Genomic DNA, 144179 nt, shown 5'->3' on the forward strand with positions numbered 1-144179 from the left:
GGATTCGGGGAGATGAGGGGGGCCCACTTTATGTGCTTTGCAGGGGGGTCCTCACGTTTCCTTATGCCACTGGAGTAAGGCAGTGATTGGTGCAAACATCTTTAATCACCAAAATATGAAATTCGGTTTCTGGATGGGGTAATAGTGACAACCATGTTTGGGCATATGCGTTGTGTTTCAATTTATTGTGGTGGGTTGTATTGTTTTTTTTTTAGCAGTTGTGCTTTTGTGATGCATTAGTGCATTTTCTTATTATTGTGTGCTGCTATGGTTGTGATGCATTCTTTTTTGACCATGTTGCTGTGTTGCGTGTCCTGTCATGTTTTTATTGTGTTGTTTGTATTGTGTATGTCATTGTGTAATGCACTGTTGTTTATCTTAGCAATATCAACCAATGCTATACCTTTCTACACAAATGCCACACATGCCTTTAAAGTTCCTGTGGCAAGCAGCCATTTACCAATCTCTAAGTTAAAATTGCCTGCTCCTGCTGTTAAGTTATTTAAGACACTAGTCAGCTAAACACTGACAGATATCTATCCCCCAGAACCCATTTTATGTGAAATGGCCATCGGTCTCTCAATCAAAATATCTGCACAAGCACAACAATAGTCTAAACAGAACACATGACAACAACCATGGCACAACAACAACACAAAGCAATAATTCAACAAAAGAAACAGCAGCACAAAAACACCATCACACATCAATACTACAACAAAATGCAATTCAAGGAAAATATATTTTGTCACACATTACAATCTGTACAAATCTGCTTACATAATAATGTTGTTAAAGGTGTTTGGATTAATCAATGTCTTACTTACCACTAAGGACATGTAATACCACCGGTCAAAAGGGGATGAGGTCAGTAAAATAACATCAGGCTTTTAGCAGTTTGATCAAAGGTAAGAAGGTTAAATGTCATCAATTACTGATCTACTCTACACTCCTATATGGCCGGGGTAGGACGAGATAACAAGACATTGCCTATAGCAGAAATCCTTGTGACTAAAAATTAGATAAAGTATCACATAACTTTAAATTTTTATACTTTTATATTTGGTACAACCTACATGACCATTTTATTAACAATCAAAAAAAGCTCCTTGATGCTGAAGATAGAAAAATATATCAGGTTTCCTCAAAAATATGTCTTGTGCAGCTTTGATGGCAGCCTTATAGTTTTCTGCGTCTAGACAATGGGATGTATTTGATATGGGATGAATTACTCGCTGCCATGCATTATAGGGATATTGAAAGTGACTGAGGAGTTGAATGACCATATGGAGGAATGAGGCTGAAGGCCGTATTCCTTTATAAGGTCATGGAACTCTGAAGAGAATTGCAAAAACCTTATCATACATGACAAATGGTAGTTTATTCCTTATCATACATGGTGGTACTTTAATCGGTCGCACAAACCACTTAAGTCTTTGGCATGTTTTTATTTCATATCAAAGAGATAGGATGTTCCCAAACATGAAGATTTAGGGGCACATGCATCAACATCTGAATTTGGGATAACCAATTAGCAATTTTTAAGGAATCGCTATTTGGTAATAGCAAATGCCTATGCATGTAGGAATCGCAAAAAAAATCACTTTTAGGTAATGTGACTCTATTCATTTCTATGGGCCTACAGGCCCATAAAAATGAAGGGTAATGCATTTGCAAATTGCGATTACCAAATTGGTAATAGCCAATTGTGAACGCAAACCCAAGGGTACCTGAGGGCCTAAGGACCCCTGAAGCACCCCAAAAACAAATGCAATTGTGCACATGTAAAGTACTACATGGCACTTTGAAAAATGAATTTTTCAGCATTTTTCAAAGTATGCACATATTACAATCAACATGAAATTGATGGTAATTAGCGTTGCCTAAATGTGGCCCAAGGCTTCTTGGGCCACATGCATCAACGAAAATACTGATCGCAAACGGGCAGATTTGCAGAATCTGCCCATTTGCGACCGGTATTTTTGCATTTGGGATACATCATACCAAATGCAAAATCGCAATTTAATTAATCGCAAAATTTGTGATTACTTAAATTGCGATTGTATTTAAGGAATCGCAAATTGCAATTCCTTAAATGCAATACATTAACAATCAAAAAAATGCGATATCGCAAATAGAAATCGCAAATTACTGTCAATTTCATGTTGATGGTAATTTGTGAAAAATTTGAGGAATTCACTAAAGTGCTATCTTCAAAGTTCCATGTTACACACACACATGCCCTTGGGGCATGTGTGTGCGCAATATGTGGTAAAATGGGCATTCCAGGGGTGCAGCAGGGTGTCCTTTTGGCATCCTTGTGCAATTTGATAGTACCTATTGGGTACTCGCAAATTGCGCATGCAATTCCCATTCATTCCTTTGGGCCTCTAGATCCATAGAAATGAATGAGAAGTCATTCCTTAATTGAGAATCGCAATTTGTGAGTCGCATTTAAGGCATGTGTAGGAACTACAATTTTTTTTTGCGATTCCTACATGCATAAGGAATTGTGATTCCTAAATTGCGATTCCTTAAAAATCGCAATTTAGGAATCACAATTCCTTTCTTTGATGCATGTGGCCCCTGGTATTTGCATTATGGAATCGCAAATTGCGATTCCCTATTTGCATTCTCAATTTAGGGACTCACAATAAATTGTTATTGCCTAAATTGCGAATTCATAAAAAGGTACATGCATCAGGAAAGACCGTTTTGCGATTGAAAACAGCCGATTTTTGTGAATCGTACTGTTTGTGATAGCAAAGGGGTTTGATGCATGTGCCCCCTATGCTCCCGGACCTTTAAGTATGTAATAGGTGTTAATATTGAGATGCGATAGAGGCTATATTAGGGAGAGGTTCAAAGGTGGGCTTAGGACGGTGGTGAGCTTGCTGAGTTAGATTCTTTTCCACAGTCTCCATTGTATAGGAGCCTCCGTATTCATAATGTACCTGCCCTTCTCAAAAGCAAATTTAAAACGGATCATAAAACATTCTTACCAGAAAAGAGGGATGTTAGATTTGGGGGTCTCTAGTTGGCAGAGGTAGGTACATTTGCCCGAATAGGGACTCTTGCGTCTAGTCATGGTAAGGGGCTACACTTCTAAAATAACCCCTGCTCACCCCCTTGGTAGCTTCGCATGAGGAGACAGGCTTATCTCAGAGGCAGTGTGTTAAGCATTTGTAAACACATACAGTAATATAATGACAGCACTACAGATGGACACCACACAGGTTGTATTATAAAAATAAGTATTTTTATATAGACTTACACAAGACCACAAACTACAAAAATCCACAATGCTGTACTTCAGAATGGTAGAAATAGCTTAGTTCACTTTAGATGGTAAATGCAACATTTTACGTTCAATGTACCTTTGGATGCGTAATGCTATACAAACAAAAGTGTTGCAGGGAAGGTGATGCTTCGGTTCCTTACACACAAGAACGGGGCTGCGTCGGTTCCTTACTCTGGGGGAGGTGATGCGTCGGTTACCTACTGCTGCGTAGGGGATGGTGAGGTGCCGGCTCCTTACCGGAGGGGAGGTGATGCATCGGTTCTTCTCTGTGTGGGGAGGTGATGCGTCGGTTTCTTATTGTAACAAAAATGGCGTCTTCCTCTTGATGCGACAGTGAAGGGGTGATGCGTGCACGCCCGATGGCCGTGCGGCGACTCAGTGAATCTTCTGAGCCGTGACAGGCCCTAATACATGCTTTTTCTGGTGATGCGACGGCGTCTGCTGCCACGCGAGACTCTTCTCCGGTGATGCATGGCGCTTCCGGTGATGCAATGGTGACAGCGGCAGCGCCAGCATCCTTACTCAGTGATGCGACAACAGCGGCTGCGGCCGCGACATACTTCTTCTCCGTGAGTCGCACTTCCGGCTCCCAGCGACACGCTTCTTCTCCGCGAGTCACGCTTCCAGCTCCCAGTGACACGCAGTCTCTCAGAAGGCTCAAGGCAACAGAAGGCACTTCAGATTCCCAGCAACGGAATTCTGGGAAGCTGGTTGGTGAAGTCTGTTATCTCATAGACTTCAGCAGGAGGCAAGCTCAATTTACAAGCCCTTGGAGATCTTCTACAAGATGATAAAAATAGCACAAAGTTCCTTTCTCCTTTCTTTAGCAGTCAGGCACCACTGCAGGCCAATTACCCAAACAGCACTCAGCTGAGGGATAGTCTCCTCCTTCAGTTTCTTTCTGGTTCCTCTCCTCAGCAAAGGTTCTTCTTGTTTCCCAGAAGTGATCCAAAGTTCTGGGGTCTGGGTCCCCTCTTTTATACACCAAAATCATTTGTCTCTGAAGGCAGAGAGTGTCTGTGCCTAGTCCAAACCAGTCCTGTGCAGTCCTGAAGCACTTTGTTTACAGGACTCCTTCTCTTCCTTTGACAGTGCAGGCCAGGGACAGCATACGCACCACAGGAGGTGGAGCCAGCATTGTGGAAGGCAGGCACAGCCCTATTCAGGTCCCAGGAGCTCCCCTCCCACCACTCTACATGCAGATGGTCTATTCAGCCCTGTGCTGACTCACCCTGTCTCCTGGAATCCCCCAGCCCCTGTCACTCAAACTCCAAACAAGGAATACACAACCTAGCAAAGGCAGGCTTGGATAGTAAGGCAAGAAAATACCTAATTTCTAAAAGTGGTATTTTCAAACACAGAATGTTAAAACCAACTTCACTAAAATATGTAATTTATCATTTTGAGTTCAGCTATACTAAACTCGAATTTCTACCTAGCTCCCTGAGTCAGTTAGGATTATAAAATGTTATAATCAAACTGCCCATTCTGGCCTATGGGGAACAGAGAGCCTCGCAATCGTGAAAAACAAAAATGGCTGTAATTCACTATCAGGACATACCACACACATCAGGGCATGTCCTACCTTTACCTACAATGCACCCTGCCCTTGGGCCTACCCTAGGGGTGACTAATATGCAGTAAAGGGAAGGTTTCGGGGCTGGAAAGTGGGTGCACTTGCCAGTGAACATGGCAGTACCAGTCTGCACACAGGCTCTGCAATGGCAGACCTGAGACACACTCTACAGGCTGCTTCTGTGGGTGGCACAAGCAGTGCTGCAAGCCCACCAGCAGCATTTGATTTACAAGCCCTAGGCACACTCAGTGCACGGTACTAGGGTCTGACAAGTAAACCAAACCAGCCAATCATGGAGTCACTAAACCATACATCAATTTACCATAGAGAGCACTTGCACTCTGGCACTGAATAGCAGTGGCACAGGGCTGAAAGCATCTATAACCAGCAAAAACATATGAGGCAACGGCAAAAAATGGAAGGGAGACCCACGCCACTAGTGCCAGGTCTAACAAGGGATAATGCCTCTGGGAGTGCCCAGTGAGCTCTGACTAAAGGAAGAAGGACCTGCCATTTTGGATTAGGTAGGGGGGCACTGTGTGATAGTTTACAGTAAAACAGACAGGAAGTTCGGCAAAAGTGGCAGAACTGAGTACTCTTAATCCATTGGCAGGGTGTGGCCAATGGTGTACAGTCTTAATATCGAGTTATTTATTTCGAATGGACATAATATCGACTACAGAATATCGAGATGGCATTAATATCGAGGTAAGTAATATCGATGTAATTTTTATCGATTGTTATGTATGTAAAAAAATATCGATAGATAAAATATCGAGTAAGTAATATCGTTAGTAAAAAATATCGATTTGTTTAGTAGTTGAAAAATATCGAAAGTTGTGTTATCGACTCATGATATCGACTGTCATGATATCGACTCTTAATATGGATATAAATAATATCTAATAGTTAAATGTACACTGTTTTAATGTTTTTGTTAAAATATATTATTATTATTTATTTATTTATATAGAATTAATTGAAAAAATAAATAATAATTTAAAAAAAGTATTAAATTACTATAATAATTTCTAGGAGCGGGTAGTGGGTTTTTAGGGGAATAGGGTGGGAAGTATTTTAAATATAATTAATTAAATATGTAAATATATTAATTGGTATGAATATTTAATTAATTGTTAAATTACAATTTAATTAAATATATAATATTTAATTGGTAAATATTTTAATTTAATCGATTATTTGATAATTATGCTTATTTAAATAATTTATGTCATGTAGCGGGTTGTGGGTTTATAGGGGAATAGGGTGGGAAGTAATTTAATTATAATTAATTAAATATGTTAATTAATTAATTGGTATTAATAATTAAAGAATTGTTAATTAAATAAAATATGTTAATTATATATAATTTATTTGGTAATTTATTTAAATAAATTGAATAATTGTTCATAATGTAAAATGTAATGTTTTATGTCATGTAGCGGGTTGTGGGTTTATAGGGGAATAGGGTGGGAAGTAATTTAATTATAATTAATTAAATATGTTAATTAATTAATTGGTATTAATAATTAAATAATTGTTAATTAAATAAAAAATGTTAATTATATATAATTTAATTGGTAATTTATTTAAATAAATTGAATAATTGTTCATAATGTAAAATGTAATGTTTTATGTCATGTAGCGGGTTGTGGGTTTATAGGGGAATAGGGTGGGAAGTAATTTAATTATAATTAATTAAATATGTTAATTAATTAATTGGTATTTAAAATTAAATAATTGTTCAGTAAATCATATATTTTACTTATAATAAATTTAATTGGTAATTAATGTTATTGAATAATAGCTAATTATGTAATATTATTAAATTAATGTCATGTCGCGAGTTGTGGGTTTATAGGGGAATCGGGTGGTAAGTAATGTTATTATTATTATTTACAAAAGTAAACAATTGTAATTGGTCGTCATATTATAATAATTGTTAATTAAATAATGTATTTTATTTATATAAATTATAATTGGTAAATAATATAATTTAATTGAGTAATTGCTATTTATGTTATTTAAAGTAATTTATGTTATGTAGGGGGTTGTGAGTTTATAGGGAAATAGGGTGGTTAGTAATTAAATGATAATCAATTAAATATGTAATTTTATTAATTGGTAGTAATATTTAATTAATTGCTCATTAAAAACATTAATGTTCATTATTTAAAATATATTTGATAAATAATGTAATCTAATTGTTGAATTCTTAATTATGTTACATTTAATTTTTCCTTTTCTGGAGTGGGTTGTTTTTTTAGAGGGGAATAGATTGGGAAGTAATATATAAATACATAAGGAAATATTAATATTTAAATAATGTATAAAACGTTTAGCACACAACGTTTAAAATGCACTACCTTTACAATGTAACTTTTACAACGCCAAAAGCATAGCAAGGCATGTATTTACATTAAATGTTTTAACTAGGCAGGTATTTTTGCATTGTATACTATTACAACATAAGTGTTGGTAAGTATATAAATATATAAAAAATGTTATAGCTTTGGATTTTTGGGTAAAGGGGTATTTTTAGTGTTCTTGGTCAGTTTTCAGTATTTGGGTAAAGGGGTCGTTTTAGTGTTCAGGGTTAGTTTTCAGTTTGGGGATTAAGGGGTATATGTTGTGTGCAGGGTCAGTTTTCAGTGTTTTGGTAAAGGGGTATTTTTAGGGATCAGGGTCAGTTTTCAGTTTGTGGGTAAAGGGGTATTTTTATGGTTCAGGGTCAGTTTTCAGTTTTTGGGTAAAGGGGTATTTTTAGGTTTCAGGGTCAGTTTTCTGTTTGTGGGTAAAGGGGTATTTTTTGGGGTCAGGGTCAGTTTTCAGTTTGTGGGTAAAGGGGTATTTTTAGGGTTCAGGGTCAGTTTTCAGTATTTTGGTAAAGGGGTATTTTTTGGTTTCAGGGTCAGTTTTCAGTTTGTGGATAAAGGGTTATTTTTTGGGTTCAGGGTCAGTTTTCAGTTTTTGGGTAAAGGGGTATTTTTAGGTTTCAGGGTCAGTTTTCTGTTTGTGGGTAAAGGGGTATTTTTAGGGGTCAGGGTCAGTTTTCAGTTAGCGGGTAAAGGGGTATTTTTAGGGATCAGGGTCAGTTTTCTGTTTGTGGGTAAAGGGGTATTTTTTGGGGTCAGGGTCAGTTTTCAGTTTGTGGGTAAAGGGGTATTTTTAGGGTTCAGGGTCAGTTTTCAGTATTTTGGTAAAGGGGTATTTTTTGGTTTCAGGGTCAGTTTTCAGTTTGTGGATAAAGGGTTATTTTTTGGGTTCAGGGTCAGTTTTCAGTTTTTGGGTAAAGGGGTATTTTTAGGTTTCAGGGTCAGTTTTCTGTTTGTGGGCAAAGGGGTATTTTTAGGGGTCAGGGTCAGTTTTCAGTTAGTGGGTAAAGGGGTATTTTTAGGGTTCAGGGTCAGTTTTCAGTATTTGGGAAAAGGGCTATTTTTTGGTTTCAGGGTCAGTTTTCAGTTTGTGGATAAAGGGGTATTTTTAGGGGTTAGGGTCAGTTTTCAGTTTTTGGGTAAAGGGGTATTTTTAGGGGTCAGGGTCAGTTTTCAGTTTGTGGGTAAAGGGGTATTTTTAGGGGTCTGGGTCAGTTTTCAGTTTGTCGCTAAAGGGGTATTTTTAGGGTTCAGGGTCAGTTTTGAGTTTGTGGCTAAAGGGGTATTTTTTGGGTTCTGGGTCAGTTTTCAGTTTGTGGGTAAAGGGGTGTTTTTAGGGTTCAGGGTCAGTTTGGGGTTTTAGGTTAGAGGGGTACAGGGTACAAATAAGGTAAATTTAAATTTGTATTAAATTAGTTAATTTTTAATACATTTAATAAAAAATATTTCTATTAATATACATTAAACACAATATTATATAATTATAAATAGTTATGTTGTAATGTTATGCGTTGTAAAGGTATTTATTTTGTAAAAATATTTGTTGTAAATTAATGTGGTGTAATGGTATTTGCTTTGTTAAAGTTTTGTTGTAAAGGTACGCGTTGTAAAAGTATGTGTTAAAAGTTAATACATGTTTTATTTAATTGTATTAAATAGAAAAAAATTTAAAAATAATTTTTAAATTATCTCATAAATTATTGGTAATTAGTTGTAAATTATTATTAATAGGAAAGTAAGATAAATAATGATAGTTAATTAGTAATTTTAAAATATTAATTATTATGTTACATTTAATTGCTAATCATTTATTAAAAATATTATATAGATATGATTTTTTCATTAATTTATTAATATATGAAGTATTTACTTTCCCTACTCTTGCACCCACTGGAGTGGGAATAGTAATTAGTATGGGTTCAGTGTCCAGCACCTTCCATGACTTTACAATTGGTGAAATGGGAATAGTAATTTGTATGGTTTTAATGTGTAGTATGGTTTTGTGAGTTTATAATTGGTGCAGTGGAAATAAGAAAACAATTTTTAAATAAATACTTATTATTGGTAGGATAATATAATAAAGTTTTCACATTACATAGAACTTTTATTTTCTCATTATAATTATTTTTTATTGTAGTACTTAAAATATTAATACATTTTTAAAAATATTAAAATTTATAAGGCATTTTTAAATAGAATATTTCATATGCAATTAATATTTATATACAATAATAAAGAAGGAAACATACACAGGGTTAAATGCAATAAATGAAAAACAGTTTATTAACATATAAAAAAATAATTGTAAGTAGAGATTCATTTTTTATTTGTATTGAAATTTTTTAATACACAGTTTTTATTATCCCCAAAAATATATGAAGTACATATATATGTTTTTAACACATAAATGATATTAACATAATTTTATGTTTTTTTACATATATTCAAATTTAAATAGTTAAAGAAACAAATTGGTAATATGTACTTTTTATTTAATAACAAAAATTTTATTCACATACACATTGAATATATTGTCATCGAAAAATATGTACATTTATTTTGTAACAGTAACATTTTTGTTTTTTACCAAGTCATGTTATTTTTTGTAAATTAATATTATGAATATTGAACATATTTATAATAATAATTTTTACATAGATAAACACAAATTTTTTTTTTATATACATACATAATGTTTAAAATAATATTTCCAATTTTTAATAACAATTTATTTGTAACAAAGTTATATATGCAATTTTTTTTTACATATACATTATTTTCTAAATGTATTTATAAATCATCAAATATTATTTTAAGTATCACATAACAGTTGAATAATTATTTCAAAGTAATGAATATTTATGAAATAATTTTATACAATTTAAATAATTATTTACACTTAATATAATACTCTGTGTATTTTTTTAAGTGTTGGAATATAGAAATTAAAGAGGATTTTGCTGTATACAGGGACTACTTTTTAACCGCGTAATGTTACTTAGGCTTATTTGGTGCTTCAACAGATCGCGGTTTGATGCTGCTTCGCGTTAGAGAGGGTAAGTTTGTTTTAATTGTTTTTTACAAGTTAATGAAGTTATTGTTAGTGTATGTGTGTTGTGTTTAGGTTTATGTAGATAGAGTTATTAAGAGAAGATTGTGTGTTCGGTGTTAGGTAGAGTGTACGATATTTGATTTTTACCACGTTTTTGTTGTAGGTGTGTGAGGTGAGGTAATATGTTTAAATGTTACTAAGATAATATGTTTGGTGTACAAATATGTGTATTTATATATGTGTGGGTGTTTTTGTGTGGGTATGTATTTTATTTTTTCTAGGTTATCGTCGCGTTTCGCTGTTTTGGAGGACTTCCTTCTTTTTTGATCAGAGCTGTGTGACGAGTATTATATACTCTTATTTTTGCACACAAATTTTTGGGATTTCAAGTTTTCCTGGAGCGTTTTTTTTTCTGCATTACTGTTTTTCGGGTTTTCTATCGTATCTCGTGTCTATTAAAGTGGAAAGGAGTCGCTATGGATTTGCTTGTATTTTTGCATTTTTTTTGGGGCTTCCATGGATTGTATGGGTTTTTGCAATGGTGTCGTATGGATTGCTTGGAATTGTATTACGTTTGAAGCTGCAACAGAAATGTAAGTATTTTCTGAACATTTAATGGGTGGGGAAACTGTTTTAAATGTTGCTTTACTTACGTTGTATGTAACATTTTGTAAATACATTATCTAAATACATTTTATATATGTTAATATTATGTATTTGATAATTTAATTGCAAATTGTTACATGTTATAATCAAGGATTTTAGGAAAAAAATGCTTAATTTAACGTGTATAGTTATGTAATGTTTTAAAGAATTGTTTTTGCTATCATTGATAGATATTCTAGTCCTTTGCTAGTTGGATAGAGGGTAACTTGACTTTGGAGTGTGTTATACATTTTTTTAGTTTCTTTGGTGAGTTTAGGTCCGATCAAAGTTACTGATTGCTCCATTCGGAGCTCCTGGTAACTCTGTTCTTTTTGTAAGGATTGTATTAATTTGTGAAGGGTAGGCGTTCCTCGGCCTGTAGTTGCTTGGAAGGCATTGTGCCATCCTTCAACTGCATTGTTTGTTTTTGCTTCCTTATTTAGTGTGCTAAGGTAGACATTCCACCAAGCTATTTGGTATTTGGGTTGTCTTCTATGGCCTGATCTGTGTAGCCTTCCTACCCATGTGTCTTCGAAGTAGTCAAGCATAGGGCTTAGTTTATCTTCGATTCTTTTATAGTAGGGGCTGTCTATTAATAAGTTATAGTGCTCAGTTACATCTGTTAGTGGAACATAGGCTAGGGCGATGAGTTTTTTGATTTGATAAGCAAATGTGCTATCAGTGGCGTATTGGATACTCAAGGTTGATTTTTGTAGATGTCGCCAGATACATTGATTAAAGTGGTAATAGCAACCTTGTATTGCTGTGTGTGGGTATGTTTTAAGGATGCTGTTTATCATTGCTTTTTCAAAGTCAATGATAATTTTTTGTGGTAAATAGTTGTTAGTATGTTGAATGACTTCAGTTAGTATTTCTTGATAGGTAGCTTGCTGTTTGTTTGGTAGAAGGGCATAAAGGAATGGAATATTTGCATTTTGGAAATGACCATGGATGGTGTATAATTGATAAAAAGGTTTGGGGCATACAGAAAAAGTACCGTCCATCATCCAAGTTTGGCATTGGGTAAGTTTAGTCATGTTGTTTGCTGTGGCAAACAGTATAATTCTTTTATCTTTAGATTTGTTGTCATAGAGTATAACATTTTCTTTATTGTGAGTTACAGAGAGTTCAGGGGGAATTTGGACTTCTTCTAAAGTTTTTGGTGTGGGAGGAGTAGTGCATGTTGCTCTTTTTTGTCTAGCTACAGTTCTTTTAAGGGATTCGATAGATGGTAATTGGCTAGAAGCATGTTGGGGAAGTACACTTAAATGGTGTTTCAGAATAGCAGTTGTTGGTTGATCAGTTCTAGTACTAGCTTCTTTAAGGGAATCTAGCATTTGTATAATCTCTATTTCTGTTACATTGGGTGGGTGATTATGTTCTTTAGTATAAGTAACAGTAGTTTCCTGAGTTATAGCTCTACCATAACATTTGTTGGCATAATATTTCGTACACTTCCAAAACACTTTCAAATCTTTTTGTTTCTCTTGAGTGTAGACATATCCCATGTAACAAAGAAGCATTTTCCCTTTTTGTGAATAAATGAATTTAGCTCCTTCAGTCATGATTGTATTGTAGTGCTAGGAGGTAATTAAAAGAGAATGTCATTACATTTTTAGAAAAAATAATGTTCTAATCACATTATACAGTTTAGTACATTTTTATTTTACCTGTAAATCTTTTGATGATTTCAAGTCGTTATTTCCAGGTGTTGATGTTCTTCAAACTGTTATTTTCTGTGTATATCTTTTTGTACCTGTGGAAATTGAGAAAATGTGTACAAATATTTTATTACTATTTATGATATTTTGATAGACGTTTTTAGCTACTTTCTATTTAGTTACCTATCTATTAAATGTCGAATTTACATTTCTAATATATACTTACTTATTTATATGTAACTTTTGATGTCCAGGTGTTGTGTAGGTCTTCTGTATTTTCTTTTTGTCTGTAGGATGAGTGGTAAAAAAAAATACATATATTTGAGGTATTTGGCTTTTAAACATAGGTGTGAGGTTTGAGAGTTACATTTTCGCTGACTAATAATGTAGTAGTACTTACTTTAGATATGTGTAGCTCTCTTTCTGTTGAAGTCAATCAGTTTTCTTTCTGAAATCCTGCAGAGTTTCGTCTTCCTTTAGTTAGGAGATGTATCCTGCATTTTTAGTTTGCTGTGATCTCGTATATATAGTATTAGTTTAATTGTTTCAGAAATAGGATTGGTTGTTTAAATTGATAGTCTGTTTTTATTTGTGGATTTGAATTTTTGTATCTGTTATGCTAATTGCTTTCCTTATATGGGTGACGCCAATTAACGTTTATTTAATGTGTAAGGCCTTATTTAGTATAGGTAATGTTATCTTGATATTTGTAAAGTGGAGGAATATATATAATTAGCTGTAAGAAATGTGTAGTGGTTCGAAACATTGTTTATGTATTATAAAATGTATGTTTGTATTTATTGTGTGTTGTAAATGTTAGGAAAATATATAATATATTTTATCTATTTATATTAACAATATCTGAATAATTATGATTAGTATGACTCAATTTATAAATAATAAAGTCATTTATTCTAGGATGTATTAATGGCGATATTTTTAAAAATCGATCAATTTGCTATCTATATTTTTGTATTCGATATTTTGACTGTTTTTATATAAATATGTAATAATCGATGTTTTAGAAATCGATAATGTTGTTAGTCGATATTGTTGTAGTCGTTGTTTTTAGTAGTCGATATTGTGGATTCGATATTTTTGAGGTTTGTTGTTTAAGTATAGTCAATCGATAATTTTGTTGTCGATAATTAGTCATCGATATTTTGTCCAGTCGATATTCGGTCTGTCGAGGTTATGTCGGTGATCCGTGGCCAATGGTTGCTCCCACCCACAGTCTCTGAGTCAAGCTTCACAACCACAAAAGATATTTCTACAATTGAATAAAAGCCCTTTTAGAAATCTGAATGTCTTTCCGATTCGTAAAAGGGGTTTTGATACGAAACTGCAAACTGGAGGCTGCATAAAGGAGTTGAATATGAATGTATCAATGGTTTGTGACCTCAATTAGGGTTGCAAACCATTGAAAAATTAGTGCTCTCTGAAAACAGAATTACTTCTTTTCTAGCAAAACAGCTCCACACTCATCCAAGATTGGCTCAAGCACCTAGACGCCTTAATTGCAAACCTACCATTAGTGACTTCACAAAATCCCTTGGAACAACACTAGACAATAATCTAAACATGATAGCTCATATCAGTGTTACCACGAACAGTGCGTCCTTCCAACTCAGATTACTGAAGAAATTGAAACCATTTATGCCACCTACAGACTTCAAACAAACTAGTGGTCTTCAGACTAGAATACGGGTCAGTGACCCTGTCAGGTCTGCCCAAAGCGAGAACAGCTCCACTCAAAATGACTCTTAATGCTGCCGCAAGACTGGTAACAGAAGCTAGATGCTTTGACCACATCACCACATCGCTTAAGTATCTATACTAGCTTCCTCTTGAGGTAAGAACCCAAATGAAAATTGCCTGCCTCAAATAAAAAGCATTACATTTAAACCAACCAGGTTACCTGGCAGAAATCATTTGAATCTCAGGTGGCAGCCACTACCTAAGAAGTGCAAACTCTCTCAGGCTTGAACCTCTTAGATTCCGAAAACGAAAACATTTACATACGCTCCTTCATTTGATCGGTGCCAAAGATCTGGAACTCCTTACCACCCAAGGTGCGTTCAAACCCATCGACCCACTTTTTCAAAAGAGAGGTGAAAAAGATAATAGGATTAGATTCCTTTCATTGAATTTCGGAGAGCCCCTCCCCAGGGTTCAATGGACGTCACAATATTTAGATTGGTCAGAAGCACTTCCTTTACAGGAGAATCCCACTTAAACATTGCTCCCCGGGTACCTGGATCTGAATAGTTTCAGAGCAGCCTCAAAATACCTACCATGAAGAAGTTAGATCAGTGCCTATTAATGGAATGACGGACGTTTATTTTGATATTTGTTGCAATAGCCTATTGTGTCTTTTTAATTGTTATATACTTATCTATGCCTATCTTATGTTCATTCAACTCTATGTACATTGCTTTGATACTCTTGGGTCATGTTCGCGCTTTACAAAACATTCTAAATGAACATAAAAATACCTCCCAAGTTGGAGTGCTAACTGTCCTGTGTTTAATGGCCTTGAAAGGCGTAGGCAGTTGTCCAAAGAATTGCTCCTTGCTTTCATGATGTGTTACCAAATGTGAAGATTTTTTTTAAAGCAGCACCTGTCTCTGTAATGGACATAGGATGCTTTGAAAAAAGTGCTTCTCATTTGGGATATCAAATGCTGATGGAGGTCTGCTGTCCCTTGCAGACCACCATCCCTACATTCACAGGAATTCTTACAGGATCTCAAAATGTAACCTGCCAAAGTTAATATTCAATTTTCAGTTTTTTGCAACCACCTGCACATGGGCAATTGTCAATGTCATCTGTTAGTACTCAGGTTGCATATCTAATTATGTTGCTATTCACAAATCAGCCTCTGCCAGGGGTTCCGAAACTTTTCAGAACCACCCAATTTTTACAATGACAAACTTTCGCTACCCACCTAGCATCAATGTACATGAGGCAGGCTATTTTTAAATGTAACTAAAGCATTGTGTGTTAGTGCACTATCATTTAAAGACACCACATTTTCCATTTAAGTAGTCACTAGATTGCTATAGGCATACAGTTTTGCTGATAAAACTATATTGCACACAAATGATAATATGAGGTAATAGAGTGTCAGTGAATATTTATTATTTGTGCACCAGCCAGTAAGTGTCTTGATTTGTTTTGATCGAACTAACATCCTTGGGGCATATTATCAAGGGCCATTTCGCTGCTTTTTTGGCTTTAAAAGCCAAGAAAGCGGCGAACATCACATCGCCCTATTAACAAGGCGGCGCTAACATGCATTAGCGCATGTTACCAGCTGTTTTTCAAATGCCTTGCCTAGCATCGCTAATGAGATGCAAAGTAGGCGTACCTTTAGGAAAGTACACGAACATAATCACTAACTGGACAGCGAGCTTTTTACAAGCCGGCCCATAACACATGTAGCGATGAAAAAATCCAAATCGCTGAATAATAATGATGCAATATTCTCGACCTAGCCATATGCATAATGCTGTTTTATGTTTTCTATGCGAACGAACAAACACTTAACCTCAGGTAGTGGACGCGACATCTTTTAAATGCAGAAACATCAGCATAGACCTTCAGATTCCTCTAACAATCCAAGTATTTCATGCATGTCTCATCCTCAGTATTTGCTCTTCTGTTGGTCCTCATGGCTCTCCCAAAACATCAAGGTTTCAGGGCTTTCCCCTGTAGTTGAGGGAGCAGTTGAGTGGTAAGCACGAAGTGTGGAATTTAAGACAGCTTTAAGGTTGAGTGTTCTAGGATCACACGGGACAGCTTTCTTTACAGTACTCATGAACCGTTCTACAACGCCATTGGCCTGTGGCCAAAGATGGGTGCTCTTCTGATGCTTAACATTAAGATAATTTAGAAAGGCTCTAAATGATTGACTGTTGAAAGGTGGGCTGTTGCCAGACCTTAAGATTGCAGGAACAGGTTGCAACGATGCTATCTAATCTCTCATTGACACATTCTTGAGTGATACAGGGAGAGATCTCTGATCAATGGAAAACGGGAATATTAATCAACTATCACCAAATGGTGATGTCCATTGTCAAGAGGACCAGTGAAGTCCACTGCAATTCTTTCCCATAGATGCATTAGCAACTCTGACATGCTTAATGGGTGTTGAGTGGTTTTCGATGTCAGGCAGTTGCATAGATTACAGGCCTTTAATTCTCTGTCAACTCTCTCATTGAGATGTGGAAATCAGACTCAGTCTTGAAGAGCTCATTTGGTGGCAACAAGAGGGTGTCCACTGTGCTGTTCAAGGATGGAGCTAAACCAACAGGGATAGCATCAACAACAACCTCAATAGGAAGCTTTGAATAAAAGTGCAATTTAAGTAGCATTTTCAATGGCTTGTGTGATTTTTTAGAAGCTTTGCTCAAATTCATGTGACCAAAAATAAGGAACATTCTTTTTCATCATGTCTTTTAAAAGTGCACTGACAGTGGCAAAGGCTTGCATACATCTAGAACACGAGTTGGCTATGCCAACGAATGAAAATAACATGGAAACATCTTGTGGAGGACTGGCAGTTGACTGTGTTTGTACTTTAGCAGGATTGGGGGTCATACCCCCATAAGAAAAGATATGGCAAAGACTTTTAACTTTGTCTTATGAAACTTACATTTCTCAGCCTTCAAACTGAAACCGGCATTAGCGAGTAGCTGACACACTTGAGTCAGAGCTTTGTCATGCTCCTTCCATTAAAAATATGTCAACAATGTAATAGAAATCATTTAAGGCAGTATGATAAATCAAATGACATCTTGGAATAGCTCTCCAGCTGATGACACATTAAAAAATAGTCTCTTGTAACGCAACAGACCAACATGTGTAGAAAAGGTTGTAATGTACCTGCATTCTCCTAAAGTTCCAATTGATGGTATCCTTTATTCAAATCCAAGTGAGAACATATCTTTGGACCATTCAATCATATCATGTTGGCAATGTGCGAACCTAAATGTTATTTTCTTTCAATTGCCATGTTAACTTAACGCATATTCACGCAGATGCGTACAGCTTCTTCACTGTCCTTTTTGGGTACTACCATTATGGGAGAAGCCTAAGGAGTTGGACCAGTTGAATGTTCAATAATATAGTGTTTGAGTAAGAACTCAAGTTCTTTTTCAACAGCTTCCCATAAGTGAAAGGCAGTTTGTGTGTGTCTTTGAGCAATAAAATGGACTTCCACATTAATGTGTACTTGGACTTTCATAGTCTTGAGTTCTCCCAACCCAGGGAACAATTAATGGAATTGACTTACTATTTCATGATGAGCATTAACGTTATAGATCACTAATATCAGTCCCATATCAGCAGCTGTCTTGATGTCTTACCTTGCAGTACATGAATGGGTGCTTGTACTTTTGTTTTCTTTTTAGTTCAGAAAGTAAGTTTAATAAGAAAACAAGTGATGCAGTACAATACCATACATGGGGGTAGGGGAACAAAAAAAGTGAAACGTAAAATTTAATTGTACCATATAAACCTATCTAGGTTGGAATGAGAAAGCATTAAATATCCAAATAAATATAAGTAACATCAAGTCGCATATAACAATCATGTAGCAACATACTTACTCTGTCATATAATAGCATATTCTAGAATAGGAATGTCTAAGATATGGAATATCATAGAGGTCAAGCAACTTCATGTTGATCAGGAGATAATGAGAAGGAACGTTTAGCACTATGATCAAAACACAGTGTAACCAGTAACCAGATAATGGATCGCTTCATGGGTAAATGAATGGGATGAACACATGCTGTATCTAATCTGTGATGATAACAAAAGGCATACCACCAAGCTTGGAAGGATAACTTTGTAAAATCTTTCCAATTCTTTGTGATTTGTTGAAAATCAATTGCCAATAAAAAGTCCACAATCTTAGTGTTGGAAGCATGATCCTCCCATATAGGAGATAGACTACCCAGGAAGATATGTGTGATAGAAAAAGAAAAATTAGAATTAAAAATAGAATTGATTTGATTCCAAACAGATGTCCAAAAATGGTGTAGTTGAGGGCAAGTGAAAAGCTTGTGTTTTAAATCAGCAAGTGGAGAGGAGCATGGCCAACAGGTGTCAGGTAATGTGACATGTTGTTTATGTAATACAGTTGGGTGTAGCAAAAGCCTGTTATAAATAAAGAATAATTTTTGCGTAACATTTGCTCCTCTAGACGTTTTCCTAATTTTGGACCATATCTTATTCCAAAGGGTTAATCTCAAGATCCTTTTTCAAAGATAATTCCACTTTGATCTTTGGTCTAATGGATTGCGAGGATCGTAAATAAATATGAATACTGGAAGCTTTAGGGGATGAAAGTAGAAAAGAACATAAACTATTAAAAAGGGAGATGTTGGGTGTGTTTGAATTCGAGTGTAAGCCGTTAAAAGCGCTTGCGAGATTACATTATATTTAGGGTGGAAAGAAGGAGGTAAGTGAAATTCTTGACTAACCTCGGAGAAAATAGTTGAGATGTTCAGATGAGGCCCTTATTTCTCAAGGATTTCCAATAAAACGGTTTCCCACAAATTAAAATAGATGTATTGTGCCATAAAGGAGAGTTAAGAAAGGATTCATGATCAGTAGGGGGTGAAGTTGAAGAAAGACCCAGGAGTTTACAGGTAAATTTGGAAATGGGAGTAAATAAGGAAGGAGGTCTACGAGTAAAAGAAAGGAATTCCTTAAAAGAAAAAGGGGAGAGAAAAGAGCGTTCAAGCATAGCCCATATAGGACAATCGATTGAAGAATCAGAAAGCCATCTCGAAGCTTGGCGAAGAAGGAAAGATCTGTGGTAAGTGGGATAGTCGGGATAATTAACCCCTCCTTCTCCTTTGGGTTTTATTAGACGGGACAAAGACATGCGAGGAGGTTTTTTACTCCACAGAAAGGAATATAGTATCTAGGTGATTCTTTTAAAACATTTTAAATGAATGGAACAGGGATATTAGAAATAGTGAATAAAACCAAAGGTGCCAACATCATCTTAATGGAATCTAAACGACCCCATCAACAGAGGTATAGTGGATGCCATCTAGTAGTCAGAGAAGAGATTTTTTTGTAAGCAATTTCCAAGCAAATAGACATCGTTGACCAAATTAAAGGGGTAAAGTTGAGACCCAAAACTTAATGTGTTGTGTGTGCCAAGCAAAATTAGAGGAGCTAAAGTCATCTTTGAATGTATATTTGGTTAGTGGCAAGATTTCACACTTATCTCGATTGAGCTTATAACCTGAGACAGCAGAAAAAAGTTCTACTTCTTTTTAAAAAGCAGGTACAGAGGATTGAGATTCAGAGAAAAATAATAGGATGTCATCAGCATAAACTGCTAATTTAATTTGGGTATCATCCTTTTATGTCAACATTTTGACGAACCCTGGACAAAAAGGGTTCTAAGGCCAAATTAAAAAGAAAAGGAGATAATGGACAGCCTTGACCTACCACTCTTTTTAACTCAAAATAAGGAGATGAAATACCGTTCACTAAGATGGCTGCTCGTGGGTCAGAATACAGGATAGAAATGAAAAAAATTATTTTGGGGCCAAACCATTTCATTGTATGAAAGGGTTATGACCAGTTCACTCGATCAAACGCCTTTTCCTCCTCTAGGGATATTGCAGCTAAGGAGTGAGGTTGGTGTGGGGCTTTTGTAAAAAAATATCGAAGAATAAGCAAATATTGTCTCAAAAGAGTCATACTTTAACGAAACCAGACTGTTCTGCACTAAGAAATTGGGGCAGGAATAATTCGAGCCGAATAGTCAAAGCTTAGAAAAAGATATTATGGTCAATATTTACAAGAGAAATGGGTCTATAATTTTTGCAATGTTTCAAGTCCTTTCCATCTTTGGGTATTAGACAAATGAGGGCTTCTAAGAAGGATCCAGATGATTTGCCAGATTATGTAAAGAGATTTAAAAGACTAAGTAGTTTAGGAAGATGGATAGGAGTGAAGTGAGTAAAAAATTCTACTGTAAATCCATCAGGACATGGGGTTTTGTCTTTCTTAAGTGAGCGTAAAGCGTTAAGAACTTCTTGTTGTGATAACTCAGCTTCCAATGGGGAAAAATCTATTTGAGTATTAAAAGATTTGTGTATATCCAAAAGATAATGTGTAATGTGAGGTTCTGAGGGTGTAATCTCAGGGGAGTTTAACGACTTACAAAAAAGGAGAAATTCATTTAATATGTCTGGATACTTGGTTTGTAGTATATTGTGTTCATTAAAAATTGCTTCAATATCAAACGTGTTGTGTTTAATTTTTAAATAATTGGCTAAAAGCTTGCCTGCCTAGTTTGACCACCATACTATTTTTTTGCTAGAGTTCAACATAAATAGCGAGGCATTCTTTGTAGACTCTTTGTTAAATTGATTTTTTTAAATAAATTGGGAGTGACAATTTTTGGAATTATAAGTGTAGTAAGAGTGTTCTAGCTTATTAATCTCAGCCAAAATGGCACTGGTAACCTGACGGGCGTTTTTACACTTTCTGGAGATGTAGCCGATGATGAAATCTCTGGCAGCAGCTTTAAATGCATCCCAAACAACAGAAAGGGGAAGATTATCAGTCTGATTGAGTGTAAAATACTCATTAAAAAAGGAGACAAAACAGAGATGAACATTTTTATCCAAACGAAGTGAGTTATTCAATCTCCATCTTCTAGGTAAACTGGATTTAAGAATTATATCTAACTAAATGGAGATGGGAGCATAATCTGACTGTAAAATAGAGCCAATGTCCTCACTTCGTAAAGATTGGAAATATCATGTGAGACAAAAAAATAATCTAATCTGGATTGAGTTTGGTGAGCAGGGGAAAAAAACATGAATTCTCTAGTGTTGGGATTAACCCTGGGCGTCCGAATCGGCTACGCCCACGGAGTAGGCGTAGTGTTGCCTCCTACGCATTTTGCGTAGACAGCGTAGCCGGCAACACTACGCCCACTCCGTGGGCGTAGCCGAGTCGGCCGCCACCCACCTCCCTCCCGCCCTCCCCTACATACAATATCTAAGCCTCTACCCTTAATGAAACTATTTTAAAGCACTTACCGTGTCCGGGGGCTCGTCCGGGGCTCCCTCTGGGAATAGCGTCCTTTCCTGGATACCAATGTGCATGCGCGGCCGCCCGCGCATGCGCATTGGTATCCAGGACGACGCTATTCCCAGAGGGAGCCCCGGACGAGCCCCCGGACACGGTAAGTGCTTTAAAACAGTTTTATTAAGGGTAGAGGCTTAGATAATGGATGTAGGGGAGAGCGGGAGGGAGGTGCGTAGTGGGGCTACGCGGAGTGCGAGAGTGGGCGTAGCTTCTCGCCCTCTCCGCGTAGCTCCGCGGAGCCAAACTACGCCCACTACGCCCAGGGTTAGTTGGGATTGCTTATTCTCCAGGCATCATTAAGTTCATATTGTTGGATAGTTTCAACAAAAATGTTTTGGGCTTTATGCGGTTTAAAGAAAACCAGCGAATTACGGTCAATGAAAGTGTCCAACAACTGGTTTCAATCCCCAGCGAGGATAAAATTATCATCAATACAAGAGGAAATTTGCTGAGATAAAAAAGACCAAAACATAGGATCTCCATTAGTGGGTGCATAAACATAAAACAGAGATAACAGTACACCTCTCACTTGTAATTTAGTAAATAGCAATCTACCTTCATCTTCAGATTGCTGAGAAAGCAAATTAATCTTTAATGATTTATAGCAAAGAGTAATAACGCCATTATGTTTACCATCACCTGGAGAAAAAAAAAACATCACCAACCCAATTTCGTTTCAACTTCAAAGATTCAGTAGCATTTAAATGAGTTTCTTGCAAGCAAACAATATCAGCTCCTAACTTGGATAAATGTGTTAAAACTCGTTGTTTGATGGGAGAATTCGGCCCTCTAACATTCCAAGAAATTATTTTCAGGGACATAAAATCAACAATGAAATTACTAAGAATATGAAGTCAATAAAGACCATCAAAGACCAACGGGTAAGGTTAATAACATTCCAACTATATAAACATAGAATGCAATGACAGCGAAAAATTAAGAACAGTGGATGTAAGGGTAGGTGAACAGAGGAAAGTCCAGAAAAATAAGAAGTGAAGGACTGAAGTAGGAGAAAAAAGTAACAATAAGAACAAAGGAAAAAAAGAAGACGGAGAAAAGATATGCAGAAAGAAAAGGAAAAATGAGAATACATAAATAGGAAACATGAGGGGAAAAAAAGGGAGGGAAAAAAAGAATGACAGCCAAAATGAAACAACATACCTAATTCAAAAAACATCACAAAGGAGTAGTGGAGGTGAACCCACGAAAGACAGATGGCATATCCAGACCCAACGAACCAGGGAACGAGAACAAACCACAGGAATTCACATAAAGCGAGGGAACAGAGCAAATGTGAACCTCTAGGGACCTGTAAAGAAGGGCGGGGACAAAAACATTCATCATGACAAAGAAGCAGAACAGACAAAATATAATGTCAGAAACATCAAACAAATAATGTAAATTGAAACATTAAACATTAAAACCTAGGAACAGTGAAAGCAGGAAGAACAACCATCGCAGTATAAAAAAGAACCAAATTAAGCTATGCGAGAGGAAGAGTCAGTTTTACTAAAATTGATTAAACTTTGCAATTTGACAGGGTCTTCAAAGGTTGTTGTTTTGTTGTTATAGGTAACCTTGAAAAGGCATCGATGAAAAAGGCCATATCTAGCACCCATGTCGCGCAGAGCAGGTCTCATGTTCAAAAATTCTTTGTGCTTATCTGTGGTGGACTTAGCGTAATCTAGGGCGAAGAATAGTGTAGAACCAGACCAAGAAATATGTTGGATGGATTCAGCTGCTGACAATACCTTGAGGAGGTCTGTGTATTCAAGAAAGTACATAATGAACCACCCTTGGTCTGAGAAGAGGAGGTATCTGTACGTTGATGGACAAGCCTATGGGCACGTTGGATGTTGAGTGAAGTGCCTTCTGGTAGGTGTAGCAACTTAGGAAGGAAAGATTTGAAGAACGATAAGGGGTCCGACCCCTTTGAACCTTCCGGTAGGCCATAAATACGAAGATTATTTCTTCTATTTCTATTTTGCAAATCTTCGACCTGTCGCTGCAGTGAGGTAACTTGAGATTGAAGAATATTGACCATCTCCTGTGTGTCAGTAAAGGAAGAGACACTCTGTTCAACCGTGGTAAGTCGCTTGTTCATCTGAGACCAATTATCTGTTAAGAATTGCAATTTATTAGAAGTGTCTTCCATAAAGAAGCGAAGAGCCTAATCTCTTCCAATAGTACTTCCAAAGATGCAGGTGAGGAAGTCCTTAAAGGAGAAGGTGGGTCTTTTTTCAGACTTTTAGTAGTGACCTTTCCAGTTGTAGAAGTATTTGCGTTCCAAGAAGACGAGATTTTTTGAACAGCTGCCAACAAGGTACTTTTGTTTTCTTAAGTTTTAACGTTGCTACATATGAATGTTGACTATTTAGGGGTATTGATGCAGCCAAGTATACACAATAGTTTTTGATAACGTGAGTTGGAAAAATTGAGCCAGTTCATTATATTTCTCCTTAGGCATAATATTTATTGATGCACCACTATTGATAATGAAAGGTATTGAATAATGATTGACTTTTAGTGTGATATTGAACAATGCTTGAATGATTTTGGTACTTTGTCAAGTCAGTTTCTTTCGGAGCAGTGTTGTTCCTCACAGGCGGCTAGTCCAAGATGCGAATGCTTCTCTGAGGTAAAATTGACATGGCACAACCATCTTCTTCACTTTCACTTGATATTGCTATGGAAGAACTGTTTGCTGAAGAGTTAGATGTTGATCAACTTAGTTTGGTGTCAATTTGCCCCAGCTGAATGGGTCACTTGGACTTAGGGGCATGGGTCAACGTCACTTCTGGAATGTTTGGGCGGCTATTATGTCTTTGTGCCATGACATACATATTTTTTCCTTCACCTGGCATACCATCACAAAATGGTTCTCATTTCCACAGCTTTTGCAGAGCTGTCTAATGGCAGGGCATTTATCTTTGTGTTGAAATGAAAATCCACATCTGAAGCACAACTTTGTCTGTGGAGAATTCCCTCTGAGTCTCTCAGCCTTGTGCTTTGGCTTATTTCTCACATTCATGGCTGACTCACTGTAGGCACCTCCGGCCTCCATATCAACAGCTTGTAGATTAGCATGCTCTTCGACTCTAGAAGCCATGAGAACTGGCTCCAGACTTAGGGGCCTATTACGATGGTGGGCTGACAAAGTGCGGGACCGTCCGTAAGGGGTGAGGCTGTTCCGCACCTGACATTAGGATACCACCGTGGCGGTGGCAAACCCTATTCCCTGCATTGTGGCAGACGGTGCTCACGGCACCGCCTGCCACAATGCTGGGAATGCACGTTGTGCATTTGCATGCACAACGTGACAGGCACCGTGCGGTGCCTGCCACCTTGTGCATGCAAGTGCAGGGGGTGCCATAGGTACCCCCCATGTGCATCCCACCCCCCAACATCCAGGGGACCCGCTAAAGGCCCCCACAGGCAAAGAGCACATGCCTTTCCATGGCAGCAATGCCACCATGGAAAGGCACATCTCCGCGGGCATTGTAATATGGATGGCGGTGTCTTGTGGTCTTTCCTTTCACTGCGGACCCCCCTGCCATCATAATATGGCAGGGGTCTTTGCTGTGTGGATGTCGGGCGGTTCGCCCCTGACGGGCCTGCGGACACTACAGTCGGCTCGGCGGGGCGATCCGCCCACCATCCTACTGGGCCCCTTAGTGAGGTGTCTAGCTTCCTCATCATTGAATTCATTGAACCTCCAATGTTTGATGAGTGTATCCGGTCTCTCAAGAAATTCTTCAAGGGTGTCACCAGCTTTCTGTCATTCTTGACTGAAGATGTAACTTTCGGAATCTACATTTGGTATTGGTTTGAATATGATTTAACAGTTTGAAATTTCATCAGCTTTATCAGCTTGCAGCCTTTTCTTTGTGACTTCTTTTACACCTTCACCAGCAATATTTGTAAGGTACTTGATAATCTTTTTTTTTGTTTCCTTAATTGCATCAATGAAATCATCAAATGTCTCAATCCAAACAGTATATTTCTCACCAATATTCAACTTTTTGGTGATATCGAATGGTGGTGGTCGTTTCAAGAAGGAGGAAACATTGTAAACATTGGTGGACCTTACTGAAGTGGAAAGTAGAGCTTTTTCTGACACTGTTGGGGATCTTGTCTATGCACGCCATCTCTGAGGCCTTGCGATGTGCCAGCCTCTAGATCATCTTTGATAATGACAGGAAAGGGGACCCCTTTCTTGGTCTGCACTGGAGAAGCAAGCTGTCCCAATTCCAATTGCCACCGTTGGCTTTCTGCACTTCAGAAGCCTTTAGAGTTGTTCTGAGCCCACTCAGCAATTTTGATGGGGCACTGCTTCAGATATGGACAGCTCTGCATTCACAACCCCCGTCTGGGGTCACTCCCTGAATTGCTGTTGCATGATGGCTCTCCTTTCTCAGTGCTGGTAAATGGATGAACTTTTCTTGTATCACTTTGGACAGCAGCATCTCTTTGTGCTTTTTGACACCTGGTTGATCTCTGCCTCACAGCGTTCCTGTCTGCAGTGTTATTTTGCACTTGGCAGCTCTTTCAATACCTGGTTGCATCCGCTCACAGCGTTATCACTTCGTATGAATGTATGGTTTTGTGATGCGTAGTTGTGCAGCACCTCTTTGTACAGCCTTCCAGCAGGTTCTCGGCCACGGAAGTGTAGACTTCTCAGCAAAGCTTTTATTAACGTCATATGCTTTTCATGGAACTAGGGCTGTGTTTTGACTCCATATACACCAAGCATTGATTCTGCACTTCAACAGAAGCACACATGGCAAGCACAAGCAATTTTCTGGATTACAGCAAATTCTATGTGAGGGCACTGTTGAACTTCAGGTTACTTATCTCCTATCTCGTTGCCAGTTGTAGCATTCTTTTCAGCCCAGGTACTCCCCAATGACTAAGCCACACATGGAACTTAGAGTAACATGTCTTTATTCTTCTGCATATAACAGCAAACTCAACATTCTAAACCAGCCTTCACTTCACTACACTCTAATGCTTATGTCACAGGTCTACAAAGTCTATCAGGAGCTACAATGGTTCAGTCATTACAAACTCATACAAAACTACAAATAGAATAAGCAAAATTCCACAGGACCAAAGAAAATTATGAAAGTTGTGTAAGAGATACTAATGGAAAAAAATGTTTTGTTAAGAAACAATGGTAAACCAACCCTTTAATGTTAATCAAGCTGAAAGATCTGAAATCTTTAGAAACTGACACATTGCTTGGACTTTCGGAAACAAGACACTAGTGTTATTTAACCTTAAAATATATTGTTTGGAGTTCCATCAGCCCTGTATATCAAAACAGGCATTTTCAGGACAATGTTAAGGTAGATAACTGCAAGTTAAATGCTCAGTGAAGTAGCTGTAGATGTAATTAAAACGTAGACTAGTGAGGGCTCATTGTCATTGTCCCCATCAACAGGCTAGAAGCCCTTATTCATTTGGAATTTCCTCTTGGTTAACGCAGGAATGCAGGAGTCCCCTGACACTCCTTATTCTGAAATGGCCCCCCATCCATATATTGTCAGCTATGGGGAACTCCAGAGACTGGGCATATCTCTAGAGAATTGTTGGGTGGCTATCTTAGCCTGAAGTTGCAAGAACCCTCAATCCACTCTTACTTCCACTAGCCAAGGGGTTCTACCATTGCCTAAAATATTTACTTCATCACCAAGTAATTCCACAGCTGCCCCAAGGCATACATCCTCAATAGGGCCACATTTCTTCTGTGTGTTGGAGAAGTTGCCTGATACAAATGGAACACAGACAGTCCCTTCAAATCAAACATCACAGCTATGCTCTCCTTTAAGAGTTGGCAGCACCTGGCTCCCTCGCTCATCACTGAAGGACTACCGTGCTTAATATCCCCTCTTTTTCACTTTCCCTAGACCAGTGCCCTCATATATAGCTTTTGTTAGATGCATTGTGAAAACAACCACTACCTCTAACTCAGAAAAAGACATAATATTGCATGTATTTCATACTACTTTTCGGTCACTTTTTCTAGGTCACCATACCCCAACATTCTAGAAATATTCTATGAATTTACTGGTCAGGCATCACACAGTACAATTATACTACATTACGAAGAACCTTTGTGTGAGTGAAACACATGCACAGAGACCTTTAGGAGCTTCCTGAAAGTGTTGTTATCAAGCCTCCCCTGTAACCAGAGATTCCTCTAACACCAAGAGTGCTCTTTCACAAATTGCATCTTCTGAGTAATGCTCTCCTCTAAAACATAGGACTAACTCGTCTGGCACCACATTGTTAGGGCTTCTCTGAACACATTTTGATATTTTCCCATGGGTCTGGATTCTGCAGTCTCAAAACACCATTCAGGTCTCTGGTCAGTGGCTAGCTTCTATCATGGTGTAAACCTGCTGATTCTCACTGGGAATTTTCTGTCACCCGCGGTCACTGGCTTGGAGCTGTGTGTGCAGAGTGTAGATCTTCCCCCAACGTATGGTCATTGGGGCCAGAAATGTGGACCTCCCCGGTTTCAGTGGCATAATTCGCTATCAGGAGCCTCCCAGTCTGTACCTGCCTCATGAGCGCATCACCTCTGCTTCTCCTACCCTCCCTCCTGCTGCTCTGTGGTACTACCACTCTGGTCTGGCCCCCATCCTGTGCCACCATTGAAGAGTTCACTGAACAGAGTATATGTAGGGCTCCAGCACTCTAAAGCGCAGTTTGAGAGCTCAGTAGCTGGGAGCACAGAGTCCCAGATGCCTCTTGACCTCCTCCTCTCCTCACTTCCACTCTGCAGTAGTGGGAGTTTCCAGCCTGGGGTCAGGGACCTTCCCAACTTTGGTGGTGAGAGAAGGACGCATTTACCTCAGCAAGTGCCATGCGGGCATTAGCTTTTCCAAATCCCACCCCTTCCACAGAGCAACCTCCCCTCCTATGGCAGCGCGCTGCTTCCCACACCTACCCAGGCCTCATGCCCTCCCTGCTCCAGCCAGCGGCAGAAGGATCCCGCCGTGGAGGGGACTGAACAAATGGGTTGTCAGTCTCACCGAAGACCTGGAGCTGCATGGCTGGCAAAAAGGGAGAGAGGACTCAGACCTGCCAGAGGATGAACAGGTATGCACATGGAGGGAGCGAGAGCTGCCCAGCATGTGAGATTAATGAGATCCATTCAGTGTGTGGTGGGACAGGAGACAGTGTGTGGGAAAGCATTTTTTATATGGCTAATCTCCTTTTACAGCTGATTGCATCACCAAAATAAGTGTTTTCATTGTTTACAAAACAGCTCTCTTTGCCAATGATAGGCAAGCTGCAGCAACACCCACAAATACTAATAGGTGGATTGGGGTGGCCGAGCAAATGCTCTGCTCGCACGTGGAACTCTGCGGAATTTGGAAGAGATTATCAGACACTCTGCGGAATTCTGCTAAATGAAACTCTGCGAGGTCAGACTACCCTTAATCTGCCTCAAAATATATATTCGGGCAATATATCTTAAGGAAAATGGATTTTAAATGTATTTGTAGGTGGATTTCTACACACCATGCTGTTACCATGCCTGCTACCAAGGAAGCTTAAGTTTCTGATCCTCTTGAACTCAATTCAATTAAAATAATCTTTATCCGGCTCATTAAATAAATAACAAAAGCATGCAGAATATATAAAAATGCATTAGACTGGCTAAGACTCAGTGCTAAAAATAATTCCTAAAAAACTGACATAAAAAGAAAAATAAATACAATTAATCAAGATACATAGTGCCCCATGACCTCACAACTACACGGAAAAATAGTCTTACAGTGGCACAAGTCTCTTCCTCTGCAAGTTATTATGATAGCTCTGAATAAAGTGCCGGAGATTCCTGAGTTTTAAAAAGGGGAGACCATTTTTTTCAGTGTAAAATGTTTAAAGTCACAAAAAAGAAAACATTTTGCATTGACTGACTGGATGTACTGTTGCAAGGACATACACTGAGCTCATGATTGTGGTGTTATCGCAGCAGAAAGCAAAGAAAATATTTAATCATATCAGTTCTGAAGAGGAATAAAAATGGACACTTCCGGTGACCCCTGATATTCCACAAATAACTAGTGAAGAGAACTCAAAGTTTAAATTCAGCTATTTAACAGCAGATGGTTTCAAAGGTTCCGCATTTATCCTATCATCTTGCAACTGGGTCAACAAGAAAGCTTGTACATGCTTTCTATTGGGAATGGCATGGGGGGCTCTATCACAAAAAATAAGATGTCTGCCAATCTCATCCCAGGTTTTTTTTACATACATAAGTTACGGGATTAATTGGCTCTTGTCGTGTACCAAACAGTTGTTGATTACATCCCTTGTAAGTACCTCCTCCTCTTTCTTCCTGATAAGTATCCACAGTAAGGGTGGTTTCATGCAAATATAGTTGCTCATATTGTTAAAACCCAGTTCCCAGTAGCACAAATAATGGGAGGCAGATAATGGGATAGCTAGGATTTTCCTAAGGAAATGATTTTCGTACTGCTGTATAACTGCACAGTCATTTATTCCCCAAATGTCTGCCCCATATGATGCTATCAGACCACGTTGGGCAGCGTATATCTGCAAGATAGGAGCTCAAGCCCTTCCCCCTGGGGGGCAAGGGAGACAAAGAAGTCATACTGCAGCCTTAGACAGTTTTGCTCTAGACAAGGATATTTGTGGGTCCCAGCAGACTGATAAACTAAATGTTACACCCAGATAAGAAAAGGTGTCTGTGCTTGTTAAATTGTGAAGGTCAGCTCTAATGTTAGTAAATTTGATACACTTGGCACTGCATGACATTATGAATGGTTTTGCAAAGTTAGTTGTTAACTCAAGGTTGGCCATACAACTTACAAGAGAATTCACTAACATGTGCACGGCATTAGGGGTGCGTGCAATTAGTAAGTTGTCATCCGCTTAAAGCCGAACTGGAAAGGGGGCATCATTTATCCTGAGGTCATCAAGAGTACTAGAAATTAGCTGGGAGTTAAGTTTATTGATATAAAGAATGCATAACAATAGTGCAAGCACATAACCTTGTCAAACTCCTAGCCTAATGCATATTTAGTCTGATACCTCTCCATTTTGCCTGAACCTGACCCTAGCCTTGGTGTTTGTGTGTAATGATGCTAATAAATGCACTAATTTAGCATCTAAAAGAGGAGTTGCCTTAAAGTTGTTCTATTGACATTGTCAACGGCCATTGTCAGGTCCATAAAGGCAAGATAAATAAAACAGACACATTTGCTACTGTGTATTTAGATTCAATTGCTCCACTGTGCCAATGCTGTAACAAAACCCAAATTGACAAACATTTAAAATATTGTTATCTGTTACCAATTCTATAGGATACTAGAATTGGTAACAGATTACAATATTTTGTACGGGTTAACTGATAGAATATCGATGTCAAAAACATCAATGTTAAAAATATTGGAAAAAAATATAGAAAGTAAGTACAAAAATATTGAATAAAAATTATTGAGGAAAAACATATTGATTGAAATATACATATACATATAAAATAAAATATTATATATGAAATATGTTAAATATTAATATTAATTGTCACAAAATAAATTATATTGAATATACATATTATCAAAATATAACAAATACACTTTAAAAAAATAAACACAAACATAATAATGTATACATATATATATATATACTTTAAAATAACAAATGAAATATTATTTCTTAATTTTTTTTAAACTTCTAAATTATATAAAAATAATATATATATATATAGGTCAAACATGTTAAATATAAAAAAAACATCATATTTTAAAACATTAAACTATTAAAAAATATTTAAACTTACATTTCCCTATACAATCAGTAGGGAAAGTTGCATAGCAAAAATAATTAAATTTACTCCAGTGAGCGCAACAGTAGGGAAAGTGCTGGATAGCGGAGGGGTAAAACTTACTATTCCCACAGTGAGAGCAACAGTAGGGAAAGCGTTGAAAAGCAGAGGAGTAAAAATTATATTCCCACTCCAGTGAATGCAACAGTAGGGAAAGTGTTGGATAACGTAGAGGTAATATTTACTATTCCAACTCCAAAGAATGCAACAGCAGGGAAAGTGTTGGATAGCGGAGGAATAAAAATTACTATTCCCACTCCAAAGAGTGCAACAGTAGGGAAAGTGTTGGATAATTGAGGGGTAAAAATTACTATTCCCACTCCAAAAAGTGCAACAGCGGGGAAAGTGTTGGATAGCAGAGGGGTAAAATTACTATTCCCTCTCCACTGAATGCAACAGTAATATAACTGTTGGATAGCAGAAGGGTAAACATTTTTATTCCCACTCCAGTGAATGCAACAATAGGGAAAGTGTTGGATAGCGGAGAGGTAAACATTACTATTCCCACTCCAGTGAGTGCAACAGTAGGGAAGTGTTGGATAGTGGAGGGGTAAAAATTACTATTCCCATTCCAGTGAGTGCAACAATATAGAAAGTGTTGGATAGCTGAGGTGTAAAAATTAATATTCCAACTCCAGTGAGTGCAACAGTAGGGAAAGTGTTGGATAGCAGAGGAGTAAAAATGACTACTCCCACCATAGTGAGTGCAACATTAGCGAAAGTGTTGGATAGCGAAAATACAAAAATTACTATTCACCTTCAAACAGTTAAAACAAAAATAAAAATCATTTAAAGTTATTAAAAAATAATAAAAATAAATGAACAATATTTATGAATGAAAAATTAAAATAAATTAAATATATAAAAATATAAAATATGATAATAATTACATATAATAAACCTACACATAATCTATAATATTAAATAATAAATATATTTATAAAATATAATTCTTTTAAACTCGAAAATATTTACAAACAAATGAATTAATGAATACATGAATGTATTTATTGTATTTCCTACCCTATAACACCACACCAATAAATAAACACTTCAACATTTTAATTTTTTTCCCTCCAAAACTAACATAATTAACAATCAATTTAAAAAAGATTATTACTAAAAAAAACTAATAAACATTAAATGACATATCCACAACACACACCTAAATTAAACTATAAAATAATAAAACACAAAACTTATTTATAAATGAAAAACTACTATTAACAAATAATAATAAAGTAATTAAAATGTGTTTAATACACACCCTATTCCCCTATAAAAGTAAAAACGACAGAAAGAAATTAAACATTTAACCAAAATACATATCAAATAATTTACATGAATAAACAACTATATATATATTATTTAAATACAAATTACTTTCCTCCCTTTACTCTTCTAAACACCAAAACACACACCAAAATTAATTACACAATTACCATCATTAATGACCAGTTAATTAATAATAAATAATTAACATCCAATTATTAATTCATCAATTAAAAATAAAATAATTCCCATTCTTAAAACGTATCAACACCACAATTAATTATAAAATGTCCATATTTAATTACCAATTAATTAAAATTATTTACCAGCCAATTATTAATTCATCAATTAAAAATAAATTACTTCCCACCCTTAACACCTATAAACACCTCAACAAACCTACAATTAATTACACAATTACCATAATTAGTTACCAATTCATTAATTTGAAGTAATTAACAGCCAATTGTTAATTAATTAATGATAAATAATTTTACACATTTAACACTATAACATCTCAATTAAACAAATATTTATAGATAAAAATGATCAATAAATGTAATATAATTAAATTACTACAAACCCTATTCCTCTATAAACCCACAACCCACTACGGAGCTAAAAACGCAAAATTCAAATAAAAAATTAATAACTACTCAAAATGTAACACATTTATTAACAATACAAACAATTCTTATACAAAAAAACATACAACACATACATAAAAATATATACTACACCACATAGCATTAATAAACAAATGATATTTTTAACAAATATATTTTTGCAAACAATATTAGACACTTTGATATTTTTAACATCGATATTACTTTCCTAAAATCGATATTCTTGACCACGAGAATATATGTCGATATTCCTGACCCACGATATTTGCAACTCGATATTTGTGCAAGTCGATATTTTTGAATCGATATTCACAATTGTAAAGGACTCAACCGAGAATTTTTGCTGGACTGTCGATCAGTGAGATGGGGCGATAACAATGTGGTTAAGGAAGGTCTCCTTTTTAAAAAATAAGGACCATCACAGAACTGGCCGAAGAACTTGGTAGAGATCTGTAGCTTAAGTAATTAAAAACATTCGTCAGCAGGGGTGCCCAAAGATGAGGGCTACTTTTGATGAAATCAATAGGAACCCTGTCTGGCCCTGGTGCTTCTCCCCTGCTCTGCTGTATGGCAATGGTCACTTCCTGTAGCATGATCTTTGCTGTTGAGGAGGATCCAGGCTTACTGTCAGGGTATGGCAATGTTCTGGGGCTGAGTAGACCACAGAAAAATGTTTCTCCCAAGTTACACTATTTTTGTGGCAACTAATGGAAGTGGTGGTCTGATTTAGGGAGTGAATACTTGATACGGTTCTCAAAAAATGTTTACTATCCTTTGACGGGGCCATGTGTGTCAATGTGTCCCACAGCTATTTAATAATTTTGTTTTATCTCCTAGCCGAGATGTTTGCGCAGGGTGGCCATAGCGACATAATCTGTCTGTGTTTTGTTCAAAGCCTTGCATAGAAGACGGTTGGTCAGACAGCACTTGTGATCAACATCAATAAATTGCTGTCCCTGGATTGATATACCATAAATATTTTTAAAATCACAGCCTGAGAGGGTCAATTCTTTGCAACCTCACCTACAGTAACCAATTCAATAAATTGGTCACTTTGCTGTGGTGTATCTGATTTCTTAAAAAGAAGAAATATACATACTACCATCCACAGACCTTTCATCCACAAAAAAGTGTGAACAGGAATGAAGGATGATTTGAAACGCTACAGGTCCTATGTGGCGTTGACAAGACCCGTTGGCAGTCACCCTGCGGATGCGCGATCTTGTGACGCGTGGCTTCCGTTTTAATGAGGTTGCAGGTATGCTGTAGTGACGCAACCTGATGGTTTGATGTAAACCCCACATGAAAATGTAAATTTGGATCCTTAGCCCTGACGAAGTTGCTCAAATTTGATAACAGCAACGAAACATGTTGGCTCGTTGTTACTTGATAGGAGTCATTTTTTAATGTGGAAAAGCTTACAGCAAGGATTAAAGGGTATCAGCAGCAAGTAAGCTTTACCATTTTTTAATGGTGAGGATTATCTTTATGTTCTCACGGGATCCTTGAACATGTGTATTGTTTTTGCACATATAGGAAGTACACTCACATTTAGGTTCTTTCTTCTTGTTTTCATTGGGTTGAGGCTTTGTCTTAAAAACTACACGCACATTTTCGTTTCGGAAAGAAGGTAACCAATGATGATAAGTGGGTTTTCTGGCAAGTACCAGTTAGTTTCCCCCTTTGGTGTTGCTACCGTGAGGTGCCTTCTTTCCTGTTCACACTTTTTTGTGGATGAAAGGTCTGTGGATGGTAGTATGTATATTTCTTCTTTTTAAGAAATCAGATACACCACAGCAAAGTGACCAATTTATTGAATTGGTTACTGTAGGTGAGGTCGCAAAGAAATTGACCCTGTCAGGCTGTGATTTGAAAAATATTTACGGTGTATCAATCCAGGGACAGCCATTTATTGATAATGAACCCATTGAGTGGGGGGCTGGTTGTTCTGTTGTTCCCCCTGAAGCTCCTACTGTATTGATGAGCGTTTGTGATCAAACCAGACCAGGGATAAATATGATGGTTTAGGGGGTTTGGAAAGAGACTGGCAGACCTAGTGCATAAGGCAACAAAAGAGTTAACGATCACCTCTTGTCCAGTTGTCTCCTCCAGACAACCCATGACCACATCAATATTTTCAGAGATTACTTTCCGAAAAAATGTAAGGGGATCCAGTAGTTTCCAGTACAACCTGTAGTTGTTTGTTGACGAAACTAGACTACAAAGCCCTGCAGAGGTTAGAAATTTCTCCCTGAATGGAACCTCAAGAGAAATTTCTATAGGATTGTGCTCCCCAAAATATGTACCAATAATTGTACCATGTAACAATAAATCTACCAAATTTTGGAATACAATTATATAGTCGATCACTGATGAACAGTTCCTCCCCCTGTAAGTAGGCAGCCATGAGTCGTTGATGCCAGCAACATCCGGTACATTAACAAAATTGAAGGAGCAAGGTAAGCTTCCAGCTCTCTACCTCTTGAATCAGTACCACTAATAGTGCAGGCTGAGTCCCCCCTTGTAAATGTTATACAGTTGGGCATTAAAGCCAGGCATATATAAGATTGTTGGCTTTAAGTGAATTCTTATCCACCATGGCAGAAATAAAATCAAACAAGCCTGGGAAGCTATCATTAGGGATGTTCACAAAGTAATTATTGTAAAAGTTTATAAGATATAGTGACAGAAACCCCTTCAAAAGAACTACTTGAAAGTTGCTTCTTGGGGTTTTCATAGCCTCTACATGGTCACCCAGTAACAAGTTAATCCAGATAGTGAGGCCAACAGCTGCTCATCCTGAGCAGAATAGGACAGCTGGTGGGCTCAAACACAGAAATCCTTCAAACTCTATGGGTTTCGAGTACCAGGTTTCTAGCATTAACAGTATGTTATAGGAGCTCATAAACAAATGCAAATTCAGGATGGCCATCTTAGATCATAAGCCTAAAATATTTCAGCTCAGTATTTGAAGGGGGCAAATCTGGAATTCTGAGCATCTGTCCAACGTAGGGTCCCCCACGGGGGAAGAGCGTACATTTAACATACTGCAAACTGACACTCTCAGGGCTACAAGATGCAGAGGCATAACATGAGCCCAAAAGAGTGGAGGCCGCAAAATAATTTGGTAGTGGACTACGGGCTGCCCCTCTGGAATATGGCCCATTACAATGAATGCTTTCACTACGCATTATATTACAACCCGGTCGTTACAACAACTGCGTTGTTTCTATGTGATCCATTATATCGCAAGTCGTTTCAACGACTTGCTGTAGGGGGGGCGCTGGGCTTAGGAATAGTATTAATCACTAATCCTACTCCAGTTTGAGAAACAGCAGGCAAGGTGTTGGATTTAAAATCCAACACATTCCCTGGTTGTTGCATGCCCCCTACAGCAAGTAGTTTTAACGGCCGCATTGTAATGGAAGCGCATTGTGTTGACAACCTTGTAAAGCTGTTTTCCACCCCTCTGTTAACTTTAGAGACTCTTCATACAGACTGGGAACCTAAAGTCAATCAATATTATTGCAGTCCGATAAGACGGCATATCTGTTGATTCAAGGAAAACTTTGAGGAGGCTGATATTGAATTTAAAGCAGTGGCAGAGGGTGTTCCCATCTTTTGGATCACTTGTAGAAGTAACCCAATGGCAAAATAACAATATGAAATCCGATCCACTGCATCACGAAATGTGAGCTTCATAGATTCCTCACAAGACTTTGATTTCTAAAATTGCCAACTATACAGACTCCTTCTGTATCTTTTTGTGATGAGTGAACCCAGCTTACTAGACATCATTAATATTTCCTAGGCTTTAGCCACATTAAAATGTCCATGTTCACTGAGCCAAAAAAGAAGTTTGTTCTGGGCCTGTTCCCATGTTTCCTTTTGATTTTCTTGCATAGGTGCACACCGGCAATAACCAAAACGTATGGGCAGGCTTAGCTTGGTAAATTGAGGATCATATTACTAGAAGACTTATTTATCTTGTTCTCTGTGGCTCTTTTCATAACCTTCGCTGGGGTAGCACAATATTTCTAGCTATTGCTGATGAAGTACCATTTCCAATCGGGCGAGGATTCTGCCTATTGCACCACGATTTACATCCTGATCGACAATAGTTCAGGCCTCAGCACCTTTTTGAAATTATTTATAGGCAATCGGGGGCAAATATTCCATGTAGACAATATATCCTGAGTGAGTTGTCCAGTCATGCAAACTATGGGGCCTATTAGGATAGCGGGCGGACGCACCCTAGTGGTGCTGGGACCAGACGCCAGTGGTGTGGCGTTCCCGCACCGGCAATTAGGATGCCATGGTGGCGGTGGCATCCCCTATTCCCAGCATTGTGGCGTGCGGTGCTCACAGCCCTGCCCGCCACAATGCTGTGGATGCACCTTGTGCATTTGCATGCACAACGTGGCAGGCAGCGCGCTGTGCCTGCCACGTTGTGCATGCAAATGCAGGGAGGTAATATTGGTACCCCCCATGTGCACCCACCACCCTCCCAACACCCTGGGGCCCCCAATGCCAAAGACTGCATGCCTTTCCATGGCGACAATGCCGCTATGGAAAGGTTGACCTTTGCCTGAATCCTAATATAGATGGTGGTGTCTTGCAGACACCGCCACCATATTGGAGATGTTTTCCACCGGTCGACAAGTCGACTGGCAGAAAAGCGGTGAAGGTCATTATGTCCGCCGCGGACGCCCCTGCCATCGTAATATGTCGGGGATAATGGGATGCGGGCGGAGGGAAATGTCGGGTGGATCGCCACCGCCATGATTAACATCCTAATAGACCCCTTTGTGTCTTTTGGGAAACACAGGATCAGCAAGGCCCTCAGCATGCTTACACATGTCTACAGATACATATTGGATCTAATCAAGGATGTTAAGTGGGCCTCAATTACTGTAAGGCAACAGATGCTTTGCTAAAATTTTAGTCAATTTAGCGCAAACAGCTTCTGTGCTAATTTCTCCTGCTGACGTATAGCCTACCCCTTTCAAAGCGAGAACTCGTTTAGTTTGGTGCTTTACCTGTGGGTCCTGACCATTAGTTTTCTTTCTTTTAACAACTGGTTCAGGGGAGGTGCTGGAATTACAAATACTAACAGGCCGATATCATACAAGGACTGTCTTAAAGGATGTAACTTTAGGAATGATAATTTAGTAGTAGTAGTTTACTTTATTCGATAAAAAATTCATCATAAAAGTATACAATTTATACAGTACATTAAAAAGATAAAAGAGCAGGGACCCACCAATCCTATTTAAGCATATATCATCTCAAACTACTCAGTTTTTCCAAAATTACTCAAATATAAGTGTACAATTTATACAGTACATTCAAAAGGTAAAAATGCAAGGACCCACCAATCCTATATAAACATACAACAGCACATACTACTCAATTTTTAAAATTACTTAGATATGCACTAAAAACAGCTTCATAAAAACCTAAAAAGGTCACTTCCTGCCTGGGTGCCAGCTGGCGGTTAGGTTAGATGGGGGTATGCTTGGCCCTCCTTGTACGTATCTGCCATGCACTACCCAAATATTTAGCTACCCCACACACCATAGCAATAGAGGACGTAACAGTGCAGAGGACACGTAGGGCCATTTTGTGACATCTGAGGCCCATCCCCTTGCATAGTGGTTTTAACTATATCTTCCTGGCAACCCTATATGCCGGGCAGGCAAAGAATAAGTGAGCCACGGACTCGTTGGGGGCTGCGCAACCCGGGCGGGCTTTTGGAAGATCGCCTAGATTTTTCCACCCAGAAGAGAAGTCATTCACCGGTAAGGTCCCGAGCCTCAGTTTTAGGTAAAGTGATCTGTCCAGTGGTTTCTCTATATAATCAAGGAAGGGTTAAAGTTTTCTTGTCCATTTGATATCAAGGAAACGCTGAGAGAGAGATCCCCCTTCACTTCTACGTATGGCCATCTCCTGTACCCAGTCCCAATATAGCTTCTTGATCACTGGCTTGGGAGGCGGTGTTTGGCTCAACCATTCTTCACTTAAGCCCAGTTGCACAACCAACTGTTTCAAGTTGCACAACCACTTGATCTTATTGCCTGTGTTGAGGAGGATGAGTTTGTATAAAACTGCAGCATAATAGGAGAAGTGAGGCTCACTGGTTAGAGGAGGCAGACCCTGAAGCAGAGGTCAGACCCGGAACCAGGGTTCAATTCGCGACGCGGCAGGGTCTTGAGGCCAAATATCCACGGACTCGATAATTCTCGTTTCGGTGCCTACTCGAATCACGGGTTCACACTCTGCAGCTCTGGGCATTAGCCTGCTTAATCTCCACTACGCCCCCCCCGCGGTGGTATGCCTGGCTTTCACCTTGGGGAAGGCAGGACGGGTTCCCAAGGCAAGCGCCGAACTTGCCTACGGGTAATCGCGGGCTATATAAGAACGCATAATAATAATAATAATAATAATAATAATAATAATTGTAGAGTTCCTGGGTCCTTCCCAGACGCACCCAGAAGAGTAGTGGGCGTAGACGCACTATGTCTTTTATGGGGCGCCTACCTAGGTCAAACCGTAATGGAATTAACGGAGTGGAGACTGGGAGGGCCACCAAGTCTCTCATAAACTTATTTTCAGACGTGGCTAGCTCTGTTATATTCTCAAACCCCCACAACTCGGATCCGTATAGGGCTGCCGGCAATACTTGACCATCATAAATTGCAAGAGTTGGTGCCACAGGTTTGCTCGACGACTCCCGCTGTTCCCTTAGAACCACCCCTGAGACTCTTTTGTGGTTTAATAACATTTTGGCCAGGTGGTCTTTCCATTTCATCTGGCTGTTTACCCTGACACCCAGATAGTCAAAGGAATCGACCAACTCCAGTGGGACACCGTTGAGCGAAACATTATTCTTGAATCTCTTGGAAGGTGCAATGGCCATAAGCTTTGTTTTTGAGGTGTTGATAGTGAGGCCCCTATCAGTGCAAAACGCACTAAAGCGGTCCAAGAGTTTTTGAAGACCTACGGGGGATTTAGAGATCAAGATGGTGCCATCCGCGAAGAGTAGAGTAGGTGTTTTTTCCCCCGCCAGGGATGGCGCATCTGCCGCTTCCTCCCTCAGATGATCCACCACTCCATTCTCAAAGAGGGAGAACAGGGTCGGTGCCATCACACATCCCTGGCGGACTCCACTCCTCACGGGCACCCTTTCTGTCAGTTGTCCCTGGGTGCCTCATCTGATCCTCGCGTAATTCCCCTCATGCAGCTTCACAATAAGACGCAAAAGTGGCCCTGGGAAGCCCATCTTCCCCAGAATGTCCCACAGCCTTGCACGAGGGACCAGGTCGAACGCTGTCTTGAGATCTATGAATGCCAAATAGAGGCTACCCTTGTTGATGGTCACGGTCTTCCAATAGATCGCAAAAAAACGGAAGACCTGGTCCATTGTGCCCACCTTCTGGTGGAACCCTGCTTGGAAGTGGGAGAGAACATGCTCCTCTTCCATACAGACACCCACCCTAGAGATGATGACCCTGCCAACCACCTTCTGGATCACGTCAATCAGACTGATCGGTCTGTAGTTGGCAGGGTCATCTCTTGAGCCCTTTTTGTACACTGTTACCACCTCTGCTCCCTTCCATGGATCTGGCACAGGGTACCCCTTAGAGATCAAGTTCATTATTAGGACGATTAATCTGCCCCAGACATCAGGATCATTCAAGAGGAGGTCCCCTGGTATCCCGTCCGGGCCAGCTGCCTTCCTAGGGGTCAGATGTCTAATGGCCACTAATACTTCAGAGGGCAGAAATGGCTCTTCGTGCTCCACCAGGGATTGGGTCCTGGAATCTAAGTCTGCAAGAGATGAGTCTAATACTTCTCTCCCATCATACAGTGCAGAGAAATGGGAATGCCATTGCTGTTCCGTTATGTGGTTAGCAATAGATGGTACACTTTGCTGCCTGGCCTTGTTAATCAGATCCCAGAACAGCATGGCATTCTTCATATTGGCAGCAGATTTAAGGTCCTGCCAATGTTGTTCCTCCCACTCACGTTTAGCCAACACTATCGCCTTCGTGTAATCCTTCCTAGCCGCTCTAACTAGTGAGGGATTCTTTTTAAGCAAGGCGGCTGTTAACTCCTTCCATTTCACCTTACACTGGTCTGAATACCATGGGTTACTGGAAGTGGCCGGTTTGTTGTTCCCTCTGCCCATTTTGCCCTGGACTACAACGTATTTTCCTACTTCCTCTATCGTATTCTTGTAAGCCAGCGAAAATGGCGGCCCCTGGTCACGGCTATTTCTCAATTCAAGATCCTCCAACTCTACTGTTAGTTCTACTACATGCGCCCTTATCCTCTCGAGCTTCCCTTCCTGGAGATTAATCTTATCCCATTTCAGCCTGCGATTACCATTACAAGGGGCAACCTCCATGGTTGTCTTCAAGGGGGCTTTATTCCAACTTCCCTTTACTTTACCCCACCTTATCTTCATGCATAAGGGGTTGTGGTCACTGTCCTGAGAAGGCACGACCTCCATGTCTATTAGGTCGCACCATAGTGTAACATCCAATAGGATGTAATCAATTCTAGACTGGCCATTAAGCCTATTAAAGGTCATTGCTCCATCACGGTCAGAACTTGTCCTGCCATTTAGTGCTCTTAAATTGAATTCCATGGTCAGGGCATTGATCTGGATTGCCCTTGCTGACCATTTTCTAATCGGAGCTAGTGACAGGGCTGGGATAGACCATCTAGAGTCCTCCTCCTCTGTGCCCAGGGGGTCATTCCTAGATAGGGGTTCAAATGTACAATTGAAATCCCCTCCCACTAAGATTTTGGAGGTTGTGGGACATTTGGCTAATGCCTGTTCTAGGATCGCAAATGTATCTGAGGTTGTGTCCGACTGAGTCCCTCTAGAATAGATATTAAAAAGGTCTATCCTGCTCCCCCTTGCTATGTCCTGGGAAGGAGATATGTAGTATATCCCTGGTCACTGAATCGTGAATGGTAATATCCCAGTTCAATCCAATTTTAACCCAGATGTGGAGTCCACCCGCCGGTCTACCCTTGCCACAGCTTGATGCGGGCACAAAGAAGGTTGCATAACCGGATTTGTGCACTGGGACCAGGCTCCAGGTTTCTTGGAACATGCATACGTCAAACTTCTCGATGAACGCATTCCATTCTGGTAGATGCATCTTTTTTTGCAACCCCGCCACATTCCACGATAGCAAATAAATAACCCTATGGGCTATAGCAGACAAATCAGAGGTGGCTCCATTATTCCCGCCCTGCTCACAGGAAACAGGCTCACTAATATATTCTAAAGAGCTGACTGATTCCCGGGGTGAATTGGTGTCACCAAAACCCCTCGGGCTCTTTGATTGTAGGGTAGCAACAGCTCCACTACTATCATAGAGATGGCAAGCTATAGGGTCCTCTTTCCCAGTCGCACAGTTGGTCACAGCTATAGGGATCATGTTCCCCCTATTTAAGAGACTTGGTGATAGTGCATGTCAATCTACCATATCCAGGCAGCTGAACCTATTCATGGTCGGGAAGCCCCCCCAGTTATCCTAAAAAACTGGCTCTATGGGTGGGTGCTCCCCCCAAGGCCCCTGATTCCAACCCCAATCTCGGTTCCCTACTCTATGCCAGTTGCTGTTACCTCTAGGAACCCAAGTGGGCCCACTCATTGGGGGGTAGAAAAAGGACAGTCGTCTAGTGGCTATTCCCTCAAACTTATCTTGTGAGACCCATGCACAGACTAGGGCAGCAGTGTGTGGGTCCACAAAATTGATTATCACACAATCTCCCCGGACGGATTTCCTCTGGTGCCCCAGCCATGCCACCCTCCTCACTGTCAAGATCTTACTTCTATGGTGCGGGGGTAAAGGCCGGTTTTGGTTAAGCCAGTGTCGGACCTTGTTAAATAGCGACCAGTTGGTTTCTCCATGGAGATCCTCTAATTCTGGTACCCCCGTCATGACAACCACGTAGGGTGTGGCCTCCTTGGGGAGGTTCACCGTTCTACCTCTGTCCGCTTCTCCGTCGTTTTTGTTTCCCTTTGGCTGCGTGTTGTGCTCCCTGGGTGGAATGGCCCCTTTACCGGGAAGATCGTGGCCTGTGTTGGATATACCTTCCTTTTCTACTCTCTTATCCGCAACTGGATCTGGATTAGGCTTGGTGTTAACCGCTACTAAAGGGTTTTTTTTAGGAGTTTGTACAATAGTTTTTTTTACTGCTTAAGGTATTGCTCCCAACTTTTTGGGCCTCCGGTGTTTTTTGGTAGATGCACTTGGTACAGAGATCGGCTTGTTGCTTTTCCATGTGGGCTAACCTCGTCTCTATAGGAGAGATGACATTTAAGGAGCTCTTCTAATTTCAACAAAATTTGGATGTCAGCCGCTTCCCTACTAACAATTCTCCTAACCGGGCTAGTTGGGCCTTCTAAATTCCCTACACTCCCCATCTGTGTTATAACATCACTGCCCTGAGGGACCTGGTTTGTGTTTGGTTTTAAAGTGACAACCCTGGTAGTCTTTTTCTGATGACGTCCCTTTCCCCTAATTTTTTTTGATTTCTGTATTTTTGGGATGGCGCCCTCCCTCCTGCCCCTCAGCGTAGTAGCGCTTGTGTCTTCCTGAGTGGGACTGATGACTAATTCCGGTGTGTTTTCCAAGTCTGTACTTAATAGCGAGGCACATGATAGATGAGACACTGAAAGATCTACCGTATTAGGTAGACTACATCTATCAACATGTACCTCAGCCTGGACATCTATAAGACCCACAGCCTTAGGATGATCAGGGGTTTTGGCTGCTGTGAATGGACCCATAGAAGATCTTTTCTTTGCCAAGGCGAGGTCTTGGGACACCCTACGCTCCATTAATGTGATCCCTTGGTCTATAAAGGTATTAGCCCTTATGATGAAATTGCCCAAGGTGCCTGTGGATAGGGTTCCTCCTGCAGCAGTTTTGCTTCTACTCCCACGGGTAGACATGATTAGAGGTACAGATCACCAGTCTAAGCTGTATGAGGATGTCTATAATGAATACAATGTGTACTGCAACTCACCCACCGAAGCGAAAAATGAACGTTAGAGGGCTGGCTCAGCCCGGCCTCCACCGGTCTCTAACAGTCTTCAACGGGCCTGCCCTTGGCCCGGGCTTCGCCCGGGCGCTCCCGCGCGCGACTCGCGGGGCGAGAGGCGTTCCACTCTTTTAACGCGCCTCCGGGCGCTCTGCTGGTGTTCCAACCGCCGGGGCACCTGGGAATTGGAGTTCCCTGCCTTCGCGGCGGCGATGTTGCGGGTGCGACTGTGTGGCTGTGTCGAGCCGTTCCCCTCACGGCGGAGTGATGGCAGCCCAAGGTAAGTCTCTTAAGCCGTTCCCCTCACGGCGCTGTTAACTCTGTGAATAACGCTTCCCAATGAGCGCTCGGCGCTCCACTCTTTTAACGCGCCTCCGGGCGCTCTGCTGGCGTCCCAACCACCGGGGCACCTGGGAATTGGAGTTCCCTGCCCTCACGGCGGCGATGTTGCTGGTGCGGCTGTGTGGCAGTGTCGAGCCGTTCACCTCACGGCGGAGTGATGGCAGCCCAAGGTAAGTCTCTTAAGCCGTTCCCCTCACGGCGCTGTTAACTCTGTCAACAACGCTGATAATTGTATTAAAGGAGTTGGGTGGCTCACTAAAGACCTTTCCAGGAGTTTCCACCACTAAACTAAGGGACAACACAGCTGGCATACCAGCCCCAGGGACCACTTCTTCCAGGTACTTCCCAAGGATAGTCTGCGCTCAATCACGGTTATTTCAGTTGCTACGACCCCAATCGCCCTCTACAGCATTGACTTGATGCTGGTAGGTTTGTGAGGTAATGTGGGATTTCCAACAGCTTTGCATTTGCCCACAGTTGTAAGACTAATGAGCTCTTACCTACCAAGACTGATAGAAGGAAATATGTGCCACATCCCCATCAGAGAGGAGGCCCAGCTGTGTCCGGCTGCAAACGGGAGCAAACAGGCCCACTCTTGGTCTGGGTGACAGTAGCGTCTGCTACCAGACCAAGGTGGTGAGGCGGGGGCAGTGAGGAGGTGGGAACATTTTTTTCTTTTTAAACACTTACCTGTGATGGACGGCTAGCTGGTGCCTCTCCTACATCCTCTTCTTCCTGTCTCTGGTCTGCAGTAAGATGCAGGAAGCACCATCCCAGCCTCCCGATAGCCAATCACAATGCTGCAATGCAGTGTTGTGGTTGGTCTGAGCACTGATCCACGACACTCAGCCAGGGAACGGTGCCCTGAAAATATTCTAAGTGCTTATGAATGTTTGGCCGTCCTGGGAAGTCGGGCGACACTTCTCCGCCTTAGTGGAGGAGCCGTCACAGCAGGGCGCATGCCCAGGCGCATCTCACTGCGTTTAACCTGAAGTGCTTTTGACCTCAAGTGCTGAGGATGTAATGATGCATGTTACACGGCTCCTCCTTTAAATAGAGCAGATGCTGGGGGACAAGTCCTACCTCAGCAGGGCCTCTGAGATGCAAGGCTTTGAGATAAAAATCAGTGTGGGCTTACACACTGACCAAAAGCGTGCACTGCGGGTCACCTGAGGTGCTTTTAAAGCACCGATGAGGCAATGGGGCGTGCTGCCCGACACCTCCTTTCAACAGGGTAGATGCTGGGGACCCGCATCTCACCCCCCGCAGGACCTCCGAGGTGCAAGGCTTTGAGATGAAAGTCAGTGTTGGCTTACACATTGCCCAAAAGTACGTCCCACGCTGCAGGTTACCTGAAGTGCTTTTAAAGCACTGATGATGCAATAATGTTTGCTACACGGCCCCTCCTTTCAACAGTGTGGATGCTGGTAGACTGAGTCCCACCCCTGCAGGGCCTCCGAGATGCAAGGCTTTGAGATGGAAGTCAGTGTGGGCTTACACACCATCCAAAAGCGCGCCCTCTAATGCCTGTTTGAAATATTGTCTTCTTTTCCTGAACAGACAGCCTCATCTCTTTTATCTCCTACCTCTACAACAGGTCACACAAAGACAATCAGTTCCTTTCAGAGGCAATGCTGCTTTCTTTAGAGCTGGAAGTGGTGTGCCTGGTGCTCACAGCAACTTCAAAATCTGAAGCACCTTCCTCTAAAACACTTGTTAAAGAATATCCACTTCTAGGGAGTCCACTTGGCAATCATGTGCCATGCAAGTGGGGGCGTATTCACATTGGGACATTTTAATGCAAATAAGCCTCTGATCCTTGTCAACATTTTCCTCATAGTACCAATACCATTGCTGGTGCTTCCTACACACATTTAGGCCAGCATCTTGCTCCTTGTGTGTGGAAGGGCTGGGGAGAGGAGTAGCCCTGCACATGGTAAAAAAACATGCTTCCTGATCCACACAGTAGATACAGTTCTGCCATGTGTGCAAACGAAGAACCAGGTGTAAATGGCTAGACAAATTACTTTGTATAAGTTTTTTAGACCCTCGTTGCCAGCAGCCTGTAAATGGATTATTTATTGCACCTTCTGAAATCAGACTTTGGGTGCAATAAATATCACCTGATTACAAGCTTTTTGAGAACGATATGCAGATTGATTTTGGTGCTTACCCCACCAAAATCCACATTTACTGACCAATTCTTGGTATTTTCTCCCGATAAATAGTGGAAGGTTTGCCATGTCGGAATTTATCAGGGGAAAACTATGAGGGTGTGATAATTAGCATACAACTTCTAATTCTAATCTAAGTGAAAACACGGGTTTGCCCAGGGATCGGAATTTAACCTTGAACTCATAATGAAGGCCTAAGTGGGTGGAAAAAAAGTACTTTCAGCCTAATCAATATTTTTCTGTAATGAAGGTCATGATATTGTTTTCTAGTATAATATTGCAATATTGTGATACCTTACATTCTGCATGTTTGCTAAATGTTTTATATAATCTTCTTAATTACAATATAATCCATGGGGTTCTGTAATCCCTGTAGAAACAGCAGTCACTAATTTTTTTATAATCGGTGACTTACTTGACACACCAAGTCGCCAATTATAAATAAAAGACGTCAGAACTTGACTAATATAAGGTTATCACAGATGAATTCTGATGTCACACTGCCTGGTGCCAGAGCCAGCAGTGAAGATAAAAGGCAGGTCAGGCCACTGAGCATATTTGAAGCAGCTGGTTCAAGCAATCAAAACAAAACAATGCTTTTCTTTCTTTTGCCTCTATTTAATAACTTACTATATTAAACAGAGAGAATATGTTTATTTTTTGCACTTCGTAGAAAGGGAAAAGTTTGAATTAATTCATTTATAAAGTTTTAAATAGAGCAAACAAGATCCCGAAGGATATCAGAGCGCTTTACAAAAGGATGGAAGGAAGGTAATAAATGCAATATCGATATAAAGAAGAATAACATATATGAATAATTACAGGACAAAGTGGTCAAAGGAGAGTAATACAATAACAGGTACATAGCGGGGGGTTAAGAAGGGGCAAACGATGAGGTAGAGATGAGTAGCATCCAATAAAGGTCTAACAGTTGTAGGATCAGTGACTTAGAGCAGATGATCCTGACCCATTTATGGTAAGAACTTGTTCATTAGGAATCTTTTGGCTTCCAATTTGAAAGCCACCGTGGAGGAGATTCTGTGAACTTCCGGTGGAAGAGAGTTCCAGATCTTCGGAGCAGCGTCGGAGAAGGTAAGTCGGCAGGTTCTCCTTTTGCTAAAGATGTGTGGTTTCAAGAGGAAAGTGTTAGAACATCTTGAGGGTCTACCAACACCAGAAAATTCAAGCTTTTGCGCTAGGTAACTGGGAGTCTTGAAATGGAGGGCTTTGTGCGCCAGACAAGCAATCTTTTGCTGAATTCGAGCTTCGTAGGGCAACCATTTTAGGACTCGGGATATGTGTTCATTTCTCTTGGTACCTGTTACCAGTCTAACCACAGTGTACAGTGATGCCCTTAGTGGAGCCAAGGTATATTTGGGGAGGCCAAAGAGTGTAGCACTGCCATAGTCTAATCTCAGCAAAACAAGCGCTTGGACCACTGGCTTGGAATCAGTTTGTGGAACGAATGATTTGATATTTCTCCTCATCAAGTGATTAGCTACCTTACACACATTGCTGACGTGATTCTTCAAGTTCATATGCTTGTCCAGGGTGATTCCGAGAGATTTGGCTGAGTCTATAATAGGGGGGAGCAGTTGAAGACAGTGAGGTGATTCAACCAAAGGTCTAGCTTGGGGATGTGGTTCGGAGGAGACATGAGAAGGAATTATGTTTTGGAGGTGTTGAGCAGGAGGTGGTTCTTGGTTAACCACTTTTGAGTAGAAGTTAGAGTAGTGTTGAGTGAGATGATTTTATCCGGGGAGGAGATTTTCAAATAAAGTTGTGTATCATCTGCATACATATGGAAGAGAATGTTCGTGGAGTTTATTGTATTAGCTAATAGTTCCAAGAACAGGTTGAAGAGTATAGGAGATAGGGCGGAACTTTGGGGGACCCCCATGAGAACTGGAGCGGGCTGGGAGAGAGAGTGGTTTGCCTTGACTCTTTGTGATCTATGGTGGAGTAAGGACGAGAACCATTGTAGCACCCGACCAGAGAAGCCCATCCTGTTCTTCAGAATGGATAGGAGGTTGTCGTGATTGATCGTGTCGAAGGCAGAGGAAAGGTCAAGGAGGATTAGGAGGCAGGATTCATTTTGGCCAAGCATTTTTAAAATGTCCTCCATAACTTGAGTGAGAGCAGATTCAGTGTTGTGGCTCCTCCAAAAGCCAGATTGATGCTGGTCCAGGAGTTGGAAATTCTCTACGTGAGCACAGAGTTGGGATTGGATCCATTTTTCTAGGCGTTTGGCTAGGGTGGGGATGTTAGAGATAGGGCGGAAGTTGTTGAAGTCAGCCCTATCTGCATTAGTTTTTTTTTAGTATAGGTGAAACCTGAACTGCTTTTAGGCAGTCTGGGATTGTGTCTTGTGACAGTGAAGCAATTACAATCTTTGTCCTGGTGGGGATGAGGACATTCTTGATTTCTTTGAAGATGGAAAGAGGCAACGGGTCGTTGAAGTGATTAGATGGGTTCATACTCTGAAGAATCCTATTGATGTCTTTTTCACTGAAGGGAGTAAAGGTGCCCCATGATGCATTGTTCTTGGTGTTCAGGTTGATTGGTTTGAACTTCTCTAAGAAGTCAGGAGGTGGTGCGGACCCAGAGGATGGCAGTAGAGCCTTCTTAGAGGCGAGTTCAATTTCGATGAGTCTTTATTTCTCAAGAAAGAAAGCAGCCATTTTGTCACATGAGGGTGAGCTGCCTCCAGAATCAGAGTGGTTTGGAGCTACCACTGATTACTGTTTAACCAATTAAAAAAGTTTCTTGTGGTAGTTAGCGGCTTGATCAAATTGGTATCTGAAGTAGTCTACCTTAGCGCTCTTGATTTGTTTGTTGTAGGAGTTCCTAACATCTTTAAGGAGTTTTAGTTGGTCCGAGGAGGATTTGGATCTCCAGATTCGTTCAACTGCCCTAAGGTTGTGGCGTTACGAGGTTAAATTGTCATTGAACCAAGGTTTGGATATTTTTGTTGAGCCATTTTTTTGTTGGAGTGGTGCAATGTCATCCACGATGTCCGAGATGGTAGAATTGTAAAAGACAGTGAGTATCTGAACCTCAACCAAGTCAGCTTGGGAGGAGAGGGCAGATTTACAGTGGGCTGCTAGTTCATCTGAATTGAAAGATCTGAGGTCCCTTTTCCAGATCTTTGTTTTCTTTGGTTGAGCCTTTCTCATAGCCACCTCCCTGTTAATATAAAAGAGGATGCAGTGGGCGCCGTACCAATTGCAAGGGGGTAATGGTATCCAATGTGATGGTCTGACCTTTGGAAGTTATGAATCTTTCAGCATCTTTCTACACATTCCGAGCTGCCACAACTTTTTTTTTTAAAACTGACTTTTATTGGACTTTTTCTTTTACTATTTGGCAAATTCTCCCAATCATGGTCACAGATTTGGTGTCCAAATGACTTGAGATCAGCGCCTCTCCTGGTTTCTAAAGTAAAACACCTGGGTGTGATTAAAGACCAGAGAGTGGACTTTGAAGCCCAAGTCAAGTCAGTCTCATCATCTTGCTTCTTCATGCTAAAAGCCATTAAGAAAATCCTGTCTCTTATACCCACAGAAAGGCAAACAACGGTAGTCACATCCCTAGTCCTTTCTAGACTAGATTATTGTAATGGACTTTATCTCGGCATACCGATGAAACAACTTAAAAGGCTCCAAATTATCCAAAATGCGGCCACTAGACTTTTCCTGGGGATCCCAAATTCCAGTCAGTGGGAACCCATCTCCAAAGTCTGCACTGGCTGCCAATAAAAAAACTGATCAAGTTTAAAACGCTGTGTATAACATAAAAGGCACTTCACAGGACTGGCCCTAAGTTCCTGAGGCATTCACTTCACTGGTACTACCCAAACAGGAGCTTGAGATCACAAGGAGCAAAAGTGATATTGTCTCAGAGAGTTTTTAAATCCTACTGGGGTGGTAAAAGATGTATGGTGGGAGCCACCATGCTTTGGAACTCCCTGGCTCTTCACTGATTAATTCCTCTGCCTGCTTCTCGGTTTGCTAGTGCCAAGAAACCTTTGGTAATCGTTGCGCTGTATAAATTTATAACATACCATAACTTTTTCTAATATCTGTCTACACCAAATATCTAACAGGTTTTTGATGTGTTTAATTTCACACTAGAGGCTTTATTTTTATTCTTCATGTTTGCAAACATGCTTGCTCTTTCACATGAAAGAGCTACGCACCAAGGTTTCAAGTGGTTTGTGGTAAAGGTGATGGGGTGACCATGTCTTTTATGGCTTAAAGTACCCCCTGGGTACATGATAAGGATATCGCAAGTCACCTCAGAGTTCCATATCTTTATAATGGAGCTCCGCCTTCGGCCTCGTTCCACTATACTGTTATGGAACTCCACAGTGACTTGCAATATCTTTATGATGTACGACAGGGGGTACTTTGGGGCATATTACCAAGGGCATTATCGCCGCATTAGCGGGACTTTTCCCCGCTAATGCGGCGATAATTTTATCGCCCTATTACCAAGCTGTCGCTAACACCAGTTAGCAACAGCTTGTAGGCGATAGCGGGCATTTAGGGGCCCACTTTGCATGTCAGCGATAATTATCGCTAATGACATGCAAAGTGGGCGTGCCAAGATGTTAGCGACTGAAAACAGTCGCTAACATCTCTAACTCCTATTAACAACTTTTGGAAATATTCGCGCTAAGCGCGAATATCTCCAAAAGCTAACGCCTGCTAAAAGCAGTTCTTAGCCATGTTATCCAATGGAAGGTGGATAACATGGCTAAGAGCATGGTCACGATAATGCATGAATATCGCAGATTTTTCAGCGATATTTATGCATTTCGCAGGATTTTTACTGCTTTTGAGATAAACCTTGATAATATCAAGGTATCTCAGCGGTAAAAATCCTCGGTGCTCGGTGATATTTTTTTCCCGCTAACCAAGCAATAGCGATAATTATCGCTATTGCTTGGTAATATGCCCCTTTATCCCTTATATGAGATTTCCAGGCTTAGAATTAGTGATATTACTATTTATTTAGGGCAGACCTTTGAAAGGTGCAATACATCACAAACGCCTCGTTGCACCTTGAAGATCGTGATGAGAACTGGAGCGTGGATATCAATTAAGAAGCAGTTGCAGTGGCACTGGGGCCCAGAAGTTCAAGGGGCACATCTCATCCCATTTAATGGCTGTTTGCTACTATGAAAAGAGGGGGCTCATTTATTTGCTTGAACATGGGAACAGGGTGCCTTTCTTACGCCAATGAAGAGGAAGAATCATGGAGGAAGGAAAGGTGGTGGTTGTCGGCAGTGCTTAATTTGTAAAACAATAAGTGCCATGGCTCTCGTCAGGAGGCCACTGCAGTTTGCATCAACCATTGCCACTGCCAGCACTGCCAGTGACAGTACCTATACAGCTACTGATCATCACACTGCTACCAGTGTGACAGTTCTGACTGCTCGAGGCCCTCAAAGCTATAAGAAAATGGCTTTGGAGGCTGTTATTAGTTCTATTTCATGTATATTGAATTAATGAATAACTGTTGTCCTGCTAATTGTTTAATTACCCAAACAGCAACACCATGTGGCAGCCCTCATATCTGCCGGTGTTGACAATTAAGTGCCGGAAACCACAGGCACAAATTAAGCACTGGGCGTGGGAGATAAAATCAACTCGAGTTGACTAATCAAAAGGTATCAATGCACACTTTGCAACAAATAGTACAGACTTTATCGTTTTACAAGGAAATATCTACCTGATGCCCTTAGTTCTTTAAAATACTCACACATCTATTCGAAGAGCCTAGTAATAGCCGTATTATTATGCGCAGCTTATTTATATCTGCAGTCAGTACGGGAGGTAGGTGCTCATGTGCAAGTCGGGCACGTCCCACTCTTGCTATCAGTTTTAACTGTAATTAACTGCCTTGCTCAAGTATAATTCTCACAAATCGTCAAAGAACATGGCTATTTAAGGAATAATTCAAGTCTGTGTTATTTAATGTCTCTGTGTGAGACTTCACCCTAATTGTATCTGTAATTAATTGTAATTGCATTTATATAGTGCTTACTATCCCTGACGAGACGTTGAGGCGCTTTACGGCAGACAGCACACTGCACGGGAACCTACGTTTATTGGTTAGGCAAGAGTTACTGGGATAATAATCCTATGCAATAAAAACCTTAAAGTGATGCATTATAAACAGATGGCGTTTAAAAATACTAATGAAAGTTGTTCAGGAACATTTTTGTTCTATATGAGCTGTGTTGTTCTTCTAAACGTTACTAGCTGTATCTGCAATAGACCTATACAGGCAGCATAAACTGAGGAATCTGTCTTCTCTTTCTATTCAAGCCTGGGTCTCTTACCTAGTCTTTCTGCTCCTTCGGACACGGTCGCGGAGTGGCCAGGATTTTTTCCATTATCAAGAGAATGAGCTGAAGTGTAAATATGCCATGGGAATACTTATCACCCAAGATCTCTCACAGGACAGAAGGAATGTTTTCTCTTTCTGGGGTGACAGGTGGGTGAGATGAGTATTTTTTTCTCTTTACATCACATAGAGTAGGGTAGGTTGGGCTGTTACCCTTATATGAATAACGAGAAGCTGATTGGTGCAAGTAAAATTAAAAACCCTTCACATATGTATCTCTTCTCATGCTCGCTAGAAAAACAGTTACAATGGAAACACGTACAGGTACAATTTCTCGTTAGAAATTAAAGTGAAACGTATTTCCCACCCGGTTTGACCTCCCTCTGCCTAACTAAAGGCACCAAATCTATCTGGTTATGCCGAATTCCCAAAATGAAGAATATCACGCCGATTAAACGCCATTTGGGGGGGAACATCCTTTACAACGCAACTTTTACCACACAGTGCTATTACAACGCAGGTTTTACAACGAAAACCATTACAACGCATTGCGCTGGGGGGCGCTCTAGGATAGGGAATAGATTTAATTTACTATCCAACACCTTCCCTAGTGTCCACGGGGACTGGGGTTGGAATAGTAAATGAAACTATTCACTATCCAGCACCCCAAAGCGCTATGCGTTGTAATGGTATGCGTTGTAAAAACCGCGTTGTAAAAGCATGCGTGGTAAAAGCATGCGTTGTAACGTCATACATCCCATTTGGGGGAATCGTCAAGGCGACAAAATGCATTTCCAGGAAATTCTAGGACCCAGGTTGGAATTCTACATCTGATGTTTTCAAGAAACATAAAAGTCTCATGATTCTCAAACTTGCAATCTGACCTACTTGGGAGGCAGACAATGTTCTTTTAGTCATCCCTTCGACCTACCGCTTCAATCTTTCATGATTCCTACTACTTTTTAAAAGGCAAGTTGACAGCACCCAGTCTCAGGGTAAGCACGTGACATACTACTCGGCCATTAACACAGTCCTGGCTCGGCCTAGTTAACACGGACTCCAATCTTTGGCCATTGAGTCTCAACGGGACCCTGACATAAACACCATTGTGAGGTCTCTCTATCTCTGCCAGCCAGCAATTAAAGCACTTCAAAGGAGTGATCCGTGTGTGTGCCCTTCATTTGAATTCAAACTAGTGTGTCAAAAGAGTACCTAGCTTCTCATTTAATGTGCGTACTTGTAGCCCTTTTCAATTATTTCCCCAGAGCTCTAGTTTTAGCCGTTCTTTGTATGATGAGCATGACATGATTTATCATTCGACCTGCTTAGACACCAAATCCATGTAGAGGGAGTGCCTTAGTGGGTGGACTCCTCATTCAATCGTGAGGGTCTCCCTCTCTCTCTCTCTCTTTCAATTTCTCTCTCTATCTTTCTCCCTCTGATACCAGTTAGTGAGCTCCTAGAGTTATATCTGTTACCTTTTTCTTTCACTCTAACCTGCCCTCTCTCTTTCTCCCTCCACCACTTTTCTTTTTTTCCCTTGGCCCTTTACACCCATCTCTGCTCTCTCTCTATTTCACTCTCTACCCCCACATATTTTTTCCTCACTCTGCATCTCTCCTCCTTATGTCCTTCCTTCTTTCTCTCTTTTCCTTTCATTTCTCAGCTCTTCTTGCCACACCATTCTCTCCCTGGCTCTTCTATGTTCTCCTCCATCTCTTTCCTTCCATCCCTCTTACTTACTTCAAACTCTTAATTCCTAGTCATGTTTCCCCCATTATACCTTCTTTCTTCTACTCTCTCATGTTTTCCCTTAAACCGTCTTCTATTAATTGTATAATGATAATCTCATTCGTATTTGCATCATCTTTCTTTCCTTCTCACTTTTTCTTCCCATATCCTTTATATTGCTCCTATCGCTCATCTCAGTCATTCCTACCCTCTGTAACCCTCTCTCCATCAACCTTTCCTTCTATTTTGGTCCTTGTTTTACCTTTTTCCATTCTGCACCTTTTTTTTGCTAATTTCTGTTATCGCTTCTTGCATCTCCTGCTTCACCATCCCTCCTAATCTCCCTTTTACCTCCTACCTCCTTTTTTTCATAGTCCTTTCTATCACCAGTCTCCTTTCGACACGTATTTCTTTCCGTCCCTTCTCCCTAATTTTCAGTCCACACACAAATATTAATAGCGCCATGGCCTCTCAGCACAGTCCCTGGGCTATCAAGGGTAAAGCTCAATGTCCTGTATAGTTTGAGAAACGATGAGAAGGCTGCACATGATAACACCAAGAGGTATATTTACAAGCCCCTATCACCACAGGAGCGTCACTTTCTTTGACACTCTGGGGGTGCAGTTCCATTTTCTATATTTACAACGCGGCTTAATGGCTTAACGTCACCTTGTAAATATGCCCCTTTCTGCTGTAGTCCTCTACGATACAGGGGCGTGCAATGGATGTTGATGTGGGCGTTCCACTGCAACACCCATTGCCTTTTGACGCTACCTCTGATTTACAAAGCCGAGGCAGCGTCAAAAACTAATGCCATGGACTACCAGGCATTAGAATGGCAACACGAGGAGAAATTAATAATTTCTCCTCGTATTTTTGCTCTTTTGATGTGTGTTGCATTCTGCAGCACACATAAAAATGGAAAATTACCATTATATTATTGATTATCTATGTGCAGGAAGATGTTCATGGTGGGAGGGTGCCTGTGCTGGCATGAGGCAGCTATTTGTTGCGGCCGCGCTAGAGGGTGGCTTCTGAAACACTCATAAAAATATTGGGCTCACCACCAAAATCAAGGGGTTCCTATGCACAATTCTTGCTTAACAAATCAGTAAAGCAACAGAATCATTGTGGTGTGAGCAAGAGTACCAATTCTTTGGAAAATCAGAATAATAAACGTCATTACCTTAACACATAAGCACTATTCATCACCTTCTTTGCTAATATCAGCTGGAGATGCTCAAACAAAATATGAAAAGTTTAACAGTGAAGCTTCACACAAATGAATAGGACCACTCTTCATAGCAGAACTACAGTGGAAGGAACTGAATTTGACACAAGTCAGGAACAGTGAAAAGTTTATAAAAAATGATGTGTTCACATCAGTGAAAATAAACCATTCCATCAGCTTGACTTTGTTCTGGGGAGATTGTGGAGAGAAAATGTGAGTGAATGAGAGAGACAACATACATCTTGTCCAAGATGATGTTTGCAAAAAATTCTGGCCTAACTAAAATACATTAATAAGCACATTTCTATACATGATAATACGCTAGATTCACCTTTAATCATGTTAACTCATCATATACATGTAGAATCTTGTGTGAAAAGCATTATCATTCATTATTATTGCTGCATAAAAATATAAATCCAAGAAACACTATCACATGTCAGCAGCGGCTCCTTCTCAATGGCGGAGGAGCATCGCCCCACGACAGAATGAAAACTCAAATTATAACACTATTTTAATAATTAACAATTATTGTTTTACTTTTCACTGGCTGCTGATGCTCCCGAGTCTAGTGCAGTACGGGCCTGGCAATCCTCTGATCACAGGCCAGGCACTGGGAGGAGCAGTGGAGGGCACTCGTAAGTGTGCATGTCAGTTTAGCTGGCCCTCTTAGACTAGCCAGACATGCACACTTATAAGTTCTCCACCCAGCTGTATTGCCCCTGGAAGAGAGGAACACCGAGGGGGCGGGCAGACAAAGCAGCAGCAGGAGAAGCAGGTAAGAGTGTTTTTTAAATTATTTGCCCCCGCAATGCCCCACCACTTTATTTTGGCTGCTGTTGTGACAAGGGCACATGAAAAACTAAGGGTGGAAAAGGAGCAAGAACCTTACTGGTGTCGTATACGTGGGGAGGGTGAACGGCATGGGGGGAAGGAATGTTTAAACAAAAAAGAGTAAGGGCAGATATGGAAAAATGGGAGAATCTCCTGTGTTAAAAGAAACCAAAAAACACATGGGATGATTGGGTGGAATTTATGGAATGGAAGCAATAAGAAAAGCAAAAAGAGTGAGGGTGTACAGGTAAGGGGGGCTGAATGAGGGAAGTGCAGTTGGACCCCATCTGAAAAAAGAGGGAAGATAATTTGTGAAAAAAATGAAATCAGGTAATAAGGAACTACCTCTTTAAGTTTTCCTGACAAGGACATTCACCGGGTATGTGTCTTCAAACTGATTAATGCAATTCTAGGTAAAGATTTGCCAAAACTGGCTCCAGGAGAAAGGGTGATCAAAACCGGTTTCTTCAAGATTATTTTTCAGCAACACACATTCTCTCTGGATTAGGATACAAGAAAAGAGACGTAAAAAAAGTCTATAGATAAGCTGGTAACGAAATCACAAAATAAAGCCAAGGACCAACACACAACTGCTCAGTTTGTAGAACTTAAAGGAGACAGGCATTTATAAGAGCTCTGGAAATATAACAAGGGCACTTCAGTCTGCGATAAAACGCATATGAGAAAGCAAAGAAGGGAAAGTTTGGCAGTGTTTATGTGCTGTGTTATTTAACTATGATTTGCAGCTCCTTTGTGAGCTGCTGATATATTTGTTTCAGTTTATAAATATGGTGCGGCCTATAAGAAAATGCGATCAACGGAGCACACCCTCCTGCAGGCTTAGTAGTGCGTTTCCCAAACTCTGGTACAGGCAAGGTAATTACAGTCGAATAAACAAGTGCAAACCACAAACTCAGTTGAGTAACAGAATCTTAAATGAATGGACACAACGGCAGCTCTCTGACTGTGCAAGGAATGACACTTTAGAAAGGTCATTAATCCCAACCCAAGAGTTTATTTCAACCACAAGGATTTCAGGAGACTGTTAGAAAACGGAATATTTCAGACTTACCTTCATTTGAGATCAACATGTAACGAGCAAAGTTCAAAATAATGACCTTGGTTACTAACCGTGACTGACTGAAAGCTAACGTCCCCTTCCATTAGTCATGCTGCATTTTCTTACCTAATATAATATATAGGAAAGGTACCCCCTGCCCAATTTTTCTAGGTCTGGTAAAAGGGGGAAGTCAAAACAAAATAATGTGATAGTTCCTACCCTGACGGCTACCATGCAGATACTTTCTTTTGCCCATGGAAATACCAGTCCTGGGTTGGATCCCGTGGTAAATCACTTGCGTCATATGCAGTAATATGGTCTCTGCCATGTATGCCGTTTGGTAGTTCACTGATTACGAAAAGCGGAGTGCGTCTCACCAAAATTTCACTTGAATTAGTTCGAGAGGGCGTCTCACACAATGTAAGAAATATTTTTATAAAATGTGTTTGGCTAACTAATAGGTATGTTGAAAAAGGAGAGATAAAAGCATATAAACTACATTTCATGCTGTTGTTTTTGGGGCTGCTGGTGGTTGAGACATTGGGCACTGTGAATCATCATTGAAGTAATACCGGTCAAGTAGAAAGTTTCGCAGTATTTTCTTAGCTACCTTCACCTTGCATTTATTGAAAAGCAGCATTTAGTGGCATACAATGCTCCACAATAAATAAATACCATTAACAGAGTTAGAGCAGCCTGTGGTCAAGTGAGGCCATGAGTAGTGTGCTGTGCAGGTTTGAACTGTGGCCTGATAAAAATGTCATCACAGAAAAAGACGACCCTGCCTCTTGAGAATGCTGGATCCCTTCCTTGCCTTCAAGACTGTCGATCATCCAACCTTATTAACACCCTAAACTCCTAAAGTCTTGAATGTGATTTCCTGGCAATGTCCTTTACTGGTTCTCCTCTTACCTATCAAGCTAAATCTAGTTTTTCATGCAGGCAATGCCCCAGGCCCCTAAAGCTCACTATCACCTCTGTGGTTCCCTTGGGTTTCACCTTGCAATCCATCATCTTAAACCTCCATAAGAAGCCTTTTGGGACTCTACTCATTGGCAACAGATTAAACATTCACAAATGCACCAATGACAGACAACACAGCCCAAACACTACCCGCACCTCAACCAGACCTGGATGACCAGTGCTTTCCTGAAGCTCAACCCGAAACACTACCCACACCTCAACCAGAGCTGGATGACTAGTGCTTTCCTAAAGCTCAACCCAAAACACTACCCACACCTCAACTAGACCTGGATAACTGGGGTTTGCTGATGCTCCACCCCACAAAACCTGAATTCCTAGTATTCAGGAAGCACAAGTGTTGGAAATGGCCTTTTTGAAGGGTTACCCCAAACATTTTGCCTTCCTCCTCCTCGGTTTTTGAATTCTTTTTGCTGACTTTGGGACTCTGAGCACTTTACTGTTGCTTACCAGTGCTAAAGTGCATCTGCTCTTCTCTGAAATGTAATGGCAATTGGTTTATCCATGATTGGTATATCTTGTTTACTTATCAGTTCTTAGTAAAGTGGTATACCATATCACCAGGGCCTGTAAACCAAATGCTGCTAGTGGTCTTGCAGCACTGATTGTGCGACCAACATGAGTAGCCTTTCAAACCTGACTCAGGCCTGCCACTGGCCTGCCACTGCAGGGCCTCTGGGGGCAGTTTACTGCCACCTCAACTTGGCATTTCCAAATACTTGCCAAGCCTTAAACTTCCCTTTTATTGCATATCAATCACCCCTAAGGTAGGCTCCAGGGTACCCTAAGGGCAGGGTGCTGTGCAAGTAAAAGGTAGGACATGTACGAATTTGTTTTACATGTCCTGGTAGTGACAATCACCCAAGTTCTTTTTCACTAGCCTGCGGCCTGCTCCTCTCATAGGTTAACATTATGAATTCCTTAAATACCTTTTTTAGTGTAAGTCCTGATTGCAGAGTAGCAGCTGCTTTATGTTTTATATCAGTGGATTGGTAATGACAAATCCCCTGGTATTACTAATCTAGAAATGCCACTTTTAGAAAGTGGATATGTCTCTACTCTTAGCTCTCTTGTGTGCCTTACAGCCTGTCTCTAATACACGTTTGGGTGGAGGGACAGCTACACTTTGTGCATTCCCTCTTGAGAGGCACAGGTACAGGACACTCAGCTGCATCTGCCTTAATCAGCATGCTGATGGGTCTTTCTGGGCAAGAGGGATGGGAGTAGCTGACATGTACACTTAAATAGGTAGTGGCCTGGCCTCACATAAAAAAATTGATTTACCCCCGGCAGATAGGCTGGCAGACAGAGCTGGGCTGAAAGGAGACGTGTGCACCAAAAAGGCTTTGCTTTGAAGTCTCCTCCACTTCAAGGACACATTTGGGTATAAGTATTGGGTCTATGACCCCCTATCAATAGTTCACCTTGGAGTCCTAAAGAGACTCTGCTAAGAAGAGGAGCTGTGCTACAGGAGGGACTGCCATTTTGCTAACTGCTTTGCTGTGCTGCCCTGTTACCTTCTGATTGCTGGGTTACAGGAGGGACTGCCGCTTTGCTACCTGCTCTGCTGTGTTGGCTTGCTGCCTTTGATGTGGGCAGTGAGTAGGGCTGGACCTCATCTCTACAACCTTTTGCAAACAAAGTAATTCAAAGGGCTTGTTGACTTGCCCGCTGTTCAGGAAACCTCAAGGCCATCAAAAATTCCATTTTCACAAATGATTGTTGCTAGGTTCTGCTAATCTGGAGTCTAACTCTGCCCGACTTGCCCTCAACCAGTCCAGGGCATTTGTATAGTGTCAGTAGCCCCTTTTGGGCACCCACACACATCAGAGCGATGCACCAATTAAGAGCTGCTATGTCTGCCGACTTCGCCACAGCGGTAGGAGAAAGTCCAGTGCGACCCAGTGCACTCCGCACGCATCAAGGAAAGACGGACATCTGCCCTTCGTGACTCCAATCACCACATGGTATCCAGCAAGGGGAGACTTCAGCAATGTGGGTTCTAATCCCGAGGCTGACTGCACTGCTGCAATCCTCTGAGAAAGGTACTGCACACTCTGTTACTTAGGAGGTCCCTGCAGCCCTCCAGCACTCTCGCAAGCAGTCCCGAATGGAGAAAGTAGATCAGTCTCCCATAAACATTGCATGTAAACTGTAAAAACTTTGGAAGCATTGCTTTGTGTTTCCAGATTCAATTACCAAATATATCAACAAAAACACCATGTTTGGTAATGTTACAATACAGTTTTTCATAATATCAATGACATAATGTTAGAGCTGATAATACTACACCCATCACCATTCTTCTTCAAACAGTGATTTCTCATTCTGCCCCATCTTATTGTGCCATTCTGTGAGCTGTACAAAGGTAATGCATCACAGGTTCTTACCAGAGGTCCCTCTGAAGTAAGAAGATTTGGTGCAGTACTTGGTCCTTTACGGGAGCAATAAGTAGGTTATTAACATGGGAACCAAATAGATTGTTGTATTTTAAAAGAGACTGTCAGTGGACTTGGATTCTAGATTCAACCAACTGGTTGTGGTCAATGGTGTAACCAAACATGAAGAGCCCCCTCTGCAAAGTACGTGGAGCTCCCCCTGATCCAGTCAGGAGCTCTCGGGCCAGGGTCCTGCCACTCTTGCACAGTGTTGGAGGGGGCCTCCTGGAACTAGGGAGCCCCCTGCACAACAGGGGCTGTGGGGCTAATGTTACATCACTTCCTGTGATGTCTTCTGCTGGTGTTCAGTTGAAGCTTCCCACAAATACAAGCACATGCATCATTGGTTAATTTTTATGAGTGCCCCCTAATGCACGCTCTACAGAAAGCAGCAGGAGCAGGGACCATGATGCCCTTTGGTCAGCTTATGCAGTCGTGTTGTTTCCTTCCTTTGAATTATCATTTATTCTCTTAAGTCAACTATTTCAGTGATGTGAGTGGACATAAGAGAAGGCATATGTGATGGTGCTTCTATTCTCACAGCTGCCATTTATTTGAAATATATTGATAACAGAGGTTGATTTGACACACTATTCAATGAAGGTTCACTTTGCTTCTTATATACAAATGTATAAATGTCTAATATTCTTGTGAGTTGATGGTAAGCAGGACTTATACATAATGGCAAATGGAGGGTGATCAAAACAATTCTATGCCTGAAGTGGGCGTACCCAAATCGCTGTCTATGGGTATTTCTGTGTATCGATGACATGGGTTCTTGTCTAGACAGACCTAAAAAATGTAAATTAGGAAATAGTAAAGTTTGCTGTGGTCAAAGAAGAAGGGTGTGTGTGTGTGAAGACACCAATAAAACAATGACAGGCCACAAATGCGAATGGAAGAGTAAAAGTGAAGGAAAGATGAAATCTAACAAACAGAAGGGGCATGAGGCACAAGAGATTCCTGCTAGGATTTAGAACAAAAACAATGACAACACAATTTAAAAGACAGACATATGAAAGGTTATGTTGGGTAATCCAGAGGCTAAAAAGAAGGGAAAAGGTGAGGATTTGTGAGGTCTGCCCTGATCTGCAAAACAGTTGCAGAAAGATGCAAAGGGAGGCATGGAAAAATATATCATGTGGATGAGGATGAGGGGGAACACGCACAGAAAATTCAATATATGTGATTTTAGTAACGAAAACTACATGCAGAACATTTTAATAAATAAAAAGCAAGTTTGAGTTGGAATGCCATTCCTCTTGACATTTTAATGAGAAACCTGGCCACCTGCTATATGTGGCCAAATATCACTTCATGTTATGTTATGATATGTTACGTTATTTATCTTTTAAAAAAATGCTTGTACACTAGATGGTTTAATGGGTATCCAGCTAGGCACCATAATATCTACATCTAGGCATTGTTGCTAATAAAAAATTGGGTTTTAGAACAAACAAAAGAAAGAAGCTAGTGAGTTTCAGATGATTGCACACCTCTGGTAACTGAAAAGATATTTCTGAGCCTGCGAATAGTAAATAAGGTGACAGAAGAGAACCTGTGATTAAATGCATGAACATAAAGTGAAATAGGGTCATTTAGATTCTGAGGGAGTGGTAGTACTGCTGCAAATCAGCGGTGTTCCCATCCTGCCAAATTTGCGGCTTGTCCACTCTATTTAGAGTTAAGGGAGATACTGGATATCTTTTGGCTGACCCTCAGTTAGCACCACCATCAGAAACATCTGATCAATTGACCCGCTTGCCCCTGGGCTACCAGGTCATGGCGATGGTTGATCTACCTTACTTTTGGCTGATCAAACACCAATAGAAGACGTTACCTGCGTGTATCGGTCATTATTTATATTTTGTTTTTCAAGAATTAGCTCCCACAGTGGAAGTTTAGTGTTGAAAAACAAAATGCTTAGGTGAGCCTTCAATGGAGCTAGGGTAACAGAGGCACCAGCTTCAAGGAAAGCGGTACCTGCCTTACTCTAGATATAGCCAACATCTCTTACTGAGATAAGCTGGACATTGAATATTATACTGCGTTGAGAGCATCGTGTCAGACGCCAGGACGCCATTCTGCTCCGGTCGGCTGGTCGAAAGGTTGGCTTGTTGGCTTGTTGGCTGACTACTACTTGTAATCGCCGAGACTAAACGGGCGATTTCGCTGTTTCCCCGTCGAGTTCCTGCCGTGTTCCTGCACGCCGTGAGCCGCTGTGAGCTGCCGTTTCCCCATCGCCGCGCCGGACCTCACGCGTCTGGCGGGTGCGGCGGGTGCGGCTTTGCAGCTCCGCGGTCCCGGCTCTTCGGCTCTCGGCTCTCGGCCCCCAGCAAGCAGAGCAGAGAAAGCAGAGAAAACAGAGCACGGACAGCACGGACGGCGGGCGGCTGGCGGTAGGCGGCAGGAGGCTGGCAGGGGGCTGGTTGTCAGGAAAGTCGGGTTGGGCGCTGGAGCGGTTTTCTTAGGCGACATGGAAATCTTACATGTAAAATGTGTGTTTGGAGAGATGGCAGTGAGTTTTTAGTACACACGTGGCAAGATTCACACATCATACTGCTGCCCAACGGAGTGACGAAGTGGTAGTGCTGCCTGATTGCCTGATTGCCGGTTTCACTCCCCACTGCTCGCGGCCCCCGCTTTCACGGGCACCGCTCGAAGAAAACTTTGTTGCACGGTTTTCCATTGTCTGGAGGAGCCGAGTGGAGTGTTCCCTCCCCTTCGGGACTGCAAGGACCAGCGGGCGCTGCACCTGTAGTCTCGCCGCAGCTGGTCCTCTTCCCGCCCCCCCTCCCGCCTGGTCTTATTGGACTTATTATCTGGAAGGCTGTGTCTTGCCTTATCATACTGCTGCCCAACGGAGTGCCGGTTTCACTTCCCACTGCTCGGGCGCCGCTCGAAGAAAACTTTGTTGCACGGAGTTACCATCGACTGGAGGAGCCGAGTGGAGTGTTCCCTCCCCTGCGGGACTGCGAGGTCCAGCGGGCTTAGGGATAACACGCATGCGGGACGCGCGCGGGTCCAAGCCCGGGGCTAAGCCCGGGCAAAGGGTGGGCCTTCCTGAGGCCCTCAGAGGCTGAAGACGGCTGGACCTTTTTATTTTATTCACTCTAAAGCCCACTAGTGTCCCCCACATTTTGGCATTGTGTTCTGTTGGTTGTTTCTAATATCCTTGCCATCTTTGAGTTCCATTGGAAATGACGGCCAAAAAACTTAGATTCGGAAGACTATTGCTTGGGAGGTCGTGTTCAAAAACAAAATCGAACCCCCTTCGAAATAAGGACAATCATGCTGTACAACTTAAGGGTACTTGCCAGTTATTTAATCTCTGGGAGCGGGGAAAAAATAGAGCGCCAAATGTTGATCCTTCCAATGACGAATCGGAAAAAACCTCCTCTTTCCGATTGGGACTGTGTACTGAGGTTTTGGTACACAAGAATAATATAGAAAAGGGGGCTTCCCCTCCAGCCACATTAAGAGAAGATATGGTTTTATTGTCTGATCATGTGTCTCCTATCATTCATAATATAAATAATCATTCTTCTTTTCCTTCTTCTCTTTTGTTTCAATCTTCCCCGGAAGCTGTTGAAAAAAGGGAGGAGGTGTCTGATCATGTCCCTCTCCCTAAGACTAGGGAGCCTCCTCCCGAAAGATATGATGCAAGCCCTTTACCATCTAAAGAAGGGAATAATAGTGTCCTAGCCTCTTCTGACCTGGATTTGGATCTCTGCAGAAGATATATCGAGGTGGATTCTGTTAAGATGAGGGACCTACACAAAACTCCTACTGCGTTGGGAAGCCTGTGAAGCGATGCACGAAGATGCTTTGAGTGGCAGAAACGGGGAGAGCAGGTCATCATCTGAGGAGCTGCAATTTCAAAAATTTAGAGCATGCCTAAAACTAAATTGTGTCTAGGTGTATAGATGGTGAAAAAACAAATCACTGATTCTCCTATTTTCGCACTTGGTATGATTTATAGGTGAAGTTTTCTTGCACATGGAGCTCTACAAAGTATTCCAAGTTTGTTGAAATAACTTTCCCACTCTTGGTGGTTTTTAAATTCTTCTTTCAAATCTTGCGATGGTGTTCTTCAGACTTAAGTGATTAGAGTAGTGTGTTCTAGATACAGGACCTCTGTATTGCCAATCTCGAGCTTCAGAAAAGCTCAATTTTCCTAGTATTATCAGGAGGGGGTGAGCTTTTAAATCATAGGGGTCTTTAAGATGTGCAACTACAGAATTGAGATGGGAGATTGTTGAGGCATTTTTGTCCACACACAGGTGTCCTTTACATCACATATTTTGGCCCCCATTGAGGATCACGCGTAACTGAGGATTCTGTGGGAAACGTGCTCCCAAGCCATTACAAGGGGCGTAAGATAACAGATAGAAGTAACGCTGGTGAATTACCTTGAGAAAAATGGGCTGAAAATGATGAATTACAGAGAGAATTGGATGTGGTATTTCTGGTTCTAATGGTAATTTACCATTACCAATAACCTGGTATAGTCAAGGCCATTGGAATTATGACATTTTGCGATCACATGTTTTCTACATAAATATGGATTTACTGCATGTGCCACGTAATCCATAATATGTTGGACAATTTCCAGATATTAACAAAAAATTGTTTCTTGTTCAAACGGGTCTAAAGTTACTAAAAACATGTGCAGTCGCACAGTGTAAAGCCCTTCACAAAAGTTAATTAGTCACCTTTTTGTTCCTTGTAGCGATATTTGTGTGTCAAACTTGTACTAATGAGGTGAACCTCAATGCCCAAATAGTATTAACATGTACAAAATGACAAAATTATGAGGTAATACAATCACAAAATGTGCTGCATTATGCCACATAATTAGGAATTCCTTGGTGCATAATTTATTCAACTTTGTCACATAATTCGCCCTCCCATGTTGCATAATTCCATTGGCCCTGGGTATAGGTAATTCCAGGTCCTGGAATACCACATCTGTATTCTTGCACCCCTTGTAATGGTGTCCTTTGACGTGCACCCACTTCTAGCAGGTGAGGTTTTTTTAAGATGGAGTAGGATGTGGTCACCAACTTTGGGATGAAAGATTAGGGCCTGTGTCACGTAAACAGGTTTGAGTCATCATAATTTGAGTTTGACGGCGATATTTGCCTTATTACAATATCAGAATCGTTTTTGTTTTTTTGTTTAAAAAAAGGTAGGTTTATTAAAGTGAATGGTACAACATAATATTATATAAAGGTGGTTATAATATCAAGGAAAAGAAAAAGGGAAATACATGGGAGTAAACAAAGTATTGTAGCATATGCAAAATTGTAAGCTTATATAGCTGTTAAACATATTTAAATAGTTATAAATATAAAATTCGGAATATCAAGGAGGCTTGAAAAAATTTTGTTCCATGGGAGTATGCATGAATGCATGAAACATTTTTTGCACTGATTTCAATTAACTTTGTGATAGGGGACCACAACAGTAAGCATTTCACAACAAGAGAAACAGGATGTACATAAGCTGTATCTAATTTATGGTTATGATAAACTGCATATCTCCAGGTTTGAAAAGACAGTTTAGAAGAATATTTCCAATACTCAGTGATTTTTTGAAATGCACTGCTATAACCAAATCAAAACATTGTATATTTGAGGGACAGTTTTCCCAGTCATTCGATAGAGTGCCTAGAAAAATATTAGTAACAGAAAAGGAGCTGTAAAATCAAATGTTAAGCTAATCTGATCCCAAATACATTTCCAAAGGTTGTGAACAAAAGGACAAGTATAAAGCAAACGATTTAAATCAGCATGTATAAAGCAGCATGACCAACATGCATACAATATGTTGGCGTTCATCCTGTGTAATGTTGTGGGAGAGGGAAGAAGCCTGTTACATATAAAAAAAAAAAGAGTGACTGTGTTGTGCTGGCTGCTCTAGAAGTTTTCCAGATATTAGTCCAAATTTTATTTCAGGTGTGAGTGGAACATTCCCTACCAAAATCTGGTTTCAGATTAATTCTACATAAGTTTTGTCTCTAGTGATACTGGATGCTCACAAATGAGAGTATATAGTGGAAGCCTTAGGACTTGTGTTAAGGAGATTATGGATTTGATTGATGGGTATAGAGGTAGGGAGAGAAGGTAAATTGGATTGGGAAAAACAAGACATAAAGCACTTTCCAATAATTAATTCATATTTATTCCATAAGGAGGCTGGAAGGCCAAATAAAAAACGAGACTGAGAAAAAGACATCACAGTCTTGTTTTTGCATAATTAATTCACTTAAATTAGACCTTTTTATCTCCAGGTGTTCCATTAGAAAGGTTTACCTTTAATCAGTGTGAATTTGTTGTCCCATATATTGTTTTTGAGAAATGGTTCGGAATCATTAAGCAGACACTGCAAAACGGATTCAAATAGCTTACTCGAGAACTTAAACATCGGAGTGGATAAATGTTGAGGGTCACGAGTAAAAGACGAATACTCTTGAAAAGAGAAAGGAAGGAGGTAAGATTATTCAAGTGAAACCCAGAGTGGAGGAGTCAATGAAGACTCTGAGATCCATTTAGAAGATTGGCGTAGCAGAAATGCTTTGTGGTAGTTAGAGAAATGAGGGATATTTACCCCACCTTCTAGTTTCAGGCGCATGATTTTTGATAAAGACATGCAAGCTCTTTCATTGCCCCAGAGAAAAGAGGAGAGTATGGACTTGATTTTCTGAAAGGACATAAAAGGTATAGCAATTGGTATATTAGAGATAATGTAAAGTATGATGGGGATAACATCATCTTGATACTATCCAAACAGCCCCACCAGGAAAGATAGAGAGTGCGTCATTTATCAGAAAAAGTGGACAACTTCATTAAAGATTTTTCTATGTTTATAGAAATGAATGTTTTTATTAATAAGGTACAACCCCACGTACTTTATATGTTGAGAACTACATACAAAGTTGGACATAGTTAAAATCACCTTTAAACGTAAATTTGGTAAAGGGTAATATCTTGCACGTATTGTTGTTTAATTTATGGTCTGAGACAAAGGAGTATGAAGTTAATTATTGTAGAAAGGCAGGGAGGGAGGATTCATGGTTTTAAATCAAATAATTTACTAATTAAATTAGCAGCATATGCTGATGATATTCTATTATTTCTTTTCTTTTGCAAAAGAAAAGAAATAATAGAATATCATCAGCATATGCTGCTAATTTAATTAGTAAATTATTTGATTTAAAACCATGACTTTCTGGATTTGGTATGTATTTTAGACAAAAAGGGTTCCAGTGCTAGATTAAAAACAAAAAGGAGATAAGGAGCATCCTTGTCTGACAACTCTGCCTAAAGTAAAATACGAGGAGGTTAGGCTATTAGCATAAATTGTTGCTTTAGGACTTAAATGAAGAAGATGTAATTTTTGGACCAAATCAGAACCATTTAATTGAGTGAAAAAGAAAAGGCCAGTGGACCCTATCAAATTCTTTCCCTGCGTCTAGTGCAAATGCGGATACAGATTCATATTTGTGGGAAGTTTTGGATAATATGTCAAAAAATTAACAGATATTATCTGTAAAGAAACATCCCTTTACAAAACCAGATTGTTCTTTACCAAGAAGCTCAGAAAGAAAAGATTCCATCCTCAAGGCCAGAGCTTTGGAAAAGATTTTATAATCAATATTTACTAACGAGATGGCTCTATAATTTCTACAATAATGGAGATCTTTACTTTCTTTAGGAATGAGGCAAATTAAAGCATCCAGAAAGGATCCTGAAGATTTATCAGCATGTGCAAAGGAAATTATGAGAGCAATCAATTTTGGAAGGGGCAAATGAGAAAAGTATACAAAAAGTTATACAGTGAACCCATCAGGGCCTGGTGCTTTGTCTTTTGTGAGTGTATGAAATGCCGTCGTAATTCGTCATGTGAAACACTTAACTCTAATAGGTCACGATTTAGCTGTGTGTCGTAGGATTTCTTGATAGTGGAAAGGTAATCTATAATTTCAGTGTCCAAAGGTGAGGTATTCGGTGTATATAAAGATTTATAAAAAATTATGAAATGCTTCTAAGATCTGAGTCTTTATATTTGGAAATCTGTTGAGCATCTATAATTGATTCAATTGTAAGCTTATTATGTTTGACGTTGAGGTAATTTGCTAGCAATTTGCCTGATTTATTCTGACCTCCATAGAATTTTGCGCTAGATGTTAATAAATATAATGAAGCATTATCAGTGGATTCTTATTAAATTTGAATTTAGTTGCTATGAGTTCAGATAAGCATTCTCTCGACTTAAAAGTGTAATAGCAATGTTCCAATTTCTTTATTTTTGCAAAAAGTTCAGTAACAAGTTGGCGGGCATTTATTTATTTATTTATTTTTACCATTTATACAGCGCGAACAAATGCCCGTAGGCGTCTCGGCGCTAGAGGCTATACGTTGAATTCCCACTAAGGCTAAGTCGACGGCTATTCTTGACCAAACAGCCAGGTCTTTATTTTTCTGCGAAATTGCATCAGGGACGGGCATTCCCTAATGGCTACCAGCAGAGAGTTCCACAATCTGGAAGCAGCCACCAAGAAGCGCCTATCTCCCCAAGTGACTGTTTTGGTTCGCGGTACCAGCAAAAGATGGAGATTGTTAGATCTGACCGATCTTGAGGATAGCTGGAACCTAAGCTGGGCTTTCAAGAAATGCGGGCCATGATCATGCAGAGCTTTGTGCACTATGCAAAGGGTTTTGAACTTGATCCTGTTACGGATCTTAAGCCAATGAAGCTCTTTTATGGTCTCCGAAATTGGCATAAACTTTGGGATTCCAGCATGGATACGGGCTGCCGCGTTCTGGATTGTTTGCAATTTGTTGGTTACTCTGGCCTGGGCATTAATAAATAAGCCGTTGCAGTAATCGAGGGCAGACAGCACCAGCGAGCTTACCAGAGTCTTTCCTGCTGCGACTGGCAAGAACGGTATGATTTTCTTGATCAACCTGAGTTTATGGTGAGCGATGGCAGCTGTTTTGTTTGCGTGGGCCATGAAATTCAGGGTGTCGTCAAAAGTCACACAGAGATTTCTGACAGTGGGGACCGGTTTGGGGGGGGTCCCATACGTGGGCGGCCACCAAGTGGTGGACCAGGTGGGGGAGAGATGTCCGAAAATGACCACCTCTGTTTTATCGGAGTTTAATTATGTCTTTTCCTTGAGGCATAATTAATAATGAAGTCGCGAGCAGCCACCTTAAAAGCATCCCAAATAGTATGAAAAAGTGAATTTTTTCATTTTAATGAATCAGAACATTTACCATTAAAAAAAGACGTAAAGGAAGAAGTAAATGTAGGGTCTAGGAGTAAAGAAATATTAAAATTCCAGCGCTTCTATACATTTGGTTTGTTAGGCACATCTAGCAAAATGGAGACTGGGGCATGGTCAGAAATTTGTATAGAAGCCAATATCAGCAGATTGTAAGCACTGAGAGATGTTGCGAGAAACAAAAAAGTAGTCAATACGTCACTGGGTTTGGTGTACCGGGGAGAAATAAGTAAATTCTTTTAGGGTGGGATTACATACAGGCACATGCATCAACCATTTTTGCAAGCGCAAACGGTGCAGTTCGCAAAAATCGTCCGCTTGCACCCGCAAAAAGGGCTTCTGCGATGCATCAACCTGTCAGCCTCTCACAAATTAAGAAATCACAAATTATTGAGATTTCTTAAATTGCGATTGCAAATTGTGATTCCTTAAATGCAATGCATGATAGGGGCACAAATCAACCTCAATTTGTACTTGATGGTAATTTGCAAAAACTTTGCAAATTACCATCAAGTACAAATTGATGTACTTGAAAACTTTGTGCACACACAAGCCCTTGGGATGTGTGTGAGCGCAACATGCGTTCACAGATCAATTCCTTTGGACACCCTTGCAACCTTGAAATTGCGTGGGTATTGGTACTCGCAAATTGTGCATGCAATCTCCCAATCATTCCTATGGGCTTGCAGGCCAATGGGAATGAATGGGAAGCCATTCCTTAATTGGGTCTCGCAATATGATTGTCGCAATTAAGGAATGTTTGGGAATCACAAATTTTATAGCGATTCCTACATGCATAGGCTTTTGCAACTCCTTAAGTGCAATCCCTAATAAACGCAATTAAGGAATCGCAAAAGTCTACGTTGATGCATGTGCCTGTTAGTCTCCAGGCATCCAATAGTTTTTGCTGTTTGATGATTTGTATAAATAACTTATGGGCTTTGTTCTGTGTGAAGGAGGTCAAGAAGTTATGATCAATAAAGGGGTCTATAATCTGATTACAATCACCTGCCAGAAGAAGGTTGTCGTGAGAACACTGTAAAAGATTTTTTGTAAGGTTAGACCAAAATAAAGAATCACCAGTAGTTGGAGCATAAATATTAAATATAGAAAGTGAAGCCTTTCCAATCAACAATTCAGTAAACAACCAGTGGCCCACGTCATCCAATTCCTGAGAGGCTAACTTAAAACAGAGAGATTTATGACATAAAGTGGCAACTCCATTTCTTTTACCATCTACTGGAGAGAAAAAAACGTACCTACCCAGTCTCTTTTCATTTTAAAGACTCCCTTTCCATAAAATGACCTCCTGTATTAAGCTATGTCAGCAAGGCACACATTTCTTAGAGCAGCAGGTCTAGAGAAGCAGGAGGAGGTGACTTTGTGGGAGAAGGTGGATCTTTTTGGAATCATTTTGTGGAAGCTTTCCCAGAAGTCGCCAAGCAGAGGCTGTATTTGTAGAAGCACCATTCTTTGATGGAGATGCTAAAGATGCTTCCATGGCTGCAAACCTAGTAAAAACCAGAGAATTTTAAATAAATGTCTTCTTTGAGAATAGGACAGGAGAATAAGCTCTCCCCACTCTTCCCTTCTGCCAAGCAACACGTTTAAAATGTCTTCAGAGGTATAATTAGGATCCAAGCAATATCAGCAGTAGATGGAAGGAAAACAGAATGAGTTCTAATAGAATATACTGCCCAAGATATCATAGCAAAAAGAAGTAAAGGAGGAAGAAAAATATATGATTATTTTTAACAATCTAGATCTGCCCAAAATTACTGTATGTAGCATACCTTAGATGTAATGGCATGCAATGCTAAGCAATTAGCCCCAGCACGTCGCCTCAGCGCTCTGCTGCACCGAAAGGAAGCGGACGCATCTGAAAATGGAGGCCGCTTCTGAGGAGTGAAAGTGTGGCTGAAGATAGCAGAAAAATCTCTGTCATGCAGGTTCGGTGATGTTTCGTGAGATATGCACTGCTCTCCGCATCTCCGGACCAGTAAACAGGCTTGTCAATAGTTCTTTAGAAGGAAAATAGCTATGGTAATCCGGCTCACCCCGACGAGAGCTACGTGGATGCGACCATCTTCCTTGGGCATCAAGCCATGCCCCCCAATAATATCAGAATCGTTTTTACATTATTTTCGGTTGTTAGTGGTAAAACCTATTAGCGTTATTTGGAATATATGCAATAAATTATACAGTGCTTGATATTTTGCCGGTAGTATTTCAATAAATAAAATTTTGTACGCAAAATTAATATATCATTGACAACCTCAAACACTCCTTAACACAACACGTTTTGTGAAACGACCCCTGTTGTCATGGGGCCTGATTTAGAATGGGTTGTCGCCGTATTTCAAGGGCATTATATCCAATGGCACTCGTAAGAAAGCGGATAGGATATTCCTCATCTTTGTGATGGTGTAACCCACCCACCAAACTCTGAATCAGCCCCATAGTCTCTAAACAATCTTTTGGAGTTGCTCCCTTCTATGACCTTATCTCTTTATCTTATATAGATAACCCCAGCATGTGATGTTAAAATCATGATGGATGGAATGCCATAAGTACTCTGACGGCAATCAGGTTTTATCGATCTTTGAAAACTATTACAAGCACAAAGAATCATTTGAAAACTATTATAACACTATGTGCAATGGGTGGATGTCATTTGGCTTATTATTAAGGGAAGAAAATATGTTTTATGATTTCTCTTCTAAAAATATTTAAATATTCCCAGCCACCACCCGTAGCGCAGTCTAACGTGCGCCACCTCACCTTTTGGACGTTGTTAAGAATGTCTGATAGGCTGAGCAAAGGTCTGCCTGACAGACACTCCTTATTTTGAGGTCAAGCTGCCAGGAGCTAAACCTAAATGTGCAGGCGCCTGTGCTAAACTTTGCTGGGCTGAAGAAGTCACAGCTCCTCTGGGCATGATATCTTCACCCTGACAAAGAAGCTCAAGGCCCTTCCCCTCATGATGAAGTGGAGCATCACTGATTTCCTCAGACCTGAGCACTTCAGTATTAAGCCTTGAAGTGCCTAGAACTAAGTGGCAATCACTGACACCTCGTTACAGAGTCAGTTGGGGTCAACAGTCTTACTGACCACATCGTACTCTGCTGCCTTCCCTCGTTGGCTGTTCTAAGATCAGCATATGAGGTAAGGCAGCAGTTCCAACAGATGTGGAATCTTAGAGGCAGAGTTGCACAGGTGAAAATAATTTTATTTTTTAATGTTTGGTGCATATGTGCATGAATATATGGGATTGAGGGTTCTGAATTGAAGTGCGTGTGCGCGTATGTGAATGCAAGAGTGCGAGTGCATGTTATTGTGTGCAATTGTGCCCATGATTGTCCACCTCCCTGCTAATAGTACAATGTAATTTAAAAAGCATAATGTGCGACCTATTGGTGGGCAAATATTTTATTTGATGCCTAATAATCTGGAAAATCAGGAACATTTGTCCTTCATGATATTGGTTGAAATTTACCAATTTCTTCAGACTGCATTGTAGTAAAAAGCTACATAAGTGACTGCCTCCTCATAAACATTCCTGGCTCTAGGTTATTGTGTGGAAAGGACATGCTAAAGCAGCAGAAAATGGTGGAATGGAAGCTGCACCATCACAAGTAAGAGAGCAGTACATTTTGAATGGTGAGCTCAAAACAGTGGACTGGAGGATGGCTGCTGGGAGGCACCAGTCCCCTTTTTACCATGAGTGGACCTGACAGCAGAACCTATCCATCATCATTCTTTAGCTCACTCCACCACTCCAGTTCAGACTTGGCCATCCCCTTTGGTTTTGTTTTGTTCGCCCTGAACTGGGATGGCGGAGTGAGCTAAAGAATGATGATGGATTAAACCCAGATCAGTTGACTGGGGGTGACTGCTTGCATTGTTAAACACTCCGTCCATCTTCCCCTTTGGGTTTGCTTTGTTCGCCCTAAGTTGGCAGGGTATGCCCAGACGTGGGTCCCTTGCTCACTTTGCCACTGGATTCAAGCTAGCCTGACTGATGATGGCTGATTAGCCAGAAACCGGTCCCAGGATGCTTGTTTACGGTCCAGGGAAGACTTGGCTTGGCAGTTCGGGCTGGACTGTTCCCATGAAGCATAGGGTCAGACTTATTCGCATATGGCCATGTCTGTACCGGGGTGGAGGGGTGAGCTAAGAAAGATGATGGATTAAACCCAGATCAGTTGACTGGGGGTGAGTGCTTGCATTGTTAAACACTCCATCCATCATCCCCTTTGGTTTTGCTTTGTTCACCCTAAGTTGGCAGGGTATGACCAGACGTGGGTCCCTTGCTCACTTTGCCACTGGATTCAAGCTTGCCTGGCTGATGACGGCTGATTAGCCAGAAACCGGTCCCAGGATGCTTGTTTCTGGTCCAGGGAAGACATGGCTTGGCAGTTCGGCTGGACTGTTCCCATGAGGCACAAGGTCAGACTGATTTGCATATGGCCATGTCTGAACTGGGGTGGCGGAGTGAGCTAAAGAATGATGATGGATTAAACCCAGAACAGTTGACTGGGGTGAGTGCTTGCATTGTTCAACACTCCGTCCATCACCCCCTTTGGTTTTGCTCTGTAATCAGGAGTCTCAGCAGGCGTCACAATCCAATAAGCCATAACTAGCTGGTGGCATGCTTCATCATCGGGTTCCCACCTAAGATGCCAAATGCATCTTAGGTGGGAACCCGATGATGAAGCATGCCACCAGCAAGGTTGCTGCATGAGAGTTCTTTTAAAAAACCTAATTATTTTCCCAGAGACATCAGTTGATTGACATGAATGACAGATGATTTGTATGGTGGCAAGCTCGTTATTTTTGTAGGACATATGAAGTAAGGGAAGAAGAAAGTGCTTTCCTTTCCAAATCTCTTTTTGGTTTGAAGCTCATTTTCATTGACCATGCTTCCCATGAGTGCTCTCACTTCTTGCTGCCTCTCTGTAGCCAGGAGGTTATGTGCATGTGAGCCACTGAAGATGCTCTGCAGCATTAACTGGGATAAACATATCTTACCATATATTGGTAAGATGTACTGTTCGCCTGTGAAATAAGCTAGTTATGGCTTATTGGATTGTGATGCCTGTTTGAGATGTATAATGAGACATTTGTGGTGGAATCTTCAAACTTTATTCATAGCTCAACAGAAAGATTAATATCTAATATGTTCCAATAAATTGAAAATATTTGCTGACGTCTGAGAAGCTTTTAATTATTATTACGTTCCAGGAGAGGGCTGATAATAGTCCAATAAGCAGTAAGTATTCCTTAGAAATTCTTAATTGATGATATGGTTATGCCATATTCTCAAATCATCTTTAAAGTTCTCTACTTTGACTGGTAACTACTAATTTCACTGAGATGGGATCATACTCCAAATTCTTTGAATTTGCTTATTTGAAACACTGTAAGCATTGTAGGATGTTGAGCGCTGTTGCCGAGACTCAAACCTGGTTATCCAGCTTCGAGTTCGACTGCTCAAGCCGTAAGACTTGGTCTCTAATATTTCTTTCCCTCATGACTGTCTGCTCGTACTGGTAATAGATCATAACACGTGCTGTTCTTAAATGAATTGTACTATATATCTGTTCACCACAACTTGTTGAAAGGAAGACCCTCTGGTCACTTCGTTAATGTTATTTTTAATATGCTTGACAAAATAATTTTTTTTAATTATTATTATTTTATCAGGTTTTAGTAACAAACAAACAGCAAGTACATCTCTGTTTCCAGTACAGTGAGGATGCACTTTACATAGGCATACATAGGCATCGCAACTGCAAATCATGAAACGTATGTTCTCCTTAAAGGAAATGGTTGATATCATTCAGTCTCACCCCGTAGGGCATATAGTTAGTGAAGCGAGCAGTCAAGTTCCATAGTAGCCCCTGGCCATAATATGAGGCAAATCAATGACAAGCAGCAGCTGTCTGCTAATGGGGGGGAGTGAACAGAAGGGGAGCAGGGAAGTTGGGGTAGGACCAGCAGCTTCAGGTATGCATATGATCCAGGAGTTAAATTGTAAAGCACAGCCCTACCAAGCAGATTGTTCATAATCTCCCTGCTGTTGGGTTGGTTGTGGAGCCAAGTAAATTTCAATGGGAGCCCAGATATTTTTCAGCTATTGTTTGCTGGCCAAAGGGACAAATATTCATCCAGCGGTTCCTGGCAGTATGCAACATCTTTTCGCCAGTGGTCAGCACAGAGGATAGAGCTGCACCCCCAGTGCATTGTCACCAGCCGCTTTCCCAGCAGCAGCATGGTGGTGAGCTTGCACACTCCAGTTGGATCGCTCTCACAAAACCCAATAGTGTCACTGCGAGGAGCCTGGGCACCTAGACATCAGTGACTTCTTCTATGTAGTCAAGCAGTGTGGATCAATAGTCATCCACACCCGGAAATGACAAACCAAGTGTACAAAATCTGCACCACCTACCTCACATCACTAACAGCATGCATTCCCTATTAGTCCTATTCTATGTGGTTGAAGGGGTGTGTGGTAGAGCCCTTGTAAAAACTTGATGTGTATAAAACACAGCCTAACCAAGCTTTGTGAACTTGCACAATCCATGAATGTAGGCATTGAAGACCTCTCAGAGCCCTCCAGGGTAATAAACGGATTGGACACTGTTTGCAAAGAGGTCCACAATGTTATTCTTAATGTTGAATTAAAATATTAGATAACTTAGAACAATGGGCAGGAGGCTTCAGGTGAAGGCACTGTCGGCTGCCTCCACCAACACAAAGGACAATGCCAAAGGTGCATGATCAGAGAGTGTTAGGGAAATATGGTCCACCAGGCTCTTGTGACCAGGCAGTAATCAATATGGGACCAGGAATTAAGCAAGGTCATAATTCATGTGTCCTCAGCAGACCCATTGTGTTTTTCCCACCAGATATACCAAGTCATGATCCTCCAAAATGGCGTGCACATAGGATGCTATGCATGGGTAGGAGTTGTCCAAAATACCATTCAAAATGAGATCCTTGCCAGACCTGTCGCCGGCAGTATCAAGAGTTAGCCACTGCATCCCCTTTCTAACAACAATCGCCACTCCCCTGGCAAAGGCTGAATACGTGGTGACATGTGTCTTACCAATTCTGCCAGCTGAAAGTCTGATCTTAAAGTGGTACATGAGGTAAATTTCCTGGAGCATTCCAATATGAACATTGTGTCTCTGAAGGTAGGCAATAATGTGCCTAACCTTCCACGGATCACTTGTGCCATGCATTTTTTATGACATAAGCGTGAGTCCAGTAGTTCTGTCAGGTTCAGCAAGTGGGGGAAAGGTCTCCAGCTAAATGTTGGCCCGTTTCTAATCCCAACCAAGCATCCATTACTTTCCCAAAGGCAAAATCAGTAATCATCCCTGTACGCTCAATTGTCCCAGCTGTGTTGAGAAATGCACTGTAACATCAGGAACATAAACAAGAACCCACCCACTTTAATACCCCCAAGTTATCAAAGACCTACCCTTTCCTGTCACCCCAACAAAAGCAACTCATTTAATATCAGCAGTGGAGATGACAAAAAGTTGAGAAGCTGCATACAGGAGTGGCAATAAGCCATTGAATTACCTAATGGAAATTGATGAGCCGACAGTACTTAAGTGTTATTCACATTTTTATCAATCCTCAAGAAATTTTGGGAATTCAAGCAATACATTTGTGGGCTGCTTTCCTTACTTATTCTGATAACTCCTATCGCCCTATCGTCCTATGGGTTTGAGAAGCAGGATGTTAATCAGATAGCAGGATATCCCAAAGTTTAAGACATATATTTAATCTTATGTGCTTTAATGCATACTCTCTCTGTTTTTCCAACATATCTCACTTTTCATTTTTATTCATATTTTCTACTTTACTTAAGAAGATTTAAGATAGGAAATTGTGTACACCCTACTTCAATTTGCGACTCCATGGAGGAAATTGGTAAAGTTTTCGTATTCTGATTTCCCCTCTGTTTCTTTCCCTGTTCTGTTAATTATCAGCAACATGATTGATTAAATATGTATCCCTTTTTAGTGCTCCTACATGGTTCACATTTCCCGTATTAGCTAAGGATAATTTGCTAACTGGCCACACGAAATTAGCAGCCGTGGCCTGTGGAGGGAGTACCGTGGGGCAGTGAGGCGGGGCGGGGGAGGGGCAGGGTGGGGGTTACTAAACACCAGAACATGAATAATTGGAGCTTTGGAATTCTATTCCAATTGAGACTAAAAGGTTGCCATCAATTGATTTGTTCAAAAAGGAACTTAAAACCTGGTTCTTTAGGAGGGCCTACCTATGATTGAACGCTCCGCGGGGTGATAAGCTGTTATATTGATGTTCGGCGCCTTGACGCCCATTGGGCATAGTTTGCGCATAATAAAAAAAATTTCATTCATTTTTTTTTTTTTTCAGGTAAGTAAACAATTTAATAAATAAAACGAATTTCATAGGGCGCGCTACGAAATTTGTTTACTGAAGCCTGTTAAGTATGGTTAAAATGTTTATATAGTAGAATGAATAACACAGGACAAGCATAAACAAAACACACAAGATGATGGACGGAATGTTGCACTTTGGCAAAACATTCACCCCCAGTCATAGATCTGGGTTTAATCCATCGTTATTTTGCTCACCACACCACCCCAGTTCAAACATGGCCATAAACGAAGCCAATAGCCACCTACTATGAATTCACTCTCCAGATTTTGTCCCAGCGTTTCAACCAGATGGCTTCATGTCTCATGGCATCCAGCTGTTCAATCAATCAATAAGACCATAAAGATATAAAATAAGATGAAAAACTAGTGTGGTTAAAACAATATTAAAATTGAATGGACTAAACATCTATTTCCAGTTTCATTAACTTAAAGGCTGTTCGTCCAGCTGTTACGTAAGAGATTCTTGCAGCAAAATACCATCAAAGGCTCCTGAAATATTCAAACTCATACACTACTCATAGCCTAACACTTCAGTTTATCAAAAAGGGTGTTGATATTAGTAAACATTGGGGCATATTAACAAGCCCCTTATCGCCACTTTTCTGCCGATAACGCGGCGATATCTGCATCGCCCTATTATCAAGGCAGCGTTAAGTCAATTAACGTGGCTTAAAGGCACGTTAATTGACTTAACGCTGCCTTGGTAATAGGGCCCCTTTCACGATAAACTCATCATGAAAGGGGGCGTGCAGTGGGTGTTGCGGTGGGCGTTAAACCACAACACCCATTCACTTCAACACTGCCACCTATTATCAAGCTTGGCGATAATTGGTGGCAGCGCCGAATTTAAGACCAGGTCAGACCTGTTCTTAAGGTGGCGAAACGAGGAGAAATGCTTCATTTCTCCTCGTTTTTGCTTTTTCCATGTGTGCTGCCTTGTGCAGCACACATGGAAAAAGCAAAATGCCAAGGTTTATTTATGTACAGGAAGGTGTCCCTTCCTGTACATAAACAAACTTCTTTTTAAAAATGCCAATTTATAACTTACTTGTGTGCTGCATAAAGCAGCACACATGTAAGTTACATAATGGCATTAAAGCTTTGTTTATGTGCAGGAAGGAACTCCTTCCTGTACATAAACAAACCTTCCCTGTCTGTGCTGGTGTTAAGTTGTAAAACGTATCGCCATCGCAGGGGAAACGCTAGGCTGCACCATATCCTTGGTAATATGGTGCAGCCTAGCATTTCCGAAGTGGCGAAGAGAGGCGTTAAGCCAAGGCGGCTAACATCGCTCTTCCCCACTTTGTTGCTAATATGCCACATTGTGTTTTAGTCTTACACCCTTGAGAGCTCCAACCGCTACCACTGCAAATTATTTTCTGTTTGGATTAACCTACCTTGAAAGCTTTGCTGATAAACAGGAACTACTACACTCTATAAACAGGAACTACTACACTCTCCTGATGAGGTACTAAGAAGCAAAACAAGTTATGATTATTTGAACGTATGAATTGAACTGTGCTTAAACTACAGACCACAGCAGATCAGTCCTGAATAAAAAAGAGGAAGAGAAGTTATAATGCACACAGACTAATTCAGGGAATAAAAATAAATCAAATCGTGCTGTCTTATGGTCACTGATAGGAAATCCAAAAATCCCAATTATTTTTGCCAAAGTATTACTATAGTTTAGGGAAAGACAATTGCAGTGTTTGTCCCTTTAGCAGCCCTCAATGCCCAGCGGTCAGAAACATAGGCAATCTCATTAAAAAAAGCAAGAAATCAAAAGACATAATCAGAAAATGTTGATTTCCTACCCATTGCACGAGAAGTTTCCTCATTTAGAATTTTGTTCAAAGTTTATAGAAACAATTAATTTACCAAAAGGCAAATCTCTAAGAGGCAGAAGCACGCCACACCGCTGAGAAATGGTGAGTGTTAGAAGTGAGGCACAGCTAGAGACTGGTTTACTGTTACCATCAATGTCATGGTTGGGGGAAGCTCAAGAGAAGCATCTTATCCCAGTTAACTGGTGGAATATTTGGAGGACTTTGTGGTCTCGTTCTTTATTATGAGCACGTTCTGAACCCTCAAAAACATTCCCGAAGTGCCCTAGCTTCAGTGAAACCAGTCCTGAAGAATTAGTATAAGTCCTGGAAAGCCTGGACCAACCCCATTGATAGAGTGTAACATGCAAAGGAACTCACTTCAACCCAGCCTCCACTGTCCCCGTGAGGGCTGATGCATTTTGGGGAATGCTATTTGTGTGTTGCTCCATCACAGTAAACACGTAAGTTGAAAACATATATTTATTGCCAGCATGTTCTCTCCCAGTCATCCATCAGCTCAGTGAAAGTTTAAAACATTCCTACACGAAAAGGACTGGTATAATTGCTGCTTTTGAAAATGTTTGCTTTGCATTTACCGGTGTTTAGCTAAAAGTGAAAGGATATTCTTCGCTTCAGGATTTTTTTCCCCAAATTTATGTTCTTCATTTTTTTGTGCCATTGTTATCATTAATATTGAGATTTTTAGTCTAACTTAGTTCAGATATTCACGTTTTAGCTTTCACTTATCGTTGTTGCGTTTGTTACACACAGACCTGTCACACTCACTACTCTTTCGTTTTCACTTGATGCATATGTCACTAGTGGTTGGCCAGGACTACGATTACTGATACATTCGACTTTAGGTGTAGATGTCTGTGCTCATGCAGTGCAGAAGTCCAGTCAAAGGCCAGATGGTAGCTAAGGCCTACCTCTCCTATAGCCTATGTTTCAGATTGCTCACCTATATAATGCTAATTGATTAACAAAATGCAGGAGTTGCTCTGCATGAGTGCAAGGCCTTCAAGCAGTGCTCTACTGAGAAAACATGACGAAAAAGAACAAAATCGAAGCACTGGAATACATATGCAAAATTACTAACTTTAACAAAATAGCTGGTCTTGCCAGACACATAGGAAAGTGCTAATTTGAAAGAATTCATCCATGATGTTCTTACTAAAAGTGGCACAACTATGAGGTTGGTGGAGCTCTTAGACTGTCACCCAGTTGTAAGGACCTAGAGAAATTAACAGGGAGAAATCATGGTGAAACTATAAAAGGCATAGGAGAGAAAAAGGGTACAAAAAACAGTGGTTATATATAAATGTTTTTTAAATAGGGGTACCCAGAGTTAGCAGCTGCTACCTCTGGCTTTCCATTTCCGACCCATGATAAAGCCATTGCTACCCCAGTTCACATGGGACAAGGAGGCAGGCAGCAGAAGGAACAGAATGTAAACAGGACTAATCAAGCCCCATTTAGTCTCTGCAATACTAACAGAGCCTGGATTCTTTTTTTGCTGTATTTCTACTTTTTTCATAGCCTTTCAGGCGCAAATACTAGGCTGCGGAAGAACTATGAGAGGCACAAAGTGAACCCAAATGGTGTCTTTAGATCAAAGGATGTGTTTGCCACTTCTGGTACTTCTAGAAGTTTGGTGAACTGACATACAGTGTATATAGGGTGATGCTGTATTGTATTACATTTTATGATTTGTAGATGCATTCTTACAAAAGGGGTGGCCCAAAGGGTCTGTCTAGTGACTGCTCGGTATGGCAACCACGCCTAATATACATGCTAAGAAAAATTTATACTTACAGTTTGACCTTTGTAAGAATGTAAGGTGCCATGCAGAAGGCAGGAGTAATGCTCCAGTCATGTTTCAGTGAATGTGTTGGTGTGTGTAAACTATTTAGTGGCCAGTTGCCTGCAATCCTGTCAGGTCACTGGAAGCTGTGACCTCCACTTACTTGGAAGCAAAATGCAAGAATGTCAAAGCCTAGCTACATGAAGAGCTACCACACCAAGAGCTCCAGTAGAGGCTCAGTGAAATGCAGATCAGGAGCCGATTTGTTCTGGCCCGGCTAAAACAAACTCCCAAAATGGTTAGGTACAGGGAAGGGAAATCTAATGACAGTTGCCCTGTCGTAAATACAGTGGGCGGAGCACCGCTATTACCTACCAGCGGCGGAGAGGCCTCCTGTTCAGTAATTTTCATTGGGAGATCTAACTGAGGCTCTGGATGTGAACAGCCTGTGGTTCCACCCTCTAAATGGAGAAGGAGAACTGGGAACTGGGTGAGATTGGGAGACCAGCAATTTATGATGATTGCCCCTCTAACAATCTCTAAAAAAAAACAGCTCCCAGGTATTGTTGTGCGGAAATATTGGTTGTCGTCCATGAGGGTCTAATGGGATCTCCACTCAAGTCTCTGCAGACTTGGTGGTACGCATTGGCATGTAAGGCAGAAGAACTTAGGGATGACAAGGTCACGCTTCATTGTTAGTACCATCTTCAGCTGAAGGATTAGTTAATCCTTGATATCTGTCAGAGTAGTATGAGCATCAATCAGATGGAAATAGCCAAGTCTTTAATGCTTATGTGAATCCCAGGTGAATAATGAGTTTTCTGAATTAGGGGCCCGATGTAGGTAACCAAATACCGGTCGGTAATGGCCGAAAATACTGAATTTCGACCGTTACCGACCGGTATTTGGTGTTTGAGATGTATGGGCCATCAAAAAACGTCCGAATCGGTAAATTTACCGAATCGGTAAATTTACTGATTCGTTAAAATTAACGATTCGATAAATTTACCGATTTGGTAAATTCCGAATGACAGATACCGAATTTTACCGAATCGGTAAAAAATACTGATTTTTTATCTACATGGCATTTACCGATTCTAAAATACCGAATCGGTAAAATTTGGTATTTTAAAGTCGATAAATTACATTTACCTACATCGGGCCCTATGTTTGGAAAATGTTCCAAACCTTGACCATCCATACACAAAAGGATATTCTCCCAATTAAGGGCTTTCTAAAACCCAGAAAGGGTTCTGAAGTAAGGCCAGTCTTGTACTGAGGGTCCTTCTTGATTTGGTGTGGGTTGAGCTTGTATTGCTTGAGGATCTGTCCAAGGCAATGGATTGCTCAGTATAAATTTAAAGACCTTAAAAAAGATGTGCTTAAACATGCCGAGTCAGTAAAGTTTAAAGGAGTGCCCTAATGTGGTCAGCACTTTGAGGGAGTACTAGAAGTCTAGCAGCAATATTATGAACACCCTGAACTCAGCAGAAAGAAAGACTGGGGTAGCCATGTATAATACATTGGAGGCATGTAGACGGGAGAGACCTAAGTTGATGGTTGCGAAAGAACTGTAAGCAAGGCAAAATACATTTTAGTGTTCTCATTATTAATAAAGAAAGTCTAGGTAACCTAATATTTGGCTTTAGATAGGAGGGAAAGGTTGAGGTTCATCATATCTCTAAGATACCTTACCTTTCAGCGGGCCGTAATAACGCTTCCAGTACCAGAGCAGTATCACATTGAAGTGGCGTATGGACCACATTCTACACAAGAATATTTCTGTTTTTGCTGAATTCAATTTTAGATGGATGTGTGACATCCATAGGGCCCCTGCTATCAAGCAGATGCCCAGGGTGCATCAACCAAGGCCTGAAGGTTTTCCTAGAGTAGGGGATATCTGTGCATTATCAGCAGTATCAGGAGAAGTTAAAGGATTTGATAATGTCATGGTGAGTGATTAGTTAAGTGTTGTAAAAAAAACTATGATGGTAGATGTTTGGGAATGACTGTCAGTGACCAATTGTGAATATAGGAAGGAGGGAGAAAGAATGCATGATATTGTTTTCTAATGTATGATTCCAGTTTGGTTCAGTTTCTAGATTTCCGAGATTGCTAAGTTAGAGAGTTGTACTGTATCCCAGCCATGAAGAGGTCAAGTGGGAGGAGTGCAACCAAATTCTGATCAACCCTGTATGAAGCAAATATTTTGATCATAACTGTTGCTGCCATAAAGCGATGTACCTCATCAGCCTTAGGTCGTCACTAAGTAGTACCAAATAGCATGGAAATAACTGAAATTGCCCTTTTCTTAATGGATGTGTAGCACTCCATGAGAAAAAAGTATTTTACCTTTCACTCGAGTATTTTAGGAAATGTTCCTATCTTGATATTCTGTCACTATCCTAAAGGAAGTTAGAGCTTCAATAGATAGGAATTGTTTCTAAGCATTTGTCTGACATCTAACCACATTTCAGTATAAATATAATTAAGCATTCATGCAAATGGAGGCTGTATATTTGTTTTTCTTTTGGAAGCTGAAAGGGAAATAGATGTTTGTTTAAAACTCCAGACCTACTGGAAGACTAGCTGCATTCTGTACATACCTACTAAAATATCAAATAAAACACCAACAAGTCTACAAGGACAACCCATTGTGTAAATTTGTCAGTTTTCTCAAGCCTATGTTGGTCCTTTAGAGTTTGATGAAGTAGATGACTATTGTAAATCAGTAGTGCACCTGCCCCACCATACCCACAGTTTCCCCTACTCTATTTAAAGTCAAGGGAAGCTCTAGGTTTCTGACGGTATAGCGTCAACTCCAGCATCGGAAATCTCTAACCTGAAGGCCCCTGCGACACAGGGCCATTAGATCATAGTGACATTCATTCTGTCTTATTGAGGGCAGGGTGACAGGCCCTAGATTTTCATGCTGTGAACTGCCATGAGAGGCCTGGCAGTTGTCGACAGGGGTATCCTCTAGTTGCTTCTTTGAGCAGGCAGAAAATCCCACCATGTTTGGGTCATTGTTTATTTTATTTTCAAGAATAAACTCCCGAGGGGCGTGGCTACGGCACCGGACAAGATGGCCGCCTGAAGGGATAGCTTTGCCGTACTGGGACCTGCTTTAGACCCACCGGTTCGAGTCCCGTGCCAATTCTCGCTGGAAACCGCCCGTATTTGAAACCGGAACATGTGGGGATTCCGGTGAGCTATTTTTTTCAAAAAAGCACGCTGCGCTTATTTTTTTTTTTACCACCGACGCATTTTTTTCAGCGCTTCCGCCATTTTAGGCGCATATCGGCGAAAATGTATTTAGCGAATATGGTACTTCAACATCGTTAAATATTCCTGTATATCACAATTGGACTTTAATGCGTACAACACCACCTATATCAAATGCGACATTTTCTATCCTTTGCAGTGCGACTCATAGCTCTTTTTTCCTGCTAACTCATTCGCCTCAGAATGTCTGCCATTTTGTCTTGTCAGTGAATCCATCATTTGACTGGCTCATTGCGTGTTTCAAATCTTACCTCAGTTTTTCTGTGGAATAATTGGAATTTTCATCTTCCTCTTAAATGGATACGGCTGCATTTACTTTTTTATTTCGTAACATTAAATATATCAGCTCTTCTGATTGCTAATGTCCTGCAATTTGCTGTCACCATTTGCTTCTGACTGACTTTTTTCTTTCCATGAAGCTGTTAGTCATACCATGTGGTAGCTCTACTGGGAAGTTTAGACATCACGGCTGCCAATAAGTTCATGCAACAATTACTGTACTTCTTGAGGGACAGATATCTATGGGAAGGCTGCGCAACCAACATTTGTTTTTGTATCTAAGAAACACTCTACATTGGTATCTCCTCCCTCTTCCTCAATATCAGACTCTTATCGCAGGTCAGATGGCTGGAGTAGCTTCCAATCAAATTTCTGAGCACAATCTACTACAAACAAATCCTCTCCAACTGCTTCCTCATCTAAGTGCTTGAAGAATGACCGTCCATCTCCTGACAAATCATCATCTCCCATTTCTATGGAGCTGCTCTTGGAGGGAATACACGCCTTGCGACCATTTGTGGAGGATACTAATAGTAAAATGCAACTTCTTAAGGAAAAGTGGTCTACAATGGAAAGTAGAGTGTGTTCAATGGAACAACAATTTCCAGAGGCACAAGGAAACTCCCAGAGAATTTTCTCTTTAGGGAAAATGGTCCTCAGCTTTCAACAACAAACTGAGGATTTAGAAAACAGAAATAGGAGGAATAACCTACGCATATATGGTCTGCTGGAAGCTTTGGAGGGTGATGACCCTGTCTCTTTTTTCTCCTCCTTTCTACGGAAACTCTTGGATATGCCCTCTTCTACCTTCCTTAGCATTCAGAGAGCTCACAGACTTGGTCCCCGTCCCTTGCTTTCTACAGTTAAACCACAAGGAGTCATCATTCTCTTTTTGAAGTTTACTGATTTGCTCTCAGTACTTTCCGCAGCTAGAGTTAAACGACAAGTTTCTTGGCTTGGTCAGAAGGTGCTCCTTTCTCTAAATGTTTCTAACGCTACGGCAACCAGAAGGAAGGAGTTCCTGAATCTTTGTGCACCTCTCCGATCTCTAGGCGCTAGTTATGCACTGTTTCACCCCTGCATTTTTAAAGTGACATACCAAAACCAAACATGGTTCTTTCAACATCCTGCGGAACTTAAGAATTGTATTCATATCCAAGGTACCAATGTTATGGATACTGTTGGTTCTTCAAATGGTTGATTACTTAACCTTTTTCCTTTACAGAGTTCCCGTTAACTTCTTCTCAATCTTGTTTTTCATCTGTTTAGTGTAGAAATATTTAGAATGTTTCTATTTGTAACATGGTTTCTGTTGTCCCTTCTAATAGTTTGTTACATGTTTATTTAATGTTCTCTTGGTTTATTACTTATATATCTATTCTATTTTTCCTCTTAGTTAGTCCAATTGTTGTCTAACTAAATTCCATTTCTTTCTCATACATGTTTTCTTTGTCTGTATTAGATTAGCCAATACATGATTTTCTCTTGTTTATCTAATGTGTAAAGTTTCATTTTTTGTATATTCATACAGGTTTATCCATTCATTTCCACTACATATGGTCTGTTTCCCCTTTCTCCCTAGTCCTGATATGGCCAGACTCCCCGAGTTTGGGTGGTTCATCTTTTCGTGTGTCGTTCTTGTCCCAGTGTGTCTATTTTTGTCCCCCTCAGGTATGTTTTTTCAGTCATCCTTTTATGATATGTACTGTCTCTTCTTGACTTTATTTTCTCTTTCGTTTCTCTCTCTTCTTCTCTCTCTCTGTTTTCTTTGGAGATTTTATTCCTCTCTCTTAATCTGATTACTTCCCCTATCCCCTTTCCTTGTCTTCTTTTCCTTACTCTCATTTGCTCTTCCTAATTTTGCCATCTGCTGATTCTGAAGTCTTCTTTTCTTTGCTCCCTCTTTTATTTCTTCTCTTATATATCTATTTATCATATGTTATGGATTAATCTCCATCATGTCTTTTTTGCACTATCTTCGTGGCTACACTTTGATTTTATACTCATTTGTATTTTCAACATGTATTACTGTATATATACTGTTACTCTTCTACATTCAGAGTTATTACATGGAATGTAAAAGGTTTTAATAATCCTATAGAGAGGCAGAGAAATATTTCATATTTAACTTCATATAAGCCTGACTTAGTTTCATTGCAGGAAACTCATCTGTCTGAAGCTGAAGCTCTCAAACTTAAGCGTAGTTGGGTTGGCTCAGTTTTGACATCTCCTACAAATACAAAGAAGAATGGGGTCATTATTCTTTGCCATAAAAAGTTGAAAAGTTCTGTTGTAACACAAGATATTGATCGGATGGTAGATGGATTTTGGTCAAGCTATTAATCAATAATATCCCTCTTACTGTGTTTAATCTCTATGGTCCAACTCAACCCGATGCCACTTTTCAGCCCACCATTACAGACAAGGTTTTTCAATATAAGGATGAATTTTTTATACTTGGAGGTGACTGTAATCAGGTTATGGATCCCTTTATTGATCGCAAATCCCAAGTACATTTTATTCCTCATGAAACCCATAAACATTTTCTTAGTACTATAACTCAGACCCATCTACTTGACGCCTGGAGGCTATGTAATCCAGACCAATCAACATTTTCCTTTTTCTCCCCTCCACAAGGATCCTTATTGGTTATATTTTTCTCTCTAAACCCTTGGCCCAGAATCTTATTTCCTCTTCAATCAATCCCATTCTGATTTCAGATCATGCTCTAGTAGACGTTGATTTTGACTTACTTCCTCCTAGTTCTAAATCTTCCAGGTGAAGATTTAATAATTATCTTTTACAAGATCCATATGTCTACACTTCCTTCACCTCTTTTGTTGAAGAATTATTTTCTATATCCCCGGTCTCGGTGTGGGATAGCTTTCAAGCCACTGCTCGTGGTGTTATTATAGATTTTGTCTCTAAGAAGAGGAAACAAACTTCCACTAAACACAAGGCTTTATTAGCCTCCATCAAACAATTAGAGCATCAGTTCTATACTTCCTCATCGGACTCCACCCACCAAGATCTTATTCGGGCAAAGATGGATTTTAATAACATTTCATCAGACAATGCATTCTTCACTTTACTCCCTAGTAGTGCCTGATATGATGGTGGTCACAATAAAGTTGGAACACTTCTTGCTAAATATCTAAAATCCAGAAAAGAAAGAACATTCATTGATTCTATTCAATCAACAGATGGTAAAAATCTTTTCAAGGATCAGGATATTTTAAATGAATTTACTAAATGTTATAATGATCTACTCCTTAGACTCCCCCATCTAAATCACAAATCAATGATTATCTTAGTACCATCCCTCCTCCTCCTTCTTTGAATTTAGATTTTGCTTCTTTAGATATAGATCTTTTGCTCCAGTAAATCTCTTCTTTTTTTAATTCCTTAAAGATGCATAAATCCCCTGGTCCGGATTGGTTTTCGGTTGAATTTTATCTTGTATTTGTATGTGGTATTTATAAAGCGCGAACTGTCGCTCCGGAAGGAGCATCCTGGCGCTAAGGGAAGTCTAAGACACAGGCGTGAGCACTAGATGGCGTCCATTACATAGGCATCAGATAAACTAAAAATCCAGGTTTTTAATTGTCTCCTGAAATGGCTTTCTAAATCCATGAGTCTAAGTTCTTTTGGCATGGCATTCCAAGCTTTAGAGGCCAAAACAGTAAGGGTTCCCCCCCCCTTAGTTTTGTAATTAAATTTAGGGATGGTGATGAGGTAACAACCTACTGATCTCAACACTCTGGTAGGATTGTAACGGGTGTATCTTCTTGAGAGGTACCTAGGGCCGATGTTGCTAAGAGCTCGGAAGGTGGTCAAAAGGATTTTAAACAAAATCCTCTTGTGAAGAGGCAACCAGTGCAAAGTCCTAAGGGCTGTGGATGCGGAAGATTTTCTGGGTAATTTAAGTACCAGTCTAGCAGCAGGGTGTTGTATGCTCTGCAGTTTTTTTAACGTAGCCTTTTTAACCCCTGCCATAGGACCATTACAATAATCGAGACGTGAAAGTATGAGGGCCACTGCCACCGCCTTTCTTGATTTGGTGGGAAGGAAGTCAAAAAATGTCTTTAGAGGTTTTATAATGCTAAAGCAACTTCCCGCCACCTTCCTTACATGATGGTTGAAGGACAATGCGGAATCAAAACAGACCCCCAGATTTCTGGCTACTTCCACCGAATGGGGCGGTGCAGGGGTACCCTCAGGCCACCACTTCTGTTATTACCAAAACTCTTTACATTTTTTCAACATTTCTCCTCCACAGGCATCGCAAGTGGCACGTTTATGGAACCTTCTACATGCCTTATTCATAAAGATAGTAAGGATCCCAAATTTTGTAAGAACTATCATCGCATTTCCTTGAAAAGTGTTGATTATAAGATCTTCGCCAAATTATAAGCATTACGTCTTGAATTCTTCCTTCGTCACTTGATAGGCCCAGAACAATGTGGATTTATCAAGGGTAGACTAACCTCTGACAACTCCCATTTACTTTTTAATGTTCTAAACAAAGCTTCTACTTTACCTTTTTCTCTTGCGGCTATTTCCATCAACGCAGAAAAAGCCTTTGATAGAGTAGACTGGTCATTACTATTTAAATCTCCTCACTGGCATGGATTTGGTGCTAAATTCATTTCTCTTGTCTCTCTTTTATATTCTACTCCCTATGCTTCTACCATCGTTACTGGTAAAAATCTCGATGCACTTTCCACTTCATCGTGGTGTCAGACAGGGTTTTCCATTATCTCCCCTTTTATTTGTCCTATCTCTTGAACCTTTTCTCTCTCCTATTCGCCATAACTCCTCTATTTCTGGTTTCCCATATGGAGATCATTATCTGAAATTATCTACTAATGCTGATGATATCTTACTCTTCATTTCTAATCCGGACTCCCCTATCCCTTCATTGCTACAAGAAATCTCCAATTTCTCCGCAGTCTCAGGTTACAAAATTAATTCTGATAAAACAGAAGTTTTACCAATTACTAAATTTTGTCTTAAAGAACATTTTGAGTCCACAGGCTTTCACTGGAACAGCTCTAAAATCAAGTATCCTGGTACTTGGTTTTCTAACTCTATTACAGATTCTGTTAAAATAAACATGTTGCTCTCGATCGTTTTTCCAAACTCTTGTCTTCTTGGAACCCTCTTTTTCCTTCTTGGTGGGGTCGTCTTGATTCTATCAAGATGATGATTACTCCGATTCTATTATACTATTTTTCAATGATTCCAGTCCACATTCCCATCACCTTTTAAAAAAAATAGATTCTCTTCTTTCCAAGTTTTTATGGAAAAACAAAAAATCTAGAATCTCTTTATTTCACCTAAGGAAACCGAGACTTGCTGGTGGAGTAAACTTTCCAGATTTTCAGTTATATCACAAGGCTTTTTGTATAAAACAAGCTTCTCATTGGCTCCTTTTGGAACCTTTTCTCTTCACTCCCTTATGGGTTAATATTGAACGTTGTTTATTAACTCCCTACTCGATTAATGAAGTTCTTTCCTTTACAGCCAAAAATACCCTCACTTCCCTTCCACTTTTTAAACATACCTGCTCATTGCTAACACCTTATTTTCAATCTAACTTTATTTCCAGAAATGATTTTATACAATCTCCTCTTTGGCATAATCGTCTTATCACCATTAGTCATAGATCTTTATATTGGTCTTCTTGGAGGGCAAGGGGGATTATCTGGGTCAAAGACGTGTTTGATGGTACTACTCCTTCTTCATTCCTTATTTTTAAGGAAACATTCAAATGTCCTAGTTCATTTGTATATACATTTTCTATTCTTATGGAATCAATTTTGAACGTCTTCTAATCCCTCCCTAATGATGTTTCTTCAACTACACAGGACCCACTTCTACAAATTTTGGCAGCACGTCCTAAATCATCCTTAATCTATAAATTATTTTACTCTACATCTCCCAATCGTGTTAAGACCAAAGTGGAGCTTGCTTGGAAATCAGATTTAGATTTTCACTGTACTACTGATATATGGAATAAGATATGGGCTCGGTCATGGAAAATCTCGATATCTGCCTCCACTACTCAATCTATGTTTTTTCTATATCATAGATTATATTTCACACTCATTTCTATAGCTAATTTTACACACTCAGATAATAAGAAATGCTGGTCTTGTTAGTTTACATCAGCAGATCTTTCTCATCTCCTATTTTCATGCCCCACAGTAGTCTCTTTTTGGTCACAAATTTGGTCTTGTTTATCTACCATTTTTAAGTTCCACATTCCCATGTCCAATCTTCCTCTCTTTATGGGAAGTTTACCAGAATCCATCATTCTACCATCTTGTGAAAAAGGGTTGTTTGATCTCATGTTGGCCTTAGTATTTCAACAAATTGCGTTAAACTGGAAATGTTTGTCAAAACTTTCAACAAAGTCATGGTTGAATACTGTATGCCAATATCATAGGTTAGGTGCTGCTTATGCATCCCAATGTAATCCACATGGTAATAGAGACGTTTTGGTTGCCATTAACTACTCATTTAAACAGGGTTCCAATCAATGCTGTTTCTCATCATCGTTCTGAAAAATTCCAACCCTCTTGAATTCCTTCCTCTTTACTCTTTCCTTCTTTCTCTAATTCTGGCTAATTTTTATTTCAACAGTTTACTTGTTTACCATATGTTATAGTTTATGGAGCATATTATCATATTGCTTCTTAATTATGGTGTGTAACATATTTTTTCGACCCCTTCTTTCCCCGCTTTCTTCCTCTCCCCTTCTCTTCTTTTTCCCATAATATCCTTAAAATGTAAACAGCTTTCTACTGTGATTGTTGCCTTCTATATTTCACTTACCTGTTATCCTTTATATTATTATGCTTTAGGCCTATGTTTTATTGTAGCGATTTTTGTCTGAATAAAGCTTATTAAACACAAAAAAAAGAATAAACTCTCACTTCAGGAGTTTATTTTTTTAAGAAAAAAAACCATGGACAGGTGGTAAATTACACATGGCATCTGCTTAGCAGAGCTTCATTTCCTTCAATGTAGCTGCCATAGTGACAGCCCCACTGAAGGCAGTGAGCTTCCAGTTTACCCGGTGGGGAACTTCTAAAAAGGGGGGGGACAGCCCTCCACCAGGGTAGCAACAGCCCACACTGACTTGGTAGTTCAATGTACTATCCCCATATCCTAAGTCATATATTTGTTCTTATCCCTTCTGAAATTGTGAATACCTTATAGAATAACTAGTGTAACTTTCTATGGACTCACAAGTGCCATTGCTTTCTATTTTTTCTGTTTTTGGGGATTTTCAAGATAAATAAGTGAGCTTAACTTTTTTTTCAAAAAATGCTTCTTCAAAATATGAGTATGAAATATCTATATCTATCCTCTTTCCTATCATACAATATATGTTGAATAAAAATGCAATGTAAACAAAATTAATTGAATACAATTTAGAGGTTTGCAAAATTTGAGCAATTTGCTTTTGTGTGATTATTTGAAATGTCTTGGAAATACACAAAATTTTGTGTAATTAAGCGCAATGGAAATCCATAATTTAATGCTATATTTTAGAGCTAATGCGTCCGCGCCTCAATTTTTGAAGCAAGGACTCATTCTGCACATAAAATAAGCCATAAAACACAAGTGCCTGGAACAACATCCACTCATGTTCTGGCTGTTCACGTTGTTCCTGAGCGCTGTTGGTATATTTTTGCAGTGAGTGGCATTTAATTACGTGATGTGGCATAATAGTATAAATTCACCAAAAAATCCAATAATTACACAAATGATGCCAGTGTGATTTAAATTTTGACTGAACCCTAATCAAATGAATCCCGAAAACATATCAGCCAATAAAACTGTCAGGCTCACCGTGCCATACATTTACATTTTGTTGGCAGCTACCGTTATCTCAATCGACTTTGTCAAGGTGTGAGTATATAATTTTCTCAGGGACCTTGACACACATCAAGAGTTACGCAAAATTCTACTTGCAACTCAATTAAACTGTTTCATGTAAAATAGCAATTCTATTGCATATATAATTAGCTATATGAAGGAGGAGATAAAATGGTTTGTTCAACAGGAGCAAAACAACCCTTCTATAGATCCAGGAAAGCACAACATTCCTTCTGCATTCAGACGGTACTGTTTGTGAAGATTATTTTTGAAGACAAACTGTAACCCTCAATGCTTCATACTTAATTCTAAAGCCATTTTTTTATTATTGTATACCTGTGAAGGTTTCCTGCTACTGATGATAGGTAAAGTCTGTAAGTAGAGCATCTCGGCATTACCCTGCACTCTAAAATAACCAGGTCATAAACGCTTTGAGGTAGCTTAGCAAGGATGAAACAGTGTTTACCTAAAAGGAAGTGCATTTCAAGTCAAGGGAGCAAAGACAGACAGACTACGCCTACCCAGACAGGCATTGTTGTAACTGGGAATGAACAACAATAGAGGGAAAAAGGTCTCAAAGCCTGAAAGAAATGTACATATACATTGCATTGTGGATGAAGGCAGGAACAAGGGTGTGCACCAAACAGCAAGTTGTACAAGGAATCTTCGAAGATAACCAGTTCCTAAGGGACAGCTATTGAAGAGTCACAAGATGATGATATAAATGGCTAAAATGGGACACGCTGGACACATGGTGAGCTTCTTCATTTTATACTATCTGAAGTATCTGAAGCGCAAAAGTAGGCTAGCCCAAGTACAAGGAATTGGCTTAATGAAGTCTAGCTTTAATAATAGCAACCGTGTTAAGGGAAGGCATCACCACACTACAGAGGGTATTTGTGATGTGGGAGAAGAACCAGTGTCAAAGTAGAAACCAAGGTTGTAAATAAATATTGGCTACAGTAACAGACCATCTCCCAAGGCTAGTAGTAATTTGACCACGGACCCCCTAAAAGCCCACCACATATACAACAGTTTTATCTGAGATATGTTTTAGCCAATGGCCACGCATCCACTCCTCAGACACCTTTGAAAAAGTACCACAGATGACTGCTTACTATTCAGCCAAAGGATTCACGTCACTGTCATACATGTAAAAAAAGAAGCGATTGTAGTGGATGAACTTGACCAGAGGCTCAGCATATTTGACAGCAAGGTAATGGGGCAAGGCAGACCATGGGGGCATTTCACAGTCCAAGGGACAAGAAGCAGCAAAGGAAAAAGATTAACTGATTGAGAATGGTTGGTCAGGAAAGATTTAGACTAAACAATCCTAAATCAAAGTTCCCAAGAATTAATGACTAATAAAGGCACAGGCCTGTGCATTCCTATAAGAAGGCTTAAACTAAGCAGACCAAGAATGGACTGGGCATGCAAAAACTGTGTATTGTTTTATACTAGTGATCATTCCAAAAACAGCAAGCATAGGATTGTCATGAAGAGCGATATATTCCATCAAAAGGTAAAAGTGATTTTGCAATGGAGAGGATAACTGTTTTTATATCTTTTGGTGCGCCATGCATTCAACAGTTCACTTGGGTGGCAAAATTTGCTTTTCAGATCTATTTTTATTTGTTTATATTGTACAAATAAATGGCATTGCATGAGTCCTGTACTAACATGCCTAAATTATGCAACTTTTATACTGTACTTCACACATTCTTATACTACTCACAGGTGGCAACTTCTTAAAATATTATTTCATGTGGAGGCTAAAGTGGAGATCCTGCTGCAGTGCTTTTGTATTTCCAAGTTACGCTGGACCGTAGAATATAGTATCACATCATACTAATGTCATAAGCATATGATCCACATGAAACAGCTTCCTCTTTTATGCGAAATCTCAACCGTGTAAAGCACAGCAACATGGCAGAAATATTATGTACATTGTGTGCCAGGATGCCAAGGAAATTGCAGAGAATACAGAGTCAAGAGCCCAAAATATGTTTAGGTATGAAGGCATTCTATCATACAACTGCTACACTAATTGTGCTATACCAGCTGCAGGAGCTACACTGGCTGCAGTGACTGGCAGTGGTATCAAGAGAGCCTTTGACTTGCCCCTGTTTTGCCACAGGCTGAGAGGTTGCACAGGAGCTGCAAAACCCCTTCACTTTGATAGACATGTTGGGCCAATATAAATGGTTAACCAACCAGTTTCAAGTCTTATTCTGACCCAAATGTCCTGCCAAGGGGATGTAATGACTTAGGGTGAGGAGAAATTCTCTGTATTTTGGGGGACCACCAATCCTATCTTCTGGTGGCTCTCTCTTTGAGGTCTCTTGTCTCAGTATATAGAACTCCATCCTCCCAGTAGACTCTGGAATACACTGACAGCCCCTCCTCTTGCTTGGACTTAAGGGATCGAATCAACCCTGCCTTCCTGATCTTTTTGCGATTAGGTAACCCCCTAGACCTACACTGAACCTTAAGCTCATCAACTGTAAGTTTGTTCAGTTTAGCCAGAGCTAGGTCCATGGTATCCCTAGTTTTGGGTCACACAAACTTTACAATCAGAAACAGAACAAATTTAGAAAATTCAAAAAGATAGATTAAAAATCAGTTTTAGTCCAAATTTCAAATATTCAAAAATCAAAAGTTTTGATCTAAGTCAAGTTAACAGATTTTTAAAGATCTTAAATTAATTTGGTGTATGCTGTAATGCAAACACAAGTACTTATCCACACACCTGAACAACAAATGTTGGATGGTGGATTATTAGTATGGGTAGGTATGTGCCTACCACTAACAATTAGGCCACCTACACAATATATTGTCCAATCAAGGTCGTAATATATTAGCCCCTGTCTCAACCCTTTTTAGCTTGCTGCGAGCAAGAATGTAAAGCATTTTAAAACACCAATACATTAAATACGTAAGAAACAACTCCCAATAAAAATCCAACACCAATTTATAAAAATAGGAAATACTTGTATCTATAAAATGGCTTCAACTGACAAAAATCCAATATAGGGAAACTGAGATATGATTTTTTAAAGAGTAAACACTTTCTAGTGCTTAATAACATGTAGCGCCAACTTGGAACGTCTGGTCGCAGGTGACCGGGGCAAATCCAAAGTTTAAAGCCGACCTCATTGGAGCCCTGGTCGGATACACTAAGCGGAGGGCCCCTGTCAAAATGTAACCTTCACACTTAGAAACGTTTCTGGAAACTTTTTGCTAGACAATGAGCAAGGCACTTCATCAGGTTGGATTTGTAGCAGGGTCGTCGGCTTGGTTCAGTTGGAGCCCCAGGTGAACTCCAGGAAGTCTTGAGCTTTCGATCTTTCAGTGGAACAAACCCGAAATCCAGACCGGATTGCGGTTGGAGTTAACCGGCATGATTTTCAATGTCAGGTCAGTCCACTTTTTGAGATTTTTCCTTAAGTTGCTCCAAACTTCTGGAACTTCTTCCTGAAGTACCTCTTGAGGGTCAAAGTAACCAAAACACAAATCCAAGTGTCTAGAAGGTCTGAGATGGTCCTTGGATGTTTGGAACTACAATTCCCAAAATGCATCTGGCTAAATCTTTAAAAGCCCACTGGACGTACTCTAGGCCAGGTATGTCTTGAGGGAAAAGGTGCAGGGAAGCACTGTTAACCCTTTGCTTTCAGGGAGTCCAATCCTTAATCCCTTTTAAAGCAAGGCAAAATCCTGAGAGCTGTAGTTCCAAGTGGGCAGAAGGTGCAGTCTATAAGAGTGCAAGCATTTGGGGTGCAGAGCAGGGTTCCAGCACTGCATTCTTTCTGCCCCTTGTAGTTTCAGGCAGCAGATCCGAGTTGCTTTGCAGCTCTCACGTATTTATTCAATGATCAGGGCCTACAAGCAGGGAGGCACTCCTGTCCAATGAGGTGCGGGGTGCCAACCAAAAGCATGACCGCTTCCTCGAAAGAGTGGCATATTCTTGTCACACAAAGCACTGGACTTTAAAATTCAAGATGGAGAATTCCACTCTTGGAGAGTAAGACCTGGGGGAACCAACTGACTGGTGTGGCTCATTCCCATTAACACTCAACTTCTACACCTTCTGCAAATTCCTGGGGCTGTCATCTGGCGGGGGGCTACAGGAATGTTGTGAGCCACTCACCTGAATCCCAGGCGGTTCCGATAGGAAAACACTAGATCTCTGAGTTTCTCCTTGGGTCTACCTTCAGTGACAGGAAATTACACTGTACCGGTGACAGGCCTCAAGGGAAAAGGGGGTTAGGATTGAGAAAGACAAACAAGATGCTGTGGTACTCCTCCGTGGCACCTACAGTGGCATCTCAAAAGGCCTGTCACCCATCTTGTATGAACACCTGGTCAGAGGAGTATCTGCAAATTACAAGAATAATGATTTTACTCACAAAGTAGTTGTTCAACAAAAGCATCAAAACATATTTGTATGCCATTAGTTCATACCCCAAACAGATATCTAGTAGTGCTCTGTCTTTCCGGTCAGAAGGCCTGTGTCACCTTGGATTTTGAGTATGGATTCTCAATGACTTGGTCAATGGATGCCATCACAATTATAATGTCCCAAATACAGCTCAAGGAAACCCCATGGCACCCCTTTGTCATGCGCTGCACCTAGGTGTCCCAATTGTAGACCATGTGTTAAGCTGGCAACTACCCAACTTGTACTCCTAGGGTGCATAAAAAGTTTTAGGGCATAAGGGATTTATTCTTGGCAGAGCCCTGCCAGTTGTGAGAGTCTGCTGTGCATTTCAAAAAATCAAAGTATTATTTTATTTCCTAGAATCCACCGCTACTGAGCTCAGAGCAGAATAAACGATAACACTTTTTAGCAAAATACCTGACGTCAGCTTGTTTCTTTGTTTTTTTTTCTTTCTCTAGGAAATCTGATGCTGGCGTGCCGCTGGGTCATGACAAGGCAGAGGAGCTGCTGCAGCCTGAAGCGGAGAACAGAAGATGACCGGAACAGCGAGAGAAGGCTCGGTGAAGGTAAGCAGGTGAGTGTGGGACAAAGAGGCCAAGCAGAAAACCGGGGGGGGGGGGGTGGTGAGCAGCCTTTAAATAGAAGCCGGTTTTGTGTTTCTAGAAAACAACACCTGTTGATTTTTGGCAGTTACTCCACGTGAGTTTGTTTAGCAAGTGCACCTTCTGCTGCCGCTAGGGTCATGGAAAGTTCAACTTGAGTAAAGTAATTAGTCTTGGAGTGCACCTGCTGCTGCCCCCAGGTTCATGGAATGTTCAACTTGAACATAATGATAAATGTTGGAATACACCTGCTGCTTCCCCCAGGGCCATTGAACATTTGGGCAGAGCAATTAGTCTTGACAGTTTCCCCTCGTGAATTTATTTAATGGGTGCACTTGTCACTGTTACTAAGATTCTGGAGTTGTATTATAGATTTTTAAGGAGCAGACTATTGATTTAGTCAACCATTTGTTAAGGCCAAAAGTTCTCCAATGCCACCAGGAAAGGCACACACAACAACCCACACCACAGAGTGAACATGCAATTTGGGGAAGGAGAAGGGAACAAGGAAAAGAGAAATGTCAACCTAAATCATAGGGGCATAGAGGGTTGTGCAGTGGCCAGGACCTTGACAAGAACGAGGGGGTAGGCCTGACTGGCATTCCTAACTATCCTGCTCTCTTTGAAGCCCAGTTTGATTTACCCAGCCCTCTTTCTGGCCTGTTTTCTGCAGTTGTAAAGCTTCCCCCACAAGATAACCTTTTCTTTTCTCAGGCCATTTATCACCTCATCAAAGCAGCTTGGGCAAGGTTGCTAAAGCTAACCAATCAGGAGAGATTGCTAGAAGGCTGAATTTTGGCTCACAGAAAAGAAAGTTCTACAAATTATTTTCTGCACTTATTATGGCAAATTCAACAGTGGGAAGATGTTGGATTTATCATCACAAATCTTTTAAGTCCGTGAATGATATTTTTAACTCTTCCTAGAGATATTTCTACTTAAATAAAATATTCCAATGTTAGCCTATGGAGCTAATAATCTACAATGGAGAACATGAAATTGGTAGTTTTCCCCTCACCGGGGCATATAAAATATCATTTATAATGTCTCTGCTTATGCTTACATGGCACCCCACCCATGGGGCACCTAGGGGAGACCATAGGGGTGACTTGTATATAAATATAAGGCAGATTACCACTTTTGAAGTACTTTTAATCCCAAAGTCTAATTTGCATATAATTTACTTTTAAAGGCAGTCTGCAAAGCAGGCCTGCCTATAAAACTGACTACAGGCAACACGGCAGTGCACACTCCGGTGCAGGAAATCTACTGGCCCTCTAAACTTCCCTCCCCTACTATATACTAGGGACTTATAGGTATTGTGAATCCCTGTTGCCTTTTTATATACTAGGGACTTACAAGGGTCTGTCATTGCCAATTGTGATTATACTTAATTACCATATACCTTTTTCACCAGAACACTGACCCTGGGCATGGTTAGCAGAGCCCTGGGCACAGTCAGACTTAGTTACCACAACTATTAGTTACAAATTGAGAGTGAACAGGGCGCAAAGGATGACTTTCTCACAATATACAATAATTTACATATGTTTGTAGGCAGCCAACACCTGTATGCATTTTGGCCTCAAGTTAATTAAAGGGTTTCTGCATTTCTTCAATGAGAAGTATTACTAACCGTTTGTAATATGTTAGGAAAGAATGTAATTATATCATGTGATTGAGCTATATTTGTGTTTGTAGCTATAATTATTGCTCAACAAAATAAAGCTTGGGATTGGTTTGAAGGAAAGCCTTAATCCACCTTATAGTGGATTATGTATGAAATACTAATCTAATATGCCTTGTTTTTACGGTTTGCTCTATCTATTTATCCATCATCTATTATTTATTGGACACATTTTACAACATTTAACTATTCAAAGGTTTGTTGCCAGATAACAATATCTATTATTTATGATAAATAACTAAGACTATGTATTTTGGACTTGATTTCTCGTATGCTGTGTCCCAATAAATACTAATTACAAAACATAGTGCAGCCAAGAAGAACACGGTACAATTTCAGGAAATATAAGTTACGCGTGGTCCAGAGTGACAAGGAGGAAGTGATGTCACAGGAGAAAATCCATGCAAGGGAGTGACATAGAAAACACGGCGACCTAGTACTAAAAACCCATATTGCATGAGCACTTGGCCTGAAGTTAAGGAGCTTCTAATAACTGTACTTTTAGAAGAGGGCACTGTGACAAGTGTGCCTTAGAGGAAGATAGTCCTGGGTGGTGTGAGGCAGGGGGTGATACATTGCCAATACAAAAAGATACATTTTTTCTGACGATGCACATATGTTCATATATTAAGGGCAGCAATTGAAGTGGAACCTGCTTTAAACTACAGCTGATTCTCATCTAATCCTACTTTAAGTAACTGCTGAGCTAAATAAAAACAGAGAAAACATCGATTTTAAAGGCTAATGCTGCGCACATCTTCAGAAACTTTCAATAGCTATACAATTTACCATTGCTATTAAGCCTACAATACACATGGCAACATTTGAGAAATATCTGTAATTATTTGATTAGATTTTTTTGGACTGTGATTATGTGTTAAAAAATAACACTGATTAATTGATTAGAGGCCTGTGAAGATGTGAACAGAAGCCTTTGACCACAAATATGTTCTACAAAATTGTGCAGCTTGATTGCAAGACTGATGATGCCTTAGGAAAGAAGAATATTTTCAGGATTTGTTTTTATTATTTTGGCAGCGAGAGAAGAAAGTCAGAGATCCCTAGGTCAGGGTCTACCCATAAAATTGTTAGAAGAACATGAGAGGCACTTTAGTGGCTAATTCGCAAAGTTGTATACATAAGGCCATGAAGATAAGTATACACATGTATTTTTTCTCATGTAGGTGTAGTAGCTTTATCCATATGCATATTCACTACTATACTGAGGTGCAACTCGCCACTTTTATGCTAATCACAAATTCTAAGTTGAGCTTTACACCGAGGTATAGACTTACATGTTCACATCCCCTGAAATCAGGAGGTGCAGTCTACTACAATACAATGTATGAATGTAAAGTTACTATTGATAACTTTCACCTTCTGGTGGAGACCTCCACCACTATGGCAGAGAAGCCCCTATGGTAAACTTTCAGGATAATTATTAAAGTTTAGTATTCTTTGAAAAAAATTATGACAAATATTTTAATGTATATAAGCGTAGGCGATGCAGAAATCAACAGCCCCATGTTTCAGAAATGTATTTTGTAGTGTGTGACTAATAATATTGTGGTACTACAAAATGTAATTTGTGAATTAAGCGATGGTCGTACTCTTTCCTGGGTGTGTGTTTATATTAGCTTGTCCTTCCCAAAATACCTTCTTATATTTTCTTAAACGCCTACCATTTACCTACTGGTTATTTCCTGCGTGAAAGTAACGATGCGTCACTTCTCAGTGGGCACTCCTGCGTCATGATTGATGCGTAATATTTATAATATGACGCATCATGTCACAAGAAGTTACAGATACGTCAGTATTTCTGAGGCATCTGTAGTCGCAAAAGTGACGCATTGCTGGAGTGTGTCACAAAAGTGACGCAACTCCAGCAATGTGTACTTTCACATGGGCAAGTCCCATGGGGCTTATTTACAAGCTTTTCTTGCGTCAAAACGCCCCTTTGCATACATTATACCTGGCGCAGGTATAATGTGGCGCAGGGGTTTACAAAGTGACGCATCTACCTAGATGCCTCACTTTGTAAATATGGCGCAACAAGGTACATTTTTTACGCCACTGGTGCATCACAAAAAGTGACGCACCGGTGGCGTAAAAGTGACGCACAGCCTCATAAATGAGGCCCACGGAGGGGGCCCCTCATGCTCTGGACCCAGTGAGTAGCTTTCAGGCCAGGGCCCCATCGCCTGTGAACAGTGCCGGTGAAGGCTCCCCAGAACCCGGGGGCCCTTTGTACTATGGGGGCTGCGGGGGCTATCGCTACACCACTGCTAAGTGTGATACAATGAGGACATACACTCATTTTCTTACCCTTACTTGCTTATCACCACATAACATATGGATTAATAACTCCAATATACACAGGTGTGGATTAAGAAAATGTGTGCAATTTCCTTTCTTTTAAATTCTTCTCCACTTTTTTCTTGAAAAATAAATCATATTTCTACCCCCACAACCTTTCTCCTACAGATCCTGTTGCACTGGACTGAATGGTGTTAAGCGCCACTTTTTGGGTGCTACTTATGCCAGATTGTGTTGGATGTAAAACATGTGAGAGAAGTTCATGCCATTATAATTGTGAACACCCTACTAATTACCAATTTATATCTGGAAAGTAAATTATCAGTGCTTCTCCGTGGCCTCACCGCTGGCCAGTGTGTAATTTGAGCTAGTGGTTGCTGGTGGGGCCCATCTGCACTCATTTGTAGGAAACGGCCATTATTTTACTCATGACACATTGACCAAGAGCAAGAAAGGAAAAAACACACAAAGGAGGAAGAGAAAACACAATAAACATTAGAAAGGGAGGACACAGATATGGAGAAAACAGCAAGTGTGAAAAAAGTGCAGGGAGTGTTTGATAGTGGATTAGAGGCATAATGTATACTGAAGACTAAATATTAAGTGCCCGCTTCTGATAGGGCCAGCCGCGGGCATCTGAGCATAGCTTTCGGCATCAACATTTATTCTTTTGCAAATTAAGCACTGCTGTTGGCTCTCCCGTAGGAATTTCCGCTTTTGAAAACTAAAGCAATTTACATGTGTAACATCCACGTGACTCACATACATACAGTAACATACCTGTATGTCCTTTTTTGCATTCTTATAAAGCATACACGCATACATAAAAAAATGTCAGGTTCAACTAGCGCCCCGAAAAAAGCCGTATCTATCGGCAAATATTAACTTGATCTAGATCTTATTCTGGAATCTGCCGACATGAGCAAAGAGGACAAAGGCCCCTCTGCCAAGTTCTGCTGCAAGATTGGCTCGGGTCAAAGTGATAGATAAGTCCATAACAGTACTTACTTCACAATGGGATGTAGTCTGTGGAATGTGGTATGGGGTATTGGGAATGAATGAGGAAGGGTTGAAGTTTAGAGTTGTGCCTTACACAAAGGGGTCAGTAGTCGGTAAAATGCAATTTAAGTAGGAAATCTGTTGTAATTGAGGACAGACAGTGAGAAATATGGAAAAGACAAGGGCCTTAATTATAACAAGCATTGGCCAGGTCAATAGGTCTCGCCTATGCAAGAGCCATGTTGTACACCAGCGAAGCTACTGTTCAGCATAGATAACAATGTATGACGTAAAGGAGAGTGGCATGGCATGGAGTGTTGTAGAGTGGTGAGATGTAGAGTGCTGTATACTTGCATGGTGTGGAGTGTCATAGAATGGCATGGCATAGTGTTGTAGAGTGGCTTCGTGTAGAGTGGCATGGCGTAGCCGTAGAGTGTCATAGAATGCCATGGTATAGAGTGGTTTGACATAGAGTGGGATAGCATAGAGTGGCATAGAGTGTCATTGAGTGGCATGGCATGTCATGGAGGGATTAGAGTGTTGTAGAGTGGAAGGGCATAAGTGAAGTAGAGTTGAGTGGCATAGAGTGGCATACAGTGAATTAGAGTGCCATAGAGTAGCATAGAGCAGAGTAGATTGTGTTAGAGTGGAGTTGCATTCAGTGGAGTGGTATAGTAGAGTGGAATGGCATATAATGGAGTAGAATGTCATTGAGTGGAGTGGCATACAGTAGAGTATGGCAGAGTGAAGTGGCATATAATGGAGTGGCATAAGTTGAATAGTGGAGCGTATTAGAGTGGAGTAATATGCTGTTGAATTGAGTGGGGTAAAGTTGTCATGTAGTGGCATAGAGGGAGTTGTTTCGAGTACAGGAAATTGGAGCAGAGTATCGAAGATTGGCATAGAGTGGAGTAGATGGTCATAGAGTGCAGTACAGCTTAATAGAATAGTGTGTCATAGAGTGGAGTATTGTGTAGTGGAGTGGCATAGAGTGGAGTGTCATAGAGTGGAGTAGAGAAACCTAGAGTGAAGTGGCATAGAGTACAGTGGTGCAGAGTAGATTGGCAGAGGGTGCATGGAATAGAGTGCACTGGTTTTGAGTAAAGTGGTAAGAGTGCATTGGTGCAGTGCAATGACATATAGTGCAGTGGTTTAGAGTAGAGTACAGTGATTTAGAGTAGAGTGCAGAGGTATAGAGTAGAGTAGTGAAGTGTAGAGTAGAGTGGCGCAGAGTGGCATGGTGCAGCATAGAGTGCAGTGGCGTAGAGTGCAGTGGCACAGAGTGGAGAGGCACAGAGTGGATTAGAGTGACATAGAGTGCAGTGGCGTAGAGTAGAGTGGCATAGAGTGCAGTGGTGCAGAGTAGATTAGATTGGAATAAAATTCAGTGGCATCAAGTGAAATGGTGTGGAGTGGAGTGATGTTGAGTAGAGCAGCATGTTGTGTTGTAGAGTGCATTTGTGTAGAGTGCAGTAGAGTGGCATAGTGTTGAATGGTGGAGAGTAGAGTAAGTGGCATAGAGTTCAGAGGTGTAGAGTAGAGTGTTGTAGAGGTCAGTGGCAGAAAGTTCAGTTTTCCAGAGCAAAGTTTTGTAGAGTCGAGTGATGTTGAGTAGAGTGGTGTAGATTGCATTGGGATAGAGTTGTGCAAAGCAGCGTAGAAATCAGTGGCATAGAGTGCAGTGGTGCACAGTAGCGTGGCACAGAATGCAGTAGCATGGAGTAGAGTAGTGCAGAATAAAGCAGAGTAGCATTGAGTAGAGTGGCACTAAGTGGAATTGAGTGGCGTAGAGTGCAGTGGCATAGGATTGTACTTGGAGATGTCATGCCACGGAGGTGGAGGCGGAGCCAAGATGGCGGGTTGACGCCGCCGTGCGAAGGAAGCAGCGCAGAGAGGCTCCCGATTTCTCCGGTGTTTTAAAAGGAAAAGCGGTTTATTTTTAATGAAACCCGAAGAAACCCTGATGTGAGAGGGAAACAAATGAAAAACGAAAAACGAAGCCGGCGTTGGTGAAAATTAAGCATACCTCACCTGGGAGTGTTGTTTAGCGGAGGTGTAGCCAGTATTCAACCACTACGCGTTCTGAAAACGCCGACGCTGATGTTACAGATTTACTGCCGCTTCGGGTGGCAAGCGCTGCCGGCGTGGAGATTTTTGCGGATTCGTCCGCTTGGTGCTCGTGGAACTAGCTGGGCGGGCCTCGCTTTACTCTCTGCACATGCCTCCGTTTGTCCAACGGAAAGATCATTGCTGAACGAGAAAGCGGACTGCAAGCAAGATAGCGAGATGATAAACACCCGTTCAACTCGGGCTGGCAAGACGGTAAAAATAGATACCTCCACGACAGCCACAACTACAATTTCAAAGGTAACGATTGGGGACACCTTTGGTATAGACAATGGGACTAAAGTGGCTAAAGTGGCTAGGGCACCCGCGGTAAAGGGGGCAAATACTCAGGCAGCAACTAAGCAGCTGATACGTCCCTCTATATTTCCCACGGAGTTGAAAAGCAGTGATGTTCATGGCAGTAATACAATATCAGCTGGGTCTTGCACTGAGGAGGCAGATAGTACAGGTGAACTCCAGTCGGGGCTAACCAAGATACAGATAAAGGAGCCAGTAATTATACAAACTAAAAAGGCCATATTACTGACAGAGAATCCTTTAACAAAGATATGGATCAAGGCATACATATTTCTCAGATGTCCCTCGAAGAAGGGACTGAGGTACCTAATGTGACTGAGAATCTCGAAGAAATTGGAGCAGCTGACACTATGTCGATTTCAAATGGAAAAAGCGGTTACAGAGAAGTTAGGGAAAGTACTACAAATAACGAAGGTGAAGTTAGAAGTGATGAGAACTTTACTATGGCTCCAACACTGGATTTACAAGATCCTACTCACACTATTGGTAATGATACAGGCTTTCTAGACACACCAAAAGAAATTTTGACAATATCAAACTCAGCTCAATCAGGCTCTGATTCAATGAAACACGCCTGTACAATATCTGAAGTTATGGATGCAGTTTGGGCCCTCACGGAAGATTTAGAGGATGTAGAAGGATGTTCAAATGCTGAGTATGAAGAGATTTATGAGGGAGAGGAAACGGAAACTATACTTAATTAGACAAATAATATCAAACTACCAGGCTTAAAAAAGGGGAAATTGAAAGCCAAAGCTAAACTGAAGAAAGTGGTCAGCACTTCTGTGATTAAAGACCCTTCTACAATTAATGTGGTGAGGAAAGTGAATAGAGACGAGAGTCCCTTAAGAAAATGGATGCAAGCAAAGGGTGGTGTAAAAAATATGGCTAAGAGACTATCAGGAACCAGCCCTGAATAAGACTTTAACTCCAGCGGCAAAGTGACTGCATCCTTGATATCTGGGAGCTTTAGTTCACCTACTTTAGAGTCTGCTACAATCTGCCCGGATGTGACAACAATGGCCGTGGCTGATGGGCCTATAGCTACAGATATAGCTACCAAATGAATACTAGTATCTTGGCCCCTATTAGCAGTATGTCTATAATTACTGCATTCGCTAATAACACTTCTGCCAGTGTGCAACCAGCTACTTCAAGTTTAAACTCAGTGGCGACGGATACGTCCATAGACATTAGACTGTTGGATATCCCGCCAACAGATATTGTTGATATAGCCAATACTGATAGTAATTCTCCTCCTGTTAACTCTTCGACTTTAATCTCTGATCTCAACGTACCATCTGGTTCATTTAAAGAGCAATCAGTGCTGGTGGAAACAGATGAGGAAGACCATTCAATGACCTCTTCTTTTGATTTGATCATGCAGACTCTTATGGCCCAAAAACAAGAAGGGCAACAATACTTTCTGCAGTTGCGAGAGGACAATACAAAACTGCAGACATTTATGGTGGAAGTTTCCAGCAAATTAGGAGGTGTAACACAGGAAATAGAAGAGCTAAAACAGAGAGTAGTGGAGGTTGATGAAGGTGCCAACAGATCTGAACTACTAAGTAATTCTCATACTGCACGAATTTCTAAACTAGAAGCAAAAGTGGAGGATATGGAGAATAGGACACAAAGGCACAACCTTAGACTTTTTGGGATCCCAGAAGGAGCAGAAGGGACAGATCCGAGATCCTATGTAGTGAAACTATTTCAGAAAGCTTTTGTAGATCTGTCGGATTGGGACTGGGACTCCCAATTACAACGAGTCCATCGACTGCCTCTTTTCCAAAAGAATAAAGATAATAAATATCCAAGACCTCTTTTGATACATTTTGGAAACTTTTTGTTGCAACAAGCAGTTTCTCTGAAAGCTAAGCCTAACAATCCTGTAACTGTTGACAATCTTACATTTTTTGTACGCTCAGATTTGAGTAAAGGTACAATGGACAGATGCTGGGAGCTTCGTAAGATGATTGACTCTTTCAAAGCTATTGGATGTACGGTATACTTACAAGAGCCAGCCCGCCTTAAGGTGATTAAAAACGGCCAAATATATTTTTTTACCGATATAAAAGAGGTAGAGCAGGCTTTAGCTAAACTTAACAGTAGAAAAAGAGAAAGTGATGCAGTAATTTTGGCCAGAAACTGCGACTTTTCCGTTTCTATGTGACGCTGCAGTATATAATTATTAGTAAAGTGTGGATAGCAAAGAATCTTAAGCTGTGTGAACAGGTTTTTGTCATGGTTATATGCATACTTATCTTTTCCTTTTAAACAAAATTGTTGGTTATGTTTTGTTATGGAGGGGGATGGTGGTAGCCTCTCTGCCTGCTACTTTGCTATGCTGCTCATCCAGCGGCAGCAGGGTATAGAGGGGTGCTCCTCCTACAGGGACACTAGGGTGGGAGGGGTTGTGGTCAGGGGTGGGTTAAAAAGGGGGAACATTTTATTGCAAGAAGGAATGATAGTTAATTTTGACAATATTAAGTCAATTTCTTTCTTTATTTTTTACATACAGAGGAAAGCTAAATATATGATGATAAGATATGTTTTTGATTAGATGTATAATTTGGAATGTCGCTGGTCTTAATAGTAGACAGAAGAGGAGACGAGTACAGGAAGAATTAAACCTGTATAAACCTCACTTAGCGCTACTTTCAGAAACTCATATAGGGTAGCAAGATAGAAAGCTCCTGGCTCAAATGGATTACGAGCTCGTTCAACTCTAGGGGCATCTATCCGGGGGGTGGCTATTTTAAAGCAGAAACATTTAATGATGGAAATTACAAAAACTGCATCTGATACACAGGGGAGGTGGGCAATCGCTCAGGTGCAATTTGAACACAAGAAATATGTTTTCTGTTTGAGATATGGGCCTAATATTGATGAACCTAAGTTGTATGAACAGCTAAGTATAGAATTATTGGAGTGGGAGGGGGAATTATTGGTTATGGGGGATTTTAATTGTGTTATAGATTATAAGATTGACTCTACGAGACAAGGTACTTCGATCAGGATGCGCAAAGTTAGGGCTGCAATCTTAGAACTCGGCAGGCTACATGATTTGAAGGATGTTTGGCGTTCTAAACACCCTAGCATAGCAGGGTACACGTACTACTCGGCTCCTCACAAAGCTTGCTCTCGAATAGATATGGTATGGGCAACCGATCGAATCATGGAGAACTGTAATATAGAACTTTGCCCAAGAGTCACATCGGACCACAACCCTATACTGTTAGAATTTGACATCACCGATCAGAGACAATCGACCCGACAATTTACATTCCCCAGATACCTATTTACAGATCTTCATTTTGTCGACAACTAAAAAAACATATTAAAGAATTTATAGAATTGAATATTAATTCTGCAACGATTAATATAGTGTGGGATGCTTGTAAATGTAGCATAAGGGGCTTTGTCCAACAATATATTTTCAAAAAGAATGATGAAAATCGGAGAGAAACAAAATAACTATCTCTAACATTTTACTAGTGGAACAACAACTAGTCGAGGCTCTTAATCAAGGGAAAGCTAATGTTGAGGAGTTAAGAAGTGAGCTATCAAAACTACAATCATCAGTAAAAAAGACGCTAAGGGAGAAATATAGTGCAACAATGTATAAATACCATCTAGCACAATATGAAGGAGGGGATAGAATTGGTAAAGTTTTAGCTTTCAAAGTAGCAGAAAAAAAGCTAGAACAATGATTAAAACAATTAAAGCTATGATTCTTGTAATCATAATCAACCAGATCAGATTCTAGACCAATTTGCAAAATACTATAGAAATCTATATACCCCAGAAAAAACTCCTACTATAGACAACATCTCTCAGTATCTAAATAAATACATGCCTATTCAACAAGATAATGAAGCTGTTAAGAACCTTAGCTCTAAAATAACAACAAATGAAATAAAAACGGCTATCTTAGCCTTACCATCTGGGAATGCAGCAGGAGAGGATTGCCTACCCATAGAACTTTATAAAATAAGCTCTCAGGAACTACTCATGCTCCTAGAGTTAGTAATAGACTCTATTGGGGAATCAGGAAAGGCCCCCACATCATGGAAAACAGCTAAAATAGATTTTCCCTTAAAAAAAATAAACCGCCAGAGGAATGTGGCTCATACCGGCCGATCTCTTTGATCAATGCAGACGCTAAAGCTTTCGCAAAAATATTGGCGAATCATCTGGCTCCTATTATGCCTGGATTAGTTAACATCCAACAACATGGGTTCGTTATGGGGAGAGACACCACTGCCCATATCAATATGGCCATCACAGCGTTCGATGTCGCTTCTACTAATCTCACCACACTTGGGATGGTTAATTTAGACGCCGAAAAAGCATTTGACCGAGTAGGGTGGGATTACTTGTGGGCGGCATTGAGGACATATGGTATCCGTGGTCAATATCTCCGATGGGTTCGCTCGTTATATGATCATCCAACGGCTAAAATTAGCTAAGCAGGAACAGAGTCGGCGAATTTTTGGATAGAGAGGGGAATAAGGCAGGGCTGCCCTCTATCACCCTTGCTTTTCGCCCTCTCTCTGGAGCCGTTTTTAAATTCATTGGTGGCTCAAGACAATATTATCCCTGCACAACATGGAGGGAAGAGCCTAAAAATAACTGCTTTTGCAGACGATATAGCGATTTTTTTACTACTGATCTTGTAAAAGCCATTCCTGACATAATTAAAGAAGCGGCAAACTTTGGAGATGGTCAGGTTATAAATTGAACGTGAGTAAAACTCAGGTTATTGCCAATTATAAACCGACAGAATCGATTTTGGGGCTTTGTCAAAATGCAATTTATCTAGGAATTAGGATAGCCGCCGATGTAGATAAGGTAATAACATTGAACTATGATTCAGTGCTGAAGGAAGTAACCCTTATTTTAAAAAACTGGCACAAGATACCACTTAGCCTAGTGGGGCGCATACATTTAATAAAAATGAAGATTGTGCCCAAATTTTTATATTTATTTAGATCCATTCCGTTGCTACCTAATAATCTTTTTTTTTTTTTATTGGATGGTATCTTTAGTAGTTTTGTGTGGGGATATAAAAAAGCGCGTAGATCGATGGGGCTTCTGAAGTTGCCAATTGAAAAGGGAGGTTTAACTTTTCCTGACCTTGGGTTATACTTTTATGCTACATTCTTCCGTTGTATACGTAGTCTTCTGAAAAATGAAAGTTCGTTATTTTTTCAGCAATTTATCTTGGGGACCTGATTGTAATCAATTTTTATTTCGAGTTCACGATCCAAATTATTTCAAAGGAGTGAAATTAAGGACTGCCAGGCATATCAAGAAAATTTGGGATCAAATTACGACTTTAGATAATATTCCCTTTTATAATGCTGAACTCCAACCTTGGGGGAACCCAGGATTACCCGGTATCTTTTCGGATGGAGCAGGGACCTTGTGGGCAGAACACGGTATTAATACATTGGGCGATTTTTATGGTTCAAGTGGTTTCCTAAGCTTTGCTGCACTAAAACTCTTGTTTAAATTAAATGATGCTATGTATTTTAAATATATCCAGATCCGAGATTTTCTGGTCCGAAAAATGAAAATCGAAGAACTAGTTTATTCAGATACTTTAAAATGTAAGTCGCTCATAAGCAAGAGCTACAGCTATCTAATATTAGGTAAGATAGGTGACTGTGGGAAAATGGCAGTTAAATGGTCGAACAGATTAGGAATAAATATTAGCCCTAATCAAATTTCATCTTCACTCTGCCAAATTAATCATGTATTCCAATCATCTAATCTAAGGCTTCAGTTATATAGAACTATTAGTCAACTCTATTATACTCCACAAAACATTACTAGTTGGCTATTAGGAAACCAATCAAATGATCGAACCAAATGTCCGAAATGCAATCTTGAAGCAGCAGGTATCGAGCATATGCTCTTCTCTTGTCCGGAATTAACCCTATTTTGGAAGGGAATAACGGATGCTTTAAGCTATAAACAAATTATAACTCCGCCGCTCTCTGGCATTCTGATCCTATTAGACATCCAAGATATCCATTGTCAACACAAAGATCTGATATCTATAGTATATGCTTGTGCAAGGCTAGTTATAGCTAGATCTTGGATATCTAAGGAATCTCCAAACGTAATGGAATGGTGGAACTTGATTAATGAAATATACACAATGGAAATAGCACTAGCAAAACTAAGAGGTCCCAGGGCTTTGAAACGAAGGGGAAAAATATGGGGAACGTTTATTTAATTTATGAAATATGGGATGTAGATATGTGATAAGACCAGTCTAAATTTGTATTGCTTAAAATATTTTTGGGGAAATTATGTATTGCCGCCCTTTGTTTTATGTATATCTTTGTTTTCTCTATGTTTTATTATGTAAGTTCAACAATGATGTTGTTCTTGCAATAACAATAAAAAAAATAAAAGTTAAAAAAGAGTGCAGTGGCATAGAGTGCAGTGGAGTAGAGTGCAGTTGCATAGGTAAATTTGTTTCAAAGTAGACTGAAGTTGTGTGGAGTGGTGCACAGTAGAATGGAGGGGTGCAGGGTAGAGGGCAGTTGTGCAGAGTATTGTGGCATAGAGTGGAGTGGTATACAGTAGAGTGGCATAAAGTGCAGTGTCAGAGTCGAGAAATGCAGTGTAGATTAGAGTGGCATAGAGTGGATTGGTGTAGAATTTAGTGGCATACAGTGCATTGGTGTAGAGTGCAGTAGAGTGGCATACTGTAAAGTGGCGAAGAGAAGAGTGTAGTGGCATAGAGTTCAGCGGTGCAGAAAAGATTGGTGTAGAGTTCACTGGCAGAATATGCAGTGTTACAGAGTTGGGGGTAATAGAGTGTCATAGAGTGCAGTTTTGTAGAGCAGCGTAGATCACATTGGTGTAGATTGCAGTGGCATATGGTAGAGTTGGGTGGCGTAAAGAGCAGTGGCATAGAGTACAATCATGCAGAGTCTAATAGAGTGCCGTAGAGTGCAGTGGCGTAGAGTAGAGTGTTGCACAGTAGAGTGGCATAGAGTGCTGAGGTGCAGAATAGATTGCGTAGAGTGCAGCGGCCAAGAGTGCATCGGTTTTGAGTGCAGTGGCAGAGAGTGTAGTGGCATAGAGTGTAGTGGCGCAGAGTAGAGTGGTGCAGAGTACAGTAGAGTGACCAAAGAGTGGAGTGAAATAGAGTGGCGTGTAGTGCAGTGGCACAGAATAGATTTTTTCAGAGTAGTGTGAAGTGATATAGAATGGAGTAGTGCAAGGAAGAGTGGAGTGCCATAGAGTTCAGTGGCGTACATTAGAGTGGCATAGAGTGCAGTGGTGCAGAGTAGTAGATTGGAGTGGTGTAGAGTGCACTGGAGTAGAGTGGAGTGGTACAGAATAGTGTGCATTGGTGTAGAATGCAGTGGCATAGAGTGCAGTGTTGTACAGTGGAGTGGTGTTAATTGGAGTGGAGCAAAGTAGAGTGGAGTAACCTAGACATAAGTAGTGCAGAGTGCAGTAGTGTACAGTAGAGTGTTGTAGAGTGGAGTGGCATAGAGTAGAGCGATGCAGGGTGGAGTGCAGTGGTGTGGAATTATGTAGAGTAGAGTTGAGTGGCATAAAGTGGAGAATGCATGGTGTGCTAGCACACTGCAATTATAGACAACACATCTTCAATTAAAATGACCATTGCATTTGCACAAACATACAATTTTACTGATAAAAGCATACAGCCCACAAGTGCTAATTTGCGGGAATGTCATCACCTAGTGTATTGATTTGTTTGGATCATATTAAACTATTTGTTTCCACTACACTTCAGAATTACTAAAAATTTGCTACATTTTGAGTCCCTAAGTCGGATATATTTTAAATATTTGCACAGTGTGTTTACGGACATTTACATTTTGGTGTTTGAGAGAACAAAACAACCTACTGCACCCCCAGTAGCCCCATTTCGTCTGAAATTTCGCCTGACTTCTGCATGAAATGAAGAATTTTCGTGCAGGTGTCAGGCGAAATACATACAATTTTCATGAAAATTATGCCTAGTTTGTAAGGGAAAAAATCTGTGGTTTCACCCACCAACAGCTAAAAGAAAAAATGTAAGCTGAAAAGATAAGAGAGGACATTGATAGATAATGTACTATATGAAACAGCTGTGATTTTCATCCAACATAACAGACTGCAGAACGCAGATCAGGGTGCAATAGAAGTACATGATATCATACAAAGGCAAACATGTAAGAATTCACAAAAAATAACATGGTGGTAAACTCTTTGCTGGCTGGACTCCAAATTTATCCACTGGAAAAAGAATTACTTTTATGTAAGCCTGCATTTTTTTACCACTCTACACATTTCTTTTCAGTGTTTATAGGAAGTAGAATACCCAGGTTCCTATTGTCAAATAAAAGAGCATACAGCTGCGCGGCCTGAAGTAAACAACAGTTCAGTGTGCCTGATACAGGAACCTCTCTTCCATCCCCATGCATCACATTTCCACAGCCAAGTTTCAATTTTACTGACTAATCCAACAGTTCTCAACACTACCAAAAGCTTATTATACCTATGTTGGTATGAGGGTGAGCGAGTTTGAGGGTAGCCAGTGTTGCTGATAAGGTGTCGATACATGATCTCTTTTTTTTCGGTGATGGGTAGATGTAGAAATTCAATATTAGCAGGCTAAAAGAGGGTGCGGCCTCAAGTTTGAGACATAACATCTAAGCTGAGTCGAGGTCTACTTCAGAAACTTGCGATTAGATGTATGTCGAGACAAAGATGGAAAGGCCCCCTTTTGCTCTACCGTGATTCGATTCTCTTTTGTCGGAATTAGATATTCTTCATATCCCATCATTGGTGAAGGGTTTATCTGCCTTGTCTCTTGAAAAAGAAGGTCATACTGTTGAATGAATTCCATGAAGTCAGGATCTTCTAGTTTTGTGCTTAGGCCACTGACGTTCCAGGAACAAATGATACGGTCGTTGTCTGGTTTTGTTCCTCTGGTTAAATTTAATCATGCCATTCTGCCGATGGTTCCGGTTATGTTTGTCTGCCTATGACCTGTATGCTTGTTTGCTTCAGGGTGAGCAAATGTGATGGTGATTTTCCTTCCGGTTTAGACTGTGCTCTTTGTTGTGCTGTGTTCATCTGGGCCTTTCGCGCCTCTCAGCATACTCTCTGGTGGGTTTGATTGTTGTAGCGGATTCGGGTAACGGGGGGGGGGGAGACTGCTTTTTTATTTCTATGCCCCGTTTTGCAAATGACTCCTGCTGTCGCCAGATCTGCTCGATGGTAGAATTATCAGAGAAAGTTGCTGTGGTAATTTCGTGACCGGTTGGGTCGGGATTAACCTTAAACTCTATGCTTTCAAGGTTACTGGTGTTGATGTGAGTCAAGGAAGGGAGTGCTTTAAATAGTTTTAGTAATACGCTTCTGTTGAGAATATCGTGGGTTCCCCTTGAGACGTAGTGGGGGGTAAAATCCAACTTTTTATAGTCAATGATGAGGTCAGGCGAGACCAGCTACTGTTCGATTTCCTCACTGTTTCAGATTTGTTTCTCCTCCGTGATTTGTCCAGGAGTGATCGGGTCATGATTATGAACATTTTGATCATTAGATGTACTGTTTTGGTTGTATGTGTCGTTATACTTTACAGTTGTTGCTGTGCCACTTCCCCTGCGGTGATCGTTTGTTATTTTATGATTAGTCCTGACCTCGTTGTCGCCCTCCTTTTGCGGGATGGCATCCTTTGCACTGGTTGAGGTGACTTCTGATGTGTTAAGACCCATTGTGGTGGTGGTTTTAGTGGTTTGTGTGGCCTGGGTTGATGGGTGCCGTTTCTTTTCTTTTTTTATAGGCTTGAATATGCTGTATACGTTTGGTGACTGCAAGTGTCCAGTTATGGGTTCGATTTGACTTATTGAGATAGAGATCTTATTAGTGGATGGGGAAGTTTCTACATCCAGGCTGACACCCTCAACGTTTGTTGATATTGTCTCAACTTCACTTTGAGTCGCGTCTTACTTCTTCGTGGTGCTGGTTGCATTCTGTGCCTGTCTTTGTTTTTTCCCATTTCTGACCTTTCTCAAGCGTTTTCTTTCCCGGTTGGATAGTGGAGTTATTATATTTGATGACTTGGTACTATGATCAGTTGATGGAGTAGCCAGGGGGCCTGGGTTGCTTAAGACTACTGTTGGTGGTGATTTATTAATATTTCCCGGTGTTTGGGCTAGGTTGGACTCCAGAGCTTTTGCATTTTGCTCCTTGAGGGGGCTAGGACAAACCGGATCCTCTTCCCTCAGTGTTTCTTTAATTTTGTTGACTGGTGGGTTGGTCTTGAATGCGGTGTCCTGGAGACCACCAATAACTAACAAGCAGCGTTTTTTGATGCAGCACCTGCAAAGGTGAGAAGAACATGAAACTTGTAAGGCATTTATAAAAAATAATAATTCAAGTGACTAAGGCCTAGGCACAAGTCAGGACAACATCAAGGGTAGGAAAAATATAGCAACCAATCAGTACATTTAGCTTGAGTAAATGATTGACTATAATATGACTCTATTTGTGGTTCTTTCTACGAATAAATGCAGCCACCTACTGCCATTAGATTACTATAGTGCACACAGATTAATATTGCACGTGTTAAAGGAATCAAAGGTACACAACTGTCCCAGTTTCCTACTGAGTTTCTCCATTACTGTGAGGTCTTGTTTTCCTCCATAATCCTTAACATGTTAGACACACCTATGCCCCAATACGGCAGCTCTTTTAATTTACTTAGATTGTAAACCTTGCAATTGGCTCCCTTAGGAAGCCCTGTTGTTCCTTTCTAATTCTTTATTTGCCATAACCTTACTTTAGCTCCCCATGTCATATAGTTTGAATCACAAGTTTTGAGCATGTGATGGTCTATCTCAGGGATATGTGGGAAGGATATATGACTGTGAAGAGGAGGTGTAGGTCTCACTATAATGAAGATTAACAGTCATTAACTAGCATTTGGTTCCCTTGTCGCTCTCCATTATTACACTCATTAGCTTTTGTGGGTGTCACAAGCTGAATCAATCTTTGCCATTCTTAAGATGTTATGGCATATTATCTAGCATTTGCATAGCACACTACTGCAACACGCATGACATCATAACACTGTAACAGTCCATAGAGACTGCAGGTAGTCCCATACGTTTGGCTGAAGAGGTGTGTGATTGTAATATAACCTATGCGGGCAGAGCTCAGAGAGGTGTTGAGGTCACGATACATGGTCCATCGTGTTTCGTTAAACTTGATTATGCTGTTAAGTGTGAAAATGTTTCTAGAGGTATGTGAGAGGAATAGAGAATGCTTCATACAGCCTTTCTAAATATTTCATAGAAAAAAATTGACTTGATGGGTGCGTTATCTACTTTCTTGTTAATGTGGTGGTGCAACCAGTGGAATCTAACATCAGTGTATATGGATGTATGAGAATGTATGCATCTACATACAATATCAACATACAAACATTCCCTTATTATATGTGCTGTTACCTAACAAAGTACACACAACAAGATGATGGACGGATTGATGAAACTTTTCAACCATTCACCTCCAGTTAATATAACTGAGTTTAATCTATTGTTCTTTTGCTCACTATGCTACCCTAGTTGGAACCCAGCCATATGCAAATCAGTCTTGACCCTGCTCCTCATGGTCCAGCCCGAACTGCCAATGCCCTCTCTGGACCATAAACAAGCATCAGGGAGCGGTTTGGGGTTTCACCCCTCATCAGCCAGGCTAGCTTGAATCCAGTGGCACAGCGAGCAAGGGACCCATGTCTGGGCATACCTTTGGTGATTTAGGGTAAACATAGCAAACTCAACAAAATGAGGGACAGAGTGATGGAACTTTTCAACCACTTACTCCCAGTCAAGAGATATTGTCCAATATTCTATCCATCAGTTGTTATTTTTGCAAAGTACAACACACAATGGAATATTAACACATATAAAACAACAAACGGAATACTATAACCCACAAAATAAAATTAGTCACACACCCACAGCACCTACTCATTCACCCACTCAGAGACCTAGAAAACGACTTGCACACCTACTTACACATTCATACATCCACTCACACACCCACTTAGAGACCCTAAGGACCACTCAGCCACCCACTCACAGACCCACAGAGGCACTCACATACCAACCTCACACCCATACAGCCACTCACACACCCACTAACAGACCCACACAGCCAGTCACACAGGCACTGACACACCCAACACATAATCACACTCCCACTTTACACATCCACACAACCACTCACAGACTCACTTACACACCCAGGTTACAGGGATGTTATAGTTAAGAAATAGAATTAAAAACATATACATTTACTGAAAAAAACAAAGGTTGCAGACACATTATAGCTAGGAAAATGAATTTAAAAAACCTTAAAAATTCACTGAAAAACCAAAGGTTAAAGGGACATTATAGTTAGGGTCAAATTTTACACACACGAAACCATAAAAATTCAGCGGTTATAGTTAACTGACCTAACTATAACTTACGCCCCTGCAATGCACTGCTTATGACCTCACATATTATATCAATCAATCAACACTTTATTTTGCATTTAAGATCAAATGCATAAAATGTACAAACACAGAAAAACAAACATTTCCATAAATTATCATAAAACATATATCTTAAAATCTTTTCCATAAAATCCTAAAAGCAGCATGTATTATCTAAATAATTCATTTATATCATATTATATTATTGCTCCGTGAAGTTTACTTTCCCCAGATTTATTACACATGGCTTGACATTTAGTCACGTCTTAGCTAAACTACGGTTTTACGGCTGCACATAAAAATTAAGCCATCACAAAGCATACATAAGGTGTCTCCAGTTCTCACATAACAGTCAGTACAGTGTTGTAGTCACACAAACATAATTTCTGCGAAAGTGGGACAATAAATCTTTTTCTCTCCTTTTCATAAAAATGCCAAAAATATAATATATGTAAAATTGATTGTTTTGAACAAGAATCACACAGGCAGCGTTCCAATTGATTCTGGGAAAAGACATTTGCAGGATAGCCCAACACGGGTGTTATATAACCTAGACAAAATCTTGTTAGAATATAACGATGGTGATTATTGCCCACAAAGGAAAGATACAACGATGGGCAGTGCCACAAAGGGGCTCTGTTATTGTATGCAATTAACATAGCTTTATCTTTATTTCTATGCCCTCTTTCTTGTGCACATTTACCTTAAAAAATAATTAATTAATTTCGCCTTTGAGAAGGTTTCACACTGCACAGGTTCAGAATAATGAACCCCCAGACCCAATGATTCAAGAGGGCTCCTTATATAATATAACCAGGACATTTTAGATCCATAATCCAATTTCATAATATCATTTGGGATACATTAATTTGTTTATACCACCTTCCGCTTCCATATTGACAACCAGAGAAGCAAAGGGGCCAGTTTAAATGTATCAGTGATGTAGGGTAGGCCTAGTTCTTTATGAGTAATCACATTTGTATAAGCCTTTAGGATGGATAATAACCTCTTAACAAACCCATTGCCTATTTTTTGGAGGCTATCCACATTAATATGCCCCACATTGCTGCCCAGTACGTTGCCACTGAAACGGTTTTTGCCAGATACATTTTAACGATCTCTGGTATTGGTTTGTTGTCCAAATTCGTCACAAGCCTAAATATTGAGGCTATGCTTTTGTTCTTCTGAGTAGCCCTTGTGGTCACCATCATTTTCCATTTTAAATTATTGTCAAAAACAATGCCTAAATATGAAAAATTATCTACAATGTCGACTTTTTGGTTTTCAATAGCATAATTTCCTTTATTTTTGCTTCATCCAACACACATTATAAAGGACTTCCTTTTGTTAACATGTAGATCAAGGTTTTTCATAAAAGACACATAATTGGTAATGCAATTTTATAGGGCGAAAGGTGTTCTTGCCAAAAGTACCACATCATCTGCATTTGCAGGATGGGAATTGGGGTAGCACTAGCATTCGGGGTGTCTATTACCTTTTCTACCAGGTGGTCAATTAATTTATTTGTATGTAATGTAAACTGGAAGGGCGCGAGCAGACAACCCTTCCTCACGCCATTTGTGATATTAAAGGGTCTGGTACATTCACCATGCCTGCCATGGTGAACCTTCGCGGTAGCACCTGCATACAACAGTCTTATAAAACAAATTACGCCTCCAACCCCATTTGCTCCATGATGTGCCACAACTTGTTGTGGTTAACACAATCGAAAGCAGATGAGATGTCTATGAATGCCATATAGAGATTCTCTTGCTTGGCCTGTGTGTACTTTGCTGCTAAGAGGTCCAAGTTCAGACATTGGTTCATTGTCCCTCTGACTTTCCTAAACCCATATTGGACCTCTGCAAGGATCTCCTTCTCAGCTGCCCAATCTTCCATTCTTTTTAATAGTAGATGACCCATTACCTTGGCTGTACTATCAATTAGCCATATTGGCCGATAACTTGTGGGATTAGAGCCATCTCCTTTTTTGCAAATCGGTACAATAATAGACTATTTCCAGGATGAAAGAGGGCCCGTAATGCCAATAGCATTGAACACTACCGTGAGTAAGGGGACCCAGAAGGCTCCGTTATTTAAGAATATATCAACAAGCACCCCATCTGGTCCTGCTGCCTTTAACAGCAATGCTTGTGCTAATGCAAGCTGTACCTCATCCATAATGAAGACTAAAGGCTTGGTAACTCTCGGACTATCCTCTAATTCTTCAATACTACTTCTATTATGCCTTTGGAAAAAAAAATTTAAGTGGTCTATCCACGTGTTTTCATCTATGAATACATATGTGGATGGGCCACCTTCCTCTTGTAAGAAGGGAATGTTGACAACTTCCCAAAATGCTTTGGTATCATTAGCTTTAGCCACTATCCTCAATTTCTCCCAAGCTTCAGATCTCAATTCTTTTTTTGCTCTTCTAGCGATCTTTTATAAATTCCTCTCAGATTTTTATTTTGTAGTCTATCCCCTGGTTTTACTTTTAAAGCAGTATGGAGGTTTGCGGATGCTTTTGAGCAGGTTTTGTTGCTGGCTTCCTGCGCCACCTGGGCAAGTCAATTGCATCTTAATACCATCTAAAATCATAGTAAATGCTTTAACTACTTGAGGTTTGTTTATTATAAGATTGATACAGGACAGGACCTCCCTATAATTTGTCTGCTTTAATTGAAAAAGCTTTCATTGATTTGCTCCACTTTAAAAAGTACCCATTTTGTCTAGCTAAAATGGACTTTGGGGTTATAGTGCTATTTTTTTAGTGCGGTGGTCTTTCCATGGCAACATTATTGAGATATTAGCTTGGACACTGAACTCCGTCATCCTGATATTTACCTCCACTGAGTTATTCTCATAACTAATAGATGTTATTATATAGTCTATTACTGAAGTGACCTCCCCCCTATAAAAAGTTGGGATTATTTGACCATTATTGTAGGATCTCTGTGGGATCCTACAATAATGGGAAGACATGGCTTGGCAGTTCGGGCTGGACTGTTCCCGTGAGGCACAGGGTCAAGGCTGATTTGCATATGGCCATGTCGGAACTGGGGTGGTGTGGAGTGCAAAAAAATTATGCATTTAGGCCCAGATCTCTGTACTGGGGTGAATGTATGACACTGTTCTGCATTCTGTCCATCAACTGTTGTTTTTGCATTTGTCACCCCGAGTAGGACAGATATGCTCAGACCTGAGTCCCGTGCTCTCCACGCCACTGGAGTCAAGCTATCCTGGCTGATGACGGCTGATAGCCAGAACCCGGTCCTAGGATGCTTGATTCCGGTCCAGGGAAGAAATGGCTTGGCAGTTCGGGCTGTACTGTTCCCATGAGGCACAGGGTCATGGCTGATTTGCATATGGCCATGTCTGAACTGGGGTGGTGTGAAGTGCAAAAAAACAATGGATTTAGGCCCAGATCTCTGTACTGGGGTGAATGTATGACATTGTTCTGCATTCTGTCCATCAACTGTTGTTTTTGCATTTGTCCTAATCTCTAACTGCCAAACCGTTAGTAGATTATTTAAAGCATTTCCATAAGTGGTATGCATAAAATTATCTTTTGTTTGCTCATGTTGTATCATTTGTTGACACAATTGATAATCTTCGTTCGTACATTTAGCTATATTAAAATCACCCGGCCATATAAAATAAACTGGTTTTACTTGTGAGAATATTATGTCCTCTAGTGTTTCTTTAAGATCCTTTACCACCTCATACAGGGTCGCAAAGTTATTGCTATAAAAGTTTATTATCATTAAGCCTGGGCAAAGCACTATGCTATGCTCTCGTAGTTTGCAAAGTTTGCGCTACTTCCCACTACGCAAATTGCACGTAGCACAGTGCAAACCCGCGTAGCGTAGTGGTCATTTTTTGCTTGCTGCTCGAGTAGAAATCTACTTGTGCGGCAGAAAATAACTTCTTGCACTGCTCAAGATGCAGTTTGCACTGATTGCACAGTGAGGACAAGCATCTGGCACTGTGCAATCGGTGCAAACAGCATTTTGCACAGTGCACTACGCAGTTCGAGTAGCTACACGTAGTTCGAAGTGCACTTCGCGTAGCTACGCCCAGGGTTAATTATCATCCTGTTTGAGCTGTGATTACTATCTAACAGAATAATATGGAAGAATGCCGATTTACTTGTAAAGCAAACCACTTTGAATGAAATAGCATTGGATATACAAGTCAGCAAACCCCCTTTTACTCGTCTTTTACTAGATAAAAGGGCTGGCGTATGAAAACATCGATACCCGGCTGCAAAGATTGCATCCACTTCCCATGTCTCTTGGAGGCATAGAATTTGTATGGGTTGAGACTACATCATACCACTCGTTGTTATCTTTTTTGTTTTTGTATACTGATATGTTCCAGGAAAGCAGAGTGTGGTAAGTATTATTAATTAAAATATTTCTTGTGAACTCTGTGCTGGATGTCAAATCCTGAGAACTAGGGTGCATAGCTACAGTAGAGGTTTGGGCAGTCACATCGGCCCTTTCCTTGGTTACAATTGGGTTTACCGTTGCAGGAATATGCTGGGCTACTTCAAGCCTATTAAAATCTTCATCATCATAACCAGCATGAGGTGTCACAACTGAGGGTAATCAATCACAGTAGTTTAGGTTTGTTACAGCTGCGTATTTATTAGAAGTGAGTACGATTTGGTTCACCCCCTTAGTGGGTAGTTCCTCCTGTTATAACCCTTGAGGCGGCCCTCAACATGAGGGGTCTATGTTTATACAATGGCTTATAAAAGAATCCCAAGGGGCAGCATAAATCTGTGAGCTAGGTATTCCTGCTGTGGGGAGCAGAGTCAATAAGTCTCCTATAACATGTGTATTATCAAGATCCAGTACCACACAATCTCCCTCAATACATTTCTCTGAAGTGCCTACCCAGGATATTCTTCTTGCCAAGATTAGATGGTCATGTATAGATGGTGGGAGTCTCACAGTCTTGGTTAACCAATGCCTGAACTTGTCCATCAATTGAATAGTTGTTTCTTGTTCTATTGGAAGAGACAGGAATTTACCAGTACCATCGCGTAAGGACATGCAGATGGTAGGTTTAGTATTTCTGGATTAGCATGCCTCACTTTATTCACTTACCTTGTGTTATGCCTATCAGACAAGAGGCTATCCTAGACTGGAGACAATATCCTCTCCCTTAATAATCCTCCCATGCAAGCATTCTCTGCCAGCAGATTGTCTATTTCCCTTATCTCCGCTCCCACAGTCTTCCGGCTATCGAAGTTGTGCCCTCTCAAAAGTTTTGGCCTATGAGTAATCTAGTTGTCTCAGCTGATTTAGTTATCACCCCTGTATTTGACTTTCCTGTTGGGCGCTGAGTGTTGATATATGCAGAGCTAGTTGATGGGACGGGGGTTTTGTCTTTATTTGTGCTCTTCCCCTCACTCACTGCATTACCATTCATCAAGGTTGTTAACGTTTTTTCAACTGCAGTTAAGCATAAGAAAATGTAAAAGGATTGATAATTTCTCCCCCATGATGTCCTCAAGTGGTCGCTTCATTGTTGAGACTTACCGATTTAACTGTTCTGTACACTCTATGATAGTTAAGCTTTCTTAGGTATACTACGTTTTTGGGCATCTCTTTTCCTCTTTGGTAGCGGCTTTACCTTTGATATAACAGGGGGATCTGCACTAAGACATGGTGTTATCGGTGCAGTCGGTGCTAATTGTTCTGAGTGGTCTAATCCAGCAACCCAAGCCCGTGAGTCCCTATTTGTCAGTACATCATTGTGATCATCCGCAGGACTCCTGGCGCCTTTCACAGGTGTGTGCTGGCAGTGGGACACCGAGTCCTCAGAGATGCAGTGTAATGCTTACCCCCGTAACGTTGGCAGCTACACGGCCTGGGACTCCTGGGGCCTTTAACAGGTGTGTGCTGGCATGGTGGGTGGCAGGACACCGAGTCCTCAAAGATGCTGTGCAATGTTGACCTCTGTAACGTTGGTGGCTATATCCTTAGCTCGCCTACACAACTCGCTGTAGCCAGGGACGACAGATTTTTTTATTTAGCTAGGGGCTATCTCTATCTTAGGCTGTAGCAGGTTGGTAGCAGCTCTGTGTTAACCATCTTTGGAATGTCTCCACTGCACCTTCATTCCAGCGCACATCTGACACACCAGCTCAGCACCCTGAATCTGCTCCCCTACCAGTGTAGCCGCAGCAGTGGTTTCCAGAGCAGAACGGCCTGGTTCCTTCTCTCAATATGGCATCACTACACATCCATCGCTGCTCCCCACCTGAGGGAACTCCATGCCAATACAGAGTGGGGCGAATCAGGCTGCAGAGCGAGAGCTGCGCAATCCTTGCTTAGTTCTCCCCAGTCACCTAGCAGTTTATATCCGCTGCTCCCATCAATAATCCAGGAGGCCCCAAATAATAGGCACTGCCACAGTATCACGGAGGCGAAAGGTGCCCATAGAGAGGTCACGCCACCTCAGAGGTTCTGCTAACTGTCATTTGTGACCGATGTGCTCTCCTATCCGGGAGGCTCCTCAGGGGTACCGTTGAGTATACTTTCTCCCAGTGCAGGGGAGGTGCACAGACCGTGCCCACAGCATAAAGGGGTGGTGGCCAGCAGAGACGCAGTCCTCTACCTTCGATGCAGCCATAACGCCAACCCGACAGCGGCTCGGCCAGATGCGACCCCACAACCAAATTTCACTAGCGCAAAGTGCAGCAATGGGGCAGGACGCTTTGACGTACTCGCTCCTGACATTGTCCATGATATCACTGATGACATCTCAAATTACACTGATGACATCATCCAGTGAGTGTTAGTGTTTTGTAAAAGATTTAGAGACTTAAAGATATTTACTAAGCTACTGCAAAATCACAATGAGTATTCTTTCTATACGACTAATGAGTGATACTATTTCTAACATATGTCTTCTGATCTATAATCCCGCTTTTAAAGTGAGTGTGCTATTTATCTGTAAACACGCCTCCTCCCTGACACATGTGCCCTGCTGATGTATGTGTATGGTAGAGCTTTGCAATAGTCTAAGATGTTCATTGAGACCTAACTCCACAGTTATGGCTGAGTATAGTTCTATTTTATGACATACTGACAAGTTTCCTTAGATCTCTCCCCTTGCGATGAAAGACTGTGGTAGTAGATTGCAATACATTAATCTGATCTTTCTCAAGGGTGATGGCTCAGTGCAGTAGACATTTACAAATGGCTCACCTTAATGCGCACACCTTTGTCCAGGATGAAGAATGATATGACTAGTGAATTGTAAAACAGTGGGCTGTCTCTAAGACATTTCTACTGGTTGTATGTTGTAGTGGTTTGTGTAGATCTGACATTGGCAGTAAAGCTTCTTTCCAAGTTCACAATTGCTGTTGTTGTGGTTTGTAATAGATTAGCCTATACAATTAGATGTATTACTTTGGTCATTACTATTTAGAGTAGTGATTTAGAAGAAACAGGACTATCTGCTGAGAACTTCTTTCACCTGTGTCATCTTCTTAATTTTAAAAATCTAAATGGTATTTAATGAAGTATATTGAAGTTTACTTTGCTGGATGGGGTCATGAGTGATGTCACTGAACATGTCATGAGTGATTTAATATGTGAGGTCATAAGCAGTGCATTTTGGGGCATACGTTAAAGTTAGCGCAGGTAACTATGAATGCTGGATTTCCATGGCTTTGTGTGTGTGTATGATGTCCCTTTAATCTTTAGTTTTTTCAGTGAATTTGTAGTTTTTTTTAATGCTATTTCCTAACAAAAGTGTCCCTTTAACCTTTGTTTTTTTTCAGTCAATTTTAAAAAATATGCAATTTCCTAACTATAGCGGCTCTTCAACTTTAGTTTTTTAGTGCATTTCTGAGTTATTTTTAATTTTATTTCCTAACTATTACATGTAACCATTAAGAGTGGGTGGGTGTAAGTGGATGTATTGGTTGGAGATTGGGTGTATGAGTGGCTATATGGGTATGTGATTAGGAGTGTCAGTGGGTTTGTGGGTGGCTATATGAGTTGATAAGTGGGTGGGTGTGGCTTTATGGATCTGTGAGTTGGTACTTGAATCACTGTTTAGGTCTGTGAGTAGGTATGTGAGTGGCTGTAACGGTCTGTGAGTGAGTGTGTAAGTAACTGTATGGGTCAGTGACTGGGTGTGTAAGTGGGTGTGTGGGTCTGTGAGTGGGTGTGTGTGTCTGTATGGGTAAATGAGTTGGTGTGGCCATAGTTTTAAGGGTGTGTGAGTGGTTTTGTGGGTCAGTGTTGTGTGAGTGGCTGCATAGGTTGATGAATGGGTATATGAGCGGCTGTATGGGTATGTGGGTGTGAGTGGGTTTGTGGGTATATCAGTGGGTATGTGGGTGGCTAGATGAGTTGGTGGGTGGGTGTGTGAGTAGCTGTATGGATCTATGAGTGACTGTATGGATCTGTGTGTGGGTGTGTGAGTGGCTGTATAAGTCTGAGAGTGGGTATGTGAGTAGTTATATTGTTCAGTGGCTGGGTGTGTACATGGTTGTATGGGTTTGTGAGTCGGTGTGTGAGTGTCTGTATGGGTGTGTTAGTGGTTGTAGTTTTGAGGGTGTGTGAGTGAGTGTGTGAGCAGTATTGTGGGTCACCGAGTGGGTATGTGAGTGGCTGTAGGGGTCTGTGAATGGGTGTGCGAGCACCTGTGTGGTTATGTGTAATAAGCATATCAAGTCTCTCTTGTCATTGGCTTCACCAACTTTTTAGCATTGTTGACTGAAAAAATATCTTTCATAATCAACGTTTGGTACTGGATTTAACTTTAGATTCAGCGTTTCTTTAATCTGACAAGATGTAATTTCTTTGTCAGTTCACAGCATTTTCTTTATGACTTCTTTCACACCGTCACCAGCAAGATTTTTGAGCTACTTGATGATCTTTTTGTTATCAGTCTCTTCAAGTGCATCACTGAAATCATCAAATGTCTCTATCCACGCAGATCATCTATCGCCAATATTTAGCTTTTTGGTGGTATCAAAAAGCCATCAGCATGGTAAGTAAATTATGGGAGTTGCTGATGATGAGGGTGGAGCTCATTCTACCCCTGCCGGCTGTTCATTTGAGCCTGCATCATTCTTTCTTTTGCTGAGGCCCGGCGATGGCCCAGGCTCAGAGTCATCATGGACAATCAGGGGAACGGTGACCATCCCCCCAGTCTCCATCAGAGCCCTTCACTTGGTTGGGACCACTATAGTTGTTATGAGTTGTCACCTGGCAGCTTTGGTGGTGGGCCACTTCAGGGATTGGACAGTATCAGTATGTTACCACCTTTTGCAGTATTGCTCCATATATTGTACAACTTTATCCTGCGTTGCAGCAAAGTATGTTTAAGCATGGCTTAACCAGCAGGTTCTCAACCATCACAGTGTAAATTTATTGCAAAGCTTCCATTGTTTTCATTTGCTTTACAGCAGCTGGTTTTGTACTTTGACTTCATGTGCATGAAGAGTCGATTCCATTCTTTGACAGCAATACACGTGGCACACACAAGCAGTTTGCCAGACCATGTGAACTCTCTTGGAGAGCACAGTTGTTCTTCGGGTTACTTATCACCTATCTTGTCACCATTTGTAACATCTATTCAACCTGGGTGCCCGCCAATGAGCATTCCACACACTGAGCATAATATTACACATCTTTATTCGTCTGCGTGTAACTGCAAACTCAACATTCTAGGACAAGATTTCATGGAATTGTGCTCTGACACCTAGGTCACAGGCTACAGAGTCCGTTAAGATCTAAAAGGGTTCCATCACACAATATTGCGAGACACTACAGTCGCTACAGAAGAGTTTGCGCTCTGACAGATCAACAATACATTCAACTGCATCAAGGATCTCAAATATTTTTTCAAGGTGGAATTGCAGAGAAAACACATTTGCTTTGCCTTCGCCAAGCCCAAGAAGTTAGTATCATTTGTCCTTTACAGAAGTGGAGCTTAATCTGAGGCACCTGCTATGTTTATTCTTTCGAGTGCTTCCTCTTGAGATTTAATTTCTGTGAAATGAGTGTCAGGGCCAGAACAGAACCTCACCTACTTTTTTATACATCACGAGTCTACAGTTTTGCACAAAATATCTACCCTACTTGTTAATTAGTAAGTGATAGCTAGTTGGGTAAATGTCTATTGCATATTCTACACTACAGCTGCATAGTGGACTAAGAGTATGTCTCAAGTGACCTTGTGTGCATTTAATTTTGACAATAGAGAATCTGCTTACAGAAATCAGTAATGATATGAATCCTCATATAGTGAAGATGACAAGACTATACACTTCTGTTGGGGCCTGCAGGGGGAACCTTATTCCACTCACAGTCCCTGCTGACACCCCAATGCCAGCAGGAGCTGGCATTGCTCATGCATACAGGGAGCAGCAATGAATGCTGCTCTCTGCATGCTAAAGCAATGTTTTCACCTGTTGTACAGCAGGCAGGGAAACAAATGAAAAGTCTGCTTCCAGCGGGCGGGAGCATTTTTCATGCCCCCACCCGCTGGGAGCGGACATATTGTTTGCTCTCGCCTCGCGGGAGCTTGAAATCGCAGTCACCAAGCGAGAGCAAACTGAGATTTCACTGCCAACACTAGTGTGGGCTTGGAAACCGCAATGTACCCAGGGTGGGCATCCGGGGACATAGCTGAGCCTAGCCCTGGGGAATGGGGTACCTAGGGTCATTAATGGCTCTAGAAGGGGGGGACCACATGACCCACTGTTTTTAAAAATCCATGGCCATGCCACAGAGAATGGTGATCCCCCGGTCCAAAAGCAGCTTGGAGAGAAGGGCCACGCTACCTCCCTCCCCCTTTTATCATTGACTTGGCCCCAGGGGGGTAGCGGTCCCCGGGGCTGAATACAGTGTAGGAGGGTGTATGCATCCTTCTTTCCCTATATATTTGTGTGGGTGCGTATCAAGACCAAAAACAGCCTGGGTGGGGTAACTTAATTCATTCAGCCAGACCCCAGGGATGGGTACCCAGTGCCAAAATCAGACTGGGGAGGGGGGGTCACATGCGCTCCCCTCCACATTTGTGATATAAAATCCACCCCAGGACCTGGGCCACCCAGTGGGCATATGGAAAACAAGGGTGGGTTACATACCAATTCTGCCACTCAGACACCCACTCACACACGGATACACATAGTCAAACAGCCACTCACATAATATATGTTCGAAGTAGTATCAATCTATTGTAGTACACAAAATATACTAATTTAACTTTTGTGGCAGAGTAGTATATATGTTTAACACTAATAAACTTTTAGAAACACTCACAATTACTGCATGATGTCTTCAGTGATGTAATTTGAGATGTCAGTATATCACAGACCATGTCATGAGTAAGGTAGTATGTGAGGTAATAAGCACTGGACTGCCAGGGGTGTCAGTTATAGGTAGCTAATAATGTCGCTCCAGTTTGATGAATCTCTAAAAAACTTCCCAAAAAGGTGCTATTTCTTGACTAGTTTGTGTGTGGAAAGTTTCTGGGTGATCCAGCAAGCAGGGGAACAGAAACAAGGGGGTCCTAAAACACAAAATTCCCATGCATTTTCCATAAACTTCTTTAGGCAAGGCTACAGCAAAAACAGATGAACAGAATTACACTTATTTTGCTTCACAGATTGCATTTTTGGTGATTTGGTGTAAATGTATTCAGTAGTTTTGGAGAAATTATGATTTTAAAATATTTTTATATCTGGATGGATGGGTCTGTTCCCAGCTGGCTTTAAAAATTCTCCTGCTGGCTGGGAGCAGACTTTTGTTCTGTTTCCCAAAACAGAACAAAATACTGCTCCTGCCTAGTGGAAGCAGCAAAGGTAGCTGATCATGTGGGCGGGAGCAATGTCTGTTCCTCTGCATGCTGCGAGTTGGAGAGGGCTGTGGGCACCCTGGAGTTTCCCCCACGGCCCCTAACAAATGTTCAGTGAGTGTCCTTGGGGGGCACCAGGGCACCCACCTTTCAGTAATGGGGTTACTGGGGCCAATAATAGCTTGGAGATGGTGGTCACATGGCCTCCCTCCCCTTTATTCTAAATAGTGGTCTTAGGGGATGGGATCCCAGGGCCTTTTAAGACTCAGGGAGAGGGCCACTTGGCTCCCATCCCGTTTAGTTAAAAAGAAATCCCCAGGCGATGGGGACCCCAGGGCCTAATAAGGCTCCCGGAGGGTACTTCATGGCCTCCTTCCCTTTAATTAGAAAATAATGGCCCGGGGGGATGGGTACCCAGGAACTAATAAGGCCATTTGACCCCCTCCCCTTTAAAAGAGATATGACCATTGAGGATGGGGTCCTCAGTGCTTTTTAGGAGCTTGGGAATTGGTCCATGTACCCCCTCCCCTTAAGAAAAACAGCCCTGGGTGTTGGGGTCCCCAAGGCCTAGTAAGGCTCGGGAGGGGGCAACCCTTCCCTTTAAATAAAAACCTTTAAAAAACATTAGGCCTAATGGGCTTAATGAGTTTGGGGAACATTTTGTAATTTGAGATGTCATCAGTGATGTCATAAATTATGCCATAGAACATGTCATGGGTGATGCAATATGTGTGGTCATAAGCAGTGCATGGTGGGGCCCATGTTACTGTTGGCTCTGTTAACTCTAGCTGGTGAATTTCTATTGATTTCTTAGTTCAAAATTGTAATGCTGTCACTAACATCTCGTGTTGAAGATGATCGATGCAGACACCAATACGCTCCAATGCTTTAATTTCTTTGTTCACCATGTCCACCATTACCCATTTTGACTGTCAAGTGCGGCTTGGATCACATGACATGCACGCCATTTGCAGGAGTATTTTACTTGTTACACGGTCATAGAAATGAAGATAAGACTAGTGATACGCTGTGCATGGGAGACACAATTTGGCATTTAACACAAGTTGTTCACATGCACATTGAAAAAATCCTTCAAATGTATTCACATGGACATGAAGTAAATAAAACAAATCAGAACAAAACTCAACTAAGTTACTCTGAAATACAAATACAATAATGTACCATACTGTGCTGTCACACACAATTATATTAGACCATGTTATCATTTGTTCATGTTTTATTCACTTTCAACCAATCTCATCTAATGCAGGTGGGCAATGTCAAATTAAAATTCATTCTACACTCTATGATAGTGAGTCACTCATAAAGTGATAAATTCACTGATAAAGTGAAACGAGGTAAAATTGGTGGTGGAGGATCAAGCTCCTGTGGACATATCTGGCATTCAAAGTGTTGCATTTAGAGGCAAGCATGTAGATCCTCATCTAAGTTCAGGCCATTTGGGGTTTGCAGTTTAGGCTCACAATGTAGCACATTTCATGTTCCCTTAATGCCTTTACACAATCACCACCCCTTCTGTTCAAAGGTACTGCATTAATTACAAAGTACTGAATTTGCTTAGGATCATGGTTTTGATATGGTTGTGATGTCTCACAGTGTCTTGCCACTGGGCATGCCTGATCGATGTTACTGATGTGCTGTAGAACCCTTTTGTAGACTGTCAATGTAGTGCTACCTATATAGCGGAACTTACAGGTGCATGTTAATACCTACACTGAAAATCTAGTTCTGTAGTTGTATGCCCGTTGAGCTTAATTGGCTTGTCCCTAAAAGGTGATGTGTATTCAATCGTGTTCTGACCTATCGTATAAGCTTTGCACCTGGAACATTTCTTAAAACCTGCTTTGGACTGCATGCAACTCACCTGATTTACCAGCTTAGGGCTACTTTTTAGACGTATGTCACTCACTTAATGTGCAAAAGTGATTTGAGGAATCCGTTGTATGAGCTCACCAGCCATGGGATCAGTTTTAATTATATGGCAGTATCTTCTAAACAGGGTTCTAAGTGCTTTGTCCTGATTGTGGTAATGGGTTATGAATCTCACACCTCCCTTGGATCACGTTTTCGGCCTTGAGAACAGGATAACGTCCCTTTCTCTCTTATTGGCTGCCCTTTATGGTTGGTCTATTACCGGTTCACTATACCTTATACACATGAATCTCTGTTTCATCTCTCCTGTCATTGTGGTGTATCAGTATGGCAGTTCCTTCTTGCCCACAGCATCTCGCCATACGGGATGCTCATTTTGGGGTGCCATGGGTCGAAATTGAATGTGTATAGTTGTATTCCCTGCATTTTCATTCCTGAACAGCTGTATATTTTCCAGTTGCTAATGTATAAAGTCGATCAATGTGGCACTGGTTTTGCTAATAAAGTGTGTGGAGTGTATGGTTTAGTTGAACTCTTTTACAAACAGTTCTGCAATTTCTGCAGACCCTCTCCTCACCACCAGGAGTTCATCTATAAACCTCATCCCCAAAAATATTGTGACCATCCCATGCCATCCGTGGCCTCTGGGGAGCACTTGTTCATTCCACCAGTCCACATGCAAGCACATGTAGCTGGGGGTGAAACAGGTGCCCATCACAGTTCTGCATAGTTAATGGAAGATTTCATTGTCAAAAAGGAACAAATTGCTCTCCAAGCACTTCTTAGCCATTGCCAGGAGCATCTGTGTATGCCTGCATAGACTGACCTGGCAACACTGCAGATAATTCCCTATTGCCTTAAGGCCATCACAGCGGGGAATGCTTGTATATGGTGCAGTTACGTCCAATGCAATCAGAATATAATCATCCTCCATCGGGATGTCACATATTAATTTCAAAAAGTGACCTGTATCTTCAACCTAGGAGGGTAAATTAGTTACATATTGCTGGAGAAAGTAATCAATGTACTTCGACTAATCTTCCAGGAGAATACCCTGGGCAGATATAATCGGTTGGCTTGGGGGCTCATTTGGATTCTTGCTCACTTTTGGAATCAGATATAGCGCATGTATTCTTTGGTTGTCATTGCGTACTCTTCCTGGTAAATCAAACCATCACGCACCTTCCAATCAGATCACATTTGCACTGTTGCTTGACTACCGATAAAACATTCTGGTTACATCTTACATAGCATTTAGTGTCATTCAATTGATTGTAGGCTTCTTTCGAGTAAATGCTCATGGGCCAAAGCACTATGTTGCTCCCTGTATCCACATTACTTACAGCAATCTGTTATTGGATTGTAACTTGGTTATGAGATTGTGATATTTCAATATAGTGGCATTTCTTCTGGGACTTTCCTTATGGACTTGTTTGTGGATTTTTTCACTCCATCCCCCAATATATCATTGAAAATATCAATTGCATCTCTTGGGGTGACTGAAAGAAAGGTTGAAGGTGGCTTAAATGGGGTATATGCCAACCCCATACATCTAGATCATACTTTTGTCCTTCTCCATTATATAAATATTACCTACTGGTGGTCACCAGTAGGTATAGTTAGGACCTTGTTTCCATAGGTATAGTGTTTCTTGTTTTGCCAATAACCTTTGCACCATTGGATGAATCTTCATGAAATGTTCAAAAATTGTATGCTAATTCATTCAGCTGTTGTCTTCAAAGTTTCAGGGTGAGTCGTCAAGCAGGGACTGAGAAAAAGGAGGGGTCTCAAAATGCATTTTCCCCATGCAATTTCCCATTGGGATTTTGAATGCAACTACAGCCGAATCATTGGACAGAATTACACCAAATTTGGCAGAAAGATTGCTCTTGGTCCAGAAAACGTGCTTTATGTAATTTCGTGTAAATCTATGAATTAGTTTTACAGATATTAGCTGAAACCCAAATCTGTACATCTAGGGACATGGATCCTCCTCTGGCCACCTGCGGGGATCCGCAAATCCACGTGCCAAACAAGGTCCTGATTGGCTGGCCGCAATATGACATAAAACTATGCAAATAAAATTTGGATGAACTTTGACAAAAAATGTTGAGTACGTGTAAATATTTCGCAAATGCGCAAAAGGCTGTGGAACTCATTGTGACATGAAAACTTGCGTGTCACTATTTTGGGATGATTAATTTTGCACGCCAAACTTGAATAAGAGCAAAGGAACTAAGTTTGGAAAATTCAGGAGTGCTTCAGACCCCTTGCAGTGTGATTATAGTAATTGCCGTTCCACTTCTGAATGCACACACAAGGATGAATTGCGATTAAACTGGCAGCAAAAATACAAGGTTACGTCAAGGATTCTTCCAAACAGATGTTACATGGACAGAATAAGTCATCAAAAGAAGGACATTTCAGACTATACGAATCATGGCGGCAGTATTATTTTTATTTTTGATTACAAAGGTGTTTTACAAAGGGATTGAATGATTTTTACATAAAGAGCACACAACATTTCTCTACCACTACAGTTTAAGTTAATTGGTAGACAAATCAGGGGGATTGTACAATTATGGTGTTTGCATGCAGGGTGGAGCTGGGAAAACACATGACAGGACAGACTACAGGTGGTGCTGGAGACGTTAGATTTAAAAGTGGGGCTTTCCTGAGATGACGAGATGTTGAAAATGGTGGTTTAGCCGGGAGGTTGTGCGGTCGAGACGATAAAGGTACTGCAGGTACAATTTGGGCTGTTAAAGCAGGGATATTATAAACGGAAAGTTGGAGTTGGTAAATTGGAGAGATTAGACCCCGAGGAAGGGTGTTTGAGGCGTTGGGAAGTTATCGAAAGCACACCAAAAGAGAGTATTTAAGATTGGAAAGAGTGGGATAGAAGTGTGTATGGAAAAGGGGTGGCAAGTCTAAATATATAGTTGTGGGTGTACGGGGTTTCAGACAGGATTTGAACTTTGTGATTATACAGGCCATAATAACAACTTCATCAAGAAAAGCAAAAACGGGGAGGTGGGGCACGAGTGAGATGGGTGGTATAATTGGGAGGTTGAAAACTGAAGCCTATGGGGATTGAAACTATGGGTATTTTACTTGGGACATGGAGGATTTTTGGGTTAATATCACACTGGTAACCTTGAAAGGAAGGGGCTGCAGGGGATATATGTTTACTGATTCGCACATCTATTTATAGAGGCTGGTTTATATTACGATGTTACATAGAGCAACACAAAGTTTGCATTTGAAATTATTTTTGATTATGATTTGTATGGCGGTACAAAAGGGGGTGGTGATGGACGGAGCATCTGAACTAATCAAACACTCACACCCAGTCAAAAGATCTGGGTTTAATCCATCACCGTTCTTTAGCCCACTCTGCCACCCCAGTTCAGACATGGCTATATGCAAATCAGTCTGACCCTGGGCCTCATGGGAACAGTCCAGCCCGAACTGCCAAGCCATGCCTTCCCTGGACCTGTACTGGGGTGAATGTATGACATCGTTCTGCATTCTGTCCATCAACTGTTGTTTTTGCATTTGTCACCCCGAGTGGGATGGGTATGCTCAGACGTGAGTCCCATGCTCTCCACACCACTGGAGTCAAGCTATCCTGGCTGAAGATGTCTGATAGCCAGAAACCGGTCCTAGGATGCTTGATTCCGGTCCAGGAAAGACGTGGCTTGGCAGTCCGGGCTGGACTGTTCCCATGAGGCACAGGGTCAAGGCTGATTTGCATATGGCCATGTCTAAACTGGGGTGGTGTGGAGTGCAAACAAACGATGGATTTAGTCCCAGATCTCTGTACTGGGGTGAATGTATGACTTTGTTCTGCATTCTGTCCATCAACTGTTGTTTTTGCATTTGTCACCCCGAGTGGGATGGGTATGCTCAGACGTGAGTCCCATGCTCTCCACACCACTGGAGTCAAGCTATCCTGGCTGAAGACGGCTGATAGCCAAAAACCGGTCCTAGGATGCTTGACTCCAGTCCAGGAAAGACATGGCTTGGCAGTTCGGGCTGGACTGTTCCCATGAGGCACAGGGTCAAGGCTGATTTGCATATGGCCATGTCTGAACTGGGGTGGTGTGGAGTGCAAAAAAACAATGGATTTAGTCCCAGATCTCTCTACTGGGGTGAATGTATGACATTGTTCTGCATTCTGTCCATCAACTGTTGGTTTTGCATTTGTCACCCCGAGTGGGAAGGGTATGCTCAGACGTGAGTCCCATGCTCTCCACACCACTGAAGTCAAGCTATCCTGGCTGAAGATGGCTGATAGCCAGAAACCGGTCCTAGGATGCTTGATTCCGGTCCAGGAAAGACATGGCTTGGCAATTCGGGCTGGACTGTTCCCATGAGGCACAGGGTCAAGGCTGATTTACATATGGCCATGTCTGAACTGGGGTGGTGTGGTGTGGAGTGCAAAAAAACAATGGATTTAGTCCCAGATATCTGTACTGGGGTAAATGTATGACATTGTTCTGCATTCTGTCCATCAACTGTTGTTTTTGCATTCATGATTTGTATGGGGCTGACGTGTACTTTCAATATTTATAGATACCCCTGAGGAAGGTTTGAAGTGAGACCGAAATGCATTGGGTGAAATTACGCAGGAGGAATGGAGACAGATTACGTGCCTGGGTATAGGCCTGGATGGGCAATTCCAGTGTCATTTACAATGCTTGAAAATGCGTTGGATTCCAATACGCGTGTCGAATACGCACGTGTTTTTAATCGAAAGCCCGAACAGACACATAAAAATGTCAATGTTCCTTTTTGTTGTAGATCTTAAATCTCCGAAAGTTCTTCACCGATCGATTTGAAATTTTGGGTCTTAAAACAAGTTTTCCCCATGCAATTTCCCATAGGAAACTTAAGACACGGCTACAGCCCGAACTGCTGAACAGAATTACACCAAATTTGGCAAAAAGGTAGCCCTTGGGTCAGAAAGATCGCTTTTTGTTAAATGGTGTAAATCCGTTCAGTAGTTGCTGACAAAATCAAAAATAAAAAAGTTTCCATATCTATGCCCACTCAGGATCCGTGCAACCTCCCGATCATGAGCTTTATGCAATTTGGCTGTTAACACTTCAAACCAGGAAGTGTTGGCAGCCATCTTGTGCCTCGGTACCCCGCGCGACCCCCTTCTTGGAGCCAATGATGGCCCTGGGGACCGCCACCCCCCTAGGGCCTGCTCCTGCAATATCCCGGGGTGCCCACCCCCGGGACACTGCAGTTTGCAATGACAGGGTGGGAGCCTCATGGCTCTGCAATGCAGCTGCCTGGCGTACATTGGGGTACATGGTGGGCTAGTTGGCCCCCTGGAACTCTCAGGATTTAAAATGCGCCACAGTGAGCGTTTGCACAGTGGTGAAGGGAGGGGGTGGGGCCTGAGGTGACATGTGTACATACACACCCTGTGGTGCATTTTAAGTTGGGGAATTAATTTTTCTTCAATACTGAGGGTCCCTGGGCCCAACTAGCCCACCACTTACCTTCAGTAAGCGCCACTGCGCTGGGTTGCAGAGAGGTGGGCCAGGCCATGCCCTTTTTGACACCACTCTGCAACGTAGCTCTCTGGCGCTTGCTGGAGGTAAGTGGTGGGCTAGTTGGCCCCCAGGGACCCTCAGACTCAAGGGGACTTAATCCCCCAATTTACAACACACAAGGGGGTGCGTTTGTACAGTGGTGCAGGGAGGGGGCGTTGCCTAATGTCACAAGTGCTCAAATGGGCATCGTGGCACGTTTTAAGTTGGGGAAATAATTCCCCTTCAATCCTGAGGGCTCCTGGGGGCTAAGTAGCCCACCAGGTGCTTCCAGTAAGCGCCACTGCACTACTTTGCAGAGAGGTGGTCCAGGCCGTGCCCCTTTTTACACCTCTCTGCAATGCAGCTCTGTGGCGCTTACTGGAGGTACCTAGTGGGCTCATTGGACCCTAGGGACCCTCAGTATTCAAGGGGACTTAATTTCCCAACTTAAAATAGTCACAGGGCGCTTTTACCCAGTGGTGAAGGGAGTGGGCGGGGCCTGAGGTGACGGGTGCAAACACACCCTGTGGCACATTTTAAGTTGGGGAAATAATTCCCCTTCAATCCTGAGGGCCCCTGGGTGGCAACTTTCCCACCAGGTGCTTCCAGTAAGTGCCACTGCGCTGCGTTGCAGAGAGGTGGTCCAGGATGTGCCCCTTTTTACACCTCTCTTTAACGGCGCTTACTGGAAGTACCTAGTGGGCTAGTTTGACCCTAGGGACCCTCAGGATTCAAGGGGACATAATCTCCCTACTTAAAATGGCCACAGGGTGTGTTTACACAGTGGAGAAGGGAGGGGACAGGGCCTGAGGTGACGTGTGCAAAGACGCCCTGTGGCATGTTTTAAGTTGGGGAAATTATTCCCCTTCAATCCTGAGGGTCCCTGGGGGCTAACTAGCCCACCAAGTGCTTCCAGTAAGCGCCACTGTGCTGCGTTGCAGAGAAGTGGTCGAGGATGTGCCCCTTTTTACACCTCTCTGCAACAGCGCTTACTGGAGGTACCTAGTGGGCTAGTTTGGCCCTAGGGACCCTCATGATTTAAGGGGACTTAATCTCCCAAATTAAAACAGCCACAGGGCACGTTTACACAGTGGTGAAGGGAGGGGGCGGGGCCTGAGGTGACATGTGCAAACACGCCCTGGGGCGCGTTTTAAGTCGGGCAAATAATTCCCCTTCCATCCTGAGGGCCCCTGGGGGCCAACTAGCCCACCAGGTGCCTCCAGTAAGTGAGAGGTGGACTAGGCCGTGCCCCCTTTTATACCTCTCTGCAAGGCAGCTCTATGGAGCTTACTGGAGGTACCTAGTGGGTTAGTTGGACCCTAGGGACCCTCAGGATTCAAGGGGACTTTATCCCCAAACTTAAAACGCCCACAGGTCTTGTTTGCACACATGTCATCTCAGGCCCCCCTCCCTTCACCAGTGTGCAAACGCACCCTGTGGTGCATTTCAAGAGGTAGTAATAATTCCCCTGCCCTATTATATACTAGGGTCTTACAGAGGAGGTCATGCTAATCACAGGGGGACCCCACCTCATAGTGTTCCCTAGTGTATGTAGGTGTTTTCACTGTATTCTAAGTGTAACATAGCACTGGAACTAGGACTGGTTAGTCAGACTCAGTTACCACCAGTACCCATCTGAAAATGTTGAGGGTACAGGATGATTTTGCAACAAGGCTTCTTTCTGCTCCTCTGTTTATTCTTTCTTCACGTTTTCCGTCTTCCTGAACTTTTCTTCGTCTTTGAGGACTTCTGTTGCTTCTTTCTGCATTTGTATTATTTCTTTCTGTGAGTTTTCCGTTTCTTCACATGTCCTACGTTTGTAGGTATAGTTTGGAACTAGCATTTAAAAAACCTTTCAAAATCATTTAAAAAAAACTATAGGTTTCAGTCACGTTAAAGTTAGAAATTATCATTTAAAAAACCTTTGAAATTCACTGTAAAAACCATAGGTTTCAGGCACGTTATAATTAGGAATTAGCATTTAAAAAACCTTAGAAATTCACTGAAAAAAACATAGGTTTCAGGGGCGTTATAGTTAGCTGGACATTTCACTCGTACAAAACCATTGAAATTCCACTGTTGTAGTTAGTTCAGCTAACTATAACTCGCGCGCCCGCAATGCACTGCTGATGACGTCACATATTACATCATTCATGACATGGTCAGTGACATCACTGATGACATCGCAAATGACATCACTGATGACATCGCAAATGACATCACTGATGACATCACTGATGTCATCATCCACGTGACAATCTGATGCACCACCTCACACCCTAATATAACCTTTGATACACCCCCTGTAAAATACAGAGTTCCATTTTCAAAACTATCGAGACACCAAAACCAGTTACTACAAATGCACTCACTAATTCCTGGGTCTACAGACACATTCACTCATACAACCATTCATACATGTAGACACTGCTCAATACAACACTATCATATGCACTCATACAGCTATACAGACACTGGCACACCACCATTCATCCTACTCACTCATGCACTCATCGTAGTCAGACATGGAGAGAATGAATCATAGTTCCATTTACTCCCATACAGTTATATACACCCCACCTCATTTATTCAAACGCATACTAACACATACTTACTCTCTTATATATTCACTAATACAAGTATACACTCATGCATACATCCACTATCACAATCACTGACTCTCACATATAGTCATTTACATACTCCAACTCTCACATACACTGCCTTTTACATATGTAGTTACTTGGACTTGCTCAAGTCAATAATACGTGGCTGTGGGCCATTCCTCACTGCTGCCTCTGGCCTACACTGCGGTGAGTAGGGCTCATAATTCACATCGAGTCGCGATTGCAGATGACTCAGTCCAGTAGACAACAGACATTGTTTAAGTCAACACAACGTGCCTGTGTGCACTTCCTGATCGCTGCCTCCAGCCTACACTGCGGTGAGTAGGGCTCACAATACAGATCAAGCCGCAATTGCAAATGACGCAGTCCAGTAAGCAACAAACATTACTCAAGTCAAGGCTACGTGCCTGTGGGCCCTTCCTCACTGCTGCCTCCTGCCTCCATTGCGGTGAGTAGGGCTCACAATTCAGATTGAGTCACGATTGCAGATGACGCAGTCCAGGAGGCAACAGACATTGTTACAAGTACAGCCTGCCCGGACGACGCATCATCGGGACAGTAGATCCCACATGTGCAACTGTGTCCTGAGTCCTGAATGGCAGTGACCCCAAGTCTGTGGCAGCAACCACAGCACCAGACTCCCTGCGATCAGTAAGGCATATTTCCATATGCAAGGCAGGCGACACATGGTGCCACTAACCCTGTACAACACAAGGCACGACACGTGGTGCCACTAACTCTGTTCAACAGAAGCCAGGCAGAATTCAATAGACAAAAGACATTGGTCTGAGTGCGGGCCCCCTTGAACCACGCATCATCGCAGGGTACGTACAAGCTGAGCGCCAACGCTACTACTAACTCAGTGCACCATAGATCATCGCAAGGAAGACTGAACAGTTTTATGTCAGTAGTGAGGCATACTATCACTCGAAAATCTCCCATAAATACTTATAATATGAAAAGAACAAAACAATCGAAGTACATTAATGATTACAATGCTGTGATTTAGAAGGTGTGGAATGCAAATATTGACATAAATATGTTGTAGATAACTGAATTGCTGTTTCTCGCTATGTCACATCATATATTACCAAGTCTGAGAAGACAGAATTGAAAGAAATGTGGGAAAAAATTTCACAGGAGAAGACACTCAGCAAAGAATTGTATAGCTTCAGCTTAAAGATGCTTTCACATCGAGAAATTAGTTCCTACCATTTTTCGCTTCGATAGACATCTACAAGTTTATATTCAAAGTCAAGAGGAATCATTTGGATACGTCTAGGTTTTGCTGCGGCACGAAATGGAGTTTAATTATAAATGATATTGAGCAACTTTGTGATGATATAGAGTTACGTTTCTTTGGTAGTCAAGAGAAGTGACCAGAAAATACAAGTTTGATAAGTGTCCGTGTTGAGGAAGAGATGGAAGATAATAGTGATGTAAAGTTTCAAAAAGAAATAACAACATTTAAAGTAGTTTCTGGTGAAAATCCCAACTAAGTATAATGTCCCTCAAACCTACACAAAATCCTTTTAGTATCCTTGCTTCAAGAACTTGTTTTATGTCATGATGTGCCACTGAACCTGAACTACACAAGCCGGTGGGGCCACCAACCTATGCACGTGGCTGTGACCCATGCTCACCACTACCTCTGGCCTACACTGCGGTCAGCAGGGCTCACAATTCAGATAGAGTCCCGATTGCAGATGACGCAGTCCAGTAGGCAAGAGACATTGCTCCCAGTGTGGCCCATCCACACCAAGCATCATCACAGGCTCATACAGTCTCAAAGCTTCTGGTGCCACTAACTGTGCACCTCAACTCAACGTCACGTGGCTATGGGCCCTTGCTGACTGCTACCTCTGATCTACATTGCGGTCATCGGGGCTCACAATTAAAATTAAGTCTTGATTCTTTAATACTAGAGTCCAATAGGCAAGTAACTATCACAGGACTAAAACCTATATAATTTCCTTTTAGTATGCTTGTTTCAAGAACTTGTTTTATATCAGTTATAGCGTTAGTACAATCACCAAATTCATCTTCAAGTGCAAACGAACACTCAATACGAGTCTACACTGTGGGCAGCAGAGCTCGCAATTTGAATTTTGGACACGTGGTGCCACTATCCCTGTTCAACACAAGCCGGCGACATGTGGTGCCAATAACCCTGTTCAACACAAGCCAATCCCACATGTGGAACTGTGTCCTGAGTCCTGAATGGCAGTGACCCCAAGTCCATTGCAGCGACCACAGCACCAGACTCCCTTCGATCAGTGAGGCATATTGCCATATGCAAGGCCCGCGACACATTGTGCCACTAACCCTGTTCAACACAAGCCGATCCCACATATGGAACTGTGTCCTGGGTCCTGAATGGCAGTGACCCCAACTTCGTGGCAGCGACCACAGCACCAGACTCCCTTCAGTTTCATCTGTTGTTATTTTCTTTAAATAAAATGTTTTGCATTTAAATCTATACATGACTCAGATACTTGTTTGTCCAACTGCACCAGAACATTTCCAGGCCCAAAAAGGTTGTTGGGGGTATGTTGGTAATGTGGGAAGAGGGTGCGTTACCTGCTGATGTGGAGAGAAGCAGTGTGAAATGGGTATCTCTCACAGAAAGAACTCTGGTATGTTTTCAGAAATGCCTCGGACAGATGCCAGCTGACGCACTGAATCACAAACTGGCTTTTCAATGCTTATGTAGTGTGACTTAAGAACAGTTTGC

The sequence above is a fragment of the Lissotriton helveticus genome, chromosome 10 (genome assembly GCF_964261635.1).
Source record: "Lissotriton helveticus chromosome 10, aLisHel1.1, whole genome shotgun sequence".
NCBI lineage: Eukaryota > Metazoa > Chordata > Amphibia > Caudata > Salamandridae > Lissotriton > Lissotriton helveticus.